The 137,330-nt window shown below is 32.2% G+C and overlaps 7 protein-coding genes, 3 non-coding genes and 2 pseudogenes across 13 annotated transcripts; 7 read left to right on the forward strand and 5 right to left on the reverse strand.

Annotated features, from left to right (window-relative positions):
• Positions 1–10,748: 10,748 nt before the first annotated feature.
• LOC124921939 (ent-kaurenoic acid oxidase 1-like) lies at positions 10,749–13,064 on the reverse strand. The gene is made up of 7 exons (XM_047462645.1): positions 12,790–13,064; positions 11,636–12,386; positions 11,470–11,559; positions 11,306–11,384; positions 11,123–11,229; positions 10,924–11,045; positions 10,749–10,845 (listed from the first exon to the last, which is right to left on the reverse strand). Exons 1-7 carry the CDS (start codon positions 13,014–13,016, stop codon positions 10,749–10,751), a joined length of 1,473 nt encoding a protein of 490 aa, XP_047318601.1. The 5' UTR covers positions 13,017–13,064.
• Positions 13,065–25,438: 12,374 nt separating this feature from the next.
• LOC124933869 (E3 ubiquitin-protein ligase RSL1-like) lies at positions 25,439–26,407 on the forward strand. The gene is made up of 2 exons (XM_047474314.1): positions 25,439–26,204; positions 26,319–26,407. Exons 1-2 carry the CDS (start codon positions 25,439–25,441, stop codon positions 26,405–26,407), a joined length of 855 nt encoding a protein of 284 aa, XP_047330270.1.
• Positions 26,408–34,514: 8,107 nt separating this feature from the next.
• LOC124919080 (serine/threonine-protein kinase TOR) lies at positions 34,515–69,705 on the forward strand. 3 transcript variants are annotated; one of them, XM_047459219.1, is made up of 58 exons: positions 34,515–34,743; positions 34,869–34,993; positions 36,196–36,534; positions 36,611–36,685; positions 37,242–37,414; positions 37,789–37,887; positions 38,259–38,418; positions 38,508–38,651; positions 38,790–38,959; positions 39,045–39,249; positions 39,350–39,544; positions 41,901–42,053; positions 43,269–43,390; positions 43,507–43,606; positions 43,682–43,777; positions 45,119–45,249; positions 46,101–46,203; positions 46,281–46,463; positions 46,527–46,619; positions 46,706–46,741; positions 47,115–47,213; positions 47,305–47,406; positions 47,701–47,863; positions 47,944–48,068; positions 48,168–48,220; positions 48,882–49,005; positions 49,088–49,273; positions 50,669–50,821; positions 50,894–51,046; positions 51,539–51,610; positions 51,681–51,815; positions 52,203–52,264; positions 52,414–52,511; positions 53,935–54,044; positions 54,373–54,546; positions 54,642–54,707; positions 55,208–55,276; positions 55,398–55,508; positions 57,168–57,308; positions 57,405–57,533; positions 57,626–57,785; positions 57,867–58,081; positions 58,215–58,421; positions 58,604–58,717; positions 58,794–58,997; positions 60,450–60,530; positions 60,962–61,036; positions 61,114–61,180; positions 61,275–61,435; positions 61,647–61,820; positions 61,898–62,026; positions 62,135–62,218; positions 64,571–64,632; positions 64,712–64,784; positions 67,743–67,877; positions 68,227–68,403; positions 68,503–68,768; positions 69,369–69,705. In XM_047459219.1, exons 2-58 carry the CDS (start codon positions 34,880–34,882, stop codon positions 69,385–69,387), a joined length of 7,419 nt encoding a protein of 2,472 aa, XP_047315175.1. In that variant the 5' UTR covers positions 34,515–34,743; positions 34,869–34,879; the 3' UTR covers positions 69,388–69,705. The 3 variants fall into 3 exon arrangements, with proteins under 3 accessions (XP_047315175.1, XP_047315173.1, XP_047315174.1); XM_047459217.1 differs by having other exon boundaries at positions 46,281–46,619; XM_047459218.1 differs by having other exon boundaries at positions 46,281–46,619; positions 64,571–64,626; positions 64,706–64,784.
• On the reverse strand, positions 48,553–48,680 carry LOC124923164. Its single transcript, XR_007098174.1, has one exon. It is a non-coding gene; the product is annotated as a U6atac minor spliceosomal RNA (small nuclear RNA).
• Positions 69,706–76,884: 7,179 nt separating the features above from the next.
• On the forward strand, positions 76,885–78,684 carry LOC124933879 (annotated as a pseudogene).
• An 816-nt stretch (positions 78,685–79,500) lies between these two features.
• LOC124933889 lies at positions 79,501–94,205 on the reverse strand (annotated as a pseudogene).
• Positions 94,206–107,767: 13,562 nt separating this feature from the next.
• Positions 107,768–112,558, forward strand: LOC124919082 (internal alternative NAD(P)H-ubiquinone oxidoreductase A1, mitochondrial-like). Its single transcript, XM_047459220.1, has 8 exons — positions 107,768–108,410; positions 109,031–109,244; positions 109,327–109,487; positions 109,569–109,634; positions 110,528–110,691; positions 111,270–111,384; positions 111,827–112,009; positions 112,214–112,558. Exons 1-8 carry the CDS (start codon positions 107,961–107,963, stop codon positions 112,364–112,366), a joined length of 1,506 nt encoding a protein of 501 aa, XP_047315176.1. The 5' UTR covers positions 107,768–107,960; the 3' UTR covers positions 112,367–112,558.
• A 6,496-nt stretch (positions 112,559–119,054) lies between these two features.
• On the reverse strand, positions 119,055–121,461 carry LOC124933899 (transcription initiation factor TFIID subunit 11-like). Its single transcript, XM_047474343.1, has 4 exons — positions 121,235–121,461; positions 120,898–121,109; positions 119,617–119,762; positions 119,055–119,252 (listed from the first exon to the last, which is right to left on the reverse strand). The coding sequence occupies exons 1-4, from the start codon at positions 121,459–121,461 to the stop codon at positions 119,055–119,057; spliced, it is 783 nt and encodes a 260-aa protein (XP_047330299.1).
• Positions 121,462–124,033: 2,572 nt separating this feature from the next.
• On the forward strand, positions 124,034–124,121 carry LOC124923182. The gene has a single exon (XR_007098190.1). It is a non-coding gene; the product is annotated as a small nucleolar RNA snoR8a (small nucleolar RNA).
• A 45-nt stretch (positions 124,122–124,166) lies between these two features.
• LOC124923250 lies at positions 124,167–124,255 on the forward strand. The gene has a single exon (XR_007098250.1). It is a non-coding gene; the product is annotated as a small nucleolar RNA SNOR75 (small nucleolar RNA).
• A 1,933-nt stretch (positions 124,256–126,188) lies between these two features.
• On the forward strand, positions 126,189–129,686 carry LOC124919083. The gene is made up of 5 exons (XM_047459221.1): positions 126,189–126,461; positions 127,482–127,633; positions 128,626–128,712; positions 129,036–129,194; positions 129,384–129,686. The coding sequence occupies exons 1-5, from the start codon at positions 126,326–126,328 to the stop codon at positions 129,480–129,482; spliced, it is 633 nt and encodes a 210-aa protein (XP_047315177.1). The 5' UTR covers positions 126,189–126,325; the 3' UTR covers positions 129,483–129,686.
• A 663-nt stretch (positions 129,687–130,349) lies between these two features.
• On the reverse strand, positions 130,350–132,686 carry LOC124919084. 2 transcript variants are annotated; one of them, XM_047459224.1, is made up of 5 exons: positions 132,555–132,686; positions 132,311–132,509; positions 131,228–131,410; positions 131,080–131,139; positions 130,350–130,750 (listed from the first exon to the last, which is right to left on the reverse strand). In XM_047459224.1, the coding sequence occupies exons 1-5, from the start codon at positions 132,566–132,568 to the stop codon at positions 130,460–130,462; spliced, it is 747 nt and encodes a 248-aa protein (XP_047315180.1). In that variant the 5' UTR covers positions 132,569–132,686; the 3' UTR covers positions 130,350–130,459. The 2 variants fall into 2 exon arrangements, with proteins under 2 accessions (XP_047315180.1, XP_047315179.1); XM_047459223.1 differs by having other exon boundaries at positions 132,311–132,654.
• Between the last annotated feature and the right edge of the window lie 4,644 nt (positions 132,687–137,330).

Below are 137,330 nucleotides of genomic sequence, written 5' to 3' on the forward strand. Positions count from 1 at the left end.
GCAAGTTAAACGGGTCGATCCGAACCCAAGATTACATGACCAAAACATAATTTATTTTGTGTTCGATTCATATCGTATTTTCGTGTCGAGTCAAATTTTACAAACCCTATAAGAGAAGGTTGACGAATCAAATATATTATTGTCGATAAATTAATATTAGTCAATAATATATATATATATATGAGATAAATAGTTCGGTTTAACAAATTTTAATTAATCCGAAAATCAAACAAATGAATTAAAACATTAAATAAAAGAAGAGAGACCCTAACTAAACAAATAATTAAATAAAAGGTGACCAATTTTTTTTTTCTTTTTTCACTCGATAAAGACAAAGACGAGGATGAAGACGGTCACGAGACTCTCCAACCACTAGAATTCCTCATTTTTAGACAATAGATGTTGACAACGAAGAAGATGACAACAATAAAAACATTAGAGACGTTGACGATGACAATGACGACGACGAAGATGTGAACATTTCCTTTTCCAACTTTGTATATGTTGTATCTTGTATTTAATTTGGTATATTCCTATATTTTTTTTAAGAAAAAAAACACATTAGAGTAATAAATAACAATCATTACTAGGATCCCGAAGGCCAACGTAATAAGATCGAAATTTTATAATATTATCACATTCTAATATATACAGAGTGGAAGTTTACTTTGAACACTCTAATTTATTCGTCAATATTTAACCTTGAACGGAATTTATCGCCTAATTGTGCATTCTCAAACAACCCGACTCTATGACAGCGCCTCGTGGTACGATAGGGTCCGGACATCTCTAGCGCCCCCTTCCAGGGGACTTGGGTCTAGTCCGCTTTATCATTTACATCCTTATTTAATATTTTTCTTATTAATATATATATAAATTTAAATATTCTTATATATACATCAATGAGTCTATTTATTATTGTTTCAGTATTTATTAATTTTGTATTAATATCTTTTTCATTAATTTTATATTTTTTCTCATAGAAAACTTTAATTTTTTGTTATTAATAATTGTTAAATAATTTATTTAAAAAATATTATTAACTATTTTATAATATTTTAAATAATTTTAGATATTTATGTTATAAATTTAGGCAATGTTTGATACGCGGTACTAGTTATATAGTTATATAGGTATAAGTTATTAATTTATAAAGAAGTATAAAATGTAAGAAGGTATTAGAAGGTATATATTATATAAATTGTTTTATTTGGTTAGAAGTATAAATATATAAGTTTATTATTTTGTGTTTGGTTGATGGTATAAAAATATAGAAAGAAGTCTAAAAGATTATTTTATCCTTATATTTATATATATATATATATATATTAATATTAATATTTATCTTATATGTAGTTTGTATTATTATTTATATTGAAATTAATAAAATATAAATATATATATATATATATATATAACCCATAGGAATTGCTCCCCTGTAGCTTAGCACGCGTCTGGATGACACATGACAATACGGGGAATATCACGGGGTGGCTCGAAGTTCGATGTGTTTCAACATTAGTTTGTGTGTCATGTCATCTTTATTTTTAAAATATTTTTGAAATACCTGAGAGCTTTATGAATTAATTATAAAAATAATTAATTTTCTTCAAATTTTAATAATATGGGGACCAAATGACAATTTGGTTAAAACCTGGTTTAAATTAATCAAACATAACTAAATTAAAAGATCATTTATTTGAAAATAAAGTCGCCAAATAATTTTAGAAAAATCAGTAAAAGGTAAGTGTATAAACGTATTTTATACTAGTGATTCTGTAAGGAGTTCGGATTTTAGTTACACTCGGGAAAGGACTTTCGTGCTATGTCCTCTGCGCCCGTCAAATGACGGTTTTATTTTAAAATAAAAAGTCAGGCTGTTATAAAATTTATTTATAACATTTATTTTTTTAATTAGTAGTCTAGGGGTCCTAAACAAGGATAGGTTTAGATTAAGTAAATAATTGTACAAAAATATTTAAAAGGACGTAAATGCGATTGCGTTGATATAAAACTAAGTAAAAACCCTGAAAAATATCAGAAGTGTTAAAATTTAAAAATAAATTTCAAACGGGGTTAGTCAAAATATTTGTTTAGAAAATATCTCGAAAATATTTAAATATCATTTTCTAACCTTTCAGGATTATTTGAAAATGGATTGTTTCCAAAATTACAAAAATAATTTTGAATTTTGAAAAGTGGAACCAAACAGGCCTTAGGACCGGAGTCCAAGAGTCTGGGTTCGATTTTGGTGATCTGGGCTTAGACGGACTCGGTCTAAACCAGGGTGGTCTAGATCAAGGCTCGGAAGCATGGGTCCATGGATCCGGAAGGCTCGGTCCGGGGTTCGAGAGGCTCAAACTCGAACTGCTCGGTCGAGGGACTGAAGGGCTTGGTCATGTACTTCAGGAGGCTCGGTCATAAACTCATGTTGTTTGGTCCTAAGTCTAGGAGGCTCGGTATCAGGTCTAGGTTTTCTCAGTTGTGGACCTAAGAGGCTCGGTCCCAAGTCAGACCTCTCGGTCCGAGGCTAGAAACCTCGGTCGAATTCCTCAGTCCTTGCTCAAAATCGGTCTTGAGTCTTAGTCCTAACTCAAGAATATCGGTCATTGGTCTCGGTCATGACTCAAGAATATTGGTCATTAGTCTCGATCTGGACCAAAGATTCTCGGTCATGTTCCTCGGTCCCAGTCGAATAGGACTCGGTCGTCGGGGATTGAGTGTTCTTGAATTGGTCAAAAATTGTAAGTCTTGTATCTTTTGATACAGATCATGGAATCATGATCTGTAAGCTATGTAAGTTGCAATCAACTCATATGAATGTAGGGAATAAAACCCTAACCTAATCATGATCAATCATCTCTACAATGATCCATTTCTAAAAACCGTTTTAAGGTCAAAATTTTGGATATTTTCTCATGGCTTAATTCTTGTTCTATTAGCTTTGAAATGATGAACATAGTTGAACATAACCAAAACAAGAACATCATAACATCACTGTAACAACTTTTGAAATCAAAATTCAAACTTATTTTTTTCAAAATTTTAGTTTGATCAAACATGATCGGGATGATGTTACAATGATCTGAAAATCATCCTAACATGTTTTTTTTTGGAAAACGGTTAGCATCCTAACATGTTTACAAACATGTTTAACAGCTTATTAAATAAAAAAAATTCAGGAATAAAGCTCAAGAACATGAATTTCAATCCTTTTTTCGAATTTTTCGTTTAAATTTTATTTGATCAAAACTCTTTCAACAGTAAGTTCATATAACATTTAGGGATTGATTATAAACAAAGAAATCATACAATTGAACCCTATAACAGATCAAACCGATCAAACTTAGAAAAATCTATTTTTCAATCACAAATTGAAATTCAATGGATCTTTAAGCATGCCAACAACTGAAGAACACTCCAATGAGTTGTTGGAAACATTATTGTAGCCTAGATCAAAGTTGTAATCACCGAAGGATATTTTACAAAAAATTGTTCTTGGTCGGAATGTGATTTCTTCAATTTGAGCTGTAATATGTGATTTGTGTTTTATGATTTGGAAGAGGATCACCTAAGGACTATTTATACTAGATTTAGGTCGATTGAGGTGGAGGAAATCAACTCCAATTTTGTCATTTGAAATTATATACCTAATTATATCCTTATCTTCGGTAATCTAGTTTTAGGGTAAGGTGGCGATTCTTGGTATATGGCTATTGATGGCGATGATAAGGCCAACACATGGGAGCAAAAATGGAAGGATAATGTTGACTAACGAAAAAGATAATCCTTTTGGAAGATCGCCGGAGTTCGTCACGACCTACAGGAATTCGCGAAGAAGACGATCAAAACGATGTTGTTTTGATCAGTCCAAAACGCACTATTGGCGGTCCGTTGGAGATTCGTCCGTGTTTGGATGTTTCGGCCAACGGGCCTGACGTCCCGTTAGTTGCTCAGGTGTGGCTCCTGGTGGGTGCGTGCTCCGTTACATCCGGTTGCGTGGTGTCCTCCTGGGCGCTGGATGAAAATCCAGCATTTATCCGGTGACTGAAATTCTTGCTACAACAATTTAACATAATTTCAGCTACACCAGATTATCAGTTTTTATTTTTAATAAAAGGGTTATTTGAAATCGAATTTTAATCCCTTTCTTGCGTTTTTCTTCACCAAAAATTCCACAAAAAATATATTTGGAAACATAAAAAAAATTATATTTATTATTTTTATTTTTGGGAATTTTAGGGTATTTATTTAATTACTTTAAGACATAAATTAAACATAATTTATGTTTAAAATCAATTAAATAATTTCAACATTTCTTGGGTTTAATTTTGGTAAAATAAATACAATATTTTAACTTCAAATTATTTTTGGATTTTTATTTAATTTTCATAATTAGTGTTTAATTATCACAATAATTGACCATAACTTGACCTTTAATCTCTTTTTGGGTTATTTTGAATTTAAAATTTCAAAATATGATTTTAATATTATTATAATTAATAATATTATTTGTAAATTATGGTAGGTCAAATTTTCATGCTTACAGAATGCCCCTCTCGAACCGAGTTTGAGTAAAACAAATCTTGTTTTTTTAGAAAAAGTGAGTTCGAGAGTTTAAACATTTTGAAATTTGTACCATAACTTATAATAAGGTAGAAGAATAGAACTTGGACGGTATGCGGGGATGAATCATAATAATGACTCATAGATGGGGACAACTACATGATCATTTGTATGTTGAATCTTATATGGGGATAGACTATCACAATAGTCTTATACATACCGGAGAGGAAAGTAGGACTCCGACTAGGAATGGATTATTATAATAATCCTATCATAACAATGATTGATAATGACTATCAACAAATAGGGAGTAAACATAACTCTCTGTGGGGAAGAGTGTTATGCTAATAAGACTTTCCATTAAGAAGTAGAACTCTCTTGAGGAATGGTGATAGGACTCTACGGGGATAGAGATAAAGCTCTCCGAGGATAGTGATAATAATCATGCCACGTCCATCAAAAGATGGAATTTTTTGTTGGAGATTGGTCATAATAATAACTCTCATGGATGCCTATAATGAGATATGACTTATTGTGGGGAAGGGTACTACAATTGTAGGTAAAATTTATCTTTGGGTGTTTATCCACAACTAGGATTCTTCTTGGGAATGAATATAATTCTCTAAGGAATGTGATAACAATAGGGGTGTAAACGAGCCGAGCCAAGCTCGAACTAGCCCTAGCTCGAGTTCGGTTTGACTCATTTTTTATTGGCTCGGCTCGAGCTCGATCGAGCTTTTAATATTAAGCTCGAGCTCACTTGATCATATAATCATAGGCTCGAGTTCGTCTTGAAGGCTCGAAAGCCTCGAATTTAAATATATTTATATATTAATTTCTTATATTAAAAAAATAACTAAACAAGATTTAGGGTTTTATCGGAGCGAGATTTAGGGGTTCGAAATGAGATATAAGTTTGTTGAAGAAGTATCAATGGGAAATCTTTTGAGTCTTCTTGCAAAATAGTTGTGGAAGTCGTGTATTGTAAATTGTAATTGAGATAAACTTGAAAATATATTAGACTCTATTAGGTTTATTTTGAAAAATAAAATATTGTATAGTGAAATAAAAATAATTTTATATCTTATAAAATATAATATATTGAGATTGCCTATATTAAATAATATTACAATATAATTATATTTTTTTATTTAATTTTCAAAAATTATGTTTCTATGATTAAATTAATATCAAATCTATTTATTTCCTTATAAGTATTATATAGTATATATTTTAATTTATATATATTATTCTAGTATATCTTGATATACCAAAATATTGAAAATCTCATATCTTTTATGTACCAATAATTTTGGTATCGGTATCATAAATAATAAGTCCATAAATAGTCTTATTGGTGTTTCAAATTTTGATTAAAAAGTAAAATATAATTAAAAAAAATATATGATTAGGCTCGAAAAAGTTCGACGAGCCATCAAGCGAGTCTTACCTAAGCTCGAATTTGGCTCGATTCTTAAACGAGTTGGCTCGAGCTCGGCTCGAATTCGATTTTGACCGAACTCGAATCGAGCTTTGACCGAGCGGCTCACGAGCGGCTCGGCTCATTTACACTCCTAGATAACAATCACATTGAGGATGATGATAATAATCATGGCGTGTCTATCAAAATAAGGGATTTACTGATGAAGGTTAGTCATAATAATGACTTCCATGAATGTTTATCACTCAATAAGACCTTCTTGGGGAAGGTGATAATAATCAATTTGTAAGAATGATAACAATCATTATGAGGGGACATGTTATGATAATGATCTATCGAGAAGACAAGTGATAATAATCACTTTGAAGGGACAAATGATAACAATCACTCTAGAGGGTATTGGGCATAATAATGATATGCGTGGAGGCCTATTAGAATAGGTCTTTAAAAATAATAGCAATGATATATCGTTCCTATCAACAAATAGGGCTTCAGAAAGGTCTTGTATAAAATGACTTTCACATATGGTTAAAAAATCATAGTTCAGCTGGGGATGGCTTATGAGAGGAGTTGTCCTGGTTGGCAGCTTATCTCTTTTGATTTTGACAAAATGTCCATCACAGTTAGGAAAACATTGACAGTGTTATTTTGAAGGGAGCTTTGGTTTTAATGTGACGAAATGTGAGCTTTGGTTTTGATGTGTCGAAATGTCCTTCGCAACTAAGGGTGTTCAATATTTGGTTTAAACCGAATATCAGACCGAATTCGAATTTCATTTTCGGTTTTTGAATTGAATTTTAAACCAATTCGAATTCAAATACGGTTTTCGAATTGGTTTTCGAGTTTGGGTTTCGACTCGAAAATCAAATTGAAAACCGAATTCATTTTTTATTATTTATTATTCCAACTTAGCTTAAGAAAAAGTTCAAAACAATCAAATTAGAATATTTTGAATTCAAGATTTAATAATAAAGGAAGAAAAAAAAGTACAAATGGTCTAGTGGTAAAATAATATTCTGCCAAAGTATAAGAATAATCCCAAATAGACAAAAAAAAACCTAGTGAGAGAAAAGTTCTGGAGATTTTTGGTGAGAATTTTCTAGCGACGGAATCTTGAATATCTTCCTCAAATTCGTGCACATTCTCATATTCAATCAAGAATCGTGTTAAAATCAAGATCGTCGGCACGTTCGGCACGGTCGACACATTCGACACATTTGCACGGTCGTGCGATTCAGTTGATTTGGTATTCGGTTACGGGAAACATGGATGGAGTAAAGATAGTCGGCACGTCTAGCTTGTTTGACACAATCGACACGACAAACATGTCTAGCACGTTCGGCACATCGGGGAAAAATCGTCTAGGGTTTGAATAAGATTGTTTCAAAATCACGATCAGTATGGGCGGCACGATAAGCACATGAGGCACGGCACGATCGGCACGTGCGACACTCTATTGTCTTGTGTCGTTCAATAAGTTTCTCTAGTCTAGGGTTTCTTGTGCATTTGTAAGCGCCACTGGAATTTTCCCTCGATTGTGGTTTATCTGTGATCATCTCTTAGGGTTTCTGCAATTACTTTGTTTCTCTCATTATGGGGAAAAGGAAGAATAAAAGTAATAAACCTAAAGAAGTTAGGGATTTTGTGCTGCAAGAAATTAAGGAAGCAGCAGTCAAAGAAATTGAAAGAATTGATAAAAAAAAAAGTTATCAAAGAACAGCATGATACCAACACAAGTAAGAAATTTGCTCCAACACAGGTAAAAAAGTTATCATTTGGGAAAATTAATGTTGAAAATAATGCAGGAAAATAGGGGGATAATGAAAGAGTTTGGAAGATACGCTATAATGAAAGAGTTAATATGTTTGGGCTCAAAAATCAAATTACAAAGCTCCTTATGCATGCCAAAAAAGGAGAAATTGTCATCAATAAGGAGAAAGCACAGCAGATTACAATTCAACTCAACATCCACTATCTTTAAGACTGGAATCTACTGAAAAAAGAAGAATATGAAGACATTGTTCAATGGTCAGTTGCTACAATGAAGGAGCTGATGAAGGCTTCTAAATCTAAGTCATATACTATCAGGAGTAACTCGACATGGAAAACTAATGAAGTCTGGAAGAACAACAGTGCAAAAAAATCAGAAGATCATGTCTATAAAGGGAAAATCTACTTGGACAATACACAGACAAAAGTGGAGGTACTGAATTCTCCATTTGAATTTAAATTGCCTACTGAAGTAGAGTAAAACTGTATAAAGGAATTGAAAAATGTAGTTGTGGGAAACTACATAGGGAAAAATAGAGTATCCTTCCCAATTACTAAAGATGCATTATTGAAACAATGGGAAGGAAAAGGGTCGGAGAAGATTTCAGCAAATGTCCATTATTTATATTTCTTTAAATTCAAGAAGGGATTTAATCTAGAGGAAATTATAGAAAATGGGCATACATATATAGGATCCAACTGTATGAAGTTGGAAAAATGGTTTGAAGACTTGAACCTATTGAGTAAGCCCAAAGAAACTGCACAGATATGGTTCAAGCTATGGAATATACCTGCACATATGTACAATTTTAAAGCCCTTAGTCATTTTGCAGGTTTATTGGGTAGATCATTATACATTGACCCAATTACTAAAGGAGGAGAGTACCCATCATTTGCTAGAATTAGCATTGAGGTGCATCCTAAAAGCACACCACCGAAAAGTATGACAGTAGTAGACAGAAAAGGAAAATCTATTGTCATAGAAATCACTTATGAGTGGAGGCCAGACAGATGCTCTTTCTACAATACCTTCAAACATGCAAGCCCAAAATGTGATTTGGCTAAGGAAGAAAATCAGAATATTCATAAAGGTCAGAAAGTAAAGATGCAAGAAAATGAAACAAAGGTGCCCATTTTCAAAAAGCAAAATGTGGTTAAAGAACAAGAAATAGAAGATAAAGAAAATTTTGTACAATAATAAAGCAGTACGAAGAAGGTGGAACCTCAACCTAATTATGTTGAAGAGATAATTGAGGATTCTCAATCAAATTAAGTTGAAGTATTTGTTGATGAAAATAGAGAGGAAAAAGAGAATTCTAAGGTTGATACAAAGAAATCTAAAGTTGTTGAGGATTCCAAAGATGAAACTGAAGGAAATAAAGACAATGATCTCGAAATCCAAGTTGAGAACAACAAGGTGAAGATCCGAGAAATCCCGAAGAATAATTCTTTTTGTCAAATTAGAACGGGCTCATATAAAGAAACAGATTAAAATGAGAATAGACAGTATTCATCAACATCTTCAGTCCATCCCTCTTTCATTGCAAGAGGAAGGGGAGGGAGAGAGGAAGGACAATGGGAAGAAAAAGACAACCTGTTGAAATATCAGGTTGGTATAGAAATAAAAATCATGATTGGGATAATTAGGATTTGATATAGTTTGTAATCTATGTTTCTTGTATGTTTGATTGTTATTAATCATGTTCTTTAGGTTCGTTTGATTGTCATCTTTTAATCTTAGCTAAGATTTATCTAACTTTGATTATTGACCCTCCTACTTTTGGGATTTTAATGAAGTGGTTTTAACCGTTTTTCCAAAAAAAAGAATAGTATCATGTCACGGTATAGACCCGGGTTCTATTCCCGGCTGGTGCAATTTATTTTGAGTTATACTAGTTCTCATTTATTTCAAAAAAAAATTGATTTCGAATTCGGTTCGGTATAATTAGAATTTATTCGAATTCGGTTCGGTTTTCGAATTGATTAAAAAAAATAAAAATTTGAATAAACCGAACCGAGGAACTTGAATAACCCAAAAACCGAACCTATGAACACCCCTAGAAAGAATGGAGGAGGGAATGACGTGTCATCACATCACTTAGGGCTTGTTTGATGAATGGGTTATTGAGATAAAACCCAGTTTTTATCTTAAAACTCAATCATCGTCACACCATTTATCTAATCAATCTATTTATCTCTTAAAATACTAAAATTATCACTTACTTTTTTTTAATATAAATTAATTATTAAATAAAAATCTAGAGATAAAGGGTAATTTGGTCAAAAATAAATTAAAACCAATTTTTTCTTACGTTTAATCAAACAAGAATTTTTTGGAAAAAACTCAAACAAAACCCCAAAACCACTTCCTCAAACAAACTCTGGGTGGAAAAATGATAAAAGGTGAGGAGAGAAAGAAGAGAGAGAAAATTTGTTATTTTATAAACGAATTAGATTGCTCACGTCATTCACTCCCCAATTCCCTCTTAAAAATTATCTCTTCCAATCATTTATCTTTAAAAATATTAACCTTCGCAAATGAGACGATTCAATATTCAAGTTCTATATGAATCATTTTTTTCGCGAGTAATTTGCTTAGCGGAAAACTCATTTAACTAAAATTGCTAAAATTTCCATCTCAAATAACACGATTTAAAGTCTAAGTCCTTTATAATAAAATTTGTAGAAATTCAAGCTTTAAATAGTGATTGTGCCTTAACTTAATGGTTAGTCACTATATATGTTTATATCATCACATACAAAAATAGTTTATATAGATAACAAAACTTTGAATCATTTGTACTTGAGCAAACTTGTATATTTGATCAAGAGGATAAATAAAACCAAACAATGTTAATTAATATTATTCTTCCACTACCATGCATTAATACCTCATTATTCATCTTGATACAAGAAATATCCCTCACAGAAAACACATGATAGATTATTCACTTGTCTAAACATTCAAAGATTATGTGGGAACTTTCTTCATTCTTCCCAAGCAGTTATCCATTGGCCTCGGATGAGGCAAGTACATCAACCTCGAGTTTGGATTTGCTCGTTCAAACCTGAGAGAAACAAAACAAATTTGAAACTTGCAAGACATGTGAAACATAAAGATAATGTCAAGATTTTCTAAGACTTACTCGTAACCAAGAAGATAATGGTGTAAAAAGACGGAGATTTCTAGTTTGGCAAGATCATTTCCAGGGCACAATCTAGTTCCAGCTCCAAAAGGAAGAAAGCTTCCCGCCTTTGGGGTAAATCCCTAAAATTAACTCAGATAAAAATTACTTTAGTAGAATTAGACTCATTAAAAATAACTTCAATCATGAAACTACTTACATCCCATCTTGAAGGATCAAATTCTTTGGGATTTGGGTAAATCTCGGAGTCAAAATGAACCGATCTGAACCAAGCCAAAACTTTCCATCCCTTCGGTATCAAATAACCTATTATCAAGAAAATAGTAAGTTTCAATTTTTAAAATGAAACAATAGAAAAATAACACAAATGAATGTTACCAACCATTTATTTTGACATCGCTTAATGCCTCTCGAAATACCATAAGAGAAAATGAGACAATACGAAGAGTTTCATCAATCACCTAAAATTATTATGACAAACTAATTAAGATTTGTGTTTCGAAGTGTTTTATTAATCAAACAAAATGAGGGTATAAGATATCGAACTTGAGAGGTGTATTCCATCTGGCGATATTCCTTAAGCGACATGCGTTTTTGCCCGGGTGGCCTGTTCCTTACAATAGCTTCTTGCTCGGCCTAAAGTTAATTGAAACCGAGAGATTATTTGAAATTCAAACAAAATTAATTGGACATAAGATGGTTATATACATACCTTTGCCTTTTGGAAAACTTCGGGGTGTTTATGTAGGTAGAAAACAGCCCACATTGCTGTGTGACCCGAAGATTCATGACCCGCGTTTAGGTACATGACTAGAATGTCGATTATATCATCATCGCCCAATCTCTTTCCTTTATCGTCAACAACTTCCAACAATGCGTCCATCATATCGCCTTTCTTTCCTACCGGTGAATTTTTCATCGACCCCATCCTCTTCCTTCTTTCGTTCACCACCGATTGAAAAATAGCGACCATCCTCTTCCTAGCCTTGAGGGCTTTATGATAAGCGAAACCGGGGATATTGATGGCCATGGCTCTAACTCCATAATTCAAAAAGGTGTATTCTTTTTCCAAATCTTCCATCACTTGCTCACCTTCGGTACTCAAGAAAATGTGCATGATTATCCTAAATGTAAGTTTCCTTAGTTGAGTTAACAACTCAATTTGTCCCATTTTGGACCATTTGTCTAATGCCAACACCACTTTTTCATCAATAAATTCCAAGTAAAGCGACAAAGCTTCTTGACCATTTATTGGAGCCGCGGTTAGCTTTCTCAACCGTTTGTGTTCCTCTTGGCTAATCCCGATGAACGACTTCTCACCTATTAAAGTCACCGTGGACTCGGGCCAACCGGGCATGAAACAATCATCGTCCGTTAATACTCGCTTGCATGTATCCGGCATCGTGACTAAAATGCTAGGACTACCAAACATAAAGGTCTTGTATATTCCTGTCCGTCCATATCTACACCATTAAATTTAAAAATAAAAAGTAAGACATTTTTTTCATTTTAATGTTACAACATGTTCCCTATACTTTATATAGTCAAGTAATCCCATTTGTTTTAAACTTTTTATAAAGAATATTAAATGGGTAAACTATTAAAATTAAACACCTTCATTTACATTTTTTTTTCAAAAACATATTTTTAAAATGTTAAAATTTGAGTTTCTTTTTGAAAAACATGCCGGATCTGTTTACATTGTTTAAGTCAACTCAAGACCAAAAATCATTTACATCCCTCTTACAAACACACACACTCACATTTTAATACTATGGGATATGGGTTATTTCACCTAAGAACTCACAACTATAGATTCGAGTTTTCACACTCGGATCATTTAAAAAAAAAAGAGTAAAATAATACCTGGTTATAAGGGAGTTGGCGAAGGAATCAGGATCGGTGGACTTGAAGGCTCTAAGGAAGGTGAGCATATTGCCGATAAAGGGCAACCCTAGATCTCCTGGAGGCAGAAGGAACCTCTTGTCCCCCAATTTAAGGTTCTCATAAACCCAACCATTTACTCTTCTAAGAAGGTTCCAAACCAGACCACCCAATAACATTCCCAACAAAACCATGTTTATCACTTCCATTTTTCGAGATTAAAAGAAGAAACAGTACTTAGTACTAAGAAGAGATATCAAGGAGATATATATACCAATTGATCAATTCTAATTGAGGATAAAATCTATTTATAAACTACCAAAGGCAGTTGTTGACTTAGAAAGAGATTATTCAATTAAATTGTTACAATAAATTAGATATATATACCAATCTAATTACTCTTTGATTTGGAGTTATATTTTATAGGAATCCATTTTTAATTCCATCTTATACTGACACTTTTGGAAAATAATGGAGATTATTCGTATAATTTTAAATTGAATTAATTAATTAATTATATTAATGGGATGATTTTATTCTAGTTACACATGTATAGTTAAGAACAAATATCTAATAATTAAAATGGAAAAAATATAAGGATAATTAGTTAAATATATTTTGAAAATAATAATTTACTAATTTTGTTAGCAATTGAGATTTTGTAAACTTGAAAAAGATTCAACAATTATCAAACAAAAGAAAAAGGAAAAATTGAAGATAAGGATATTTATCCTTTTAATTAATCCATTTATTTCTTTTTATTACTTTTTTTTTTTCTTTTGTCTATTTTTTTTAATTAATTAATATATTTATCTCTTTTTACTATTCTTTTTGTTATTTGATTTTTTTCTATTATTTTATTTATTTCTTAAAAATAATGTCACTTCACATTATATACGTTGAGCCTAAATAAAACCCTAATCAAGTTGGGTCACTCCAATTAGGAGGACAAAACCTAACAAACTCTCCCGACCAACTAGTTGGAGGGCAATGTCAACTCGACAACTGAGTGACATAACTCAAACTTGTTTCGTGACAACACTTTTGTCATCATATTTGATCAACTGTCATATTTTCTTTGCAAAAAACCTTTTACAACCAACCAGACCTTATATCTAGGTTGTGAAATATGTTCATCTTGCTTCAACCGATAAAACCATCGATTTTTCAAAGTCTTATTGTTCTTAGGCAACGTTATTAGCTCAAAAGTGTTATTCACACGAAGAGATTGCATCTCATCCTCCATGACATCCATTCATTCCTTTTTATTTTCACTTTCCAATGCTTCTTGAAAACTCTCAGATCAGCGTCGGTAAAAAATACATACTTATTTGTTGGGTATCTAACTTAAGGACGTCTCTCTTGAATAAATTGTCTTGGTTCATTAGAAGAAATTAATTCATCAACATTTTCATTCCCTTTTTTATTATCATTTCCAGCATTAACTTCACTATAAGAGTCAACATCAACAAAATTATTAATATTTAAATGATTAATAGAATGTAAGCACATACCTTGATTTTCAGTTTGATCGTGTTGGTGCTTATCAAGTTAGGAGCAACTGGAATTGAATTAACTTCAACCATCTCCTATTTTACTTGAGTGGGAATAACCTCGTCTATCTTGTCGATATCTTCAATTGTATAATCCTCCATAAATACAGAATCACCACTACGAATAAGATTCTTATTAACCGGATAAAAAAATCGATATCCAAACTCATTTAGTCCATAGCCGACAAACACACACTTCTTTGTCTTGTCTTCCAACTTTGACCTCTCATCTTTGGGAATATGCACATAAGCCATACACCCAAATACTCTAAGATGATCATAAGAGACATTTTTACAACTCTAAACATGGTTCGACACATCAAAGTTCAAAGAAACACATGGTGTGAGATTTAACACATGTATCACTGTACAATGTTCACCCCAAAAGTATTTTGACAATTTTGCTTGTGAAAGAATGCATCTCACCCTTTCCACCAATGTCCTATTCATTCTTTCAGTCAACTCATTTGACAGTGGTGTTTTCGGAGGCGATTTTTGGTGAAGAATACCTTGTTGTCGAAAATACTCATTAAAAGGTCTAGTGTACTCTCCCCTATTATCTATTCAAATACATTTCACCTTTTTCCAGTTTTCCTCTCAAATAAGGCTTGAAACACTTTGAATGTGTCTATCACTTGATCCTTTGTCTTCAATGTATATGCCAAACCTTGCGGAAATAGTCATCAATGAAGATTACAAATTAGTATGCACCACCAAGTGATCTTGACTTTATTGACCCACATACATCAGAATACATCAAGTCTAGTAATTATGACTTGTTTTTCTATTTAGATGATCTAAATGACATTCGTCTTTGTTTTCCATCCAAATAGTCTGGACATCTCTTCAAGTGCACATTTAAAACCCCACATAGCACATTTTTCTTAGCTAACATAACTAAGACTTTCTCGTTAATATGAGGCAACCGCTCGTGCCACAACTCAGAAGAAAAATCAGTTTCACAAGTGTTGATGTAATATTTAGATATTCCAGAATGAACAATATATAAATTCAAAAGTCTCTTACATTTAGCAACGACCATTGATCCTTTTTTAAGCTTTCATTCACCACTAGAAAAAGAATTACAGAAGCCTTCATCATCCAATCTTCCAACCGATAAAAGAAACAAATATCAAGAATATGTTGAACCCATTTTAGAACAAGAGTAGTTTCATTGGTCATCTCAACACAAACATTATCAATTCTAACCACTTGAGCTTGACCAGAATTGCTCATATGAGCAATACCAAAACCGCCAGCCTCATATGTTGAGAAAAAATCTCGCCGTGATGTAGCATGAGTAGAAGCACCATTTTCTACAATCCAATCTATCACATCCAAAAAATCCACTTTTCTCGATTGTGAATCTTCGGTTTTGGCTGAGACATAGGACCGAGAATATTAGAACACAAGACCGAGTGGTCTGACCGATGATCCTATTGATTTGGAATTAAGGAAAACAACTTTTCTACACTTCTTTAGAAACCCCACAATGCTATATATTCATATATTTTATATAAGTGATGCATATTGTTTTCAAAGCATGATTTCATTGCATGTCCATGATTTCTAAATAATTATGTTTTTATAGAACGTTAAGTTAAGGGTTATGGAATCAAAGTGATAAAATACTGATATGAAGGAAATTGACGGATGAATATGGGAGGGGGTTGGCCAAGATGAGCTCTAGTCAGCTGAATCCAAAATATTGGCTGACGAATTGACGGATATGGATTTCTTCCCTTCAGGATCAGCTTTGAAGGGTTTGGGGTCAAAATATGTGCTCAAGATGTAACTGTACATTCACTATTAATGATATGCTCTTAAAAACCCTTATATGGATGCAATGTAGTTTAAATGCCTTTTATATAATCTTTCAAATGTTTGTTGGGTTTATCGACTCATTATGCTTGTGTGGTGTAGGTACTTAGCCATAGTTTTTAGGTGACAAGTGAAGGGAGACTTGGAGTGGAGCAAGGTACAGGAGATGTGTGTGGAAGGAGGGACCGAGACCGTACGACCGTAGTTTTGTAAGAACATATAGTGAACGACCGACTTTTACAGCACCATTTTGCTATAAATGTTAAAAGGCACCACTTATCTTCCGCATATATTATTTTGATTTTATTTATTCAAAATAGTTATTTTTTGAGTTTATAAATTGTGTATGAAAATTTTAGTGCTTACACATGTGTAAAATGTGAGGTCATGATATAAGAGGTCGATTGAGATTGATGGTTGATTTGACGAGAGATGATTAATAGGTGTGTGAAAGTGTGTGTGGTCACAATATGATATGTGAATTGTGTGATTAGTGATTGATTTGTCGAAGTGGTGGTAAAAAAGATCGCGGTAATAGATAAGAGGTTGATAATAGTGTAAAACATGTTTAACATTACTTTATATAAGAGCAAAATGTATGACACAACTTTAAATTGATCTATGGTAACTATGGTGTAATTGACTTCATTCTTGCTAAGAAGAAATATATATTTTTTTTAAGTGTTTTTAAAATTCATAAAATTAATTTTTTTAACTTTAAATATTTAATTAATTTATATATATTAATACTAAATTTTGATTTTTATAAATTAAAATTAATTTTTATAAATTAAAATTAATTTAATAATATTAATTTTATCTAAAATATTTATAAATAAATAATATTTTATTTATATTTTTAAAATAGTGAATCATTTCCGGATTTCATTATAGCTGTAGGTTCATTAATGCTATATGTTCATTAATGTAAACAAGTAAAAAATAAAAAGTTAGACCATTTCTATTAGTCTTTAATATTGTGGGGGTGGATAATAAGTGGAGAAACAAATATAAACAAGTCAAAGTTAAAGACTTAGTCATAATTTACAATTCTCATAGAAAAAATAAATTCAGACCACACAAAATAATGAAATGTATAACAAATCGAAATGAAAATATAATAGATTTTATCGACACGTTACGGCACGACGTAATTGAAAGTTTGACACGAATTGTCTGAGTCGAATACGACTGTTTAAGCACGATGCACAACTCTACTCCGTTGTCATCTTTAATTTTAAGATTTTATTTTTATTAGTATTAATACAAAAATCTTTTACAAATATTAAAATAAACAATAAGTAGTTGCTAAAAAATGTTTAAAAGGTGAAAGATGAATAAGTGTAATTTGAAGTTTGGTTGAAAGTGATTAAAATGATATTTGTATTGAATTTTGTTTTAATTTTAATGCGTCTAAACGAAGGCTTTCAAAATTGAGAGTTTACGTAAAATCGTTATACAGTTGTAAACTCGTAAAATCTAGAATTTACATGAAATCGTAAGGTAAGAGTTTAATTTTAAAAAAATAATAGTTATATATTTTTATTATTTATATATATAATTAAGTATTTTATACTTAGGTAATTTTAAAAAATTATATATTTTAATATAAAATTAATTAAAAAATAATAAAAAATAAATAACACTATAAAAAGTTATAGTTATAAAATTAATTATATTAATTAATTAATTTAAATAAATAGAAATTTTATATTTTAATTTTTAAATATAAATTTTTTTTTTTAAGTAAAATAGATAGAATCGTAAAATCGAAATTATTTATAAACTTATAAAATCTTATTATCGTAAATTTAAAATAGTGAGAGTTTACATATTTAAGAGTTTACTTAAAATCAGACTCGTTAACCTAATATGAAATCCTAAAATCATAGAATTTTAATAATCAGCTCGAGATTTTATGTCCAAACAATAATTTCTTCAACAAAGGGTAATAACTTTTTTTAATTTGAATTTTTCTTCCAAAATTAATTACATTATTTTTTTTATAGAGCATATTCAAATTTCAATAATTTGACATCTTATCCTCTTTAAAATTCTTTTAATATATATATATATATATATATATATATATATATATATATATATATATATATATATTAAAGAGTTATCTCTTCAGAATTTTATTAAGAGAAAAAACCTTATAAATAATTTTAAAAAAAATCAGTTACAGAGAAAGAAAATTCTTTAAAAAAAAGAACTTGCAGATAAAACAAAGACAGATATAAATTGTAACAAATTATCTTTAAACTTGATTTAATTTTTTTTTTTTTTTTGTTGTTGATGATTTTCACTAATTCATACTCCCTTTGCGAAAATATATATTATAAATTGTTTTTTCTTAAAGAAAAGTTATATACAATTTTAAAATAATGTTTTTGGTATATTATTATACTCATTCTTTGAGTGAAAATAAAACTGTGATGAAAAATATGTACAAATTTGAATTTTATAATTTTTGAATTCCATTTATATAATAATGAAGAATAAATTTAGAATTTGATCTCCAATTCTACATCAAATCAAAGTATTCTATACATTTGTTAAGGAACTCAGTTGGTTGAGTTACATGGAAAATCACTAAAGATGAAATAATTGATTGTATTTTAGATGAGGATTCCCTTCAATAAAATAAATGGTTTATTAATTTTGCCAATATGTATTATATTCATATTTAACCTTGATTTCTCTGTTTTTTCTCAATATGGTTCACTAATTTTGCCAATATAATATATATATATATATATATATATATATATGGTATTTATCATTATATATTTGACCTTGATTTATTTTTTTCTTTTATCTTTTTCACTACTTCTCTAATTATTTATTTGATAAAGAAAATAAAACTCTCACTAGTTACTCATTAGACAAAATATCTGAAACTATATATATACATCTTTTTAACTGAAATTGATCACAAAATAGACATTTATATATAAAAAAAAAAGTAACCAAGATTTTTCACAAAATGTGATATTTACATAATATTACACTCAGATGATACATACCTATTATATAAAAAAAAAAAAAAAAAAAAAAAAAAAAAAAATCCAATACAAACTCTATATGAATATCATGTCAATCCAAATGTAGGAAATTAAATAGAAATTTAACAAATAATAAATAAATATGACAAATCCAAGAATGAAAAGCACTTAATTTGAACAAATATTCAGTAAAATATGGAATCGATAAATATATTAAAAAAAATTGTTCTAATAATTAGATCCGGAAAACATATGAATTATTCATGTGAAAATCTCATTGTCTTCTTAAAGATCTTCTAGTAAATTAATTATTATGTAATCAATTTGTACATAATTTTCTTTTTATATAATGCTTTTATCGTTATATTTAAATAAAAAATAACAAATGAAAATAATGAAAATTTGAAAAAAAAAAAAAAGAAATCCAAATTATTAGAAAATCATGTGAGTCCATAACAAATTATTGCAAAATACTTAATTAATTATTTATTTATTTAAATAAAGAAATCTAGCCTAACACTACACCACACCGGAGTTCATTCATAGCAACTGGATTAAAACCGTCTATTTTCATAGGACTCGTATCACTTAGGGAATCTTATCACTTAGGGAATGTTTCAACAAAAAAAACCTTTTCTCTTTTATCACTTAATAAATAAGAACTTAATAAATAAGAGTATATTTATTGATTTTTTTAATAAATATTATATATACTTTAAATTATACTTTAACTAATAAATGAACGTATAAAGATATAAACAAAATATTTTTTATATATAAATATTTTTAATAAAAATAATATTACTCAAATTTTTGAATTAGTTTTAATTTGTAAAATTAAATTTAATCAAAATTTAATTTTTTCTTATATTTTAAATTCATCGAATATATAAAGTTTAAAAAACATCTAAAAAAAATATATAATTCATTCCAACCAATCATATAAATTAACATTCATTAGGATTAGGAAGAAAAGTAGTTTAGAAAAAAAAAATATTAAATATTGGTCTAATATTCTTTATTATTATATATTTATTTAAAAAATAAAAATATTAAAAAATTAAAAAATTATCAAACTAATTCATTTAAGTTTTTTTATATTTTTATATTTATAATAATTTTAATTATTTAATAATCAAATTTAATAAGAATTGACATTTATCAAAAATAAATAAATTAATTAATTAAATATAATAAATTGTTTAAAAATAAAATAAATTAATATAATAAATAATTATACAAATATAATATAAAATATTTAAAATTAATATAGATATATATATATATATAATTATTTTAAAAAATATGGTAATGAAATTGTTTTATATAGTGGGTTTTTTTTTTATAATAATAAATTATTATAATAGATAATTGAATAAATATTAAAAAAATAAATAATTAATATAATAATTAAATAAATAAATATGTGCTAATAAAAAATTATTCATACAATATTTTAATTTTATTTTTTTTATAATAATAAATTATTTAAAATTAATATATATATATATATATATAAATAAATATGTGATAATAAAAAAATAATTATTTCAAGTATCTTATTTACTTTTTTATAATAATAAATAAGTCTCAAACACATTTCTTAATAAATTTAAAACTTAACCTATTTAATTAAATATATTTTTAATCTTTTTAATTTAAATATTTTTATTAATTTATTTTACAGATTTAATTTTTTTATTTTTAACAAATATTTTGTATTTCTTTTATTTCTAACTTTGTAATTAATAATATATTAAATATATATGTTGATATTTTTCTTTTGAAATTTTTCATCTTTTTTTATAATAATAAATAAATAAATGAATTATTTTAAAAACTTAACATGTTTAGTTAAATATATTTTTTTAATTTATATATATTTTTAAATATATATATATATAAGAACATTATAAATTAAAATAACAAATATTTATTATATTTTATAGATATTATATATATATAATTAATAATTTTAGTACTAAAAAGAAATAAAATGAATTTTGGCTTTGGTTCAAGCTATGAATTTATGTGCTATGAACTTATGTTCGAGCACCCGCATATAATATTTTTATTTAATATTTTTATTTTGAAGGGATTTGAATTATGATCTTAAGTATGATAAGTTAACTTTTTAACTAAATAATTTTAGAATTTTATGTATATATATATTAGGTAAGTTACATTGTTAATAATATACATATAACATTATATATAATAAAAATAATTAAATTTATTATTCTAATTTTATTTATTAAGTATACAAGACACATTAAATACTTATTTTAAAACTATTGAAATTTTTTTGTTACTAAATTTATTTTGTTTTTTATCTTTTTTATGTGAATTCCAAGTGAATTTACTAGTATTTATTTTAATACTTAACTCAAACAGTTATAATCTTAAGTATGAAATGTTAACACTTTTTTTGAAATTAAAGGAGGAGTAGCATGTTGCATGACACCCACAAGGGCCACAACGATAGTCCCTTTATTGAAATAATTTTATAATTTTTTTGCATGTATATATATTTTTGTAAGTTATATTATGAATAACTATATATTATATAAAAAATTTATACTAGTACAAAACAATAAATATATTTATTATCTTAATATTAAATAAAAATAATAATATATATATATATAAAACATTATTATTATATCCAATTTTTTCTCAATATATTATATAAATTTATTAATCAAAATAATTTTTTTTATTTGTTTCTCTTTATTTATATATATATATATATATATATATTATAATTAAAAATATTTATCTCCTAATTTATTTTTTAATATATAATAATTATATAATGTTTTGATTTTATATATAAATATTTTTCATATTTTAAATAAATATATTTTTTTTAAATAAATAATTTTTTGAGTTTTATATAATTTTTTTATTTTTAATTTTTATGTATATAATATTTTGATTTAATATATATATTAAGCTTTTATTTATATATAAATATAATAAAAAAATTAAATATTTATATAAAATTAATAATGATAGAGATTATTATTATTATTATTATTATTATTATTATATTATATTATATTGATATGTTTATTAAATTTTATATAAAATTTAAAATATAAAATTTTATTAGTTTAGTTGATTAAAATATTTTACTTGGTTTTGTAAATTCCAAATATACCTATAATATTTTTTATTTTTAACTATTTAATCAAAATATTCATTATTTTTATTTATATATATATATATATATATATTCAAATTAAACACAACTTTAAATCCTCTATTTATTAATAAACAAATTCAAATTAATCATTTTATATATATATATATATATATATTTCTTCCTCTTATACAATTTCTAATATTCTTATTTATTTGTATATATTTCTATTATAACATTAATAGATAATAATAATGTTGGGATTGGGATCAACGATAGAGACTATGGTGGTCTGCTTACGTTAAACGTTTACACACACGTCGTTTGATAATAACCATGTTAGAGGTTAATATTCACAAACTTTTGAACCGAGTTCAAGTGCGGAAGTGTTTGTTTGAACTTGAAGCAATGCAACAGGATTAGGATGATGCGATAAAAGAGAACACAAGACACAAAAAAAGTTTATGGATGTTCGGAGTCAAAGCTCCTACGTCACCTCTTCTTCTCAACCTTGAGAAGAATATTCACTAGAAGGTTTGGTTCAATACATCACTTGTACAAACCTAGTCGAACAACTAGGACTTAGTTTCTGACTGTTTTCGAACTCCTATCTCTGTTGAACAAAAACAAATTCTATCAACTTACAATGTGCTAATAAACTCACACATAATAGACAGTATTGTAATACACTTTTAACACTCTAGTATGCTTGAATGCTTTTAGAACTCGTTAGCTTGTAAATTTTGTAAAGTCGGTTGTTCAAAGATCAAAAGTTTGTGTGTAAAGGTGATGAAGCAGGTTGACCTCTATTTTCTTAAGTAGGCAGATGTCAACGAATATATTTGCTTCTCAGCGACTATATCTGCTTCATAAGACATCTGTCTTGATCTTGATTGGTTGAGTTCCAGAATATTACATCAGATGAGATATTATTTGATCTTGTATGTACTTGGATGATAATAATCCAAGATATTCATTAATGTGATTGCAGAGTAAGAGGAGCGTATATCTTAGAATGTTTGACTTGGCTTTGGTTCTCTTAGCATAGCTTTGTTGTTCCCAAAAAGGTCTTCATCAATGTTTGCACAAAAATAGAAACAATTATCTGGGAAGTATAAAGATGACGTTTGTAAGCTTATATAGTACCGAGGTTGGTAAAATATAGTAAGCAGGAAAAAACCGGCAACGCTCTAATAAAATACTGATTTTATTGAAAAACTGATTTCAATAAAATACCGGAAGCGCTTCAATTTGATATACAACAAAAGTCATAAAATACCGGAGGAGATCTTATTTATATAATACCGGAAGCGTGTTTAGATAAAACCGATTATATAAACTACCGGACGCTTGTTTTTGCAAAATACCGATTTGCAAAATACCGGGTGCGTCTTGCAAAATACCAAACTTATATAAAATTGGTTAAGTGTTTGTAAAATGTCGATTTCATAAACTACCGGAAGCGCTTTATATAATACCGAAGTTGCTTCTTATATAACCGAAGTTAAATAATGCCGGAAGATAAAACTGGACGCGTGTTTTGCAAAAAGTCTATTTGCAAAATACCGGACGCGTCCCTTAATATAAAGCCGATGTGAATAATGTCGACTCCTCTTTAATATAATGTCGAATTCCAAATTGCTGACTTTATATAAAACCGGAAGCGTGTTTGTAGAATGTCGATTTCACAAACTACCGGTACACTTTTAATAAAATGCCAACTTTTTATAATACTGGCTATGCTTCACAAAATGTCGATCTTATAATACCGGATGTGTTTAATACAAAATGTCGATCTTACAAAAATGTCGAAGGCGCTTAAATAAGATACCGAAGTTCAAACTTCTGGTTACACTTCAGCATAAAACTGATTAAAGAATACCGAAAGTCTTTTTGCATAATAATGGGCATCTTTTTCTTTCGGTTTTCTTTAATCTACACAGGAATAAATTTACACAATTAAGTTCTTATTTAATAGTTTAATTAGCACTAATAATTAATTAGTTATTTTTACTTAACAAATAATATTAATAATAAGTCAATTTAGACTTAATTAATAAAAAAACTTCCACTTTTTTTCATTTTTTAGTTAAAGTATAATTATATTTATTTTTTAAATTATATTTCTATAATTAAATTAATTATATTATAATCTAGTATATTAACATTATACTAAAATTGAATTAAAAGTATTTCTCTATATATATAATTTATAAATATTATTTCATATATTAACATATATTAAAATTTTGAAAATTTCATATTTTGATTGTAACAATAATTTCGGTATACTACGTCTTCATATTTTTTTCATGTATATTTTCAATGTGTTTATAATATAAATAATTTTAAAAAAATAAATTATTTGCTTAGATATTTTTTTCAGGTATATTTTCAATGTGTTTATAATATAAATAATTTTAAAAAAATAAATTATTTGCATAGAACAAGTCACCAAAAAAAAATATCGATTAACATATCAGTTTTACTTTCTTTAATATTTTATTATTTATTTAATATTTTAATTTAAAAAAATATCATACTTTTATTCTCTCATTTTAATTTTTTATTATTAAAAGTTTTTAATAATTTAATTATACATATAATTAAATTAAAAAATATACATAACTATTAAAAATTATAAAAATATTATATATATAGAGAGTGAGGAGAGAGAATTTGAAGAAGGAAATGGAAGAAAAAATAACTTGTCATCACCTCATTGTCAGAAAAATGGAAAAGTGGGAGGAAAGAGAGAAGAGAGAAATTATATTGCGCTGTCATTCCCCCTCTTATTCCCTCACCCAAAATCTCTCTCCCAATTATAATAAAACTGAAAAGAGAAAATAACTGTTTAAATTTTGTATTCTTAATTAAAATATTGAATAAAAAAAATGAAAAAGGGAAATTAATACCGATTTTATACCGATCATATTTTTAGGATGAACCATACAATATCAACTCATTTGTGCAAATATTTCGGTCCCACAATCATCGGTATTTTAGTTAATATTATTATTGTCATTCGTTTATTTTAACAAACACAGTAATATATACTGTAATGTACTTGTGAGAATATAATCCATTTCTGTCATTTCACAATGATTCCCAATTTGATGAAGTTGACGAAAGCAATCACTTATCCAATGATAATTTGGGCTGAAAAGCTGCAATGGGTAATGATGTTCTCCATCACCAAATCTAATATTACGATGATGAAGTCCGAGGTCGACGACGAGTCAGACGACGAGTCAGACGACGAGTCAGACGACGAGTCAGACGACGAGTCAGCGAATTCAGACGATGAGTCAGCGAATTCGAACTCGAGCTCGGTCTTCTCTTGCGAAATATGCACAGAGGAAAAACTTCAAACCAAGATGATCGGAATAGAAAAATGCTCTCATTCCTTCTGCTCCGATTGCATTAGCAAACATATCAAATTCAAAATCCAAGAGAATGTCACAATCATACCCTGCCCAGCCGGCTACGACTGTGAGGGGAAACTCGAGCTGGAATCGTGTCTAACATGGATTTCGCCAGAAATAATCGCAATATGGGAGGAAGCCTTATGCGAATCAATGATACCAGAATCTCAAAAGTACTATTGTCCATTCAGCGATTGTTCGGCTTTGTTGATTTATGATAAGGATGGAGAAGATGAGACGTTTAGTCAAGCCGAATGCCCAATTTGTCATAGACTGTTCTGCGTAGATTGCAGAGTTCCATTTCATATGGGTATTGAGTGTGAGCAATTTAAGAGACTGAATAACGAAAGAGGCTGGGATGATCTTATGTTGAAACTTGCGACTGAAAGTGCGTGGAAACGTTGCCCAAATTGTCGATTCTTTGTGGAAAAAAATGAAGGGTGTATACACATTACTTGCAGGTTTCTTCTATGGGATTTCATTTTTATTCATGATTCAATGTTTTTATTTTCATAATCTTGTTTGGATGATTATGATGATGTTGATCATATTTTAGGTGTGGGTTTCAATTCTGCTATAGATGTGGAGCAGCTTGGACTACTAATCATGGGGTATGTAGGTGAACTTAAATTCATATATGTTTAAATTCTTCTTCTTCTTTTCTTTCTCTTTTTTTTTTTTTTGGTTAACTTAGAGATCTATCTAATATTATATTGTTTTGAGTTTTATTAGGGTTTTTTGATACAAAATTTGGTCGAAATTCATATTGGTTTGGTGAGAAATTAGTTTGATTAATAAATCAATTTGCATAATATATTATGTTTTATATAAATATATTGGTAATTTGATGATTGAACTTTTAAGTAGGTGGTTTTGTATGTTGGAAGGAAAAATGAATTAAATATGGATGTTTGGTACATGATTTTAATTGATGAATAGTAAAATGAATCTATTGTATTCAAGAATCATTTAATTCCTTCAAAGTTGGGGAATTTTAATTGATGAATAGTAAAATGAATCTCTTGTAATTGAGAATCATTCAATCCCCCAAAGTTGGGGAATAAACTCATTCCGAAATTTATTTCTAGCTTTCTTCCATATAATTCTATCTCAACTCTCAATTTTACTCATCATTCACCCCTCTATCCTCTCTCCATTATTTTCTTTTTTAGTTTCTTCTCTATTTTTTCTCTATATATTTTTTTAGCAGGTTCTATTTTTCATTTTGTATATTAGTATATATAATTTTGTATAAAATTCAATAAAAATAAAATTATAGATCAAATTATTATAATTGGATTTTCTTTACTTGAGTGAATATATATAAATTATGTTTGTGTGTGATTTAATATATATTTATTAATTCTCATTGTTATATTTAACATCATATTTTATAAATTTAGTAATTCTCTTTTAATTAATTTTAGTATAAGATAATGATTTTTTTCATATCAAAATCAAATACGAAAATATATTGATATAAATTAATAATTATCAAAAATATGTTAACAATTATAATATAAACAAACTAAATTACATCGATAACAATTAATAAATATATATAAAGAGAATAAAAAATTAAATATAAAATAATTTTTTATTTTGACTATTTATTTCTCTTTTTTCTTATTTATTTATTTATATATATATATATATATAATTAATTGATTTATTTATATATTTATTAATTAAGTAATAATAAGAAAATAATAAATAAAATTAATAACGTTTATAAATATATTAAATTATAAATATATAAAAATTATTAATTACTGTACAAATAAATGGTAATAATTATTATTACATGTCTTAACCAAACACTACACTTTTATTAATCATATTCATTCTCATTCTATACCTCTATCAATTTTATTCATACTCCTTTATTTAAATCAAGTCTTTTATCATGTATGTTGTAACTATTATTGTATTCAACTATTTATCAGTTTTTCATAATAAAATAAATTTTAAATTATTTATATTATAAAAAAATTAAAGTTAAAATATTTTTTTAGGGTATACAAATATTATTGGAAAAAAATAGAGACGTCTAGATATCCACCTCCACTAGGTTGGAAGGATAAATGAGTATTATGAGATTAATTGGAATTTTTATTTAATAAATAAATTATTGGATAAAAAAATTGATTTTTAATTGAATAAATTGTAATATTTATTTTTATATTTAAAATTTATAAGAATATTAAAATACATATCAATCCATAATAAAATACTATCATGATTCCGTCCATAGTAATGATAGAAGTAAACAAAATATTATTTATATTTAAATATTTTAAATAAAAATAATATTTATTCAAAATTTTGAATTAGTTTTAATTTGTGAAAATTAAGTTAAATCCAAATTTAATATTTATATATATTTTTAAATTTATGAAATATATAAAGTTTGAAAAACATTTAAAAGAAATATATATAATGTATATAAACTAATCATATAAATATGATTGACAATATCCATGAGTTGAAAAGAAAAATAGTTTAAAAAAAAAAATAACATTGAATTTTAGATTAAATTATTAATCAAATTTTATAAAATTATACTTAATCTAATATTCCTTATAGATACTTATTTCAAAATAAAAATATTAAAAAACCATCTATTATATATATATATATATATAATAATTTTAATTATTTAGTAACTAAATTTAATAAGAATTGACATTTATTAATAAAGAAATAAATAAATTAAATATAATTAATTATTTCAAAATAAATAAATTAATATATTAGATAATTGGACAAATATAAAATATTTAAAATTAATATATATATACATATAATTTAGAAAAATATATGTGATAATAGAATTATTGAATATAACTTTTTATAATATTAAATTATTATAATAGATAATAGGACAAATATTAAAAAATAATTAAATAAAAAATATGTACAAATAAAAAAATTATTCATTCAATGTCTTAATTTATTTTTTTATAATAATAAATTATTAAAAATTATTTAAATTAATATATATATATATATAAATAATTAAATAAAAAAAATATGTGGTAATTAAAAAGTATTTTTGAAATTTTCAAGTGTCTTAATTTATTTTTTACAATAATAAATAAGTCTTAAATATATTTTCCATTGAATTTAAAACTAACCTATTTAGTTAAATTTATTTTAAAATTTTTTAATTTAAATATTTTTATTAATTTGTTTTACAATTTTAATTTTATTTTTAACAAATATTTTTTTATTAGTCTTTGTAAACAATAATATATTAAATATATATATATATATATTTATTTTTCGTCAATTTTTAAATATTATTTCATGTCTTATTTTGGTTTTTTATAATAATAAATAAACTAAAAAGAATTTTTAAATGTATTTTTTAATTTATATATATTTTTAAAATATACATGTACAGAATCATTATAAATTAAAATACAAATATTTGTTATATTTTATAAATATTTTAATATATATTTATATATAAATAATTAATAATTTTAATCGTAAAAAAAAAAGAAAAAAAAATATATTAGAATCTTTGACATTAATGTTCGCACCCAAATATAATAATTAATTTTAGAGATATCAAAATATGGTCTTTAAATATGAAATATTAACATTTGAACGACTATATCACTTATAATTTAATTGTTGAAATAATTTTATAATTATATATATATATAGTAATTTATTTTTTTTAAAAAAATATATTATATAAAATTTTCATATTCCTAAAAAAAATAATATATAATAAAAATAATTATTTCTCTTATCCTACTATTAAATAAAAAAATTAGTTGTTAATAATGTTATATATATATATATATATATATAACATTATATATAATAAAAATAATTAAATTTATTATTCTATTTTTTTTAAAAAAAAATGATTAAGTGAGGGAATTTAAAAGAGAATTTGAAAAGAAATTATGTGATGCTGGTGATTGGCTGAAAAAATAACCATTTTAATTGTTGAAATAATTTTATAATATATATATATATATTGTAGTTGTATTTTGAAGTATATAATAAAAAAATATTGTAAGTTGTATTTTATACTTTAACTTATGATATGATCGGTTTTATCGTTAGAAACGGGGTCTGACTAAGGATGAAGGTTTATGAAAAACGGTTTGATAGAAATCCTGTTAGGGATTAATATCTCTTTCTATTCTACGCAAACTTGTGTAAACACTTGAAACAGATTCAAGGCGGAATAGTTTACTTGGGTTTGAAACACAAGATGAAATATGAAAAGATGATAGAATTGAAGAACACAACAGTTTGTTTATGGATGTTCGGAGAAACTCTCTTACGTCACGTCACCCCTTCTTCCAACCACCGGAAGGATTCACTATAATATGATGAGAATCAAATACAGTTTACACACACACTTAGCTCACTATTGAACAGAACACTTTCTGTTCAATTACAGGATGAAGAATATCACTCAGCTAAAAGTGTTTTGATTCTAGCTCTCTCTCTCTCGATTCACACACAGTACAATCAGAAAAAAGCTTCACAGAATAAGTTCAGTAAGCAAGATGATTGAGTAGTCTCTCTCTCTCTGCAAAATCAGATTGCTTGTTCGTTTGTATTCGCTTGTTCGTGAGACAGATTGTCCGTTGTCCTTAGGATTTGTTAAATACTGAGCAAGAGCTAACGGTCGAATCTTCAAGAATGATACGTGGCACTTTCCATTGGAAAGCCTCCATTGTACACAGCAGGTTCTGAGCACAAGGATCGTGGCTGTACCGAACTGGTAGTGCGCTGAATATTCCATCAGGGATGTACCTGCAAAACGGGTAATGTGATGAAAATTCTCTTACGTGGCATTCCTTGATTGGATGCATATAGCCGTTGTACTAATCTTCATTGGAAAGTGGAGCAGAAGTAGGGTACAGCTATAGCATGTGGGTAGGAGAAATGCTAGATTCAAGCGTACTACTTAAACTGAGCATTAGACGTATTTCAATTAGACAGATTTGTGAAAATCAGTCTAATGAAATAAGTCAACTCCTTCTAATGAAAAATGTTTATTAGACCGCCTGGTCTAATAGAATTAGACTCACGTCTAATTATACAATAATCATTAGACCGGCACGTCTAACTCCACTGAGTTAAACTGACACGTCTAATTCCGGTTCTACCTCAGACTTTCTGAAGGAGTTAGACTTACGTCTAACTTTCACTAATTAGACTACCCGTCTAATTATCCAATAACCATTAGACCGGCACGTCTAACTCCACTGAGTTAGACTGACACGTCTAATTCCAGTTCTACCTCAGACTTGTCTGAAGGAGTTAGACTTACGTCTAACTTTCACTAATTAGACTACCCGTCTAATTATTCAATAACCATTAGACCGGCACGTCTAACTCCACTGAGTTAGACTGCACGTCTAATTTCGGTTCTACCTCAGACTTGTCTGAAGGAGTTAGACTTACGTCTAACTTTCACTAATTAGACTACCCGTCTAATTACAAATATATTAGACTACACGTCTAACTCCGATGAGTTAGACTGTACGTCTAATTCTATTAGACTTGCGTCTAATTCCGTGTATTCATTAGACTATCCGTCTAATTCTTTACACATCTATTAGACTACACGTCTAACTCCGATGAGTTAGACTGTACGTCTAATTCTATTAGACTCACGTCTAATTCCGTGTATTCATTAGACTATCCGTCTAATTCTTTACACATCTATTAGACTACACGTCTAACTCCGATGAGTTAGACTGTACGTCTAATTCTATTAGACTCACGTCTAATTTACACGTCTATTAGACTGCACGTCTAACTCCGATGAGTTAGATTGTACGTCTAATTCTATTAGACTCATGTCTAATTTTATGCGAATGAGAATCAAAATCGGTCTAATGACCCTCATTAGATCCAAGTTATGATATGTTGTCTCAATACACCTGTATCAAAACTCATAAGTTATTTCATCATCAAAATATCATAGGTTAAATTATTTCAACACTTAGTCAAAATAATTTGACCCAACAACTTATATATTCTATATTTTGTAAGTTGTATTTTATACTTTAACTCTAATCATATATGATATAAAATTTTCATATTCATACAAAAAAGAAAAGAAAATATATAATAAAAATACTTATATATCTGATCTTAAGAAGTATGAAAGGTGATATTTTAATCATTAGACTATTTATGAACGGTGACATATGAGTTTTATTTATAATTATAATTATATATATATATATATATATATATATTTTGTAACCTAATAAATATCACAATTTTGATTTTTTTTTATAAAATTCACAAATAACATTTTACTCTTTATTAATAAAAAAATTATAACTATAAAAACACTTTCACATGTCTTTTATCTCTCGATAAACCAATAATCAATCTCAATCACACTTTCACACACCTCTCTTATCATTCGGGAAATCAACCACCGACCTGAATCGACTTATTATCCCTTGACAAACTAACCATAAATTCCAGTGTTACCGGTCTCTAACCTCTCATCTCTTAACCTCACACTTTCACACTTACATTCCTCTGACCTCTCGACAAATCAACCATCAATCTCAATTGATCTCTAATCTTGTGACTTTACGATTCTTTGTTACTGACATTTTTATCCTTGGCAAACCAACCACCAATTCAAATGATATCGGTTTTATATTCCTTGGCAAACCAACTACGAATCCAAATCACACTTAGACACGCCTCATATTCATCGGCAACACAACCACCAATCTCAATCACACTTTCACACACTTTTATCCCTCGACAAATCAACCACCAATCTTAATTGATCACTAATCTCATCACCTCATTTATTATCGGTCTCTTATCCCTTGGCAAACCACATCTCAATCACACTTTCACAAGTCTTTTATCCCCCGGCAAATCAACCATCAATTTCAATCACATTTTCACAAGTCTCTTATCCCTCGACAAACCAATCATCAATCTCAATCACACTTTTACACGCCTCTTATCCCTCGACAAAAATCAACCACCAATATATATTTTAGGAATGACAAATTTATAATTTTATTTTGAATATAATAAATCACCATATTAAACGTTAGTATATATATATATATATATATTATAAATTTATATTGTTAAAATATAAAGTTTTATTAGCTTAATTAGCTAAATGATTTTATTTGTTTTTGTGAAGGTGTAAGTTCAAAATATACATATAACATTTTTTATTTTATTTTTAAACCTTTCAAATTTATGAGTATGTCAACCCACGATCCGACCCAAATATTCATTTTCTATATATATCTAAATTAACCACAACTTTTGACCCAACAAACTAAATAAATTCAAATTAAATATTATATATATAAATATAGATTAGTTAGTTAAAAAAGTTAAACAAAAATATCACACGTTCATCAAATTTAATGTTAATTTTTAAATATAAAGTTTTATTAACTTAATTAATTAAAATATTGTACTTGTTTTTGTTAGGTTGCAAGTTCAAAACATACATATAACATTTTTAATTTTATTTTAACTGTTTCAAATTTATGGGTGGGTTAACCCACGATTCGAACTAAATATTTATTTATTCTCACATATATTTTCAAATTAACCGCAACTCTTAGCAACAAATTCAAAATAAACATTATTATATATATAATTTTTGATAAGATGAATAAACCATCTTTCATTAAAACTAAATAAATCATCTTTTCATTTAAAAACTGAATCTCAACATAATATTTTATAGCGAACTCATCACATTCAGATTATTAAAAAATAAAATTAACATGAGCTCCGAACGTGCAAAAGCCCACTTATTTATGTTTTAATTTATTTTCTTTCTTCTTACATACATAAATACTCACTTCTTTAATTATTCTCCAAACTGAATCGTTATCTTTTGAATTTTATTTTAAGTTATAATATTTTCAGTTAGAAAGAATACTTTAATGTGTGTAATTTTGAATTAGGTTAAGTGTCCATATTAGATTTATATGAGCAATTCATTGTTTTCCGTATTAATTTTAGCAACAAAAAAAAAAATTGTGATTACATTACTCTCATTAATTTTTATTATACATTAATCATTTTTAAAAAATATAATAGGAAATTGCTTTGTTCGAGTTTCTTAACGATGAATAAGATGGTAAAACAAACCGAATAAACCAATTTAACGGTGTCAGAAGAATCTCTATCAAATATTTTGAACGACAATACAATTTGACCTCACACGTGAACTTGTAAACAACGCTGAAATATGTTATACTAAATAGCATCTAAATAAAAAATCGAAATAATAAAAAACAAATTCAAATCAATAGAGGATAAATTAAAAATGTTTCAAATAAAATATTAATTTCATTAACATTTTATTAAACACAAGATAAACAACTTCAGATTTAAAATTTCATCTCCTTTGTTTTAAAAAAAAAGACTGACACATGAAAAAAAAAATTATTAAGAGAATGAACAGATATGAGTAGCAAATTATCTAAAAAAAAATGAGAGAATTATTCGAATTATAAAAATTCGGAACGATAAATCCAATTTTAGAAAGAAAAAAACAAGATTTTTCTATTTTTCTATGCTTAAAAAAATAATAATATTAAAATTGGTTAGATTATAAGAATATATAAAAAAGGGATCCATTGCTGATGTGTTTGTTAGGTTATTTGATCTTTTGAAAAAGTTAGACGGACATTTGATTTTATATATTTTTATTCTTTACAAAATAAAATTACTAATGATAAACAAAACACAAAGGTTTACCCTACGGTGGTGGCGTTCGGTCGCTTCCCACAGCGACGATAACAACAACACCAACTGAAGGTAGAGGGGAAACTGCGACACGACCAGACCAGACTACGTGGGTTGCAACGGGAGCTGGTCAAAGAATCATCTTCTTCTTTGGCCTCCTAGAGTGGAGTGGTGGGACTCCCAGCGAGCTTGCTGCGTCCTTCTGTTGCTACTGCCGGAGTGAGTTAGAGTTTCGTGTGAGTGGTCTCAATCCTCAGCTCTTCCAAATCTGTAAAATACATACATCGTCTATATGCACTTCTAATTTTTCTTTCAAAAGCTCAAGACTTTGATCCCTAGTAGACTGCGATTGTGTTTCTAGGTGGGGGTGACATGGCGAGCACATCCCAATTAGTTCGCTATATTGGTCCGGGTACGGCAGCTGGAGGAGGGAGCTTGGACACGCTCAATAGGATTCTCGCTGACCTGTGTGTCAGAAATCCTAAGGTGTGTATTGTTATGATTTTTAATCAAATCTCAGGAGTTTCTCAAAGAAGAGTTCTATTTCGAAGCTATCTGCAACTTATTTGTCTGTATGTTGGGTTAAATACAGCTCAAGATTATTAGGTGAAAGCCAAGATTGTATGTTTTTATAACACGGGTTGTCATTGGTTGTTTACATGTTTGGGTTGCAGTCTGAATTGTGCAATGAATTGAGTAGAAAATCTATAACTATCTCGATTGTGCGACTTTTCATAATTGAGTAAAAGTGACTTTCAATTAATTTCTCATTCAGCAGCTTAGAGGAAAGACTCCTATGTCTACCTGGCAAAAAGGGAAGAACCTTTCGGTTAAAATTGGTTCCTTAATCCTAAGTGGAATTCCTAATACGACAGGTTGATTTGCTTTACTACTAGTTACATTGTGATGCTAACCCTGACACGTGTTTGCATATTCTTCAGAGATGAGGAAAAATTTAGATAAATTAAGAAGGAGCGACTTCCAAAAGAGCCACTCTTATTAAAACCTAAAACTGAACTTGATTACAAAGGTTATGCCTTATTTATAGGCTAATACATGTTCTAATACTCTCTTCTTGCATCTGCATCTCACACGACTTCTAAACAATCAACCCTTCTATCTAGGGTTTCACAACCTTTCCTAATTCGTAATGTTACTGTTATTGTGGTTTTACATGGAAATCATGTTCTGTTGCTAGCATGTTATTTCTCACGAAAGTTCCATATCGAGAATTATATCTAGAATTCTAAAATATAATTCACAGTGATGTATATATTTTCATTTTCCTTAGTCATCAAGCGTGTTAGCCTAAGTTCTGTCCTTTGTAAATGCATATTGATACTTTATTGGGATCTTAGGTAAGTAGTTTTTGAAAACTTTGATTCAATATCTCAATTGAACCTTTTAAGGAAAGAGTTTCGGGACCTGGAAGGATTAAAGGATTTATTCTCCAAACTTTCGTGTCAATCAAGAAAAGGGGGCTTTGCACCGGATGAGACCACTACAATCTCATCGAACTTTAACCTTTTTGTCTATTTCAAAGTTTATTTTTCTTGTGATTGCTTTTGTAAACTGTTGGAACGCTCCTTGCGTCACTCATTTTCTTCATTTTAATGAAAATGTTGACCTTTTATAAAAAAAATCTTTGTATTGATATTTTTGTTTTTGTTGATTCTTTTCAATGCTAGGATGGGACTGCATTAGCATTAAAGAAACATCTAGAGGAACAAGCTTGTGAACTTAGCGGGGAAGCCTTTTCCCGTCTCATGGATCAATTGTATGACCGTATTACCAGACTATTAGAGAGTAACGACGTTGCTGATAATTTGGGAGCACTAAGAGCAATTGATGAATTGATAGATGTACCACTTGGCGAAAATACCTTAAAAATTTCAAGGTTCTTTGGTTATATGAGAACTGTGTTTGAGATGAAACGCGATCGAGAGATTTTGATGCTTGCTGGCGCTGTCCTCGGTCATCTAGCTAGGGCTGGAAGGGCTACAGCTTCCGATGAAGTGAAAACACAGGTTTAAGGATTGTTTTGTGTTGTAACTTAGTGCTATTTCTGTAGATTTGTGGGTGTAACATTTTTGTGTTTGACAGGTGAAAAATGCACTTGCATGGCTTCATGGTGAAAGAGTGGAGTATCGTCGCTTTACTGCGGTTTTGATTTTGAAAGTAAGAGCAACAGTTTTATTATTACAGAAAGTGCACATAGTTTCTCCAAAGTCATAACTTTCGAGTTAATTAGAGGGACTATATTTGTCTATTTTAGCTCTATTTGAAAATACTTGATTTATTCTTACCTCATTTGAATACGGATCAAATTGAGATTATTTTTGACAGAGCGTGAATGAGCTAGGTTTGTGCCATTAATTCAAGGTTTATGACTATTGCTTTTAAAAATCAATAGTTAAGAAGAAAATGTGAGGAAATTAGTTGTCTTCCTATGTATTGACAAAATTTTCAATTTATTTACGTCAATCAATAAGTAGGCTTCTTTACTAAAGCCAACAAGTTAATATTGTGTAAATTTGCAATATACTCGTTGATCAGTTGCAGTTACGTTGTCATTATTTTTGATTCATTGTACCCCAAATTCTTATTTTTTTAACATAGGTTGATCGTTTTCCCCATATTTATAGGGTCTGTTTTAATATCTGCTATCTTATATAAATCAATATGAGGTGAATTCTATCATTTTTAATTTATTCATCATTTCTATTTGACATAGGAAATGGCTGAGAATGCTCCAACATTATTCAATGTTCACGTACCTGACTTTGTAGATGCGATATGGGTGGCATTGAGAGATCCAGTGCTAGAAGTTAGAGAGCAAGCTGTAGAGGCACTACGTGCTTGTCTTCAAGTTATTGAAAAGCGTGAGACACGTTGGCGTGTGCAGTGGTATGTTCCTTCATCTTTCCTACGATGCTAGAAATTTGGATTGAGTTACATGGATTTGGATTACTGTGTTTCACAATTTCTTCTACGTCACCTGAATCCCTGCACTTTGGTTAAGTAACAATATGAATCATATCATATTTGGTGCATTTGGTTGGGGTTTCATTGTCATTAGGATGGTTAATTTCTTCAACTTCTTTTTGAAATCGACTAGGTGCTCCTTGGATGTTGTCTCAAAACTTATGTCCCTCTTCTCTTCTTGCTTGGCCAATTCTGAACTCGTTGCATGGAATGTCATGGATATATAGTTACCTTATTATGCTGCTTATTTTTCTCTCCATAATGTTCTATTATAGACGTCATGGATACTTTTGCAGGTATTACCGTATGTTTGAAGCTACACAAGATGGACTGGGGAAAAATGCTCCTATTCACAGCATACATGGTTCTCTACTTGCAGTGGGTGAGCTTTTGAGGTCAGTCTATATTCTGCAAGTTGGAGGGTTTGGACTGATTTATCCATGCAATTATTCATTGCTCGATTCAAAATTCTTATTTGTATAAGACAACTTGGATGCTTTCCATTTAAATTGGTTTTATAGTAAGCTACTCGTAATCATTTTGGAGCATCCCTGCCTTAAACTTAGATAATGTGGTTTTATTTTTAAAATGACATTCTTTCGTTATGAGCCTTGTTCTATATGTAGAGTAGGGTTGCATCCATATTTGGTATCGAGTAGCTTGCATCGGTTTATAATCTGCAAAATCAACAATACATGAACATCCATATTCCAACTTTCTACCGTGTTCTTAATTGTAATATGGGAGTCTTGTTCCATGCATGTAGGAATACAGGAGAGTTCATGATGTCAAGGTACAGAGAAGTTGCAGAAATTGTTCTAAGATATCTTGAGCATCGGGATCGGCTTGTTCGTCTCAGCATAACTTCTCTTCTGCCTCGCATAGCCCATTTCTTACGTGATCGCTTTGTCACAAACTATCTAAAAGTGTGTGCTATTTTTTTAGCTTGATAATATTGTACAAAGATGACTTTTATTGTCTCCAATGATGTGTATGGATGACTTTTCTTTCCCAGATATGTATGGATCATATACTTGCAGTTCTAAAGATTCCCGCTGAGCGTGCTAGTGGCTTCATTGCACTTGGAGAGATGGCTGGTGCTTTAGATGGTGAACTTGTTCACTTTTTGCCGACAATAATGTCTCACATACGTGATGCTGTATGTTGCTTGTGCTCTTCTCCTTTTTGACATCTCATCCACTGTATCATGTCATTTTTCTTTCCTATGTATATCTCAACATTTACAAGCATTTATGTTTTAAAAACTAAATCTTATATATTGTGCCTGGATTTCTAGATTGCTCCTCGAAGGGGTAGACCCTCACTCGAGGCTTTGGCATGTGTTGGGAATATTGCAAAAGCAATGGGGCCAGCAATGGAACCTCATGTTTGCAGTCTTCTCGATGCCATGTTTGCAACTGGGCTTTCATCTACACTCGTGGAGGCTCTGGACAAGATAAGTGTGAGGTATATTGATATACCTGAAATTCAAGTTTGATCTTTTACGATGGATTTATTTCAATCATTTTGACGTTGGACAATGGTGGTCCAGTATCCCGTCTTTGCTGCCAACAATACAAGAGAGGCTTCTTTCTTGCATTTCGGTTGTTCTATCAAAATCACCACACAGCAACTCGAGGTCTTTAGTTACAATGAATCGAGCGAATATAACGAACACTGCTCAACACATAATGGAACTTACTGTTCCTGCCATGGTGCAACTAGCTTTGCAAACACTTGCACGTTTTAATTTCAAGGTTAGTAAGTTTGTCCTTGCGTGCTCATTGGGGAATTTTTCTTTTCAAGTCTACTCCTTAGGTTTCATACGTATTAATTTGTTAACACATGCATGTTTAGGGACATGATCTTCTTGAACATGCAAGGGATACAATTGTTCTATATTTGGAGGATGAGGATGGAACCACAAGGAAAGATGCTGCTCTTTGCTGCTGCAGTTTGGTAGCAAATTCCTTTTCTGGCACTCAAGGTGTCCAATATAGTCAAAGCAGGTCTAGTCGAAATTGGGCAAGACGAAGGCGTCTTGTGGAAGAGGTTTGATTTCCTCTTCCCCAAATTTCCAGTAACAATAATATTTGTTAGAGAGGTTCTTTTTGTCTTTGAAGAAGTTTTTTTTTTTATTTAGCTGTTCTCCACTTCTATAAATAAACTGTTGGTCTAGCTTGTTTCTTTACCTTATGCTGTTGGCCAATGTTAGGGATTGTCTAAGTTTTGCACTAGCATGCATACATTAGAGGTCAATAGCTTCAACTTTTATATGCTATCAATTCTATGTTTCAGAAGCTTAAGTTAGAAAGGGGTTAGACTTACTAGTTCATTCGTAAATGTAGATGGAAATTGGGCTGGTTTATGTTTGTTAACTATTAACAGTACCATGTCTTCTATTTAGAACCCTATTATAGAGAAGTCGTAGCAAAGACTGCCGTTATGGAAGAGCAAGCTTCTATCGAAATGGGGGAGAAAGGTTCTCATTAAAATTAACTTAGTCTTCCATTCCCACCTTCGCAATGTCCCTTTTCCCCACCTTCACAATGTCCCTTTTCCCCACCTTCACAATGTCCCTTTTCCCCATATCATCGGCAGATGGTAGATAAATGAAGACCATTATGAGAAATTTTGTTTGGGGTAGTTCAAACACTTCTAGGGTGACACACCTCAATAGTTGGACCTCCGTCAAGAATGGGAAAGTTTGATGGATGCCTTGGAATTAAGGGGTTTTCACACTTTCATACATTTTTACTTTGCAAATGGTGGTGGAGATTTCTCAACGAGGCTAGTTTTTTGGCGAAAGCCATTACATCAAAGTATGGGTGAGACTTCAAAATTCAAATGATCACCACTGCCTGGTAGAGCACACATGGGAACAAGCATTTAGGGCCATAACCAAAACACGCCTATTGAATCTACTCCATACCCTCTTCTCTCCTACACATGAGAACAAGCATTTAGGGCCGTACACCAAAACACGGTCTACTCCGTACCCTCTTCTCTTCTCTCCTACACAGTGGGGAATGACAGAATATGATTATAGGAAGGATGACAAAGTGATTGACTTCAAGAGGTATGTTAAGGAGGCACCAAAGTGGGAAGTGACCTTTTCACTCCGCTTGTATGTTGACGAGGAGTCATATCAAGGTACAATCACCTACGAGACACAAGACAGATGTATTTACCCTCAAGGCTCCCCAAATTTTGAAACACGATACATTTATCAACCCTTCAGCATTCTAACTGAAACACTGTTCTCTTGGAAGGTAGTCTGGGAAATAAGATCCCGTATAAAATATTGTATTTTTCTTGGGAGGCTATATATGGATTTTTTTTTATGAAGGGTAAACTTTTTATTGAAAAGGCCATCAGACTGCGTTGTGATAATTTGACAATCATCAGTGTTGCCAAGAATCCTGTAATTGATAAAAAGGCCATCAGACTTCGTTGTGACAATTTGGCAATCATCAGTATTGCCAAGAATCCTGCACATCATGACTGAACTAAGCACAATGAGATAGAATGAGACTTTGTTTCTGAGAAAGTTTTTTTTTTTCTGAGAAAGTTGATAGTGGAGTTGTCGGTCGGGCTTTCCCATATTCCGTCCAAACTCCAAGTTACCGACATTCTCACCAAGGCTCCCCCAAAATAGCTCTCCCAAAGATACTATTTGAAGACATGTGTAACAAGTTAGGAATGTTCACCGTTCTTGCTCTTGCGGTCTCTCGTGGATGGTAATGAGTTTATATTCATAGTATACTTTTAAAACCTGTACCACCTAAAACCTATCTTGAGAGGTAGTGTAAAATAAAGATAATTATTAATAATAAGAGTAGGTATGTTTTGGTGGGGGTTAGTTGACTGTTAGTGGTAACTGCCCACTACTATATTTATTATTTTCTTGTACAAATGTAATTATCTATAACAATTTATAATTCATTCTAATATGCTGAAAATTCAGTTCAGTCTTAATTCTCTTACTCTCTGTTTACTCGCATAATGCAATACAGATTTTAAGGGTTGACCACCATAATATGTAAAAACATTCAAATTATTTTTTCTCAGATAATTGATAGTGGTATTTTTAATTACTATTTCTTTTTTATGGTGATAATTAGGTAACTTATAATCTACAAGTACTGAGTAAAAATGGCAGGAGCTTATAATCCATGATTTTTTAAGTAACACCATCATATTGTTATTGCAAGTTCTTATAGACATTAAAATGGCATGTGAAACTCTTACATTTGTTTCCTCTATTGGAGTTCACTTTTTGTTTTCTTGTTTGGAGTACCCTGATAATGATAGTTTTCTCTATACAAATGGATATAGATGTGGTAGTTTCCTTGATGGGTTATTTTGCCTGTGCAATTAATTCATTAGTATTCACTATGTTCTGCAGATTGTTGAGAAGCTCCTTATTGCAGCTGTCACTGATGCTGATGTTTCTGTCCGTCTCTCAGTTTTCTCCTCCCTGCACGGTGATTGTGGCTTTGATGATTTTCTCGCACAAGCTGATAGTTTGAGTGCTATATTTGCTGCACTAAATGATGAGGTATGATGTCATCCTAATATGAATTCTGAGATATCATGTGATAATAATTGAGATGAACTATTTTTTGAATAAATATTTGAGATGATTAATCATGTTATCATTCGGCCTCCATAGTCCATGTGTCCTTGTGTATTACAAAAAGCAAAGATTCTTCCCCAATTATCCTCCTCTGGGAAGGAAAATGTGAATTTCTGGGATGTTTATTCATTTGAACAAGTATATCCTAGTGTCTGTTTATTAACTGCATAATGATGGAGTGTTCATATAATGAGTTGTGAGAATTGTCGGCTAATTCTTTGACTTGAATCTAAGGTTGAACTGGGATTCCATCTAATCAATAGGAAAGTACTTGTAGAGCATTAATAATGCAACATAGAATTTAATATGCCCATATGGTTATTTCTATCTTTAGAGGTGTTGATGAATTACTTGAATTAAGGAAGGGAATTACCATTGTATTTCAATATTTAAAGATAATTATCTAATTAGTAATTGTCTATAAATGAATAGATAATTGTCCTTAAATATACTTTACCTTTGGCACCTTAATTCTAGGATATAATCACTACCTAAATACCTTGATTCTAGAATAGAACTAAAAAGATCACATGATTTTCGGGATAGTGTATATTGTAATTACTGTGCATAAAGGGCATTCCTCCCAATAAAGTTAACACATTTTTACTCATAATTTCCGCATGACGCAATGGTTAAATTGCATTCAACATACTCAATTGTTTGTGTTTGCTTTGTGCATCTTTTCAATGTTCAACAAGCTTGTGCTAATTCTCCAATTTAGTGGTGGCACCTGTAAAATGAATGATGATTGTGTTCAACAAGCCTGCAGGTTTCTTTTAAACTTTTATTGATTGATTATCTACTATCTATATTATTTTGTTCTCTCATCCATGTTTAAGTTTAAAAATTTCCTTTCACGTTCCTTTCTCTTATTGTCCCGGAATGGAGCATAATAACTTTAGATAACCCCGGTCACAAAAAAAACTTAGATAAACCATCTTTTGGTCACTCCATGCTGTACACCTTTTATTCCCAAAGATGTCTGCTTAAGGCTCCAACTTATGTGTTTTCGTCCTTCAAATTTTTTGCATGGTTTTCCTTGGTATTTTGTGTACGTGGAACATACTAAATAATTTACTTTAGAAAAAACCTGTTTCCAGTTTTCTCATCCTTACCTGCATATGTTTTATCCTTTAGAATTTTGAAGTCCGAGAATATGCTATTTCTACTGCTGGAAGGTTATCAGAAAAGAATCCTGCTTATGTTCTTCCAGCACTCCGTCGCCATCTCATTCAGTTGCTGACGTACCTAGAACAAAGGTAGACTCTTATAATCTTAAATCACTGGCATACGATGTTCTTGATATTGTTTTATGTGGATATCTTGGTATCTTTTATACATATCCTGCTCTGATATATCCTGTTTGGGTATTCAGTGCAGATAATAAATGCAGAGAAGAAAGTGCAAAACTATTGGGTTGCTTAATCCGCAATTGTGAACGATTAATACTTCCATATATTGCTCCAGTCCATAAGGTCTGTCATACACTATGAAGTAATATTTGCTTTTTGTTTGCTACTTTACTGATTTTGTCTCATCAATTGTATCAGGCACTTGTTGCCAAACTCTCTGAGGGAACTGGGGTGACTGCTAATAATGGCATCATAAGTGGAGTTCTTGTCACTGTAGGAGATCTTGCTAGAGTGGTAAATGATTTTCTATTTTCTGTTTCTAGTCTGTTATGAGAATTTTGTTCATGCTGAAACTTTTTACTGTACTATATTTTTTGAAAAGTTAATGCTTGTATGTAAATGAATTGTCACAATATGACTTCAATATACAAGCAACAATCTGATATACCTTGAACTAGAATTAGATATATATCTTGAAATTACATTAATAAGAGAACTGGAATTTGAGAACGAAGAGAAGATAGAGCTATTAGCAAGCTAAAGAGAAATTGAATTAATGGAGGAGAGATAGAACCCTAACTGCTAGGGTGAATACAATGGGGATGAGAGAGAAAAACTTCAACAACAGAATTCAACTAATTTTCATTTCATAACTACTCTTCACAACTAATGTTCTATTTATACTACTATATTAAGAACTGCCACTTCCACCATAGTGTATTAGCCCTAATATTCTTTTCCCTTGTATCACGATCCAAAAAGAAGAAAAAGTATAAAAAGAAATAAAGTATGAAAAAGAGTAACAATAGCAAAGAAGCTTCTAGGGAAGAAAACTTCTAACATTAAAGTACACAATGAGTAAGAAATGAATATCCAATAAATCCCATCCCTTCCTTTTGAACACAGGCCATTTATAAAAAAGTGGACAACGACAAAATGAAATACATGGTATCCAGAGACCTTAGTCGGTGCCATTGCCACCATCTTTTTCTTTTTCCAGACCCTGCCACGACCTTATTTCCTAGACAAAGTACTGGATCAAGTGTTAAGCTTTCATCCTAACATTTGCAAACAGAGAAATGGTCCCATTAACACTGCAATCTTGATGCCGAATCCAAGCCTGAGTTATGAAAATTCCCTATAGATCCGAACCCCGAAGCCCAAACATCCATTCCGTTTTGACGCACACCATCAATTTTCTTTCTGCAAGCCAATATATACATATTTATATTTCTATTACATCAACAAATTCTGAGCTTTACAATGATCATTTTAATCCTCTCATATCCAGGAGAAGTAAAAGTAACAATGCAGCACTTAAAGAGCACACAAAACAAAATACATAGCAGTTTACAAGGACTAGGATGTGTCATTACATTAGAAGTGTCTTTCTTTTAACTCTTGCTTTCATTGGACTAGATGTGCATTAACATTAGAAGTGTCTTTCTTTCAATGAACTAGATGTGCATTGCCTTTAGAAGTGTCTTTCTTTCAACTCTTGTTTTTTCTACTGATATGATACTGGAGAAGTATATGATTGCAGGCAGCAGAATTCTTACATATTTTAAGTGAGTTAATGATTACATGACATCTAACTATAAACGCTTCTTTCTTTGATTAATTATCACGACACAGGGTGGTTTTGCTATGAGGCAATATATTCCTGAACTTATGCCATTAATTGTTGATGCTTTATTGGATGGAGCTGCTGTTGCAAAACGTGAAGTTGCTGTTGCAACCCTTGGTCAAGTTGTACAAAGCACTGGGTATGTTATAACTTTATAAGTTGCTTGTTTATACTTTCAACTATGTCATTGACTATACTAATTATTTAGTTGCGCTTTGACACTGTAACAATCCATAAATATATCATGATCAAGATTAGGTGGCACATGGGCTGACTAAAATAATCTATTTATCATTCTCATCACAACCCTTGATCTACCAGTGACACCTTCAAAATCCTACTTTACAGAACAGGGAACAGGCTTTCAATTCTTTATGATAGCTGATTACTCATCAATGGAGTTTATTTCCTTACTGTTAGCCCAATACCTGAAGTCCATTCTCTCAAACGGATTAAGTTTGCAAGTATTTTGTAACTTATCATGGTACCAAAGTTTTCAATAAATCTCAATTTCAGCAATCCGTTCATTTTCCACTTTCCGCATTATAGAGTTGTGCACTCATGCCCTGTTCTAAATTTCAGCTTTATATGACGACGGGGATGTATTATAGTATATATCGGTTGGTCCTTTACTAAACTACTAATCTATTTTAATGAGTTTGTAATACTGTATACTGAGTCTTCTGAGTTCTGAAGTGTATACATACGAGGAAAAAAGAAGAATATGAAATAGCTGATTTGCTTGTTCTCTGTTTTAACAATGTGAAAAAAGTATAATTCCAGAGGTGCAGTGCAATGCATGGTTTACTTGAATTTCGCACACTCTGCATGCTAGCTTTGAAGTTTTGCTTTCTATGAATAGGACAACTGGAGAACTTCAGGACCATATAATATTGTATTGATTAGCTTTTGGGTGTTCTAAAATCTGCATTTTCTGTTTCCACAGTTCAATTTCCAAAAAACAAGTTACATTATCTTTATTGCTGACAGCTATGTGATAACTCCTTATATTGAATACCCAATTTTGCTGGGTTTACTGTTAAAGCTGCTACATGGTGATCTAGAATGGTCTACTAGAAGAGAAGCTTTAAAGGTAACTTACTTCTCTAGTCCTTCCATTTTTTTTTATCATGCTTTGTTCTTATTGAAACATTTTCCAACTTTCCCTAGGTTCTTGGTATTATGGGCGCGTTGGATCCTCATGCACACAAGAACAATCAGCAAAGGTTGAATGTATCACATGGTGATGTTGCCCGTGCAGTGAGTGACATAGGGCAACATATCAGATCTATGGATGAATTGCCCATGGACCTTTGGCCGTCCTTTGGGACATCAGAAGATTATTATTCAACGGTAATGTATTACTATTCAAATGGCCTTTTTATATCATATTTTCTAATGCGCATACTGCTCCAGGTAGCTATCAATTCCCTTATGCGAATTCTTAGGGATCCTTCGTCTTCCAGCTACCATCAGAAAGTGGTTGGATCACTGATGTTCATTTTTAAGGTCTGTTTTATGATAATTAAATTGAATTTCTTCACTATTCTTAAAAGTGTAGTGATAAATTTCATTTATTATATATGCAAGATCAGTCCATGGGTCTTGGCTGTGTTCCATACTTGCCTAAGGTTAGTCCTCTAACCATGCAGTTGAGCTTAATCTTTTATTCTGCATATCATCTCTTTGAATGTTGCCGTAAGTTAGATTGATTTTCCATCATAAATAAACTCGAACACTTCGGAAATCCGTTTTGGGGGAAGTAATATGTGAACCTGTCATATCAAATTCATTTCCTTCGCATTGGCTGTGTGTGTGTGTGATGTTGCTGCTGCTGCTGCGATGTATAATGTCATTCCAGAATGATACTAATTATGTACTTCATTTATAATGATATTCCAATTTAGTTTAGAGTACTGATCTTGCTTACATAGGTGGCTAATATGGGGTTTCATACAATGTTTAGGCATCTTTACTTTTACTCATGCAATTTTCCATCTGTAGGTCTTGCCTGTTCTCTTTCACATGGTTCGCACATGTGAAGATGGTCTCAAGGAATCTATAACATGGAAGCTTGGAACTCTGGTGTCTATTGTTCGTCAGGTTAGTGTATAAGTTGATATTCCAATTATTTTCACTTTAATGAATGAATGGTGTAAGCTAGTTGAGAAGAGTTTTCTATGGTCCATTGCAGCATATCAGGAAATATCTGCCTGAGTTGCTTTCATTGATTTCTGAGTTATGGTCTTCATCCTTCAGCTTACCAGCTCCTAACCGCCCTACACATGGTTCCCCAGTAAGTTTGGGTTCTTTCTGTAGATCTCATGTAGCAAATGAGTTAACCTTACTATTTTATTCAGTTTAGAGATACTTTTCATCACTAATTTTTTTAAAAACATATCAACTTTTCAAAAGGGGGTTTGGGGGAGGCAAAAACAATAATAAAAAACAAATGATAGAAGTTTAAATGCCAATAAGATATAAATTTTTTCATCCCGTGCCTATCCCCTTTTCCGGATTGAAGCGAATGCGTGCATCCTTTGAGTCTTTCATATACTTTGCATCACTAATGTAATCCTTAAATTTCCAGATTCTGCATTTAGTGCAACAGTTATGCTTGTCCCTCAGTGACGAATTCCGAACATATCTTCCTGAGATTCTTCCATGCTGTATTCAAGTTCTCTCTGATGCTGAGCGCTTTAACGATTATACATATGTTACTGATATTCTCCATACACTCAAAGTGTTTAGTGGTTAGTACTTTTCTTCCTTTGCATCTGTATGCTTAAGGGATTATCCGATCACAATCCTCTTACATGGCATAACATTGCAGGAACACTGGATGAGCACATGCATCTACTGCTACCTGCACTTATAAGATTGTTCAAAGTGGATGCCTCTGTAGATATTAGGCGTGCTGCTATCAAGACTCTCACAAGATTGATCCCTCGAGTGCAGGTTTGCAACTGATATAGCTCTTTCATGCAGATTCTTGTTCTTTTGTTCTATTAAAATGTTGAACTAATTCCTTCTGCCACTGCATCAACTTATCATCAGGTTACTGGCCACATATCTGCAATTGTGCATCACTTGAAGCTAGTTTTGGATGGGTGTGTTTCTGCTAGTTTGCCTTCATAAACTGTTTAATTGCCAACATTTTTTTATTAACTTCTCTTTTTCAATAACTTCTCTCTTGTTTTAACACTCTGAACGCAATGGTCTTCTATCTTTATTCCATATTAATGAAAATTTGTTATTTCTTTGTTTTGTTTTGTTTTGAAAAGGTCAACTTTTATTGAAAAGAAAACGTAAGAAGCGTTTTGAACATTACTAAGAAGGGGTGGAGGGATGGGAAAAAAAATAAAAAACAGAGAACGAAAGAAATGTTTGATGTCAATAAGATCAAAGAATTTCCATCCCGTACAAATCCTCTTTTTCTTTTAAAAAAAATGGGTTATAGATCCACATAATTGGGTAGCCTTAACCGGATTTGTGGTAACAGGTAAGGCCCAAAGGCTGTTTCCGTGTCTGTCGGGGGAGATGCCAACCATTTCTCCTTTCTACGAACACATAAATCCTCTTTTTCTAATAGATGCAAAAGCATGAAGCTCTTGATTTATTCTCTCTTTTCTAATGTCCATTTAGATAGCTAATTATTTCTCTCTTTTCTTTTTATTTGTCAATGGAAAATGAGGTATATTTAATTATAATTGTTATTGCTTACCTTTTAGCATAATTTCTGTTTATCCCTTGCATCATTTTTATTTTCAGGAAAGATGATGAGCTGAGGAAGGATGCTGTTGGTGCACTTTGCTGTCTTGCTCATGCTATAGGGGAGGACTTTGCCATTTTTATTCCTTCAATTTACAAGCTTCTTTTGAAGCATCATTTACGGGTCTCTTTCTCTTTTCTATATTCCTATTTGTTCTTTTAACTTCTCCTGAATCACTACTTCAGTATATATTTTAAAATTACAGCACCAGGAGTTTGAAGAAATTGAAGGGCGTTTAAAGAAACATGAACCTATTACCCTTGGAAGCACATCTGCTGAGAGATTAAGCCGACGTCTATCGGTTGAAGGTATTAGTGACCCGCAAAATGATACGGAGAATGATCCTCATGATGATGGGAATGATGGACACAGACAACATAGAAGCCACCAGGTACCATGTGTTATTTTATGAAGTAATTTGTTGTTTCCTTTAAAACAGCATATTTTTTATTGCAACTTGGAAGTAGGAGCCATAAAATGAACTTGTATGTGGACTAAGCTTATTTTAATCATTACTTGAGGAGAATGTGATGTGACGTATCTGTAGTAAAAATGTTTATATTCTTATTATATAGGTGATCTTTTACTAGTAAATATATTGATAATTATAGGAATTAGGTAGTAAGTACACTACTTTGTTTAGCCTGCGTCAAATATATATATTTTCGTAGTTTCAGTTTCTCTATGATTACTATGCCTCCAGTTGGTTTAAGTCATGAGTTTTCTTAATTGAGGGTTGAGGTTGGTATACTTGTTACATATTAGTAGGTTAGGTTAGTAGTTAGGGCATAAAATAGTAAGAGGCTCCTAAAGTGATCATGTTATCTATTTTTTGCCCGAGTTGTTAGATAATTGTTAGACAGCTCTAATTTGTTAGTAAATAGACAGGTGACACTCTCAAGTGTTATATAGAGAGCTGCTGTACACCTTTTGAAGAGATATCTATCAATTGAATAAAATCAAGAATGTTTCATCCTGGCCTATCACTTCCTTCCTCTATTGGCATCTCATCTAATTCCTATCATCTTTTATCACCTATTTGTCTGTAAACCCTAAATATATTAATGATAGCATCTCTTCTCATCTAACCCTCCATTCTGTAAATGAAGTGTACATTCCTGCCCACGTTTGTGTTCTTCCCAATCTCAATGTTGCAGCTTATTTACAGTGATTCCCTGGAAAGAATTAGTCTTATTTTTTTGATAATTGATGATTTAAAGTTGGTGAAATGATACAAGGAGAGCATGAAATCCCTCAAAAAGATTTGGAAAATAAAGGATGATAATAGTGATGAAAAGGGATGTTTCTCTCATGAATTTGGTTTTTAATAATATGGTATTGTTTGGTAAGAGTCCTTGTTCTTGCTGGATAAAATTGTGTATTTCATCGGTACCTACCTGTTTCTTCTTTTTTATTCACAGTTATATATTGAGATCCTGGATGGCAGGAGCCATTTTTTTCTTGTCTCTTTTCATGCCTTGTTAATGTAATTTTTCTGTACTATAAAATTCCTTAGTGGAGTAGGCAGATAGAGTTCACTTACAAGTCACTTGCATTGTCCTTTATGGTGGAAGGGACTTTTGTGTTCCTGTCCCCTTTGTATGCAATTTATGTAAATTTAGAACCAAGGACTGTAAACTATCTTGAAGTCATTCTGTATTGACTTGTATGTTGAAAAAATTGTTGTAAATTTTGGAGTGATGTATATAAGAATCTCAAATGTTAATGAAGATCACACCTTGCTTTCACATCTTTCAACATATTAAAAGGGGTAAGATTCATTCAGGTGAATGATGGTAAATTACGTTCTGCTGGTGAGGCCTCCCAGCGTAGTACAAAGGAAGATTGGGCTGAATGGATGAGGCATTTTAGCATTGAACTTCTGAAGGAATCACCTTCGCCAGCTTTACGTACCTGTGCAAGGCTTGCTCAGTTGCAGGTAGGCTCATAGGATTTCATTTCTATGTGCATCTTTGGTGGTGTATCCTGATATCTTTCTCTATTTTTCCAGCCTTTTATTGGGCGTGAGTTGTTTGCAGCTGGTTTTGTGAGCTGCTGGTCTCAACTGCCTGAAGCTAGTCAAAGACAGCTAGTTCGCAGCCTAGAGATGGCATTTTCTTCTCCTAACATTCCTCCTGAGATTCTTGCTACACTCCTGAACCTGGTATTGAATTTCATAACCATTTCTTATTCATTTTGTTTTTGTTTTCATTTATTTTCCAAGAGAAAGATTATTATTATTTTGATTGAGGGAGAATAATGAAGTAGGTTCAGTGTCTTTTGATTTGGTTTGATATTTGGATGAGCACGGGAGAGTACCTTCTTTTCCTGCTTAATTCCTTGGTGAATGTGGTTTAGATTGACGGGTGGGAGAGTATCTTAGGGTACCATCCCCCAATTATTTAATTTTCATCACCAATTTGCTTTAATTAGTATTATCCTCTCTTTTGATTTATTTTGCTGGACCTCTTTTATTGTCGGGTGCATAGCTTATTTGGTTGCTTCTAGGCCTCATTCTTTTATTTTAAACAAGGGCACATTGTGCCTTCCCAAAAAAGTATGGTGAAAGTAGAAGGTGAACTATACTTTAGATTACAATTATCATGTTCTGTAGATGTAACCATGTTCTCTCTTTTGATCATATTGGACTATCTAGGCTGAGTTTATGGAGCATGACGAAAAACCTCTTCCTATAGATATTCGCCTTCTTGGAGCTCTTGCTGAAAAGGTATTATTTTAATTAATTTATTTTCTGATTTACTGAGCCTGTGATGATCTGTCCAATTCTTTTATTTCAGTGTCAAGCATTTGCAAAAGCTTTACATTACAAAGAGATGGAATTTGAAGGTGCTAGATCAAAAAAGATGGATGCCAATCCTGTTTCTGTTGTGGAGGCACTTATCCACATAAATAATCAATTACATCAACATGAGGTACTCCCATCTCTTGGCAGAAGTCTTATGCTCATTTGGGTATGACAGCTGGCATCTTATGGCCATAAGTTGACAATACAACCAAAACTACGATGATAAGTGACCAAATAATTGGTTTCCATGTGGAGCCTGTAACTAAGCTTCTCGATGATATAGTAATGATTTATTTCATACATGCATCTTATAGCTCATTGAGGTTGCTAATGTCTTGTTTTCTTTTTAATATAAAAAGTTGACCTTTTTCAATAAATTGGTTGCTAATGTCTTGTTTTCACTTCATACATGCATCTTATAGAACACCTAGATTGCTAAAGTATTGTTTTTGCTTTCATACATGCATCTTATAGAACAATGAGGTTGCTAATGCTAATATTTTATTCTGCATAGGCTGCTGTTGGAATATTGGTCTATGCACAGCAGAATCTGGACGTGCAACTGAAGGAATCTTGGTATGTCTTGACCTTTGCTAACTTTATTTAGTTTTGAACACATCATCTATAGGTTCCTTATATACTACCACCTCCTGAAATGCTTGAATATTCTCTTGTTATATAACAGTTTTCTTATAAAATACAAACTAAAGGTTGAATTGATCCAGGTATGAGAAGTTGCAACGGTGGGATGATGCACTCAAGGCATACACTATCAAGTCCGCCCAGGCATCCAGTCCACAACTTATTCTGGATGCAACATTAGGTATGACTTACACTGTCAAGTAACAGCACTGTATTTTAAAATCATAAGAGTTCCCTTTTTAATTTATATAGGGGTGAACATATTTTGGGTTGACCCTAACCCTAACCCAAAATATGAATTTGGATAAGATAATTCGGGTTGGGTTAAGTTTGGGTTGGATTGAATTTGGCACCGTAGTATCCATGCCTTATAAATGTATGTTCATTCTTGTTTGGGATGTAGATAGGGGTTAGGGTTACCCATTTTACCCGAATAAAATAACTTTAATTAAAAAATTTCAACTTTCTCCTTATTCTCTCCCCCTCATTCCTTCAGAGCATCAGCCATCCTCCCGCTCCCCCTGCCTCATCAGCATCAGCCCTTCTCTCTCATCCTCCTCCAGCCTCCCCAGCCCCCTGCTTTAGCATAACCTTCCCTCACCCCTGTTTCTAATCATCCACTTCTTATCCTCCTCTCTGATTCACAAATGGAATATTAATTTTCTAACTTATATACTTAATTAATTTTGAAATACAAAAAAATATTATGTAAGTCAAATGTCATTAAGTCAAGACATGTTGAATGAATAAAAAAGGTGTTAAACAAATCAAAAACGTATTAAACGGGGCTAATATGTCAAATACTTATTAAACGGGATAAAAATATGTTAAAGGAGTTAAAAATGTGTTAAACGGCTCACATGCATGTTAAACAGGACAAAACAAGTCAAATATTTGTTAAACGGGCTAAAAATGTTTTAAATGAGTTAAAATGTGTTAAACGAGTCAAAAACATGTTAAATTGATCAAAAACGTGTTATACGGGTTATAACGGGTCAAACATTTGTTAAACATGTTAAAAACGTGTTAAACGACACAAAAATGTGTTCAACGGGTCAAAAACGTGTTAAATTGGTCAAAGACGTGTTAAACAGGGTATAACAGGTCAAATATTTGTTAAACAGGTTAAAAACGTGTTAATTGAGACAAAAATGTATTAAACTGGTCAAAAAATAAAAAATTAGTTTGGGTTATCCAATCCATACCATCCTTAACCCATTGTGAATAATTACGGGCTGGGTAAATTTAATTTGGGTTGAATATGGGTTGGGTTTACCATTTGCTCACCCCTAAATATATATATATTTTAATGCTTTCAGGCACCTGTTTAGACTCCATTATTCTTATCCTTCGACCAAATTATCATGTTATCCTTGTGAAATTTTGTGAATTTTATTTGTCCAAAATGTCAACAGTAATGAATCTATTGTTTCTGATACATATCTCCCTCTTAGAAAAGCTACTTGATTATGCATGTATTTGATTCCTTTTGCTTTCAAATCTTTTCATACCGTTCCTGGTGTTGATCCTTTGTATATCATTTCTTCATTTGTTCTCCTGGTTCCATTTTCTTTTCATATAATATTTTTTATTTCATGTATTAGGACGGATGAGATGCCTTGCTGCCTTGGCTCGTTGGGAAGAGCTTAACAACTTGTGCAAGGAATATTGGACTCCAGCGGAGCCATCTGCTCGGCTTGAGATGGCACCACTGGTATGCATATTTTCTATACATGCTAAAAACTCAGTTGTTAATGCTTGCGGAAGTCTTGATAAAAAATGTGATAACTTTGAGGGTAATATCCTTTATATACATTAATTACAATACATTCAATCCCGGAAGTCATGGGATCTGTTTAGGTAGGGATTCTATTCCAGAATCAAGGTATTTTAGGTAGAGATTATATCCTAGAATCAGGGGAATAGAGTCCAGGGATATTTAAGGATAATTATCTATTAATTTATAGACAATATCCTTTTACATTATTGGGATAATACGTCAACAATGCTCATTCTGAATTCTAGAAAATATGTTTGTTCAGGCTGCCAATGCTGCCTGGAACATGGGAGAATGGGATCAGATGGCAGAATATGTTTCTAGACTGGATGATGGTGATGAAACAAAATTCCGTGTACTGGGAAGTACTACTGTTACTGGTGATGGTAGTAGTAATGGCACCTTTTTCAGGGCTGTTCTGTCAATTCGTAAGGGGAAGGTATGTATTTTCAACTTATTTTGCAGATTAGTTCAAAGTTATTTATTCTCATCTTGTGATTTTCTGGTTGACTGTTCTAAAAAAATTCACTGCAGTATGATGAAGCACGTGAATATGTTGAAAGAGCAAGGAAATGCTTAGCTACAGAACTTGCTGCTCTGGTTCGTTACTTATTCTTAACATTTGACTATATTTTACCTTTTCTTTTTTCGTTTATGTGCCCTTTTCAAGAATTTCAGATTTTAATCCTTTAAACATTTTGAATGAACTCAGGTTTATTCCCACTAAGAACGTTCTGATTCTTCCAGGGAAATAAACCCCGGTCACCAAAAGAAATAAAAACATTTTGAATGGACTGCATGAAGTTTCTGTACTCAGAATTCTCAATTCTTATGTATAGTTTTAATTATGCATACAATTATATGGTTGGTTTATTTTGATTTCTCTAGCTTCTCATATTTTTCCTGGTCTAGAAAACCCCTAGCAGTTTGTTGCATATTCCTCGTGATATTTTGTATGTATCTTAGGCTGACATGTATAGGCATGATTGATATGTTTGTTAATTTATATGAATCAAGTCTCAGATTTTGCTATATATCTAGAACTCAGAAACTCTTTTGTTGTGTTGACTTTATCTTCTTTTCCATGGTCACGTTTTCAGGTTCTGGAAAGCTATGAGCGTGCATATACCAACATGGTTCGTGTACAACAGCTATCGGAGTTGGAAGAGGTTGTTGTTCTATATTATTTTCATAATTGATTTAGCTGTTTCAACCAAAGTACAAGATAATGATGTTTCACCTTGCTCATGTTAAGATATTTTTCATTTTTTTGGGAGGGGGTTTCAACAGGTTATTGATTACTGTACTCTTCCTGCTGTGAACCCTGTTGCTGAAGGGAGACGTGCACTTATTCGCAATATGTGGAATGACCGCATCAAAGGCGCAAAACAGAATGTTGAGGTGCTATTTCTATTAAGTGTATAGCATTATGATTGAATGATATCTCTCTCCATAGGATCCACAAACTTTAGAAACTAGACACGACCTTTATACATCCTGTGCAAATACTGAATAAAGACATAATATGGTTTTGTTTCATGAAGGATCTGGTGGTCTTATTTTCTTTCACATGATTAGATACCTAAGCTAAAATTTTGTTGTTTGCATGCACGTCCCCAAATTTTGTATTGATTCATTCTAGATAAAAACAAATGTACGGATACAGGACTTTATATCTGAATTATGCATTCTTAAATTTATCATGATCTCAAAACAAAGGACTGGAAATTTCTTCATTTAATTGGAGGTTGGTGAAGTGGAGACATATACACCATAAAATACTTAATGATGTGTTGTGTAACTGAGTACAGGAGATTAGTCATACACATGTTAGTGCGTGTTAACTTATGCATTTCCCATAAGTAGGAAGAGAAAATTGGAGGAGAAAGAAAGAAAAGGAGAGTGAGGGGTATTCAAGAGAAGAACATAGGACCTAGCATCTTTTACCTTATTATGAAGGGGAAATGATGACAGTGTACATCTCTAAATTTTAATTTAATGAATGGATAATGAAAACACTTTTACTAATTCTCATTCATTATTATTTTTTTGGGAAAAAGACAGTCATTTCATTTTATACAAATGTTTTGCAAAGAAAGTGAAATACAAGCCATTTTCACACAATCAAGAACAACAAATAAAATGAAACGATTGAACAAGTGAAAAATCTATCTGAAAAGCAAAAATGTTCATCTTCTCACATGGAGATCGCTTTGCATGACCTCACTTTTCATCCCCCATTCAAGACATATGAGCCAATTGTGGAACGTCTTTAGAACTCCCCACCTGCTTTTGGTGAGTGCCAACCCATTTTGAACACTATCTTTCCACACATTTTCAGCAGTCCTATTAGAAAAGGAGGGTTTTGTATGGGAAAAGTTACGGCATTGGAATAATCAAGGGTTTCATGCTTTTGCTTCTGTTAGGAAAAGATGGTTTTGTACGGGATGTAAATTATTTGATCTTATTGGCATCTAACCCTTTTTTTTTCTGGTTTTTTTTCACCCCCTTCTCTATAATGTTCAAACGTTTCTTGTGTTTTCTTCAATAAATAGTTGACCTTTTCAAAAAAACAAAAGAAAAAGCATCTTCAGTAGTTCTAACGACTTTCTTGAACACCCTTTCATTCCGCTCCCTTCAAACCTCATAAACCATTGAACCAAATATACATTTATAGGGGTTTGAAGGAAAGCTTTGACTTCTTGTCTTGAGAATGATCCACTCTTATCATTCATTCTGTATCTTTAGCAAAAAGTTGTTGATGGGAAGAAAAGAGGGGAATGGTGAAAGAAAGGAAGGGAGAGTGAGAGGGTTTCAAGAGAAGATTATAGGACCTAGCATATTTACCATATGCTGTCCTTGCACTCCAATAAAGATAAAGACGATGTTAGCATTATATGAAAACTATTATTGTTTATTGAAAGGTCCTTTCCGAAATTACTGTCATTCTTGTCTGTTTAATGCAAAAATAAGAAAAGGGAAGTCATAATCAACCATTGAAATTGTTCTTTAGGTTGGTTTCAGTTCCCACCTTAATTATCTATGATGATGGGTTGTCAGGTTTGGCAAGTAATTTTGGCTGTTAGGGCACTTGTACTTCCTCCAACTGAAGACACTGAAACATGGCTTAAGTTTGCTCATCTTTGCCAAAAAAATGGCAGAATCAGTCAGGCTAAGTCCACTCTAGTTAAACTTTTACAGGTTAGTGGTGTCCATGTGATAAATGATACCAATTTTCTTGGCAGTTGAACTTGTTTTCCCTTAGCTATCATGTGCAAATTTACATGTTTTGTGCAGTTTGATCCAGAAACTTACCCAGAAAATATGCGATATCATGGACCTCCTCAAGTAATCCTGGCGTATCTAAAATACCAATGGTCTCTTGGAGAGGACCATAAACGCAAGGAAGTCTTCTCAAGACTGCAGGTATAAAGTAAATCTGAATGCATCAACTAAGCTCTAATATGTGCTGCTTAAGTCTTAACTTGGGATTTATTTTTGAAATCTTCACCCTGTAGGAATTAGCAACTGATCTTTCAGCCTCGCCTAATCTTCAATCATTAACTCCAACTGGCCTGATGAATGCTGCAAATGTTCCACTGATTGCCCGTGTATATCTTAAACTTGGAACTTGGCAATGGGCTCTTTCTCCTGGATTGGACGATGATTCCGTTGAAGGTAAATAGTTTGATACACTTTCTTCTGGGTTCTTTTCCATGCCCATAGCTCTTTTTGATAACCAACTTCTGTTTTGGATAGATATTCTAAATGCATTCAGGAATGCTACACATTGCGCACCAAAGTGGGTCAAAGGATGGCATATGTGGGCCCTTTTCAACACAGCTGTGATGTCCCATTATATTTTGCGTGGTTTCCCCAGTGTGAAGGCACAATTTGTTGTTGCAGCTGTTAATGGATACTTCCATTCTATCTCATGTGCAGCCAATTCAAAGGGAGTTGATGACAGTTTACAAGTAAATCATCTTTCTTTTTAACATTTGATACATCTATCTTGTTAGAGAAATGTGGTATGCTTTTCCTCAGAATTTGATGTTGATATGCCACTCTTTATTGAATAATGCTTTTCACATTCTGGTTGTCATGCAGGACATATTACGTTTCCTCACTTTGTGGTTCAATCATGGCGAAACAGCTGATGTCCAGATGGCACTGCAGAAGGGTTTTGCTTTAGTCAATATTGACACATGGTTGGTGGTTTTGCCTCAGATTATTGCTAGGATCCATTCTAATAACCCCGCTGTTAGAGAACCGATACAATCCCTTTTAGTTCGAATTGGAGAGAGTCACCCCCAGGTTATACCCTATTTTCCATTTTTTCAAAATTTCAAAATGATGTGCATGTTTTTATCTGTTTTATATTGGATGCGATGAACTCTTGCCTTTTGTCCGTGAATCATGTTATTGTTGCTTCATTAGGTTGTCTTCAAATATTAGTTTACTTGCATTTTGAATAACAGCCACCTATGCTATTGCAGGCTCTTATGTATCCCCTTCTTGTTGCTTGTAAATCAGTAAGCAATTTACGTAAAGCTGCAGCTCAAGAGGTGGTTGATAAAGTTCGTCAACATAGTGGCGTTCTTGTGGAACAGGTGCAGAAAATTCTCTAAGCTTGTTTGATGATTTTTGTAGTTTTTCTTCTGCTGCTGTCTGATGGTATGCATTTAGGCTCAACTTGTATCTGAGGAATTGATCAGAGTGGCAATACTTTGGCATGAGTTGTGGCATGAAGCACTGGAAGAAGCCAGTCGTCAGTATTTTGGTGAACGTAACATTGAAGGAATGCTAATGGTGTTGGAGCCATTGCATGCAATGCTGGAGGATGGGGCAATGAGAAACAACACAACTTTAAAAGAGAGAGCTTTTATCCAGGTACTGATTTCAGCTACAGAATACACAATAAAGATATAAGCCATCATAGTATGCTAATCAAATGCAACGATGATGCTCAATCATATTGTAACTATATTATATATGATATAATATTGTAATCCCATGGATATATAATGTCTGATATTCCAAACACTTCTCCTCATATCCAAGTCAGTATATTTTACGATCAATTTGGATTTGCAACATAATTTAGGCTTTAACAATATTAGTGACTTCCTCTGTAGGTTTTGCCTCTTGCTCTTAGAGCTTGTTCGGTTTGGGTTTATTATAATAAACCTCGTTTATTTAAAAAATGTTTAGTGGTTTGATTTTTTGGTAAAAAGACTTAAAAGATATTAATATATAGTGGTAAAATAAATTTTATCTTTTTAAATAGAGGATATTTTAGTATTTTGGTTAATGATTTGAGTGATGTGATTGATGAGAGAGGGGATGAAATGATGTTTGATTACGGTTGAATTTTTCAAAAAAACCCAACCGAACAAACTTAGTATACTTTACGATGAATTGGATTTGCAACATAACTTAGGCTGTGACAATATTAGTGAACCCATCAGGTGGCTCAAATGGCAATGGTCTTGCCTAAGAGAGACCAATGTCTCATGTTCGATTCCCACTAAGAACCCTTTGAATTAAAGGGGTCATGACCGTGGGAGGTCATGCTAGCCATCCCCGAGAATAAAACCGGGTCACAAAAAAAACAATATTAGTGACTTCCTCTATAGATTTTGCCTCTTGCTCGTTCTTGATCCTAGCTTTATTGCTCTCTCAAATGACTTCCTCTCCAGTATGCTTGTCTTTAATGAGTTCGCTATTCCTCGCTTCATTTCTAGTTGTTTTGCCACCAACTCACACCACCTATTTCTTTTGTATGGGATAGGATTTCCAGTTTTTTCATAAAAAATATGCTAAGAGCTCTAGATTATATGATAATAGGAATTCATAAAAGTAGATTTTTACCAAATAAGTAACTCAATGAAAAAGTAGTAAGAGGAACAATGGAAGACACACTAGGGTAACAAAGCCCTCTACTAGTGGCTATGAGTACCGTGACTACTAATGATTATTGATAATTTATAGCATATCATAGTATGGTGATAAAATGCAACATATGTTATCCTAATCATCTAGCAATTATATTATGTTACCATATATTATTCTAATTTTCATCAATATACGGATACATCATATCTAACAATTCAATAATAGTTAGTATCTTAAGTTAAAAAAAAGTCAAGAAGGAAATTTCATTAAATCCTCTATGAACGCCAAAAAAATTGGATATGAAGACATTGTAATTAGAGTTCATTCTAGATTTTTGGTCATTGAGATTGAATGCCGATGTTGCTAATATTCTGTATTTGTGTCCATAAGACTGCATGGCATCTTGTATATCTTCTTCACTCTAGTGCATGTTGTTGTTAATAACAGGCATTTCATCATGAATTACTGGAGGCTTATGAGTGCTGCATGAAGTACAAGAGAACTGGGAAAGATGCAGAGCTTACCCAGGTATAAGCTACTTTTAATGATAAAAGTTCATAAAACACTCATGCTGAGTGTTTGGACTTGGTGTATCATCCCTTCACTGATATTATGGATTAGGGTCCTTGTTACATTTATTTACTAGTTAGACTCGTAAATATCAATACCATGGGTTCTGTTAGCTGGTTTATGTTCCAATCAATTGACTCAAGATGGCACTATATGTTCCTTAAGACATCTACCCATATTTTCTCCTTGGAGCCCATAGTAATGAAAAGTTGACCTTTAAAAACATAACATCTGATGTCTTCTTCTTGGAAGCCCTCAATCTCTTCTTCTTCCTATTTTAAAATATGAAATCTATCTGAATTTAGTTTGGTGACGATATTTTTCTAAAGTTTCATGAAAATCTTCTGTTTCATAATACAAGTGTCAGTTCAAGTTATTTTCTTTTCCAGGCTTGGGATCTTTATTATCACGTCTTTAGACGCATTGATAAACAGCTTCAAACTCTTACTACGCTGGACTTACAGGTACTATTATAGTCTCATCGTTTATTTATACAATTATATCTCACAAGCTAACCTATGCATTTTGATTGTATATCCAGTCTGTTTCTCCTCAATTATTAGAATGTCACAATCTGGAGCTTGCCATCCCTGGGACTTACAAGACAGGTAATGTCTCTGGTAATCCTGGATGGCTTATAATAATGTAATAGATCTGATTTATCATATGCATCTGTCTAATCTATTTTTCTTTTGACATCAGACTCTCCAGTGGTGACTATTGCATCTTTTGCACCTCAACTTGTTGTCATAACATCTAAACAACGACCCCGGAAATTGACAATTCATGGCAGTGATGGAAAAGACTACGCTTTCCTTTTAAAGGGTCACGAAGATCTGCGCCAAGATGAACGTGTAATGCAGGTAATTGGTCTTTCAAAGTAACTTTCACTTCTGTGTTCTGCAAACAAAGCAAAACTGGAATTCATTTTTTAATTATTTTGTGAAAAGGAATCCAGTCCTCAACTATTTGGATCTTGGCATATATTAATACTCTGTTGTTTGTATCGCAATAAGTCGCCATAGAGACTTGTCAGAATTCACAAAAACTTTATTAATACATACTTTATTGCAGCTATTTGGTTTGGTAAATACTCTACTCAGAAATTCAAGAAAAACTTCAGAGAAAGATCTCTCCATTGAAAGATATTCTGTCATTCCATTATCTCCTAACATTGGGTTAATAGGATGGGTCCCAAATTGTGACACCTTACACCATCTCATTCGGGAGTATAGGGATGCTCGGAAGGTGTGCTTCAATTTCTTCTCGATCTCCCCCTCATATGTTCTATCGCTCATTGTTATGACACTTGCTTATGGATGTAGATCACATTAAATCAAGAGCACAAACTTATGCTTAGCTTTTCAACGGATTATGACCATTTACCCCTTATAGCTAAAGTAGAGGTGTTTGAGTATGCATTGGAAAATACAGAAGGAAATGATCTTTCAAGGGTATATTTATTCTAACCCATGTCTTCATCTCTCCCACCTCCAATCCCTCTGAAAGCTCATTTTACACATTTTATGTTTATGTCATATCTCATTTTATAATCATTTTAGGTCCTTTGGTTAAAAAGTCGAACTTCTGAAGTCTGGTTGGACAGGAGATCAAATTATACGAGAAGTTTGGCTGTCATGAGCATGGTAAGCTTTTGTGTGTTTCTCTTCATATCATAATGTGGTTAAAAGTAGGGTTCTAACGATATATCATCTCATATATTTTATTTAAATTATTTTGATATTCCAAATATGTTTTCTTTCAGTTGCTATATTGTTTCTTATATCTTAATAGAAGGATATAAGTTAAACATTTCATTTAGTTAATGTGATATGGCTTAACTTCTTCCTGAAGTCACTTAAGCCTAAAGGCTTGTTTGTTTCAAATTATCTTATAGCTGGTCCTCTTTACCAGAAAAAGCTCTTGGTATTAAATGACAGCATTGGCAAAAAAATCATTTCTTTTAGTTAATTTCTCTGTTGACCTAAGCCCATGAAATGTCTGAATTTTCAGTGTTTAGAGCTATCAAACTTAAAACTATGCTGCACATTTTGTTGCAAAGCAAGCTTGTTTAGGTTTGTTTTTATGACTTTCCAATAGCTTAATTCTGGAAAGTCGATCGAAACTCGTTCATTAAAGAACTCATCCATCAAGACGTTGAATTAGTTATTCAAGAAAGTCTCCTTTCTCTACTATACTATGTCAGAACCATGATATTTCATAATGAAATTCTGCTTTGGTTTTAAAGAAATAATATTAAACTTAATATATACAAGTGTAGAGACCATATTGACCCCTTTGAATTAATCACTTACATTTTATAGTCTTTTTTCTCTTTTTAAAAAAAACTTTATAGAAGCATTGGAGGGTGCTTCGTTTCTATTTCCACCGCTCAGATTTGAGTTGGTCTTGTGTTTTGTTCGGTGTGGCATACTGTTTAGCTGGATCAAATTTTTCGTCTCGGATTCTGTAATCCGAATAATACTCCCAACAATTGGTGAGTTGTTTTCTGCTCATATTCTCCGAATGTGTTGGTGATCATTTCTCGAGTCCGTATCCGTCCCCTTCTCAGCAACAAAGGAGACAAAATTATTAGATTTGAAGTTGTTTTTCATATTTTCAATAAAGACTTATTGGAACTGAACTTTCATATGAAGACCTTCTTATAGGTATCCTCCCATGAGTTGAATTGATTTATCCGTCCCCTTACATTCATTTACCACAAATCGAGTGCCTTCTTTAGAAAGACTGTAGGCCAATTGAAACGGATGCCTACTTCCTCAAAACGTATGTTGACTTAAACTGCTGTTGGCCCCGACTAGCATCCATCTTCTAAACCGACTGTCGACAAGTTGCAGATTGCAATCTAGGAGAATAGACCACACCTCTACTGCTTCAAACCAATCAAGCTCTGTTCGCTTTTGCTAAAATGAAACAGACCGCAAATCTTTCAAACCTAGAACCAAACGAGATTTTAGATCCTTGCTATTCCAGAAACCAAGCAAGACCTTTCATGCCTTATGTTTCAGTTCTTCATTTGAAGATGCTGGTTGAAGGACTCACGTGTTCTTAATCTTTCCGCTTTGTTGAAATCCAAATAAATTTCTTCTTATGTTCTCTAAATAGGAGCCTTGTTGACTTGCTCCAAGAAGTGCCCTTCTGCTAGCCTCTGTTTTTGCTACTTAAACAGAACCAGCTGCTAGTTGCTGCCACTTCTTTTTGTCTGCTCTTCTTTTCGACCGCAGCCTATGCCGCAACTTCAAGGACGTTCTTTGTTCTGCAATTCCGGGGAAGCCTTTCTTTCGCAACTTGCTATTAATTGATGCCTTCCTCTGTATATTGGATAATTACGGTCGCCTTGTGCCACAACCAATGTAGGGTTGTAGTCAACCTTCTCTCAAAAACAGATTGGTTTAATTTACTTAACGAGCTTGGATACCAATTGCTTTGAGAAATCACAAAAGCTAATCTAAAACATAAAGAAGGGTAACAATCAAATACAATAATGCACTATGTCCTCTAGGAGTGTCATCTCTTATTGATTTCAGGGTTCAAGAGACCTCCAAGTAACACTAGGTTACAATCAAATACAATACACTAAAATACCCTTACCCCCCAACCCACAAAAAACATACCCAAATCTGTATTTGTGCCATACACAAGTCACAACACAATCTTACAAGAGATATATATTTTTTTCTTGAAAAATGTCAGCTTTTATATATTAAAAAGACGAGATGGATTATAAATCGCTCATGTTGGTTGAGAAAGGTTTATTAGCGGAGAAAAAATGGTCGAGAGATAATCTCTCCGCTTTGTTTAGGACAGAAAAGTGGCTGTGGAGCATATTCGGGATCCCAAGTCAGAACCCTTATTGGTCGTTTCTGACAGATTTTCATGTATTTAAATATAAAAATGTGGTTAGGCATATATAGTATATTTTCCAGTTCATGTTGTTTTCTATATGATATCCTGGCTAACTTTTGTGTTATTGTCAGGTGGGTTATCTTCTTGGCTTAGGTGATCGACATCCTAGCAACTTAATGTTGCATCGTCACAGGTAACTGAGTGATGTTTAGTTAAAACCTTTTCCTCTTGTTGGCTATGGTACTTATATCTTGGATATTTTTGGCTACCAGTGGTAAGATATTGCACATTGATTTTGGAGATTGTTTTGAAGCTTCAATGAACCGGGAGAAGTTCCCAGAGAAGGTGCGTTCTTTTATATTTAGTTGTTAACTTGAGATTAATGAATCAATGAATTGGAACTATCTAGAATTGGGAAGTTTATAAATTATGCATCACTGAAGCACCCAGTTACAGACTCTTGAGAAATGAAGATAAGGTTAGGATTTTCATTTATATTCTCAAGGAATATGAGGAGCCTAAAGATAAACACGTTGATCTAAAATTGTAATGATTGAGTTCTTACAATAAAAGTTAAATGTAAAACCTGTCACCCTTAGAAATACATGTCCAAATATTATCATCCTCCCTAAACTGAAGTGTTGGTATTCAAGAAAGTAAACTTAATCAGGTTTGTTCATTTTTTAATTTGTGTGGGCATGACTGCTTCGTAATCATAAAATTTTGCAATATTCAAAAGGCAGGTGCAACCCCATCCCTTTGTTTTCTTTGGCTCCATGTCACCACAACATATACGGAGAATTAAGACCCAAAACATTTTAATACAAGCATGGAACATTGACCAGTTTTCACTTTGAATGGAAAGCTCAGACATATTCTTTTTATCACCATTCTCAGTTTAAAATAAAAAACAATCAAACGCTAAACTGGTTATGGTTTTGATTTAATTTGATATAAACCTCTTAATATAAACTAATGTTCACACTTGCTTACAAATAGACTCAATGATACAACACTTGAAAATGATGCACGTATTTTGAGCATAGAAGATTTTTATATTATTATTATTATTATTATTTTGTTAGGATTTTTCTATTATTTGAGAAAATTTAAAGATGAAATATTAGCATTCACTCATCAACATGATACAAGGGGAAAGAGGTTTAGGGTTAATGCTCTACTGGGGAAGTGAACGGTTGAGAAGCTTACCGGTTATAATAAGTGGCGAGAATAAAATTGTGGTTATAAATAAATAGTATAAATAGATTAATAGCAGTTATATTGTTCTTATGAAAAATGAGTTTCTCTCTAGCAGTTTCTTTTCCCATTTCAATATAATTCCAATATAATTCTCTTTGATTCGTTCCATCGTATTATCAATTTTACTTATTGATTTATGATTTATACCTAATTCTAGTTCAATGTATATCATTATGATAAATAAAAAAATAATGGGTGAATACATGGGGATTAAGATTAGAGAGAGGAACTCTAAAAAGAGTATTCAACTAAATCATTTCTATAACAATATAACCGTTATCGAACTATTTATTTATAACCATCATTTTATTCCCGCCACTTATCATAACTGGTAGGCTTCCCAACCATTCACTTCCCCCATAGGGCATTAACCTTAAAACCTTTTCCCCTTATATCATTACCCTCTACTTCAAATTTCCTTGGACTTTTCGGTGGTTCCTCGCACCCTAGGAAATATTTGTAACCCCTCAACGACTTATAACAAAAATTTATTAAAATAAAACTTTCATCATCGGTTAGGTACCCAAAAGTGGCCTTAAATCAGATATGATTGTTACATAGTGCCGTTGGCGATTTGGTATTCGAGACTCTCAAATGCATCAATTGTCAAAGTGAAATGAGTTATGCCTCGGTCAACTTGATCACGATCGTATGTATCAACGTGTGTCGATTTAGCACTTTCTGTCCGTTAATCACAGTTACTGGCATCTCGTTTCCTAAGACCAATTTTGGTATTTGCATGGAATTGACCGACAAATTTGCATTACCGCATATCTCTTCTCCAAACCCAAGATCGTCACATTTTGTCTTGTATTCGGTATTCCTATTGAGTCCATTTTTCTTCATCAACACTTGTTTGTGGGGCCACTTGAGGAACCAGACTTGAGTTCTTCAATTCGTCAAAATAGTTCCAATGTTTTTTCTCTAAGACATTCATTGATTGTTTAAGAGAATAATCACTTTCTGCATCGCGTTCATGATTTCTTCCATTTGATTGAGTCGTTTATCATTTCTTTCAAATATCACTTACTAAAGTTTCAAAAGCTTCTCTTATAGCTCGTTTTTCGTTTCGAGTTCCACCATTTCAACTGTCAAGAAAAACTTGATTATCACTCTTTAACCTCAGCTAGTCATGATAGCCACACCAATAATCCCCAAAACAATATAATCCAGTAATCCCCCAAAACAATATAATCCAGCAGCTTCAACAATTTAGTACCAGTCAAAGAGGACCTCTGACCTAACTGCCTAGTTAATATAATCAAACAGTACGTAAAACTATGCACTACAACTTATCTCTCTTCTTTCAATAACAACTTGATTTTAACAGTCCTACCCCCAAATGGTATCTGACTTCGACTTCTGAATGTCTATTACACTGAAATTAAATCTTGAACTAGAATTAGGTAAAAATCGAATCCAGAAGTATAATTGATAAAACGATAGATCGAATCAAAGAAAAGTAATGAGAAATAAAAAACTAATGGGGAAAGATAGAATCCTAACTGCTAGGGTGAATATAATCGGAATGAGAGAGAAAATCCATCGAGAGTATTCAACTAAATCATTTTCATAACAGCAATATAACTGCTACTAATCTATTTATACTATTTATTTATTACCACCATTTTATTCCCGTCACTTATCATAACCAGTAGGCTTCTCAACCGTTCCCAACTCTAAAACCCTTTCCCCTGTAATATTATGTGTATTAAAGTGGTAGTTTAGCAAGGAACTCACTCTAGTCAATAGTTTCAATTTCACTTGTTGAGACTTACATATCGAATCTGATAGGACTTTCTTGATCAAGTTTAGTGTCTCAGATTGTGAGAGGCTTCAGAGTTATTACAAAACCATATTGTTTACTTTGTCTGTAATATAATTATTGCAAACTCCACATGTAGTTACGTCTAGGAACTAATCAAGATCTCAGCCTGGTAGACTTAAATTGCAAGACTTGAGGTCTTAACTAAATATTAGTTGCTGAGAATACAGGACTTTTTAAGATTGTTCTATCCTCTTAAATGAAAGCTAATATTGTAGGTTCCGTTCCGGTTGACTAGAATGCTTGTCAAAGCAATGGAGGTTAGTGGCATAGAGGGGAACTTCCGTTCAACGTGTGAAAATGTGATGCAAGTTCTCCGTACACACAGCGATAGTTTGATGGCTATGATGGAGGTATAGATGATACTGAATTTACAATTGTTTTGTTTCCTTGCTATGTTTTTTCTTTTGTAGATAATTCTTCAATTATTGATGATGTGCCTCATAAAATAGAAAAGATGTGCATATATGCCTCAAGTTCTCCTAGATGTGCATATGAATCGATTGATATCCAAACAATAATTCATATTTTCACTTTCTGCAATTTTGTTTACATTTTACACGGTATTAGAGACCGTGTTTGAAATCTGATTTGTCGAGAAGAAATGTGTCATGTAGAGGTAGATACATCATAATTCCTACAAGGTTTCATCAGAATGTTTTAAAGAAGATTGATAAATGTGTGTGTTGCTTGTGTGTTCAGGCATTTGTTCACGACCCTCTCATAAACTGGCGTCTTTTCAACTTCAATGGAGTTCCTCAAGTGTCAACACTTGCAGGCAACCATGTTCCTCCTGTTGTCAACGGTGATGAATTAGCTACTCCAAACAAGGAAATGCTTCAACCTCAACGGGGTGTTCGGGAAAGGGAGCTTCTTCAGGTACTACTTACTTTGATGGTATATACATATATAGAATATGTATGTATTGTACTTGTTCAAGAATGCTTTTATTTATACCTTTGATTTGATCATGCACAGGCTGTCAATCAACTAGGTGATGTGAGCGAAGTCTTGAATGAGCGTGCAATAGCAGTCATGGCCCGTATGAAAAACAAGCTTACTGGACGTGATTTTTCATCTTTTTCTTCCGTGTCAAATTCTCCTACCCAACATGGAGTAGATCATGATATGCTGATATCTGGTGACACACGCGAAGTAGAACATGGTTTATCTGTTAAACTACAAGTTCAGAAACTTATTCTGCAAGCTAGATCTCCTGAAAATCTTTGTCAGAACTATGTTGGGTATGATTTCTCTTCAAGATAATAAGTATATACTGTTAGAACATTAACAGAGACAAGAAATGCAATATTAACAGTAGATGACCCTAGAAAATTAAAAAAAAAAGATAATGTGTGGGCTATAGAAGGCTAGCAATTAGGAAAAAGATAATACTAAAATTATTGTTCTGGGTAGAGACAAACTGTTCTCGGTTGAACTTGTATTTAACGCACGGCATTCCACTCATGATTCTTCTTCTATGTCCGTGGAGACAAAGAGAGAGTTTAGTGTGGTGGTGTTTAGCTTACTTGCTCGTAACCTTTAATTTAGTATCTTGTTCCAATTATCTTCTTGTACCACATTGAAAGTACCTTAATTGAAGTTGGAGGTCATGGCCATAGATGTTATGCTAAAGGAAGAAAATATTGGTCTAAAAAATAGTAAAATATTGTTTCACAATCTTAGATTAGTATAAACTTATTTTATTTTTATTTTTCTGTCGGGTGAGATCTTAGCATCATCCTGTCCATTTGTTGTGCATTTTCTTAGTTTGGTGTTCCCAGTATTGAGTTCTAGATATGCAAAATTTATAATTCTCTGGCTATGTTTCTTCTTACTTGCAGATGGTGCCCCTTCTGGTAGATCCTCAGAATGAGACCAGGATGTTTATTCTAATGTAAATACTCTTATGAGCAGCAGCCTTGCAACATTATAATTAGCTCATTGGTGCTTGCTATATAGATTGTTGATAACACCTGAAATTGCAAAGCACCACCTTAAGAAGTCCATACCATCTCTGTAATTGGATGTATATACAGTATTATAAGAAGCATGGTATATATGAAGTATTATAACTATTTAAAGCTCTTATCTTAGTTCAGTTATTGTTTTTATTGTGTATCAAGTCTGAAATGCAATTGTGTTGGATTTGGTTTATGTATATGGTAGTATTTGTTGTTACAATTCCTATATTTTTTATTCAGATTCAGATGAAAAAATATAAATCAATTTTAAAAATGAATGTGGGTATAATGTTTGGTATAAGTTATTGGTGAAAATACTTGAAGGATAATAATATTTAATAAAAATATATTTGTTTAAAAAAGTAAAATATATTTTAATATTTTAGTTAATAAATTGATTGATTTAATTGATTAAGATATATATATGTGAAGAATGATAAATTATTGAAATATTATGTTATTCAAATAATCTTTAAGTAACAAGTTTGGACAGTTTTTTTTTTTAAATATTTTTTGGATTGTTTAAAAAGGAAAATACGAAATGACCATAAAGATTGCCTTATTTGTATTCGTGGTCACCGCCTAATTTTAATTGTGTGCTGGTGATCATTTTAATTTTTTTTCCGAAAATATCCCTTAACGTGATGCAGTGTTGGACTTGAGATTTCAAGGCCTGAGGCGAGGATAAAACTTGTTGCCCTCAAAACTTAATATTCATAACATATATTTTTTTATCGATTTAAATGTAATAGTATTTGTAACATTAATTCTAGAAATAAAATATCATTAAATCAATGTCATAAGTAATACTTAAAAAACAAAAAAGATTCAAACAAAATATAAAATTCATGTTCCGAACTATTATATAGTCATTTGAATATTACTCGTCTCACATTTTTTGAAGCGAAAGTATTGATCAAATTTGCAAAATCAACTTTCTCAATAATTTTTTTCTCGATAGATAACATAGTTAACCCATTTAGTCTTTCTTGTGACATAGTTGATCGAAAATAAGTTTTAATCAACTTCAATTTGGAAAAACTTCTTTCCGCAGATGCAACAGTAACTGGTATAGTCAGTAAAACTCGATATGCGATATAAAAATTTGGATAACAACCATCTATTGTTTTCAAATAATTCAGCACATCAATCGCTCTTCAATACTTATTTCCAATGTTCTCTTTGTTAATTACTACTTGCTACGTTGTGATGGGCCTTCGCTTTTCTCGAAGGAATTTTTTTTATATATAAATACTCAATTTTTTCATTTCGTTATTTTCTTTCTCCCCTTTCTTGCAACGACACGGCGACGGAACCCTAAACGAACACATTATACAGATCGACGACGAAAATCCGTTCTAATATCAGGTGATTGGATTGATTTATGTTCTTATTTTTATTATGTCCATCTTCAAACTCTAAACATGAGGTTTTCTTATTTTTCATCTTGGTTGTTCATCTTGTAGATGATGATGTTTACAATTGATGATGCTCTGATTCGGTTCTGTTATAGGGAAGATTCATTTGATTCTCGCGACTAAGCTTCTCGCCAAAAGGGAAGGCCCTTCGAAAAGCTTAGTCGCGAGAATCAAATGAATCTTCCCTGAAATGGAACCGAATCAAAGCATCATTAACTGTAAACATCATCATCAACAAGATGAACAACCAAGATGAAAAATAAGAAACCTCATGGTTTAGGGTTTAAAGATTAGCATAATGAAAATAAGAACATAAATCGATCAAATAACTTGATATTAGAACGAGTTTTCGTCGTCGATTTGTAAAATGTATTTGTCTAGGGTTTTGACGTCGGGTTCCGCTGCCGTGCCGTCGTGAGAAGAAAGAGAAAGAAAATAATGAAATGAAAATTTTTGAGTATTTATATATAAAAAAATCATTTCGCGAAATGCGGAGACTTATCACGTTTCGCGAAAAAGATATTTTCGTTAAAAAAAATTAAAGTAATCACCAGCGCAATTAAAATTAGGCAGTGACCACAGATACAAATAAGGCCATCTTTAGTGTCATTTTGTCAAATTTCTTGTTTAAAAAATGTTATATGGAAAATTTAAATGTATTAATTTATAATATATATATATATATTTAAAGAAATAAGATATTTTAATAAATTAAATGAGTTGAGAGATTTGATTGATGAGAGTAAATGAAATAATGTTGATTTATAGTTTAAAAAATCAGTTAAGTTGGAAAATAAATAAAAATCTCTATTACTAATATTCATACAAAAAAACATATTATAATGTTTTAAAAAATCACTACTAAAATAATATGAATCATGATTTAAAACTTTTATTTTTTAAAAATTTGTTTTTGAGTTATATTAATTTTAATATTAAATTAAACAAAAATCACATGTAAAAAATAATAATTTCTAAAATAAATGACTTAAAAGTTAGTACCATAAAAAATATCTAGAAAACAATCTTTAAAAAATCACACAAAATAAATCTTAAGGCAAAAATAATAATTTTGATACTAAATGAATAAAAATCATACTATTCAATAATAAAAAAAATTATATATACTAGAAACAATCCTTAAACAAATACATTAAATTTAAATTTGATTGTGTATCCAAATAGGAGAGAATTCTAAGAAAAAGAGAGCATATTGCAATTGGTACGGCAGAAAGACATTATCTTATATATAAAAGCTAACCTGACTTAATCAAATTCAGATCTTCTGCTACCGATTTTATTTGTTCCCCTGTTGCGGACCAATCAAAATGCAGGATTATTATTATATTAATAAATCAAAGTTGGGTTGAAAAGAAGAGAGAACCCAAAACCCGGATTCAATTCTGGGTTCAGCACAAACGCCGTTAAACGGAATGTAAAGATAAAGTATTGAGTGAAGCATACTTCTCTCCAGGTGCCACGTAAAACAGAATGTAGAGATACCGTATTGAGTGAAGCATACTTCTCTCCAGGCACCATGTAAAAAGTGAAGCATACTTCACTTCAATTAGTTTATATGCCTAAGATTCATGTAAAACCTCCAACACATCAATGTAAATACATTTTACCGTTCATGTAAAAACATTTATTCATTCATGTATGTAAACCCATTGGAGAATGTGGAGAGGCTGTTTTCAGTGAAGCATACTTCACTCCAAGCGTCATGTAAAACGTAAGTGAAACATACTTCACTTTAAGCGCCATGTAAAACGGAAATGAAACATACTTCACTTTAAGAGACATATAAAACATAAGTGAATCATACTTCGTTCCAAGCACCATGTAAAGCGGAAGTGAAGCATACTTCACTTCAAGCGCCATGTAAAATAGAAGTGAAGCATACTTCTCTCCAGGTGCTATGTAAAACAGAATATAGAGATACAATATTGAGAGAATCATACTTCTCTCCAGGCGCCATGTAAAAAGTGAAGCATACTTCACTTCAATTAGTTTATATGCCTAGATGTTCATGTAAAACCTCAAACACATCAATGTAAAGACATTTTAGCGTTCATGTAAAAACAGTTATTCATTCATGTATGTAAACCCATTGGAGAATGTGGAGAGACTGTTTTCAGTGAAGCATACTTCACTCCAAGCGCCATGTAAAACGGAAGTGAAGCATACATCACTGTAAGCGCCATGTAAAACGGAAGTGAATCATACTTCACTTTAAGCGAAATATAAAACAGAAGTGAAGCATACTTCGCTCCAAGCGCCATGTAAAATGGAAGTGAAGCATACTTCACTTTAAGCGACATATAAAATAGAAGTGAAGCATACTTTGCTCCAAGCGCCATGTAAAATGGAAGTGAAGCATACTTCATTTCAAGCGCTATGTAAAACAGAAGTGAAGCATACTTCACTTCAAGCACCATGTAAAACAGAAGTGAAGCATACTTCACTTCAATTAGTTTATATGCCTAGAGGTTCATGTAAAACCTCCAACACATCAATGTAAAGATATTTTAGCGTTCATGTAAAAACATTTGTTCATTCATGTATGTAAACCCATTGGAGAATGTGGAGAGACTGTTTTCAGTGAAGCATATTTCACTCCAAGCGCCATGTAAAACGGAAGTGAAGCATACTTCACTTTAAGCGCCATGTAAAACGGAAGTGAAACATACTTCACTTTAAGCGACATATAAAACATAAGTGAAGCATACTTTGCTCCAAGCGCCATGTAAAATGGAAGTGAAGCATACTTCACTTCAAGCGCACATATTAAGGTATAAAACAAATTTTCCCGCTGCAAATTCTTTTATAATAATATATATATATAAACCCCACTATCATTTTATATTATAAAATCTTCCTTTCGATTCATCTCTCCCTCTCTTCAAGTTTCTTCCTCCTTTCATGGCGATTCAAATCCGACTCCCTGTCTACCAGAAATTTTTTTGTCAAGAAGATCGAAAATCAGTCTAAAGAATGGTACGTATACCAAAATCGTTAAGTTTTCTTTGTATTTATTAAACCCTAAGATTACATACGCACAATGAGGTTATTATTTCGTTCATATTTAGGAAACCCTACTCCGAAAATGTCATGTTCAATGAAAATCCTTCGTATTTAAGAAAACCTACTTAGAGTAATTACAGTTTTGTATATTATTTCTACGAAACCCTAGTTACTGATGTAGGAAAAACTTATTTTTGTTATTAACGAAACATATTTTTTGAATGTGCAGGCAACAAACAACGAAATCGTTCCAAACATTATAGGCAAAGAATAAATTTTTTGCCCCAATCATTTATCTATTGAAGATAAAGTATTCTCCTCTACAATCTTCTCGCAAAATGACATTTGATGGGGGTGGCGTCGAAGGTTCTTTGTGGTCTTTGGGATGATGTTAATGCAACATTTGATCTCCTGAAGTGTGTATCGATTCGTTGTTGTACATATGCGATTTCTCTGTTAGAACTCGCTCGTCGAGTTTTTGTCTTATTTTTGTAAATTTAGGTAAACCATATATATAAGAGAGTGTTCATCTTCTTTTATGTTTTTAATCGTCTTCTCAAAGTGTCTAGATTAAGCCGTATGTGCTGTTAAGCAGGTAAAACTCGAAACGATCTTCTCGTATTTTTACCAAGTACAATGTCGGCTCATACTCGTTACAAAATATATTGTAAAAACAGACAAAGTTATACTTCTCATCCCTATGTAAATTTAGGATCAAATTTTGTCTTTAAAGTATTTATCTTTGTTCTTATGTCTGTTTAATCAAGAAGATTGATATTTGCATACTAACCATTCCATAATTGTCAAAAGACAACAGAATTCTGGACTGAAGTTGATATTCTCTCGAAGCTACACCACCCGAATATTGTGGCCTTTTATGGGATTTTGATATAACCCATAGCATCATGAAACACATTAATATGGATGTTATCCATGTTCTTGTGCATCCTACACTGGAACAAATGATAGGGCAACAAACACGAAATTTTGCTGAAGTTGTTGAACATTATGCCTGGCTTGGCGTGAACTAGAAGAAGATGAATACATCGAATGGTCTTTGATTTTTAAAGAAGCAAATAGTTCATTGGTAGATAGGGAAGTAAGTATACTCACTACAACTTTCATTTATTTTTCTTCCTTCTTCTATTTCATATTTTTTTATCAAATGTAAACATATATCTTCATATGTCTAAATGAATTGTATGTTTCTTGCTGATAATTTATTTTGCTTCTTCGTGCAGTGGAAAGTGGCTGAAGTCTGCCAAAGATTAGAGAAGAACTTTGAAATCCTTGGGGTTGCTGCAATAGAAGATCTTCTACAGGTATCTGAAATTGCACATTTGACATTTAACATCATTTATCTTATCATCTATGTATTCCTTATTTTCCTAATGTGATCTAGACATAACTGGATATATCTTCATTCATATTTATCTGCCTTTCCAGGATGGCGTACCAGAGACAATTGAGACACTCAGGAAAGCTGGGATAAATTTTTGGATGCTAACTGGAGATAAGCAGAATACTACTATACAGATTTCTCTTTCATGCAATTTTGTTTCCCCAGGTTAGATAATTAAGTGAACTAGAGACATGAAGAATACTCCCTATATAATTCCATGTTCCAAGTTGAAGTTTATTTTTATTCAAAAAGATTCATCTGCATGAGAACTTGAGCCTTGACCCCGTGAGGTTTCTTATTGCATGCTGACTTCTTTGTGCTACTAAGAGTCTTTATCTTTTTATATCAAATAGAAGAACAAAAGTAGTCCAAAATGTAATAATATTGTGTATAGTCTGGAGGTATATTATCTTGATAGACAATGTTTGAGGAGTCGATGCAATATATAACTTGGATACAAGCTTTAAGGTTACTCAATTTTGAGCTGAAAAGGAGTATATGACATGAAATTTTATAATTATCTATTAAATAAGGTCCACTAAAAATGAAAACTATTTCGTAATATTTCCCTCAACTCTCAAGATATGCTTAAGTCGTTATGCTTAAACGACCTCTTTGTCATTCTATGAATGGACTTTTCTCAAACAAACAAACAAAAACTAAATTTGGGAAACCATGAAATATCAAGAAATCAACACTTTATATACTATGTTCTATTGCTGATTAGGAAGGTATTCAAAATAAGTTAAGGAACATGTTGGCGGATGACTTTGTTTCAATTAGTAATACCTTCATTACAGCTGGATTCTTTTTTTCATACGTTTCAGACCTTTTCTTTTAAATGTTATAAAGAAAAACAGGTAAGAAATATGTCTACATTGCTATTTGTTTTAATGTATGTTTGAATTCAGGAATTGCTCATGTCATGTGCTTAATATGTTGTATAAGCTAAATATTGCAAAAAATCATGTATATATAATTTTGTAGGAATATATGCAACTAAATTTCAGGGAACTCTTTGCGTTCTACATCTTGTTATCAGCTGTAATAACATGACACTTCTTGTCTTCCTTTCTGGTTTGTAGAACCCAAAGGCCAACTTTTTTTTAATTAATGGCAAGACTGAAGATGAAGTTTGTAGAAGCTTAGAGAGAATGTTGCTTACAATGAGAATAATAAATTCGGAACCTAGGGTATGGTCTTGACAACATATAATTGTTTTCCATATCAGTTTTGCAGCTAATCTCTACTACGCTCTTACCATCTTCTTGTCATTTATGCTTGGGGAAATTCTTATTTGGGACGTGAATTTATAATCCTTTTTTGTTAACTGAAAGGAAACTGATTGAGGATGAATTTGTTTCATCTTTGTGGAAGTAAATCTGATGCATCTGCACATATAATGCCTTCAGAATTGGGATACTTAACATTTTAGTGCAATTATTGTGGTGTGAGGCTATCAAGGTAGGCTCACATGTCAAGCATTGTTAGTAAGGAGTTAGAGGTGCTGTTTTGTATTGCATAATAATATTGCTGATGCAAGAAAACATTCATGGTATTTCTGAATGATGTAAGCAATCTGGGGGTGCAGTAAATCTATGTTATGTAGCTCAGTTACACATTCCCCATCATATCATATCAATTAACTAGGGAGCTTCTATTGTTAAAGTCATGGATATATATGTGTCCATTTTCTAGCTAAGATGGACCTAATACAATTTACTTATTCTATTTCTTTTGGAAGCTTTTAGATATTTTTTGATGTATTAATATAGGAAACCAGGAATCATTGCCCGATAAAAAATTTGAAACAAGTTATAGTGATAAAAGAGTATGTCCTTAAATAATTAGAAGAAGATCAACTTTGGTGCTAATAACTAATTTGTGATCCATAACTGTAATATGGATTACATCCTTAATTAATTGATTTTTAGTTACTGTTGTGAAGAACATTGTAATTCTTAATCAAATAGGGTCGTATATTTTTTCCCATTTGAAAACACTTTTGCCTTTCTGGAGCTTGATCTGGAATTGGTTGGGTATGAGGTTGGACGAAAAAGCGTCGATAAATTTCCTTGGAAACGTTGATTTTGTTAAGGTCTTGTCCGGATTTTGATTTAGATGAGTTAATGTTATTGAACATTACTTAATTAGACATATATTCACAAACTTGTTAATGTTTTCCATCCAAATCCAAACTAAGACACAGTTCTAGCTCCACGAAGTGTTTCTAAATGGTCTAAACTCATTCACGGAAAATATGATCAGTTTGTATGATGTATTGTTGTATTTTGCGGATAAATGTAATTTGTACACACTAAGACTAAAAGTTCATTTGGTTAACATCTGTTGCTCCTTAGGTTTCTTAAACAAAGCAAAATATTATGGATAGTGTCATAAATGCCATTTTTGAAGTAGAACATTTTGTCTATCCGTTCCTTTTTTATACTTCTATGATAATTTTTTACCAGCCTTATTAAACAAGCTCTTGTTTTGCTAAACAGGATGTGGCTTTTGTGATTACGTTGCATGCTTATGCTTCTGAAAGAAGCAAAATGGAGGAAGTGTCAATGGTGGCACTATCTGGGTGTATTTGGCTACAGGCTTTTGTAGTTGTAATAGAGACCAAGTAAGTTATTATAGGGACCCGTGTTACTTTTTTATTTCATTTTGAACAGAAGATAATTAGTTATTTAATCTTGTAATGATGATTGAATAATTTTGCTTTGGTAGCTCTTTCACAACGTTGCAACATTTGGCGGTATGGGGAAATCTTGTTGGGTTCTATGTGATAAACATGATTGTTAGTGCTATTCCTTCGTCGGGGATGTATACCATAATGTTCCGCCTGTGTAGACAGCCATCTTATTGGATAAGCATTGGGTAAGTCTTGGAAATGATTAAAGGGTAATTTTGTTAAAATATATAATATTATTATTATTGAAGTTATAAGATGATTGGGGGCGTATTTTAGCTGATAGTTGGAGCAGGAATGAGTCCAGTGCTTGCGTTGAAGTATTTAAGATACACATACAGACCGAGTAAGATTAATGTTCTTCAGCAGGCAGAGAGGTTAGAAAGGTCGATATTGTCCCTTGGAAGTATAATAGAGGCTCCTCGGGGAAGAGCAACAAATGAGAAAGATATGACACCTTTGAGTATAATAACGTCACATGCGAAGAATAATAGAAACCCAATTTATGAACTGCTGTTGTCAGATTCCCCAAATTCCACAAGAAGATCTCTAGGGTTGGGGACACAATCGTCACAGTCTCGATTGTCCTCTAGCTACTCTAGAAACTGCAAAGACAACTAACTATCTAGAAATGAAGAAAAATACCCTCCCCTGTAGTTTAGCAACTGCTTGCTACTGTTGAGGAGGATGAGAAGTCCAAAATTTGTGTTGTTTTGGGGGTAAAATATTTATATTGCATCCATAAGTCTGTAAGAAATATGACCTGTTATTGGGTCGATAGGAGCCTGCATGTCTATTAGTTAATAATAGAAAAGGTGAAAAATGCTATAGCTAATTTTGTATGGATGTACGAGTAAAACCATTGATTATTATTATTATAAGATTGATTGATGACTGGCTGGTTATTATTATTGTGGATACATTTATTTTGGGGGTGAGAAAAGTACCCAAGTATGAGACTACATTTCTATCAAGGAATTTATTATTCACATGCCATTTTACTCCTCGTACAAATCTTTCATCCAAGGATCACATTACATTATCATTTGCTAACAATAAAGGAAAAATCCTTCTCTTCAAGACAATCTCACATAAGCATATGCAATCAAACTGCGCATGAAATGCTTGTTCATCTAATCTTGCATCTTGTGTAATAAAATTTGTGAGTTTTCTACTCTAAAAAAACAATAAAGAATGTTGTGAGATTGGGAGCATCCATCCAAACAGAGAGCCTAAAATGGTCCTTATACTACTACAAGTAAAGCCCTATTATTGGATCAAGAATAAGTCTGAGCTTATCTCAATCTATATGTATGGGTGAAAAATGGTCATTATTATTATCATGACAACAAAATACAATTCAATGGGCAATGATACAGTTTATCCAACCCCTCCAATGATACAACAAATCCCCCAAATCAAACCAAACCAAAGAATTTGAGATCAAACTGTTTCTACATGCTACTACTTCTTAATTGGCCTCATATAAATTAAACTGTAAGTTTTTTCTTTCTTGTTTAACATATTATCATCACTTGTGTTCTTGAAAATTTGCATGTCTTGTTGCCTGTGCATGGTCCACAGCCTCCTGCATTTTAATTTATCTCCACATCCACCACCACAAGAGAATCCACATTATGACTTTTCTTATTATGGAGATTACCTTTTAAAATAATAATGTAAGAAATTTTTGGCATATAAGGGGAGGGGGGAGGAGGAGAATTACCTTTTAGCCAATGACTCCAATCTGGCAAACCCCACATCGCAAAGTGAAGTTGGCTGTGTTTGTGAAACTTCTTTTCCTACACAAGTAACTCATTTAGTGGATTACTTACCATGCATGCTAGTTAAAACCAAATATTGAACCAGACCAGACCAGACCAAACCAAACCTGTTAGAAAAATTAAGTAAATTAATTTTAACTGGCCAAAAGACTTAATCAATCTAAATTCTCTTGTGCAGGTATAGATCAAGCCGCATAATACCGGCTGAAATACTTGACTGAATGATCCGGTCATAAGTTATAAATCCGGCTGAACTCCTCAACCGGATCGGCTAGCAAAAGCTGATTCATCCGACTGACTCAATCGTTATTTGAAGATCATAAAAGTTCAACGGAAAATATGAAAAGTGACAAATATGAGAAAATGACGTAATATGATGACATAGAGATTTCTCGAAAATACAAAAGAAAATAAGATCCGGATCAGAAACATGCAACGAAAACAATGATGAAACTGATTATCCAACTCTACAAGCAACATCTGATTCAGGCGACTGACTTGGTGCATGCATGTCATGTGTCAAAAATGCAAGCCGACCTAAGTGCATGACTGCCAAGTGTCCGAAATAACAAAGCGTGCACACAACCTCTGAACCGGATCTGCGTGGCTTCAAATGACCAATCAAGAAAAGAGAGAAAATTATGACCGTTGTCATATTTTCTCTATAAATAGAGGCCAAGGGTGCCGAAGAAAGATACGCGTGAGATCAATTTACAAAAAGCATATACAAGAGAGAAGTAACAACAACTTGAGATCTCACGTACAACCTCGAATAGTGATTTGAAATTCCTGAAAGTGTTTGTGCATTGTGTGTATTTTACTATTGAGTAAAAGTGTTGTATTACATCATTGTGAGTGGTGTAACCGACGAGCAGTAAATAAGATTCGTTCGGATTGTGTGTTGTGGTTGTGTAATATTTCTTAGTGAATATCCTTCTCACTGTTTGAGAAGAAGGGGTGACGTAGGAGATTAAACTCCAAACATCCATAAAATCTTGTCTCGTGTTCTTTATTTTCATATTCTGGCTCACTCACTCAAACTTAACCGAAACATCTAAACCGAACCGAAATAACTTACAACTTCCTAAATCAAACCGACTTTCTCCTTAAACCGATATATCTACTAAATAACCTCCAAACCAAACTATGTGTTGTTTTAAGCTGAAACAAACCATTTCCGCACTTGAACCCGGTTCAAGAGGTTTGTGACAGCTTGTGTAGTGTTAAGAAGCGGTTTTAGTCTCTAACCGGACTATTGCTAGTGTGTTGTGTTGTTAAGCATTCACCCTTAGGAAACCGGAACCCCGGTCCTCCAAGGGCGATCCCGATCCTAACAAAACCTAGTTATAATTTTATCATTCCAATCATTAACCAAGATCGACAGATCAATCAAATCAATTAGATCAAGTAGGTCAAAAAATACCACACCAAATAGGCCTCCCTAGAGGATAAGTATTTGAAACGTTAAGTTCTTACCAGCTCGAGGTCAGCAAATATATATTGCACTTTTATAGGAACAACATTCAATAATGATCAATAACACAATGCTTCTTTCTGTCAAACCTAATCCATTACCTTAGCTGTTCTTTGACAAAATTCAAAGCCAACCTTTCAACTGCTCCAATTGTTCTATCCTTATCAACTAGAAATATTGTCTAATCAAACTCCTCTGGTGCTCCTTCAGCGGGTGACATCTGTTGATCCAGTCCAATAATTACAAGCGCACATATTTTCCCATTGTGGGAGGGGAAGAGAGTACTAGTCATATAAATATATACATATATATATATATAGAGAGCATACAGCCGAAGCATCATAATGCAGTCCATCATAAATCGACATCACTCTCTCTCGATAGTTCTTTTCCTACCAAAAAAGAACCATGAGGATTATATCAATAATACACCCCTGAGCCTTCTTGCCTGTCAAATACATAACCAAACATTCACTTGTCCATACAAATCACATCTTGTGGTTTGGATGTCGTATACTTTATCTTCAATAGATATTTAACTGAGACAAAAATTTCATTCTTTGCCTATATTGTTTGGGACGATTTCGTTGTTTGTTACCTACACATTCAAAAAATATGTTTCGTTAATAACAAAAATAAGTTTTTCCTACATCAGTAACTAGGGTTTCGTGGAAATAATATACAAAACCGTAATTAAACCTAACCCTAAGTAGGTTTTCTTAAATACGAAGGATTTTCATTGAACGTGACATTTTCGGAGTAGGGTTTCCTAAATATGAACGAAATAACGACCTCATTGTGCGTACGTAATCCTAGAGTTTCATAAATACAAAGAAAACTTAACGATTTTGGTGTACATATCATTTTTTAGACTGATTTTCGATTTTCTTGACAAAAAAATTTCTGGTAGACGGGGAGCCGGATTCAAATCGCCATGAAAGGAGGCAGAAGCTTGAAGAGAGAGAGATGAATCGGAAGGTAGTTTTTATAATATAAAATGATATTAGGGTTTATATATATATATTATTATAAAAGAATTTGCAGCGGGAAAAATTGTTTTATACCTTAATATGTGCGCTAGAAATAAAGTGTGCTTCACTTCCATTTTATATGGCGCTTGGAGCGAAGTATGCTTCACTTCTGTTTTATATGACGCTTAAAGTGAAGTGTTAGGATCTAGGTCGCCGCTGGTGGACCGGGGGTTGGACCGGTTAGCGGTTCTCACTCGTAGGGTGGTGGTTAATCCGGTTAGAGATTAACACCGGGGTTTCAATACTACACAACCTGTCACAAACCCTTGAACTAGGTTCAAGCGCGGAAGAGGTTTGCTTTCAGGTTGAAGCGGTACACTTGTATGATAGGCGCGGTCGGTTTCGGATGATGAAGATTTGAAGATGGTGGGTCGGTTTCGGTAATCTGGATATTCGGTATGGTTAAGTTAGTCGGTTTGGAGCGGTGTAGTTAAGTTAGTTGGTCAGATGATGAAGCCGGCAGAAAGTAAATAACACAACAGATTTTATGGATGTTCGGAGATAAAACTCCTACGTCACCCCTTCCTCTCGAAACCGCGAGAAGGATATTCACTAAGGAATACAAATACAGGCCGATCGAGACTTATTCTTTGCTCGATAACACTCTTACAATTTACACCGAAATTGTAGAACACACTTTAACTTTCAACACTTAGGCTTTCTAGAATAGCACACTGTTATCACTTGTAGTAAATGCTCTTAGCTTTCGTTATCCCAATGTATGTCCCGCATTTACTCTTCTGCAACTGCCTCCTTTTATAGGTGAAATATGCCAACGGTCATATTTCAATGCCTTGAATCTGATTGGCTGATCAGAAGTGCAGTGATTCAGTGATTCAGTGTTTCAGACCTGCGGTCGTCTCAGACCTGCCGGTCTGTTCTTCCGGTTTGTAAGACAGACCTGCTGGGTTTGTCTTTTACTCAATGTAGGCACTGTCTGTTTGGACAGTTGTCTGTACTTTGAAGATTTCCTTTCTGGCTTATCCCGAAGTAGAAGGATCCGGTAGTACTGTTTTCTGCAGCCTACAGTCTTTCCTCAGACTTGCATGGATATGGAAGTATTCAGTCTGTTCCTTTGGTATCATTCTCAACAGATACCCAAATTGTCTTCTTGTACTGATCGGCCGCTTGACTTGGCCGAATGTCTTTTGGTAGTGAAGTAACCGGACTTCTTCCGGTTATTCTTGTCTTGTGGATGATCGGCTGTTTGATGGTTCCGGTTTTCAGCTTTGGCCGATCTTTCCTTTGTGCGGTCACGTTCCGAATACTCTTGATCGGTTTGGTAGCTTGACCGGTTCGGTTTCTTCAGTTTGTTCTTTTGTTCATCCGGTCCGGTTCCTTGTTCCTGCATGGAAGGTTTGTTTAAGTTAGGTTTGTTTGAACCGGTCTGAATTTATCTAACAATTTCTCCCTTTTTGATTATTTTATTTAAAATTATCAAAATCATGTAAGTTTTCAACCGTAGGCCGGTTGTTTTGTGTGGCCGGTTTTTAAAAAAGACTTAGAAAATTTTCGAAAAATTTTGAGAGAGAAGTTTTGGAAGAGTCTTTATCTTTTATCTAACATGAAGTATGCTTCACTTCCGATTTACATGACGCTTGGAGTGAAGTATGCTTCACTGAAAATAGTCTCTCCACATTCTCCAATAGGTTTACATACATTAATGAATAAATGTTTTTACATGAATGCTAAAATGTCTTTACATTGATGTGTTGGAGGTTTTACATGAACCTTTAGGCATATAAACTAATTGAAGTGAAGTATGCTCCATTTTTTACATGGCGCCTAGAGAGAATTATGCTTCACTTAATACTGTTTCTCTACATTCTATTTTACATGGCGTTTGGAACGAATTATACTTCACTTCTGTTTTACACGGCGCTTGAAGTGAAGTATGCTTCACTTCCGTTTTACATGGCGTTTGGAGAGAAGTATGCTTCACTTCTATTTTATATGTCCCTTAAAGTGAAGTATGCTTCACTTCCGTTTTACATGGCGCTTAAAGTGAAGTATGCTTCACTTCTGTTTTATATGTCGCTTAAAGTGAAGTAGGTTTCACTTCCATTTTACATGGCGCTTAAAGTGAAGTATGCTTCACTTCCGTTTTACATGGCGCTTGGAGTGAAGTATGATTCACTAAAAACAGTCTCTCCACATTCTCCAATGAGTTTACATACATGAATGAATAACTGTTTTTACATGAACGCTAAAATGTCTTTATATTGATGTGTTGGAAGTTTTACATGAACCTCTAGGCATATAAACTAATTGAAGTGAAGTATGCTTCACTTTTTACATGGCGCCTGGAGAGAAGTATGCTTCATTCAATATTGTATCTCTACATTCTGTTTTACATGGCACCTGGAGAGAAGTATGCTTCACTTCTGTTTTTTACATTGCGCTTGAAGTGAAGTATGCTTCACTTCCATTTTACATGGCGCTTGGAGCGAAGTATGTTTCACTTCTGTTTTATATGTCGCTTAAAGTGAAGTATGCTTTACTTGTGTTTTACATGGTGCTTAAAGTGAAGTATGTTTTACTTTCGTTTTACATGGCGCTTGGAGTGAAGTATGTTTCACTGAAATCAGTCTCTCCACATTCTCTAATGGGTTTACATACATGAATGAATAAATATTTTTACATGAACTCTAAAATGTATTTACATTGATGTGTTGGAGGTTTTACATGAACCTCTAGGCATATAAACGATTTGAAGTGAAGTATGATTCACTCAATATTGTATCTCTACATTCTATTTTACATGGCACCTGGAGAGAGGTATGCTTCACTTCTGTTTTACATGGCGCTTGAATTGAAGTATGCTTCATTTCCATTTTACATGGCGCTTAGAGCGAAGTATTCTTCACTTCTGTTTTATATGTCGCTTAAAGTGAAGTATGTTTCACTTCCGTTTTACATGGCGCTTAAAGTGAAGTATGTTTCACTTCCGTTTTACATGGCGCTTGGAGTGAAATATGCTTCACTGTAAACAGTCTCTCCACATTATCCAATGGGTTTACATACATGAATGAATAAATGTTTTACATGAACGCTAAAATGTTTTTACATTGATGTGTTGGAGGTTTTACATGAACCTCTAGGCATATAGACTAATTGAAGTGAAGTATGCTTCACTTTTTACATGGCGCTTGGAGAGAAGTATGTTTCACTCAATATTGTATCTCTATATTCTGTTTTACATGGCACCTGTAGAGAAGTATGATTCACTTCTGTTTTACATGGCGCTTGAAGTGAAGTATGTTTCACTTCCATTTTATATGGTGCTTGGAGCGAAGGATGCTTCACTTCTGTTTTATATGTCGCATAAAGTGAAGTATGCTTCACTTCCGTTTTACATGGCGCTTAAAGTGAAGTATGTTTCACTTCCGTTTTACATGACGCTTGGAGTGAAGTATGCTTCACTGAAAACAAACTCTCCACATTCTCCAATGGGTTTACATACATGAATTAATAAATGTTTTTACACGAACGCTAAAATGTCTTTACATTGATGTGTTGGAGGTTTTACATGAACCTTAGGCATATAAGCTAATTGAAGTGAAGTATGCTTCACTTTTTACATTGGCGTCTGGAGAGAAGTATGCTTCACTCAATATTGTATCTCTACATTCTATTTTACATGGCACCTGGAGAGAAGTATGCTTCACTCAATATTGTATCTCTACATTCTGTTTAACGGCGTTTGTGCTGAACCTAGAATTGTATCCGGGTTCCGGGTTCTCTCTCTTCCTTTCAACCCAACTTTGATGTATTGATATAATAATAATCCTGCATTTTAATTGGTCTGACTTAATCTTACTTCACTCTAATATTCATTTTTATACTAAATTAATTATTAGAAATTAATCAAGTATTACCCACCATTATGTACAAAATATTCATCTTGAACCTATTTTCAATTTACTATTCAAATTTTAACCCGTTGGGTTATCTCTATTTGTATATTGTCCTTATTCGTCGAGTACTCGATCCTGACGGTATCTATTACCCGATTAAATATATATAAAATTGTAAATATTAAGAAAGAAAAAAATATATAACTTTATTAAATCACAAATAACTTTGAAATTAATAATATAAAAAAAATTAAAAACAATATTTACCTACAAAAGAAATTAGAGAGAATAAATGATGAAGAAACAAGTTAAGGAAAAATGTTGAAGATTAAGAGTGAGTAAAAAAAACATTTTGTTATTAAAACAAATATGAAGATTAATAGTTAGGAAAAAAAATATTTTTATTATTAAAAAGATGATATTGACATAGTAAAAATATATATTTAAAAGTCACTTCATTAAAAAAACAATATATATATATATTAATATATATTAATATAGTCGGATTTTGGGTTTGGATTTCACGCACTTTACATCCTTACTCCGAACTAGATCTAGTAACCTTCTCCCCTTCATATCTTCAATTGCGACACAAACTCAGAATTTAAAATACCCGACCTCAATCATTAAGTACTCACAAGTATGAGAATACGAATACTCATCATCATTTTTAAGAACTGATATATAAATACTTTAAAATTTTTTTAAAAAAAATGAGTGATAGAGGAAAGAAATAACATGACACAGAATAAAGAGTGAAGAGGAAGAATAAAGAGAAATTTTTAGTCAATCAAATTGTGACACATCATTCTCTCTTCTAAATTCCCTCTCCCTGTCCTTTATCATTTTAAAAATAAATTTGATGATTTATTATTTAAAATTTATAAATCAAAATTATAATGGATGTTTACTAGTCATTATTATAAAACTATAAATCAAGTTTAAAATGAATATTTACATGTTATTATTATTATTATTATTATTATTAATATGAAGAAGAAGAAAATAAGAATGTTATTTTTTTTTGTTAAATATTGATAAATGATATTAATAAGCATTAAATCCTTAATCGGATAGGGTTATTTGAAAAATAACTGTGGGTGATTATTTTGAGGAGGTATATAATTTTTTTTTTGATAAAATGACTTAAAATATATTAATATATAAAGATAAAATAAATAATAATAATTTAAGATAAAGAATATTTTAATACTTTGGATAATAAATTGAGTGATGCGATGAAAGTGATGAGGAGTGAAATGATGTATTTTTAGGAAATAACTCAAACTGAACCAGGCCTAAGTCTTCTCTTTTTTTTTATTAGAAAATAGTTAAGTATTTGTTGACTTTATAGTTGAAGATTGGATTAAATAGAGAAAATTAGAAATAAGTTTGTTAACAAGGTAATCAAGTGACAATAATCATTTTTAAGAAGCAAAGTCATGGTTTCATTCTCATTTAAAATACGTTAAATAGAAGTGAAAGACATGGATTTAGGTGTCATCCTAACTTTCTACATAAAAAAAGAAGAAGTTGTGATCTCATTTCTAACCGGTTAAACTTTTTTTTGTGATCTGAATAATAATTTTAGTTGTTGGCTACTCTTACCTTTTGAAATTACCGGATTTATAATTGTTTTTTTTTTATATTTTTATAATAAATTATTATATTTGATTTATCCTTATAGACACTTATTTTCACTCCCCAATTATAATTTAGAAATAAAAAATAATAATAATAAGGGGATAATAGTTCATATTGAAATGATGCGGGCTAGATCTTTTAAACAAAATACTTAATTAGTTTTAAGAAAAATGTTTTACAATTAAACTTTAAAATAAATTTAAGATTTAAAAATAGATCTTAGTTTATAAATTGATTTTAACAAACTGATTTTATAACTAATATTGATGTGTCTCTTTCTTATACATTAAATAATTAATTATTGAAAGTCAAATGGGAGATCAATTAGGATATTTAAAAAATATTATAAAATTGTCTTGGTATGATTAATTATAATTGATTATGAAATAATTGATTTATAATTAATATATTTATTTAGTTTTGCAGGGTTTTCTTATAAGAAAAAAAAGTTAAAAAGGGCCAAACCGAATAACCTCAAACTTAGCGATCTACGAGTATAAAAGGAGGCCAAGGATGTGAAAAAGAGAAAAAAAAAATTCGGAGAAGAAAAACAACCCCACCTTAGATTTTCTCCAAGAACCTCCTAGGCTGCCACACTTTCTTCACAAGCTTAGCTTTTCATAAGATAACTCCCCTAGGCTGCCAAAAAACTTTTGATTTTTCTCCTCACTCTCCTGCTCATTTTCAAAACCTCCCTAAGCAAACATCAACTTAGTTTGAGTTGTGTTTAAAAAGATTTGCTTATGATTAAGGTTTTAATCTCCCTAGATCAAGAACACGACTGCATGTTGTAAGTTCTTGATCCCCATCTTATTGTCTTTGTCTATTAACATCAATATAATGCTTCGTATCTGTCTTTTCCGTTTTATAAGGTAAATTGCAAGCTTGTTTTTTAGTCTAGAATTCAATTCTATATTTCATTATGTAAATATGTAATATATAAAATAACATGTAAATAAACTAAACAAAAACACACAAAAAGGTAATTAATTCTTCTGATTTGAATTTGGTTTCTTCTGGGCTAAAAGCGTTTAATAAACGCTTTGAACAATTGGACTCAAAAGAATTAAAATTCAATGTTGGATTGGATACATTTGACCGAAAATCTTTTTAAAAAACCTAAAAATTAATCAAAACAAAAAATAATATAAATATGTCTTTTGTGTAAGTACTAAAAATCTACATCCAAATTTATAATATTAAAATATTATTTTAACTTATTTTTAAATGAATAAAATCAAAATAATTAACCTTATATCCAAAAACAAATTAAAATAATTAAATAGGCTATTTATGGTGATAAAAATTGTCAAACATTAATTAGCCATTTGAAGGACCCTCGATCAACAACTTTCAATTCTGATTTGAATTTGGATTCTTCTAGACTAAATGCGTTTAATAAACGCTTTGAACATTTTGACTCAGAAGAATTAGAATTCAATGTTGGATTGGATACATTTGACCGAAAATCATTTCAAGAAACTTAAAAATTAACCAAAATAAAAAGTAATATAAATATGTCTTTGTGTAAACACTAAAAATCTACATCCAAATTTATAATATTAAAATATTATTTTAACTTATTTTTAAAAAAAATAAAATTAAAATAATTAACCTCATGTCCAAAAATAAATTAAAATAATTAAATAGGCTAATTATTATGATAAAAATTATCAAACACTTAGCCATTTGAAGGACCCTCGATCAACAACTTCCAATTCTGATTTGAATTTGGATTCTTCTTGGCTAAAAACGTTTATTAAACGCTTTGAACATTTTGACTCAGAAGAATTAGAATTCAATGTTGGATTGGATACATTTGACTGAAAATCTTTTCAAGAAACCTAAAAATTAACCAAAACAAAAAATAATATAAATATATCTTTGTGTAAACACTAATAATTTACCTCCAAATTTATAATATTAAAATATTATTTTAACTTATTTTTAAATAAATAAAATTAAATTAATTAACCTAATGTCCAAAAACAAATTAAAATAATTAAATAGGTTAATTACGGTGATAAAAATTGTCAAATATTAATTTCAACTTTCAATTCTGATTTGAATTTGAATTCTTCTGGGCTAAAAGCGTTTAATAAACTCTTTGAATATTTTGACTCAGGAGAATTAGAATTCAATGTTGGATTGAATACATTTGACCGAAAATCATTTCAAGAAACCTAAAAATTAACCAAAATAAAAAATAATATAAATATGTCTTTGTGTAAACACTAAAAATCTACATCCAAATTTATAATATTAAAATATTATTTTAACTTATTTTAAAAAAATAAAAATCAAAATAATTTACCTCATGTCCAAAAATAAATTAAAATAATTAAATAGGCTAATTATTGTGATAAAAATTATCAAACACTTAGCCATTTGAAGGATCCTCGATCAACAACTTCCAATTCTGATTTGAATTTGGATTCTTCTGGGCTAAAAGCGTTTAATAAATGCTTTGAACATTTTGACTCATAAGAATTAGAATTCAATGTTGGATTGGATACATTTGACTGAAAATCTTTTCAAGAAACCTAAAAATTAACCAAAACAAAAAATAATATAAATATATCTTTGTGTAAACACTAAAAATCTATATCCAAATTTATAATATTAAAATATTATTTTAACTTATTTTTAAATAAATAAAATCAAAATAATTAACCTCATGTCCAAAAACAAATTAAAACAATTAAATAGGCTAATTATTGTGATAAAAATTGTCAAAATAATAAAAATAAAATTATTTAACATAAATATTGTATTCATTTATCTAAAAATAATTTTAACAAAAATAAGGGACAAACATAAATAATTTAGAATCAATTGTTATATCCATTTCATTTTAAAAAAAATATTTATTTAGCTCTAAAAATATAAAAAAAATAATAATAATAATAAAATAAAATAAAATAAAATGGTAAAATATTTGGCATATTTATTTTAATATTTTGTGTATTTAAAAAAAATTAAAATTAAATCCAAAAGGGTGAAAGAAAAATCAATTGAAAACAAACCCTTAATGTTTTAAATTAAAAATAAAATCGCAATCTAATGTGGAAAAAAAATAGAGAGTTGGCTGCAGTAGGAACCGCGTCCATCGGATGGACGTTAGAATTGCATCCAACGCTTCAGAGCGCTCCACGTAGCCGATTGTAGCCAGAGCAACACGCGCCTGGGTCACCGCGAATCAGCAAACGGTCGTTAGTCGAATCGCTAACGAACCGCCCACACACCAACAACGCTTGATGGAATGCCAACGGAACGCCTAAACGCGCCTTAAACGACGTCGTTTTCGCCTCCGGTCTTCTTCTTCATCGCGACGCCGTCTAGATAAGGATGAAGATCCGTTGATGATTTTTCCAACTTGGAACTCCCTCGTTAGTCCACCATTTCAGCTCATTTAAAGCTTGAAATGATCACCCTACGTCGGTGGTCATTTCTCCCTATCAAAATAGGGATGAATCATCCCTATTTGGCGACTTAAGCCAAGAAAAACCAACGATTCAGGCCACTTGGAGCCTCCACTGACTCAGGGACAATATAAATACATCACTGAGTCATTCTTAATCCAAGGAACCAACTCATAACCTTCAAATCAAAGAAAATCAAAAATCTGTCATTGAAGCTTGAAGCTTTCAAATTTTTTGAATCTTGTTTGAGGCCTTAAAATTTGGATCTGAGCATCCAAAAAGCTTCCATAAAGATCTAGGAGTGTTCTCCAGTCACTAGTAAGGTTCCAATCACTTTCTAATTTATATTTATAGTTTGAATTTGAAATTTTTATATTTCAAATTGCATAAGCTTGTATGCTTGTTGTTTATGATGTTTTATGGTTGAAAATTCATCTCTGGATGATTTATAACCTATCTAGATATAATAGAACCGATTAATCGATCTAAATAACAAAAAAACTCCAAATTAGAATTTTAAAAATCAAAAAAACGGGTTTGCTATTCTTGGGTTAATTATGTTGAATCACAACCAGAAAACTTCAAACATGATTGAAATGATGTTGTCAACTATTTGGATCATATTTGATCAATTCCGATCATGTTTGATCAAAATCAAAATTTTAAAAAATAAATAAAAAATTTGAGTTCTTGATTTGGTTCAAACAAGAAGCTAGTGTTCTTGTTTTGGTGTCAATCAAGTATATGTAGTATAAAAAAGTTATTGGATAACTCCTTACATTTCAAAACAACTTTAAAATCAAAAACCCAATTTTTTTTATGAAAAATTGTTTTGAAGAAATTGATCATCATTTAGGTCGATTATACCTTGAGATGATGATCAACATGTTCCTGAGAGCTTTGTGAAGCTACCCAAGCTCTCAGATCAAAGAATCATAGATAAAAAAACAAATTTAAAAACCTGCACTTTGGTATTCTTGAGGATCGAGGCTTGTTAGCCTAGGACCAAGAAATCCGACCAAGGATTTTTACCTAGGACCGAGAGGTCCGACCTTGGGACTGAGATTCCCTAACCTTAGGACTGAGAGCTCTAACCTTTGGACCGAGAGCTCCCAAGCCCAAAACCGAGGGACTTATCCTAGAGCTAGCCTAAGACCGAGAGGTTTATACACATCGACCGAGAAACTTAGCCTCGAGCTAAACCAAGACCAATAGGTTTATACACTTAGACCGATAAGATTAGCTAAGGATCGAGAGTCCTTAGCACCTAGTCCGAGAGACTTTGGCACCTAGACCAAAGATCACGAGCCTCGATCAAGAGACTCCTCGACCTGGACCGATAAAAAAGAACCCTAGTCTTAGGACTTCGGTCATAAGGCCTGTTTGGTTCCCTATAAAAAAATTCAAAATTATTTTTGTAATTTTAAGACTCTAAATCATTTTCTAAAAATCCCGAAAAATAAGAAAATGTATTTAAAATATTTTGGGATATTTCCACAAAATATTTCGACAAAGGCTTGTTTGGTGTTTATTTATAAACTCAAAGCCTTTAAAAATGACTGATATTCTTCAGGTATTTCCTTCATAGTTATCATCAACATCATTTACCAGCATTTTAAATATTGTTGTTTCAATATTTTAAATAACGCTAAAACTTAGAAGGACTAAGACTAGAAGAATAATCGATTAAAACTCAAACGTTATACAACCGATTTTCAAAAGCCAACTTTATAAGTAGAGACCGTTTTAAAGGGAATACGGAGGATTAAGCGCAAAATCCCTTTCTCGAGTATCACCAAACTACGAACTAAAAGAAAATTCTACTCAATACGTTTGTATACATATGCCACCTTTTATTGATTTTCAAAAATCAATTGGCGACTCTATTTCAAAATAAATAATCTTTTGAATTAATTATGTTTAATTAATTTAAACTAAAGGATTTATACAAATTTGATTATCATAAATTCCCAAATTATAAATATTTAACCCCAAAATTAATTATTTTAATTAAATTAAAAAAGGTGTCATGAATTAATGAAATCTTTTAAGAATAATGTTTTATTATATAAAGAAAATTCCTGACACGCGAATCGAGGTTTCTCAAACCTCGAGTTTTTACAGAAGCTAATGCAAAGGGTTTTTTCGGGGGTTACAGCTTTCTGGCGACTCTGTTGGGAATTAAATGTTTAACTCGAAAACATAAACTTGGCTTTTGAAACGTTTGTATCACATTTTCAAACATAATAGGCTTGTCTTAAATTGTACAACACCTTAAAAGAAGCATAGGTTTTATCCCTATTTAGAGTTTTTATATATAAATGATACATCACCCTCTTCTTACAAAGAAGTACTCGACCAGGATCGATACTTCTACACCTATGTGCAAAGATTGTCAATATGGAATGACAACTTGTTACAAACTAAGTGATGTTGCCAGAGGAAGTACTATCAACAACACTCATTAGAGATGAGTTGTCCAATAAGACGCAAGCATTGTTGAGGTGGGGGGAATTCCCAATTGAGTAGATATTCATTGGTTTATGGCGTGGTTTACCCCATCCACTATCGGTGAATGAAACTCTCTTATAATTCCCCTTAGAACAAAATAACCTGATTACTATCACCAAGTCGGTTGTTTGTCGTGCCTAGACAACCAAAATACATCATCACTACAACCCTTTATGTAACTATTATATATGTATTATGTGTATGCATGTATAGTCTAAGCGAGCATTTTGAACATATTCCTTCCTTTTGAAAACAAACGCATGTTTGTAAATGTTTTGAATTTCCTATCACAAACAATTTACATGTTGACGGATGTCGAGCTAATCCCATGGGTTGAAAAATTCCACGAAAACGAGTGGAATCATGGGATTTACGGACTAACCCCCATCATGAGGTTTACAAACTTCAAAATAAACCTCATCTTCATGATGCAAATGAAAAGGAGATGGGTCCATACTAGACGAGTTTACTATACGAGAGAAAGACCCATGTGCCCAACCATAGAAGAATTCTGAGTTATTCTAATGGTGGACAATAAAATATTATGCACTTGAATCCATGTGTATAATCAATGTCTCTAAGGATGTTCTTGCAAGAGGAATATAGATACACCAAAAAAACATCCGAAACAATCCTAAGAAATAGTGTCATTGATTTCCAGAAATGGACGAAAATGGAAATCAGGACGGACAAGTTCATCTTACCATGGGATCCTCCTTAATAACAATGACATTACTGTTGGCCCATTTCTTCATGTATCCAACATATGATAAGCCATCTTCCAAAGTCCTGGAGGTAGCATACCACATGCGTAGGGGAAACAAATACCCCTCTTGTATTAACTTGGCTGAAACGTTTATGGGTTTAAATGACTCACTCTTAACCTCTTCCATGATCAAAAGAGGCCCGTCTCTAGTCCTTTACATATGGCTTCTTGATAAGATTGAACACTTGTCGCTAGTATGCCCCATAGACATCTTATATCCTTCTCTTTAATACTGAAGAATGAGAAAGGCTTCGCCTGGACCCCTCGTGGAAAGTGACGATGAAGTTAGGAATTTACTCCCATGGTACCCCATCAAGAGAATGGCATACATGATGGATAATATACCCATGATCATGCTTATGGGCTTGGAATGATTTACATTCTACTACACTTACAACCTCTACAAACAGTTTGATCGTAATTTTATGCCCCCTTATATGGGAAACGTCATCGCTATAGACAGGCCCATCGATCACAAGGCATATACGAGGTACCTTGAGAAATGGCACAATGCCTCTCAAATGGGTATTTTGAAAGAGAGAAAGAATTACCTGACCATCATTTTTGAAGAATACGAGAGGGTCCAAAAGCACGAAGAGGAGGAAGTTTCTAGTGTAGGGACATGCTACAATAGAACTACTAGTATGTAATTTCGAACTTTTTCCCTTTTAGATTCCCTTTGTAAAATATCAACAAGAGAGTCATGTTTGTAATAAACTAAGCGAGTGTGTGAATACAACAACTCTATGTTTGTTTATCGAATTACAAAAAGAGATGATCATTCTATAGGATTCATTTTATATGCATATGCATTGCATTTGTACTTTGTTACATATGCACTACATTTGTACTTTGTTACATATGCAAATCTTCACCTCTTTCTCTTCTCAATAGTACACGATTACGATAAGCCGACCCAGCTCCCAAAAAGAGAGATCCAAAACTGGACATTTTTTATGCGACCATATGGCTGAAGAATCCTCCATACCTGAAATTGTCTCTACGACCGAATTTAGGTAAATGAAGGAAACTTTGCAACATGTTATGGAGCAACTCGCGTTGATCACAACTTCTTTAACTAATCAGCAAATTCCATCTACATCCCAAAACATACATTCTTCTCCACGATTTCCTAACCAGGTAATCCCGGTTATGTTTACTCTATTAACCTCGTCTTAGTGGTCAAAAAGCTCAAGAAGAAGTCTATCTCTATGAAGACTCCGAAGAGGATATCAACATAACTAGACGGGTATAAAATTAAGAAGTAATCAAACCCTTGAGTTCACATGAAAAACAAATTACAGCGGTTGATCAACCACCGCTAATGGAATATGAACGCTAGATGGCTCAAGTTCAAGCCATGCATGCAGAAATGCAAGTCAAGATAAACAATTTAGATAAGGGCAAAAGTACTAAAGAACATCATGACTGGAAAGACGCTATGAAGGTGCCGAACGAGTAGTTATTCTAATAGGTGTCAAACTTCTAGCATTGTCTAAGTACATAAGAAAAAATGATTTGTTTGACTTTTTCAAAATGTACGCTTCTGTAATGCCCCCATTGCAACTTGGAGAACCAACTATTCTCTAGTTATTCCCCCAGTATCTTGATGAAGCTGCTCTATGCTGGTATCACCAATAAAAGATAGTCTATTTACATAGCACAGAGGAACTGGTTGTAGTATTCATAGAACGTTTCTCAATGTATCTCAACCTCGAATGATTAGAAAAGAGGTTGAAGAAAATCAAACATGGAGAAAATGAGAAATTCTCCATGTTTATCAAAAGATGGAAAGTTGTCGCCGAGGAAATCGATTCCCTCCCGAGCAAACAACGACAAATCGATATGATTTTGAAAAATATTAACAGACGATATTTTGTTAGACTCACCGTCAAAACTTTCCAAACATTGAAGAAATTGCTAAAGGTTGGCATTAACTTTGATGATGCCGTCGAGAAAGAAGGGAAAGAGGGAAAAGTAGTCAAAGCTACCCCACCCTCAAGTCGTATCCCGAGAAAGGAAAAGACAAAAGTACACTAGGTAATCATTACCTAATAGGAGCAATCACCTCAAAAGACGAGTCCAAGTAAGTCTCCACAACCCAAAGTAGGTACAACCACTCCTACCAAGGGAACATCTCCAAAGGCACCTAAACCTTTTAGAGTCTTTAATGACCTAGGAATGCCTTTAAGTCAAGTAATGAAGATTCTTCATGAAAAATCTAATCAAATCTCTTTCCCCAAGAACTGATAGACCATTCTTGGGAAAATATGAGAACTCTTGGTGCGACTATCACCAAGAAAATGGCCACACTAGTGACAGTTGTAGTTCCCTCAAACACCTCTTATAGGACTTGATCGATCAAAACGGGATTGTCAAGCCGAAAATAGAAAAGAATCCGCTACTGGATCATAAAGTCAATATGCTCATCACTAACGAAGTATCCTTTGACTCTAATGTGTTATAAGACATACCACCAAATCAAAAATCAACATGATTGATCCTTGGCCCAAAGAGAAGTCCAAAGCCCGCTCTAGTGAGACTTCTGAATGGTGGACATAAAAAATAATTGCCCACATCTACACCCCAATAGACATCGTGGTCACGCGTTGTGGAACAGATTTCTAACCCAATTTCATGAAAACCACATCGGCTAATGTGACATCCACCTCCCAGCTTCCTATAGGACCTAGAATGGAAGATGGGCTCAAAGCTCTTAACCCAGGAGACAGTCTCCTTAATCAACTGAAAAGGGACGAATGCTAACATTTCCATCCGGGAAATCCTAATGTACTCTATCGAGCACATGAAAGCAGTCCTCAATGAGTTAAGCAAGACAGACGTCCCTGCCAACACCATCTCTGAAGAACTAGTAGGGATCATATCGACTAGTTCGCAACACAACATGATTAACATCGAAGATAAGGATCTTCCATCAACCGAGCTAAATCATGACAAAGTCCTCTACATTTCTGTGCAAATGGAGGGGAAAATTGTACCAATTGTCTTAATAAACAATGGATCTGCTCTCAACATATGCCATTATAGGACTCTTGAGAAGATATGTGTAGCCCGAGACAATATCATACCATCTGACCTGTGTGTTGGAGGTTTCGACATCTCTCGTCGTAAAATAATGGGTTGTATCAAGTGCACTGTCCAAGTTGCCAACATCCCCTTCCAAATTGACTTTTGCGTCATCAATATGCAGCCTTCTTATAACTTGATCTTAGGATGACCATGACTTCATCAAGCCAAGGCTTTAGCCTCCACCTTACACCAAAATTCTAGGTTCATCGCCAACGACCAAGTTATCACAGTCAAGGACACAACTAACACTACAACAGTCATAGGTTCGACCCACATTGATGCCCTTAAGGTTGAACTAAACGGGTTTGAGATATGTTAAATCCTATCAAAAGGTATAGACTCATTCAAACACCCTAATTTTAGTACATTTAGCCTCCCTTCAATCAGAATGATGCGTCAAATGAGATATTTCCCATGAATGAGCTTAGGCATGATGTCATTCCTACAACCATGTTGTAACATGGATCGACACGGTCTAAGATACATCCTTATAGGATTCAAAGAAATTTGAATGGAAAGAATATCCAAAAGACACATAGTTGTTCCGCCAACCTTGAATGGACAGTTCATCCATGAGGAACAAAGCACCCTATACTTTGACTTCTCCAGACCCTTTACCAATATAGATTTACAAAGACGTTTTCAAGGTCTCGAAATCTTTTTAGATTGTCCTCATAATCCCAACCATTTTGTTTGTGTGATTAAGAAAAAAACGGACTATTGGCGCGACACCTTCTAAAACTTGGCTCGAATTCCCAAGACAGCTGATCCAACTCAATAATTTAACCCTTTTGGTTCTCAAGAAACTGACTCTCTTTCATTCATTGATACTATGGTCGATGAAAGTAGAACTATTTCTCCTCTCATGTGTAGAGAGGTGTTAAATATTGTACATTGTAATAAACCTAAGAATAATGATCTTGTTGGATCATCTTCTCTTACATGTAATAAATCCATCGATGTAACACAAGAAGTAAACTTCGAATCTATGAGTAAAAATGATCTTTCCTTTTACTCTAACTTAAAATATGAAACCAAACAATTTTTAGAAACTGAGTATGAGATTCTCTCCGCCGCAAAAAAGACAATCGAAATCAATTTAAACACGGATGACGATCTCGGATCGTACTGATCGGCCAAAGTTTAAACCCCCAAGAACGTCTAGAAATTATTGAGCTACTGAAAGACAACAAAGACATTTTCGCCTGATCATAAAAAGATATTCCATACATTGATCCAAAGATCACACGACATCACATTCCTCTATATCCTGACACTAAGCTAGTAAAGCAAAAGCTCGGACGGATGAAAGAGGAAGTCGTGAACGAAATCCGAGAAGAAGTCCGAAAGTAACTCGAAGCTGGATTTTTTGAGGTAGTGGAGTATCCTATTTGGATTGCCAATGTAGTCCCCGTTCTAAAGAAAGACGGAAAACTATGTGTGTAGATTATCAGGATCTAAATAAGGTTAGTCATAAAGATCATTTCTCACTACCACACATCGACATATTAGTCGATCATGCCACCGATCATGATTTGTTATCAATGATGGACGGATTTTCAGGATACAACCAAATCTTGATGGCCCCACAAGACAAGGAAAAGATCATGTTTATAACAGATGTTGGAACCTTCTATTATAGGGTCATGCCTTTCAATCTTACGAACGCGAGAGCCACCTATCAAAGGGCTGCCACCATGATCCTTCATGACATGAACCATAAATAGGCGGAAGTATATGTCAATGAAATGAATGTCAAATCGAAGGATCGAGAAGGGCACATCCTAAATCTTGAAAAAATCCTACAACGAATTAGGAAATATCAGTTACGGCTCAACACAAAGAAGTGTACACTTGGAGTCACAACTGGTAAAATGCTCGGCTTCTTAATCACACAGAGGGGCGTTGAAGTCAATCCCTCTAATATTGAAGCAATCACGACTATGTCAGTCCCTCAAAACGAAAGAGAGGTCTGCGAACTTTTGGGTGAAATCCAATACATCAACCGATTAACAGTAAATTTACTATGACATGCGATCAGTTGTTTAAGTTGTTGAAGAAAAATAAAAAATCTGTATGAGATGAAGACTGTCAACAAGCATTTGACAGAATTAAGGATTACTTAAAATCCCCTCTCATACTCATGCCGCCCAAAACCAACATTCCTTTTATCATATATCTTACTAAAACAGACATAGCCATGGAAAGCCTGTTGGCTCAAGAAAATGAGGATAAACTCAAAACGGTTGTGTACTACATCAATAAGAGGATGAATGAGTGTGAACTTAATTACACTCCAGTTGAGAAATATGTTGGGCCTTAACATGGGTTACCAAAAGGTTGAGACACTACATGCAAGCCCACCCTATCAAGTTGGTATCAATATTGGACCCGATCCACTTTTTATTCCAACGAACTTTTCTGTCACCAAGACTAGCCAAATAGATGATAATGTTATCCAAATACGACATAGCCTACACGGTACAAAAGTATGTCAAAAAAAGCGTTGTTGCGGATTTCCTCGCTGACCAACCCATTATTGTTGAGTTAGAAGACAAACTCGAATTCCCCGACGAGAGATTATGAGTATAGTAGGATTACGGAAATGAGATTTTGTTAGTTGACCCAAAGGGACGTACAACCAATATCCATCAAGCTTGAATATCATGTCACCAATAACGAGGCCGAATACGAGGAATGCCTCTCGGGTCTCAAGTTGGCATATGAAAAAGGGGCAACCAAGCTAGAAGTCGTTGGTGACTCTAACCTAGTTATATCCCAAGTCAATGGTACGTGGTAAGTGAAAGGGGAAAACTTGAAACCCGACCACGCCCACTTGACCAAACTCATGAACAAATTCGATTAAATATCATTTTTTCATGCTCCAATAAGCCAAAACTGCTTTGTAGATGCTCTGGCTACTTTGACAGTCATGACTCAATTCCTGACGAAAACAAAGTCAAATATCTAAAAATCCGACAAAAGCAATGACATGCTTTTGAATCAAGAGTAGTCACTTCTTGTGAGAATGCTGTTAAACCCTAGTGTGATACTCTCCGGAAGTGTATTGAGTATGGAAAATACCCTTCCCACTTTCGAGCTAAGGAACATCGGGCTTTACGCCAATATTCCACCAATTACGCTTGGATCGCCAACAGGCTTTACCTTCGATCTTTCGATAATCAAAATATCCTTTGCATGGATAATCCTGAATCCAAAAGGATCGTGGAAGTACACGTAGGGACATGCAGTTCACACATGAATGGAATGGATTTAGCCAAGAAAATATTTTGCCTAGGGTATTATTGGCAAAACCTCAAACAAGAATGTGTGAACTATGTGGGGAATTGTCATCAGTGTCAAATTTATGCTAACCTGAAGCATACACCGGCCTTGCTCCTCTACAACATGACATCCCCTTGGCCATTTTTCTACATGAGACATTGACGTAATCAGAAAATATATCCCCACGCGTCAAATGGACACGAGTTCAGACTCGTCGCTATAGACTACTTCACCAAATGGGTTGAAGTAGCCTCTTACAAAGTCCTGAAATCATCTCAAGTGGAAAAATTCATCTGAACTAGCATCATCGTTAGATATAGAGTTCCTCATGCTCTACTTTCAGAAAATGGTCGACACTTTCAAGGAAAAGTGTTGCAATTTCTCGACAAAATCAGGATCGAGCATCACAAATCATCGCCCTATAGACCTTAAACAAATGGTTTTGTCGAAGCGGAAAACAAAAACGTGATTAGGATCATCAAGAAGATGACCAACACGTATAAGGACTGGCACGAGAAGCTTTCATACGCCTGATGAGGATATCATACAACCGCTCGAACTCCGACAGACGAAACTCCCTACTATTTGGTTTACGGCATAGAGGCCATAAAACCTATTAAAATCAAGATTTCAACGGTAAGAGTACTCTTAAAGAGTCACTTAATAGAAGAAGACTAGCTCAAATATCGATATGACCAACTAACGTTAATGGAGGATAGGAGGTTGAACACTTTGTGTAAAACCCAAGTCTACCAAAAACGCGTATCAGACACCTTCAATGGAAATGTAAAACCTAGAAACCTTAAAGAAGGTGATTAGTTCTCTAATGGGAAGGACCATTTCTACTTAAGAAAATTCTCTTTAGAGGAGTTGTTTGACTATCTAACGTAAAAGGCGAAGAGTTCATTGCGCCAAACAATCTCGATGCGCTTAAAATATATTTTGTATAATATTAAGCATGCGCAGAATGGTTTAAAGTTCGACCTTGAAAGAAATTTATCTCAACAGAATCCAATCCTAAGTTTTGTATAATTTGCAACGTGGACAAAGAACTCGTGTCCGAACTACGGAGACCTGATTTTTCCGAATACAAAAAATAAAGGAGAAAAGATACGTAGGAAACCTTCATGTTTGCGGGCCTAGTCTCAAGTACATAAATAAAATCCTCTAGGCCCTTACTCAAGAGAAAGAAATTTTTTTGAGAAAAGGAAAAAAATCTTGATCTCATCCTAGAGTCGATGTTTCAGATTTTAGGAAACAAGTAGGGATAAAGCCAAGAGAATTGCTTCCTTTCGAGTGATATTCTCATAAACAAAACTAAGAATTTTACAATAAACCCAATTCAAGAGATATTGGTCATAAGTTCTTTTTCGTTTGTAGACGATTATCTTGAGAGAAACCCCCCATCGAAGGTTTTTGAAGAAAAAGAACCTAAATAAACCCCATAAAAGCAAATCCTAGAGGATCAAATTGAGAATGGGCACCTCATCGTTACTTTTGTTAAAGAAGGAAAGTTTGAAACTCATGATTTGGGAAGAAAAAAATCAAAAATGAAAATGCTTATAAGAGAACCGGGATAAACTCCGAAAATCTCTAAAAAATTGAAAAAATGTTCATGTGTTGATTGAGGTATTAAATCACCATTCATGTTCACTCAGACTTTAGTCTTGATTGTTACGGCAAGAGCAGAATGTGTCAATTCTACCATATACACCCCGAGAACAAAAAAAAAGAAAATGTCTTAAATGGTTTAGGTATAAAAATCATCGTCTGTTGTCTACCAAAGATCAGAATCTTGATTGCATATGAAAAAGACAGGGATGTATCGATTTTACCAGATATACCCACGAGCCAACAAAAGAAAAAAAGAGAAAATGGCATATAAAAACCCAAAGAAGAAAGTCGAAAGTCTCTCCCAAATGTTTTTGCAATGAGTCGAACTTTCAAGAAATGTGGTTTAGGCCGAACAACCCAAAATAAGTTGCACTCTTTTATTAAAAGTTCAAGGTGTTGACCGCCTTCCTCAAGGGTTATGATCATGGATAATTTTTTGTACACGAGACCAAATTTATAGCTGATATCTTGAAAGTTATGGAAACAGAAATTGTATTCCTTGATGAAAGAGAAATCAGAACAAAGAACGAAAAAGATATTCAAAGCCTAGCCCCGAATACGTTTCGAATCTAAAAACTTCGTGATACATTCCAAAGAATCAAGGTTCATTCCAGTCTCAAAAAAAGAAAAGAGATAAACAATGGTAGGAATTGGGGAAATAAAAAAAATATTTTTTATCCAAAAATATGAGTCATTTGTCCATAAATAAAGCAAGAAACCGTCGACTGATGTATTTCAACTAGTTGCGAAGGACATTTTGAAAAGAAAAGGGAAACAAGGATTCTGTTGAAATATTCCCATAAAAGACATAGAGCCGCGACTGATACTACAAAAGCAAAATAAGTAAAATTGAGCCTCCTAAACCCTATATGTTGATAGGTACGTGAGATTGTTCGTACACAATCTTGTTTAAGCCATAATTGTAGTTAGGCCTCCAAAACCCTATATGGTTAATAGGTGCAATAGATCATTTGTATATGGTTCCGCTAAAAACCCTTGTTGTTATTAGGTATCTAAACCCTATATGTTGATAGGTACGTGGGATTGTTCGTACACAATCCCGTTTAAGCCTTAATTGTAGTTGGACCTCCAAAACCCAATATGTTAATAGGTGTGATAGATCATTTGTATATAATTCCGCTAAAAAACCCTAGTTTGTATTAGGTATCTAAACTCTATTTGTTGATAGGTACGTGAGATTGTTTGTACACAATTCCATTTAAGCTCTAATTGTAGTTAGGTCTCCAAAACCTTATATGTTAATAGGTGTGATAGATCATTTGTATACGATTTTGCTAAAAAATCCATTATTATTAGGTATCTAAACATATATAAATTAAGAAAAGATTTTATTTTTTATTATATTCTTTATGAGTATTAATAGATTACGGGTAGTGGTTATTAATAAATAATGAATAACTAGATTATAGTACATCTTTTATTTAAAGATTACAGTTGATATAAGAGGGAATTAAGTCAACAAGTTTGGGCTATAAGATTATTTGAAATTTAGTTAAATAAATCTTAAAAATTTATTATTTTATTTAATTAATATGGAACATTACAAATTTTAAATTCAAGAATTAAGATTTGGACACAGTATAATATTATTTTTATAATAAAATAAAATAAACTATATATCATTAATTTAAAATAAAATTAAATTTTTTCGATAAATTAATGATATTATTGTTCATTATTTGGATTGTATTGATTAATACAAAATAATCATCAAAATGATAATGTTTGTTGAAGTTGAATTAAGAAAAAAATTGAATGGTAGTATTATGTAGTTCTTGTGATTATATTATTTGGCTCAAATGTTGATAATTAATTGATTAAATTGAATAAATATCTTGCGATGGTAAACCTACAATGACTAATAAATTTATCTAAAATATAGATTGATTATTTACATATCATTTTATTAATGTTTATACATTACAACAAAATAATATTAATAATTAATATTACTGTACAAATACTTGATATTATTATTTCATTAGATATTTTGAGATGGGATAAATCATTATTTGAATTTAGTTGTTACTCAAGTTTATAAATGTGAGCAATCACTTTATTTGATATTCTTAATAATTAAGGGCTATAAATTTTATGACGCCAAATTATAAAAAAAAAATAGACGAGATTGCAATATTTTTTTAGGATATTGAGTTTGAATGGATAAATGATTTTGTCTTTAAAGATGATTTAGATCAATAATAATTTTATTGATGAAGATTTGATTAATATCTCAAATACTTTTGACATTGATAGTGATTTTATTCCTATTGATGATCAATTTCAAAAATAAAGAGCAACAAGACATTGTTGATCAAATTCATAAAGTATAAACTCAACAACCTCAAAATCAAGTGTTTTACGACAATTTAGTTTAATCAACTGACTCTTTAAGGACAATTTATGATACTCGTTGCATATTTTGATATGGAATTTCACCAAAATGGATGTCAAGGAGTTTCAATGGAGACATTGAAGTAATAATCTGGTGCAACTAGAAAACTTTGTGTTAAGAGATCAAATGGATATTTTGCAAATTAAAGAAATTCATCTATGGACTTAAAAAAGCGTCTCGTCAGTGGTACCATAAATTTCACAAAATAATTCTCTTTTAAATTTGAGGTGAATTTAATTGATGATTATGTGTATCACAAGTTCAGTGGAGTAAACACGTATTTGTGGTTTTATATGTGGACGGTATTTTGTTTGACATTATGTAGTCAAAACAGTTATGAGATATTTAAAAATAAATAAGAATTAAATGCTCAGAAATAGGAGATTAGACAATTTTGAGATTATTGGGTATTCTGACTCCGATCTTATGGGATGTCAAGACAATATGATATAAGATTATATTTTCTTGCTAGTTGGTTGAGTTATTTTTTGGAAAGTTCCAAACAAACACTCACAACTTTATCCACTATGGCACCAAAATTTGTGGCATGCTTGAGGCATCAAATAATTGATATGGCTGAAAAAACCTATCATTGGGTTGTGCAGGGATGGATCTATGTGCATCCCACCCCGATTTTTTTCTTTTTTTACGGTAGAAATGTGACATCACCCCCTAATTTCTTAAAAAATCAATATAATTCAATGTTTGTTTATCTAATTATTAAAAAATAATAAAACTTACATTTATCCATTCGTTTTATCCAAAAAATAGTTATTTTTTTAAATCCATCCAAAAAGAATTGCAAGTCCACCCAACTCTAAATCTTGGATCCGTCCCTAAGATTGTGTATACTAAAAGGAATGAAAGACCCTTTTAATTATTTTGTGATAATTAATCAGTTGTATTATATTTCAACAAAAATAGGAGCTCAATGAAGTCAAATTATATTGACATCAAGTTTCTTGTTATGAAAGAAATGATACAAAGTGGATAAATATCTATAAAATATTTAGATACAAACTCTATAGTTATGGACCCCTAACAAAAAGTTTGACGCCTAGTGTCTTTAGTATGGGTGTCGTAGATGTCTAACTTTAGTGAGAGTTTGTATTTTGATTATTTTTTAGTTTAGTTGTTTTATAGATATTTATGAAAATTTATTCTAATAAAAATTTAAGTATTATTCAATTCATACAATTTGTATATTTATGTTTAAAGTATGATGCCACTAAACTTAAATAGGATCAGTTAAAAATTGACATGAAAAGATCACCTTTTATGGAATTTTCATTCCTCACATTAATGATATGTTTGTCAATTAATTGTATTGATTTATGTGATCATTGTTGGGTCTAATTGTACTTAAATACAACGGCGAGCTCTTTGATCTTATATTGATAAAATTATTTATACAACATACGATTGAGATGACACAAAACTTCTGGTGCATTATGGTTAACACATTTAGTTGTGTACATACGTAACCTAGCAGGAAATTGTTGGAATTTATGTGTTACTAGTATAATAAATAATTGTACACATGTCATTCTTTAATATAGGCCAAAATAATGTGATATAATGTGAAATCAAGTTTATGAATTTATCAGTGTATTTATCATTAATATGAATATAAAGTTATGATACATTAGATATATATTTTATGAAAGGGCTAAATTAGAATTATTTAAACCAAAATAATTGACATATTAATTATTTTGTATCGGTAACGATGAGGTGTCGGTAATTTGTTTTATGCGTCCCATCATCGTAGAGAGAAAACTAATTGATATATGTATCAATTGGAAAGATTCATTCCATTATAAGGAAATAGAAGATTAAAAATCATTTTTATTATAAGAAAATATTTAAAAGATTATAAATTAAGATACATTTCCGCATTGATATTTAGATAATCAATTGTTTGTATTGATTTTATAAATATTATTTTATATTATTTAATCCTTGATTTTAATATGTATTCTATTAAATTAAATGAGAATTAATTATAAAAAATACAAAAATTGAAAGAACAAATAATTTGTTAATTCAAGAAGCTAAATACATCATTGTGACAGTTTATCTTCTTCTTTTTTTTCAGTCACATATTTTTAGATATAATGTCATTGTCCACAAATCTATTTTATTAGTGAGAATAATTTTCATGTTAAATATTTTTCTTAATTAGAAGTTTTATTATCATGAAATTAAGTAGGGACTAATGATCATTAAAATATGAGGTGAGAAAGAGTGACAAAAAAAATCACGATCTCATGACGTGGAGTGAACAATGTGACAAAATCAAAATAGTTATTATTGTCATTATTTTGTATGTGAATTTTTTATTTTATTCATATTAAGTTTAAAATAATTAATTAAATCAAATCATATCTTGAGCCGTGTATACATCTGGTTTTAGTAATCAATTTTAATAATTTATACTTCTAAATTTTTAAATAAAATTATTAGCTCATCTGAAAACCTTATGAATCTTGGAAAAAATAAATATTTTTAGATAAAATAATATTTTTAAATATATTTTAGTTAGATATATATTAACAAATTTAATCTCTTTTTTAGTTAGTGTGGAGATGAATATCCCGGCCTCCCTAAAGTCTTATAGAGACCCTGTAGTCTATTAAGTGTGTTGTCGTCTATTAAGTGTGTTATTAAGTGTGTTTACGATATATATTTATTTAATCGACGGGATTTAAGAAGCAGAACCAACCTTTTATATAAAAATAAAAAAAGTAATAAAAATATTCCCATAAAAAAAAGTACATAGAAAAAAAAGTAAAAGTCATAACCGGCTGTCACTTAGCTCACCGCACGGCCCCATAAAGCTTCTTCTCCTCCTGCTAGTGTTAAATGTTGACTGGTACGCCACTTGTCAAGCCAATCAACTGCCATTATCGCCACCTTCAGCCATCTTCACCGATGTTTAACCGCTAATTCTTCCGTTGTTCTTCAATACCCACCTTTTCAATTTCTCATATACAATAACCCTTTTCAAATCAACATCAACAATTCCTCATCTCATCCATGGCTTGGTTTCGGAATCTCATCCAACTTTCGTCCTCCACTGCAAGACAATCATCACCATCTTCATCATTCCTTAAGCTGGGACTCTCTGCTGCCTCTCCGTTTACTCCGTTTTCTCCCTTTACCACGCATACGACTGAGCCTCCCACGAAATACGCCGGATTGCCGCCCACGAAGCCTGACGAGAAGCCCCGTATAGTCGTTCTTGGATCCGGATGGGCTGGATGCAGGCTCTTGAAAGATATTGATACTAATATTTATGATGTTGTTTGTGTATCGCCGAGAAATCACATGGTCTTCACTCCTCTATTGGCTTCGACTTGTGTTGGTACTCTGGAGTTCCGGTCCGTCGCCGAGCCAATTGGCCGGATCCAGCCGGCTATTTCTCGGGAGCCGAATTCATACTTCTTTCTCTCCAATTGCACCGCCGTTGATGCTGATAAGCATGTGGTATGAAATATACCTTCTTTTCCTAAAAGAAAGTTATGTAATAAGATTCCAAATTGTATTCTGATCCTGATTCGGCTACAGTTAATTGAGTGTAGTTAATGAGAATGCAAGCAGCTTTGTGTCTGAACTATATTCCTTACAAAAGAATCTGAATAATCCAGAACTTTATTGCTAATCCTGATCTATGAATCTTGTGGGTTTACTTTTTCAAGACTTTTAAACTGAAATGTTGTTTCTTCTTGCAATTATTTTGTCACTTCCTTGTTATTGGATTCTTTAGAAAATGTTTCTGTATGTTTAACTTGGGAAGAGAGTTGATGACAAAGAGGTTCTTGTGAAGTATTATTCCTTTTTTAAACTATGGAGATTCCATTAAGACTTAGAATTGAGTTGAGTAATAGAAACTAAATCATCACCAAGTGGACTATTTGGCTTGAAAGAAAACCAAGGTTGATCCTCACCACTCAGCTGAGGTACTCTCAGGTTACCCTGTTTTCTCTGTCGGGGCTATTATCCTCCTTATTGAGGATTAGCTCATCGGCTACCATTGTTTCCTTGTTCCTCATTATTAATATTTTGAAGATTTTGTTTTGTGTAACATGTTTTGTTCCTTGTTTTAGGTTCACTGTCAAACCGTCACTGACGGGGTACAAACATTGGATCCATGGAATTTCGAAATAGCATACGACAAATTAGTTATTGCAGCTGGGTCGCAGGCATTGACATTTGGCATTAAGGGTGTGGAGGAGCATGCAATTTTCCTACGCGAAGTTCACAATGCTCAGGACATCAGAAGAAAACTACTCCTCAATTTAATGCTGTCAGATGTGCCTGGTATTCTTTCATGAATTGGTTTAGCTGATGGAATTTTAAATCTCACTAGAGAGGTTTCTCATTCCACTTTGTTGTAGCACAGGAGTTACTGAAGAAGAAAAGATGAGGCTGCTACATTGTGTTGTTGTTGGTGGTGGACCAACAGGAGTTGAATTCAGTGGTGAACTTAGTGACTTCATCATGAGGGATGTTCATCAAAGATATGCTCATGTCAAAGATTATATTCACGTCACACTAATTGAGGTTAGTTTTTCTTTTTATTTCATAATGAAGCAAGTCTTTTCAACAAGGTACAGTTTGAGAAATTTCTGTAATGTTTTCCAGGCTAATGAGATCTTATCTTCATTTGATGACCGTCTCCGTCGGTATGCAACAAAGCAACTTGTAAAGGTGATTTATAATTGATTTCATTTGTGATTTAGTCGGAATAATTGACTAAAGAATATCTGTTTTTTTTTAAATGGTCTGTGTCAACGGAAGGGATGACACGTCTTTTTTCGAGACAGTTTGTTCTTTGGAGAAGACTTTTTTCTCTTGGATTCCGTCCATTTTGGGCATAGAAACGATGTCTTGAGCCTTCTTTTTTTCCATTGTCACAAGATTGAGAAGAGACTGAACTGGAAAAGTTATCTTGAGCTTGCTTGAACTAAATCCTTATTGAATCAGCATGGATGGGATAAAATATGAAGGAATAACAAAAACCACAAAATCTGCTTTGATCCCCAAGTGCAAAATAACTTGATATAGTCTTTCTCAAGAATTTAGTAATATGAAAATATTTTGGCAATAGTGGAAAGGAGGCTAATCATTTTGGTTACTAAATGACAAATAGGAAACTTGACTAGAAGCTTTCACAATTTTAGTTATTAAATGACATATATCAGCAGATTTCACTAAAAGCTTTCACAATTTAGTTTATATATATCAGAATGTTTCGAATTTGTTTAAAAATCAGCAGGTTTCATATTTGTTAGCTAATTTAACTTTCACAAATTTAGTTTAAATTAGTGTAGATAGAAAGTTTGATGACTAAGCTGGGGCCATATATCATATGGAGCACCTTGCTTGAATCTTCTGTCATTATAGCCATGTTTCTCGGAGCTCCTTATTTGGTTGGAGTAATTTTGTTTAGTGATCCCTATCTTGGCTATTATTAAAAGAGGGTAGTGGATATTGAATGACGGTAGCTGAAAGATCGAATTTCTTGAACATGAAGTTCATTCTTTATATATACGATACCATCTACTGACAACCCTTTCTTGCAACATTATTGCTTCTCTTAGTCAGGAGTACGTCTTGTTCGAGGGATTGTGAAGGATGTTGAACCTAAGAAAATAATTCTTAGTGATGGAACCGATGTTCCTTATGGCCTCCTGGTATGGTCCACTGGCGTTGGTCCCTCATCATTTGTACAGAAAATGGATTTCCCCAAATCACCAGGTGGAAGGTAAATTTTGTCACGTTTTTTTCCTTTGTCAAGACCATTCAGTAGCTTCTCTACATGTGAACCGAAGAATCATGGGATTGATTATCTGCAAGATGAGGAGAGAAGGGTGTTTTGGTAACAAGTTTTTTCATGTTGACCATGTTCTGAAACATTTATATTTATTCTGTTTTCACACATTATGATTTACGATGATAATCGAGAAAAAGACCTCTATACCACACTATAATTTGGATCATGAACATAATTTGTATACCAAATGGAGCAACAAAAATACACTATATTTTGGGTTATGATCTAAAAAACAATTTAATCGTGATAAAAAAATCGTTTTTAGTCTAGCCAATTTTTCATTGAGATTTTGACAAAATACTAATTTTCAAATAGGCTTGTATTAACACGAATTTTTATTATTTAATTAGAAAGAACAATTCTTTTGGCTTATTCACTTTGGGAATTGAGGCTATTAAGACATCACCATTACCATCATCTTCTTATAGTGCAAAAGCTTTATATGTATGTATATGAAGTTGAATCTATTTCCTGGTATTAAAGTATACAAGAGATTATGATCCAAACAGGATTGGTGTGGACCAGTGGCTTCGCATCCCCACAGCTCAGGATGTCTTTGCAATCGGTGACTGCTGTGGCTTCCTTGAGAGTACAAAAAACCCCGTTCTTCCTGCATTAGCTCAGGTGATTTATATCGAGTTTCTTTTTTGAAAATTTTCCACTCATTTCACTTGATCGAAGACATCCCACTACTTTACTGTATGTTTATGAAATCCCTATGAATTGATGCTAAATTGAACCTTATGATCGCCCGTGCATAAACAGACACATGATGCCTCAACTGATTGATTACTTTCTTCTTCTTTTTAGTACTCATCTTGATCTGCAAATATTGAGCTTGATTGATATTCTGTCACCATTTTCTGATACGATTCATGAAAAAATAGTTTCTTGGTTGGAAGTTATTTGCCTACGAATCCCACTGTTTGACATTTATAGATTGTTTGTTAGTTGTGGAGACTCATACCTAAGTGGTAGAGTGTTTCAACTCACATCCTCGTGGTCATGAGTTCGAGTCCAAAGAAATATTCATGATAAGGGCCCCAAAATTTGGTGGTTGATGTAGGTTGCAGAGCGACAGGGTAAATACTTGGCAAAGAGATTGAACAAGATTGGTGAAAGCGGCAGAGGCCATGCTAATGCTGGAAAGGAAATAGAAGACTTGGGAGATCCATTTGTTTATAAGCATTTAGGAAGCATGGCCACTGTTGGTCGATACAAGGCTCTTGTGGACCTCAGGCAGAGCAAAGTAAGTTTTGTGTTCATTTCATTGTTGGCTGTAAATGCAGCCAGCAAATTTCTAATTGTAGTCCATAAACTTTTCCTAAAAAATTGGTTGCCAAAGAAGGCTATTTATATTGTGATATTTTATACTTTTTTATATTAGGATACTGTGGCAACTGAATTGTATTGAGATATTTATACTTTTTTTTTTTGTAATCACGTGTTGTAGGCTGCAAAGGGAGTTTCTATGGCAGGATTTGTAAGCTGGTTCATTTGGCGATCTGCATATCTTACTCGGGTCATTAGTTGGAGGAATCGGTTCTATGTAGCGATTAACTGGTTCACGACCTTCATTTTTGGCCGTGATATAAGCAGGATATGAAGATGGGATGTAAGCAAAAGGAAAATAATGGTATTGCAAGTAGTTATTAACTTATTATGCCCCCTCACTTATTATTATTGTTTAAAAGTTTGTATCAATATTATTTTGAAATGTTCCTTACTACTATTCTTCTTCATATCTTCTTTAAATTCCTAATGTAAATTACAACTTCATAATGTTTTAAAGATTTCTTTAGACTATTTTGTCTACTATATATTAAAAAAAACTCATTATAACATTTATCAAGTAGGTCGTAGGTAGTAGTTGTTACGAAGGGTCTGTCTAATGCGGAAAAACATACCAAAATTCACAACTTTGGCTAACCCTTGTCCGGCTCAGGTCCTCCTCGCAAGAACCTGATCAGCCAACTCCCTACTTAAGATTTTCTCCTAAGTAAATAAACTTCCCAGCAAAGATATATTTCTCTAAGAACGAACAGAATATAAAGAAGATAGAAAACAGCAATAAAGAGGCAACACAATATTACGGTCGAAGCCAATCTTGGATCTTATTATTGATTCACACACCACCAATGAAAATACAATGAACCCACGGGTAGGCACAATCCCTAGGCTCAAGAGTCTCTCTCTAGTTCTTGAATAACTTGATAGATCTCTTGATTGAATGCCTTAGGGTCGCCTCCTCTAGAGATATAAATAGGAGTAGAAAACGTGTACAACAAACTTTGCCTAAGTCTATGCTGAATAATTCATCTAAGACTTAGTCTTCCGAAAATATAGGGACTTTGACCGGGCCTTCCCGAAATACTCGGTCTTGGCCAAGACTTCTTCCATCTTTGACTTAGCGCTGCGCCTCTCTTCGGTCACCCAGTGGATCGGGACAGGTATCGGTCCAAAACCGGCCCAAGGCCCAATCCCTGGTCGAGGCCTGACCCATGCACAATGATCCGACCCATGCTGAAACGCTTTGGTCCTCGGTCTGTTCTTTCCCCTCGGTCGGATGCGTCTGTCAGGCTACCTTCTCTCGGTCCCTGCTTCAGCCAGGCTACCTTCTCTCGGTCGCATGCTTCTTCCTGCACACTTTTCCGCACCTATGCCAAGGCCTCCACACGCGTGCCTTGGTATCTCTGGTCTGGTGCCCGAGCCCCACACTTGGCTCTTTTCTGGGCATATCCTCTCGGTTCTGGCCTGCACTCAAGTTAGCCAGGTCGAGAGTCAGCAACTAGAGTTGTGACAGTAGTGGAAACAAATGAAAAGTATTAATATTTATTTTTTATTTTTTATTTTTTTATAATTATGGCTAAAGATATCATTTTTGTTATATATGTAACTTAGGTATATTTTTATATATCAATAAATATATTATTAAAATATGGGTATATTTTTATATATAAATAAAAAAGAAGATTTATATATTTTATATGGTTAAGTAGGGTGAGTAATAAAGAAATTTATAAATAAAAGTTTATTATATATAATAAACATTTTTATTTATAATAAAAATAAGTAAAAATAAAATAAAAAGTGAATATGTATATATAATTTATATGTTATATTATCTATATATTTAGGTATAAAAAAAATTAATTAGGAGAAATATTATTATATAAATATAAAAGTTTATTATAAGATTGAGTTAATTAGGTATTAGCAAATATAATTAATTTATTCTTTAAATTTGCAATCACATGTACCATTTCTAAATTAGACTCATTAAATTCACACTCATATATAAGGAAATTTGAGAAATGACCTTAAAAATAGTCTTAAATACATGGGTGGTACTTCAAAATATTCTGACGAAATTAATTATATCGCGTAACGCGAAGGGCATTATCGTCTCGCAAAGGAAAAGTCAGTGAAAAGTTCAGAATACATTTACTATTTAATGTAACTTTGCCCTTTTTTTCATTTCTCTCTCCTCCTCATTCTCTCTCTTCTCGTTCTTCTCTTCCTTCTCTCTAAACGAAAACCTAAAAGGCGGCGATCTTCAACAAACACAACCATGAGCACGAGCACGATGGTGGCAACTAGTACTCTTTTTCCTCGATCATTGTTTGTTGAGTTCGTTAAAAATGGTATGATCGCGTCTCGTGAAGAACACGATCGTCACGCGAATGACACGATCGTCACGCGAATGACACGATCGTCACGCGAATGACACGATCGTCACGCTAATGGCACGATCGTCTCGCGACAGCACCATTTTTAATGAATAATTGCATGACTTCAATTGTATGGGATCGTCTCGCGACGACTCCTCATTCTAATAGTATTATTATTTATCCATTCATGTTTTCAATTGCAGTTGAAATATTCGTTTTATATAGTGGAGAGTGGAAATTTTCTAATGGTACAATGTATTTTTATGCAAGTTTAATCAAAACTTTGGATTTACCCCCAAAATATTACATTTGTTGAATTAGTTGATTTCACATATGATGCACTTAACCTGCAAAAATCTACACATGATTTAGTGTTTCAAGTCAAGTATAATTTTTTGGGTATGCTAAATCCTACCTCTCTTGTTATTGATCAAGATAAGGATGTTGGCACATATTTATCACGGTTGATTGCGGATCGTATTATGTCACCACTGTGTGTCTCTGTAGTAGAGAAGTCACCACTTACTCAAGAAAAGATACCACTACTTACATACCCAACTCAAGAAAGTATACTACCACTTACTCAAAAAAGTATACCAGGAGTTGTCTTTGAAATTCAAAATGAAGCAAGAGAAGAAAATTGTTCGCTTCATTATGAGGACTTGCTTACTACTACTAGTGTCGCACCAGCAATTGGACCCACGCATAAGCGATCATCAATACCTACACCATATACTCCAAGAGATTCATTTTCATCTACAGACCGATCATCAATACCTACACCATCTACTGTAAGAGCATTAGTTCCATCGACAGACCGATCAATACCTACGATAGAAGACCCATCATCAATACCGACAAACCGCTCATTTGGGATGGCATTAAGTAGTGAAACTGTATTGGAAGTCGGTGCGTTGTTTAAAAATAAAAAAGAACTTCAACTGAGGTTATATAAATATGCGATGACTAATTATTTTGAATTAAAGTGGAGAAGTCAAGAAAATATCTTTGGTATGTGAAATGTGTGGATGAGAAATGCAAGTGGAGATTGTGTATTGTGAAAGGTAAATTATCTGAGATGTTTGAGATTAGGAAATTCAACCAGCAACACTCATGCTCCGTTTTGTCGAGGCTAGAGAAAATAATGCAAACACCAACCTGGGTTATTGGGCAATGCATGAAGAGTAAGTACATTGACCATCACCATGACCACTTGCCTAAGAAAATAATTAAAGACATACAGACAAGTTATGGGATAAATTTGAGTTATAATAAGGCTTGATGGTCAAGGAAAAATGCTTTAATGGAGGACGATAGAGGATTCCTATGGAAAATTTCCATCATACCTTTACATGTTAGAGAAGAAGAATTCGGATATCATAACAGACATCCAGACAGATGAGCTCGGCCACTTCAGGTATATGTTCATGTCCCTAGGCCTCTCAATTAGGGGTTTCAAAGCCTATTGTCGTCATGTATTGTGCGTTGATGCTAGTTTTCTTAAGCACAAGGTAGGAGGTCAATTATTGGTGGCTATAGCATTGAATGCGAATGAGTAACTATATCATGTTGCATTCGACGTTTTTTATTCAGAGAATAATAACTATTGGACTTATTTCATGCAAAAACTGAGAGATGCAATGTGCATGCACATATCACATAAAGATGAAAATTATGACCAAATTCAAAACTGATAAGTCACGCGGATTTTGATTTGGCTTCTCATGCGTACACAGTCTCTAACTTTAATCAGTATTTTGACAAGATCAGAGTTAAGGATCAAATGATTGCTGTCTATTTGGAAGAATTTGGGTTCCAAAGATGGAGTAGAACATTTTTTTCCCGGTAAATGATACAATCAACTCACAAATAATTATGCTAAGAGCTTTAATAGTCAGAGCATGGAAGCCATATCCCATTTTAACAATGACTGACTATTTAAGATTTACAATATAACATTGATTTCATAAAAGAAGAGAAAAAATGTCCAATCACCAAGAACGTTTATCTCCAACTTATGAAAAGTTATTACGTGAGGATTTGAGAAGGCCAGATTCTATAACGTCTCTCTGCTTAATCGATTCGAGTTTTATGTAAATGACAATGAGTCCCATTTTAGAGTCAATTTAAAAAAACATGAATTGCACTTGTGGGGTATTTGAAGTATCTGGTCTTCCTTGTATGCATGCTCTAGCTGTTACCCGTCACCGAAATTTGGTTTCTTATGACTTATGTTCAAGGTATTATTCAACTCACATGTTCAACCTATCTAACCAATTGTTTAATTGTTCTATTTTCCTTGCTCACAGGTATTACTCAACTGAATCTTGGTTGAATGCATATGCGGAGACATGTTATAATGTTTGTGATGAAGACGATTGAGATATTCCTGAAATTATCAAACAACGTGTGTGCTTAAAACCATATGTTAAAGTTAAGAAAGAGCGGCCACAAACAAAGCGTAGGTCATCCCAAAGTGAGGTCCAAAAGGTCCCGAGATGATGCAGCTCATGTGCTGGTCTAGGACATAATAGGGCAACATAAAAAGTAGTGATGCATACACCATCTACTACAAGAGTATCATCATCTCAGTAGAATGAGTCATCATCTCAGTAGAATGAGCCTTTAGCTTGAACTTGTTTTAGATGTTATTTTGACAGTGTCTTATTTGGTGGTTTGAGATTGGGATAAAATGAACTAGAGTATGTTATGGTTGATTGGGATAAAATGAACTAATATTAATACTTTTTAAAATTGAAAGTATTAAGATTTTATATAAGGTCCCCGTGATTTACTTAGAATACCTACTTTCTTTACATTTAACAAAAAATAGTATGTTCCTCATTTGCATTCCATAAGTTGTAGTGTTCTTATGTTGTAGTGTTCTTAAGTATGTTGGTATTCTTATGTTGTAGTGTTCTTAAGTATGTTGGTGTTCTTATGTTATAGTATTCTTATGTGGAAATATGATTAAGAATAATGTTAAGTTGTTAAATGATTGAAAAATATGATATGATGAGAAGGGATTGCCCGTCGCGAGATGGTCATTCCTGTTGCGAGAAAGCCCATCGCGAGAAAGCTAAGAATGGACTTCCCGTCGCAAGACGATCGTGCTAAACAATTATCCTATGTAATTGAATACAAAATAAGCCAGAATACAAATTATATAAAACCCACTTTAACTTCAAATTCTCTCCAAACATTCAGATAGTACAAAATATTAACATTACATCAACTTTACAAAATACAACTATGGTTCTAAAATTTGATGGAATAACCTGACCGCCTTCTTCTTTTTCTAAAAATCCATTTCATTTGAGGTCACATTCTTTATACCTATGTTAGCAGTCAAATATTTTATATACATAAGCATGATGACACCACAGTCCCCACTTTTGATTGCTTTGGGGACTTCCCCGCTCTTAGCTGCTTTAGGGACTTTCCAACTCTTGGTTGCTTTGGGGTGTGGAAGTCTTGTGTATGTCATGGGGTCGTAGATTAGCTTAGGAAACCTTCTTTTCTCAAGAGAAGAGGTTGCCTTATTAAGTATATACGGAATCATTTCACACATTGGTTTCAAGAATGAATCAATATTCTTATATATATAGGAATCGTAGTCATACACGTCGATCTTCCACTCTTGTAGACGAGTAACGCATAGTATCCAATGCTTGTTACTTAGGTTTAACGGGACATATATATCATCGACTAATTTCTATTCAGGTAAATATATATCTCCAGCACCCCAATAGTACGTGATAAATTCTTCAATGTTATACTAGTCAGGATTTTTAAGAAAAGTTTTGTGTTGTTGCATGAACCTATCACCGAGCATACAGTCCCCTATTGCTACTTTCTTCCTATATTTCTTTGGATATTTTGCAATCCGTTTTCTCAAAAGGTAGCAGCATGCATCGATTTCCTGTACAATGGAAAAACATTCAGTATTTATATCAAAGAACCTTGTTAGAATAACATTAAAGATGAATTGCACGACTTACCGCATCTTCAAGCCAGGTGAACCTTGTTAGAATTCTATGATATATTTCCTTCCCTGCAAAGTAAGTAATGAGATTCTTTTTTTCTTTGTCAGTATCTAGATCTTTCATCCATGTTTGTACTTGATCTAGCAGATGATTTTCAAAATTTGAAGGGGATTGACTGTTATTGGATCATTTGTCTTTGCCTGTTTTTCCGAAGGGTTGGTGAACGAGTCATCTATCTTCGGCTTCTTCATCCTGTTATTTCTCCCAAATATTTCTTTATGAGTAGTATTGAATTCCTTAAAATCATCAACATCTTCCTCCTTCTTCTTCTCCTTCTCATTCACATTCTCTTGCTTTTTCTTATTTTGTCGCACAAATTCGATGAGCACCATTTCATCCTTCTCCTCATTCTCATTCACCTTCTACTCATCTTCCTTCTCATTAACCTTCATCTCTTTCTTTTCATCTTCATTCTTCTTCTCCTCATTCTCCTTCTCCTCTTTCTCCTTCTCCTCATATTCATTCTTCTTCTTCTCATCTTCATTCATCATCTCTTTCATCTTCTCATTCTCCTCATTCTCTTTCTCCTTCTCTTCATCTTCATTATTTTTCTTCTCATCTTCATTCATCATCTCATTCATCTTCTCCTTATCCTCATCTTCATTCTCCTTCTTCTCATCTTCATTCTACTTTTTCTTCTCATCATCTCCTTCATCTTCTCATTCTCTTCATCTTCATTCTCCTTCTCTTCAATCTCCATATCCTCATTCATCTTCTTCTTCTTCTCATCTTCATTCTCATTCTCCTTCTCATCATCAAACTTCGGCTTCATCTCCTGTAAAATAGAAAAACATTCTGGTCAGTCTATAATTGCATTACTTCAATTGTGCCATCGCGAGACAATCTTGCCTTCGCGAGACGATCTTGCCCTTTACGAGATATTCTTACCCTTCGCGACAGGCAAAATTGTCTCGCAAAGGGTCGCCCTTATCAAATTTCAATCTCTACATCATCCTTCTTCTCCTCCTCCTCCTTCATCTCCTCTTTTTCTTCTTCTCCTCCTCCTTATGTAGTTTGATTAATAATATGGCCATCTTTTTAGTCACATGTATGGCCAACTAGTTGGACATACTAAGAACCATCTTTCTCATATAATTTCTTATATAATTATGTTGATTGTGTTGAGTTTCTTTGATGACCATTATGTCTCTTTTCAGATCTTTGACGTCCTCCTTCAGCTCATCACATTTACATCCAACAGCAGGTGCAAGTGATGCATTATTTGACGTCGCAGTGGGGGGACTAAGACTTTTGGCAGGTTTGGGAGCATGTTTAGGAGTAGATTCTACACCATAATCAAGCTTTCACTGGTAAAAAATTGATTTTTAAGGAGAGCAAAAATACTCGGAGAAAGAGAAAATGTCTTCGGTGATATTGTTCACCGAGGGCGATAAATGCTCTCGTAGTGTCTTGATGATACAGTTGTCGGTGAAAAAAATAGTAACTGCGAGAGCAGCTCTCAGAGATAAATTATCAACAAGAGCAATGAAAGGCTCTCGGTTAAAAAATATATAATAATTACCAAGAGCTTTAACTCTACTCTCGAAGAAAGTGTTAATTAAATAGCATGAGAGAGAGAAGTTATAGAAGAGATGTATGCTCTGAGGAAGTTCTTTCTCTCTATATTTGTATGAATTGTTGATCATTATAACAAACACAATTATAATCAAAGTATGCATATTATACAAAGAGAAAGTATCCAACTAATTTTAACCTGCCAATTATGTTTACAATTAACTCTTTCTTGTTTTTGTCTTCTCTTGTATCAAAATCATAAACGTCATTACCAATAACTACACCTCTTTACAATGAAAAAAAATCAAGGTAAAGATCCTACTTGACCAAAGCAGTTACCGATCCAGTTTCTTTAGGTACGCTGGATATCAGGTTAAATAAAACATCTAATAATTTTAGTATGCGAAGCCTGTGAAACAAGGATACAAATCATCAATTAAACAATGTCATTTCCATTTCCATTTCCAAAGCACAAAATGATTAAGCAAAAAGAGGGACAATTAAGATAAAAGACCTAAAAAAAGAACAAATACAAATTAAATAAATCTAAACAAACCAGTTACTAGAAAGAAATGAACAATACATACTCACATATGGCAGCCGACAGGAGGCATAACTTGTTGTGGTTAACATTCATTACAGACAATAAATGCAAGTTTCTGAGATCTTCCCTCAACGATTCAATGCTATTATGCGCTAAAATAAGCTTTTGTAGCTCCACAGTCTATAAATATTAATTTTCTTTAGTAACATCTTATGTTAATTCATCTTTGTTGATTCAGAATGTTAAAAATGAAGGATTGTGAATATTACTTCCCACCATTGTTTTTGTATACTTAATTTAGCACTTCATTGATACAATATAACCTAATGCGGAAGAAAGCTCTTGGCGAAAATAATTTTACCAAGAGCGCTAGAATGCTCTCGGAGATAAGTCTCGGCAATTGGGCATTTTTTACTAGTGTTTCTCTTCTTGTTGGCAGGTTTGAGAGTAGTATCTACATCTTGATCTCCATCTTCAGCCTTTCTCTTCTTGTTGGCAGGTTTGGGAATAGGTTCTTTAGGTTCTTCATCTTCATCTTCACCTTCAGGGATGATTCTATTCCCCTCCCCCCATCTATAAATCCCTCAAACAAATAATCAGCTGAATTGTCTATTTGTTCAAAGTTCACCCCACTGTATAAGCTCTTCTCCATGGAGGACTCTTCCATCTAAGTCATATTTGTGGTCTAAAGGGCAAACTTTATCTCCTGCAAGGTGTTCTTCTTGTTGGAATAATAGACTAATATCCTTGGGTGTAGAGGCTCATTAAGCTCCTTCCTACTGAAGAATTTAGGGACAAAGTTTTTTGATGACTTCATATTTCCACACTTGAAATGCAAGTGCGAATCCATAAACGTTATAAGAAAAACATCATTAATCTTTCTCGCCTCCTTCTTGGCGAAATGTATAGAATTGACATGTTTCATGTTCTTGTTAACACCCTTCAAGGTGGTTCTAAAGGAGACATTTACCCATGAAAATCGGAGGAAGTTTCCACGTCATCCACCATGTGGAAGATTTTGACAAGTACAATCCTCCTTAGGTCAAATACAAATAGGTATTAGCAAATCAGGCATATCAGCCCCATCTTCCATTCATCTTCATTATCAGTGCATGACATAAAACAAGACTCAAATTCGTTCATTCGTTCAATCATTTTCCTGTTAAAATATTTAATCAAGAGAGGTGGACAACCTCGACATTCATCTTCTTCTTCATTCACCACAAGAAATATGTCGAAGTTAAGGCCTGTAACTAATGCATACTCCTTAATACGAAATACTAGTTCATCCCCATTCACCATGAAAATAATCTCCTTCGAGTTTAAGCTTACCTTCCTAAGCAGCATCTGATGGACTATTGTTCCGGAGAACAACAAACTCGGAGTTTTGAATAAATATTTGAATTGGGTATTCAAAGCCCTCTTCATAAGATCCATTGTATCCAACTTGTTAGTTATCTTCTTGAAACTGTGGGCGCATTTCCAAGAAATCCCACCAGGAAACTCACGAATGGTGGTTTATGCCATCTACAAAAGGAACAACAACAAAAATGTAAGAACAAATAACAAATACACCGTCGCGAGACGATCATGCCATCGCGAAACCCTATACATAAACCCTAAACCAAAAACTAAGACTAACATGATTAATGAAAATGATGAAGGAACGAGAAGACGAGTCGAAAGAATCGTCGAGGCAATAGTGAAGTTAAGTAGAGGCTAGAGAGACGAGTCAGAAGAATCATCGAGGCAATAGTGAAGTTAAGTAGAGGCTAGAGAGAGACGAGTCGTCGCGACGGAGTGAAGAAATGAAATGTTTATCGCGTCATACTTATAAATAGAGTATGGCGCGTGCAGAAATGTGCACCTCTTCGACTTCCATCGCGAGACAATATTTCCCTTCACGAGATGATCTTGCCATTCACAAGACGATCGTGTCCGTCACGAGAGTTGACCGTCCATCGCGAGAAGGCCTGTCCGTCGCGAGAAGATTCCTTCGCGAGACGACCGTTCCCTTCGCGAGAACGAACCGAATCACATGAATCTTCCCTAAAACGGAATCGAATCAGAGCATCATCTACAAATATCATCATCGACAAGATGAACGACCAACCTCATCTGCATTCATCTATTCATCTGTAAATATCATCATTGACACAAAAACATCATCTGCATCCAACCTCCTCTGCATTCAAGATGAACACAAAAACATTTAATAAAGCTATAATGGAAATAAGAACATAAATCACATGATATTAAAACAGGTTTTGTCCGTTGATGTGTTTGTCGGTCGCCGATGAGCAAAATCGTTCGTTTAGGATTCCGTCACAAGAGAGAGAACGCAGAATAGAGAGAAAAAAGAGAAAAATAAAAATAAATAAATGAAAAAAATTGAGAATTTATATAAAAAATTAAGATTCCTTCACGAGACGATCATGCCCTTCGCGTTACGCGACAGAAGCAATTTCGTCAGAATATTTTGAAGTGTTCATTTGCACAATTTTATTTATACGCTAGTCACCCGCGCATATAAGGCTATTTTTAGAATTATTTCATCATATATATACCACATATTGGGTTAAGTTTCTACATTCCCTCACATTCACACCTAACATCTATATTTTATTGGGGTAGGTCTCTTTGTCGTTTTCAAATTGTAGTCATCCTCTTTAACTTAAATCTTTAAGTTAAATTTGTAATTTGATGTATTTATATAAAAATATATTTGTTTATCTAAATTTTGACCAATTGAAAAAAAAAATATATATATATATATATATATATATATATATATATATATATATATATATATATATAATGTGAAAAGAAAAAAAATATTTATCATATTTTTAGTTTTTTAGTGAGGAAAAATATGATATTAATAATTTATAAAAGTACCATAATTATATATATATATATATAATATTTATATTATATAAAAATTATATATTAAGTAATAAGTAAAGAGAGAATTTTTATTTCATAATTGTATAATATTTTTATTATATATGAGATGATATATTTATATTATATTAAGAAATAAATAAGAAGATAAAATATATAAATATTATATTAAAAAATATATGAGAATGAGAAATATTTATTTAAATTGATCTCATAGTAAGAGATGCATCAATAATTTATAGAAATTTTGTTTTTATATATAAAAAGTACTATTTTGAATAATCGAATACAAGATTTGGAAGCGGCTACAATGACATACGGGTAAGATGAGCCCACACACAAATATATAGTGCGGGCCAAAGCCCAATTTTAAAAAGATGGTATTTATTCTTCACCTTCCTTCTTCTATATAATAAAACCCATATTTATTACATGAGAAAACAAAAACCCTAATCAAGTCCGCCTCTCAATTCTTTTCTTACTTGAATTCTTCATCTGGGTTTTCTTTCTTGACTTCTCCGAACATGATTCTACTATCTTATCTTTTTAGTTTTGTTATTATTTGTCTCTGTTGATAGATAGATCTGATGAATTGGGTCACGATGATTATAAAATAATTCCTCGTACTGAATGCTCAATTGCATGACAGACTCTTTATACACCCATAGAATATGAGTGACCTGTTTGTTCTATCAATTTCTCAATTTTCTTTTTATTATTTTGGTTTCTCAGTGATGATCAAAACGATGACGAGTCTGATTTATAATCCATTCCATTCATCCTTGATGACAAAACGAGGCATTTGTCTGAGAGAAACATTTCTTTTTTAACCTCCTGTTATCTTATCAAGCTTTATTACATTACTGTATGAATTTCAGTTTAATCTAATATTTGAATAATGGGACAACTACATTCATATATATATATGAACAATGGAATATCATGATTCTCAGTATTTTGAAACATTATCCATTTTCTTGGGGGTTTTTAATGTACCAAGAACTTGAGAAATGATTGATTCTTCATGAATTCACTAATTAAACCAATGGAAAAACCAATGTTCATATTGATCAACAAATTAGATTGAAAGAATCCTTTTAAACCATTGGCATTGTGTTTCACTTTGAAAATCCATTATATCTAATTGCCTTACAGTATAATTAATGTATTAAGAAATGTTGTATTGTCAATGTAGTCATTTTAAGAGAATACACATAAAATTTACAGCACAAATGATTGTTGTCAATGTATATATTACATGAGAGAATTCAAACTTCCTGAATTTGTGATTTTAAAAGTTTTCCTTTTCAAATCAAATTGATTTCATCTTCTTAGGGGTTACAAATTCTGTGAAATACATTGTTACCTTTGACGAATCAAGTTGTTTGTCTGATGATATATATATATATATATTTGTTAAACATAAAGTTAATATTTTGAGTACATTTTGGGTTAATAAACAACTTTTAAGCATTTTTTTTTCTTTTTCTTCTTTAATTGATGTCCTTCTTCCGAATAATTGGGCCAAATAGAAATAAGGAGAACCATTCAAAATAAAGAATTGAAGAATATAAAATGTATTTAACAATGAAAGTAATAAAAGAAACACTGAAGAATAATCTCTTTGAAAATGACAAAATAAAGAGAATTATCAAGTAAATATTATCATAAATAATTTATAAGGTTTTTTTTTTTTTTTTTTGTTATGTTATGTTAGAGTTTGTATTTTTTTTTTTTTTTTATTATTTTTAGAAAAAACCATTAGTTATCGCATATATTTTTTTTTAACTAACTACAAATTTAGATATTAAATAATATGAGAAATTTATAATAATTAAAATTCTAATGAAGAAGATTCAACAATTATAACTCTAAAAATTCATAACATGAATAATGAAATAGAGTAAGTCGAACAAACTAATTAAATAGTATTCGTATAATTTTTTTTATCAAATATTATGAGCAACAATAAAATTTGTTCCGAAAAAGATTCGATCACCAAAGGATAACTAACCATATACATAGATTGTAAAAACAAAAAAACTCAAGATCCGATAACTAATCTAATTTGCTGCTAAGAAGGAACAAACACGGGCTAAAAAAATATTACCAATACAAATATACAATTAGAATGTATGAGTAGCAAATAACCACCAACAACTTAGAATATTATTTGCATTATAAAAATTTAGGATAAAAAATCAGATCTGACTAAACAATATGTCACATCAAACAAAATATAACATGAACTCAAATATGCGTGATAAGAAGAAAAAAATAATAATAAAAACAATTTAAATATATATTATTAATATATTCGTTGACACAATATATTAGAATAGCTAGCGTGTCAAGAGTTTTATTTTAGAGGTTAATTCTAATTAAAAAAAATATTAATTCGACATGGTAATGTTAAGTTACAAAATTAAAAAAATATTTGTTCAAAAGAATATTATTTTGTCAGGTTAACTTTCTAATATATATATATATATATATTTTGAAAGTTTAAGTTACTAAATTTAAAAAACTCGATATATTCATAATTTGGAATATTCATATTCACTTAGACCCTTTAAAATAAAAAATATATATTACATGGATCAACTCAGTTACCTATTACATTCATAACTTCGAATATTCATATTCACTTAGACCCTTTAAAAAAAAAAACACATATATATGGGTCAACTCAGTCAAACCAGCTAGAGGTAGCTAAACCACACATTTCTTTTTTCTTTTCTAGTTATCCTTATCCCGCCCAAGTCAGAGAGATGCAGCAGGTGGACGTCCCCAACCTTCTCCTTCCACTCTAGCCTCGCTCAAGACAGGCAGCCGCTCGAACCAAGGTTGAAGGAGACAACCCAGTTCTCTGAAACAAAAGAGATATGTCTTATATGAGGCAGCCAACTGCAAATTGCAACCTAGTGAGCAAAAGAGGAGCAATTCCTTTGATGGGGGGCGTCTCGTTTTTTTCTTTCCCCCTACCCATGTCTTCTACAACAACTAAAACCTTTTTCAAAGGTCAGTTCAATGTTTTTTCTCATTTTTCTTGCTGTGCTATCAAGAAATGAAGTTCATGACTCATGTATGTTGCTTTTGTTGATTCTTTCTTGTGTGTGTTATATTATTCACTTTATCCTTATGCAGTGTCACTATATTGTAGATTGTTTTTTTCTTGTTTGAGATTACAGGGCTTATTTAGCTTATGAAGCTGATTATATATAATCAACAAAAATCCTCTCAAAGTATGGCTCATATGATTGAATACCAAATGCTTATTTAACACCTATTAATGTTGCTTATTTAGGATTTACCAAATGTTTTTTCAAGGCATAATTCCATCGTGTTGAAGTTGCTGTGTACAACTTCTATGTCATCCTTTAGTTTGCATCTATTTCTATTTTGCAATCCAAAACCGGCCTATTACCCAGGACTAGGACCCTCCAATTTAACCCAAATCCAAGATTGAAATGATTCATTGGGTATTATTGGATGTTTATGAATCATTTACATATTGTGATGTTTAGATGCAAACCTGATTTGCCTTTTCTTCAGTATACCAGCGTATTGATTCACTTTATTTGTATGCCTTTGTGTAAGGAATTGTTTGTTTACAATTTTGATTTATAAAGGTAAGAGATTATTTTACTAAAAAAGTATTTATAAAATGTACTTGGTGCTTTTTAGACAGCTAAATTTTATAATGAATAATTGTAACAACTGCTCTTTTTCATTGAAATTTAGTCCATCAATCTTATTAGAGCTTGTTTGTTGTAGATTTTGTTAAATAATCTGATTTTTTGGGAAAAAATATTGTTTGATGAAATTGAAATATTTGGGTTAAATGACTAGAATATCCTTTGTATATAATATTTAAAACATTATAAAAATAAAGTAACAGTATTTAATATTTTAGTTAATGATTGGAATGATAATGGAATAAAGAGTTATTTGGATTAAGTCTTCATCAAACAACGACATTGGCGTTTTAGTTATTTGATTCCACAGTTTTCTAATAGAACTATCTTCTTCTCCCTTCAGGACATATTCTCTCAAGGGGAGTAGATATAAAGAGAACCTCCTTTGCAAGGGAAAGGGTTTATCAAATGATATCAAGAAAAGTAAACCGCACTCTTACCAGGTGCAGCAATACAGGTAGTGACAGCAAAGAGGATTCACCTAGCACGGGAAAGGCATGTGTGTTGCATTTCAACTTTTTATTAATTGAAGCACTTGCGTTTCTTTCATCTTTTAACATGTTCTTTCATTTTTTTTAACTCACAAGCTTCTTAAGGCATTGGTGTGGAAAGAAAGAAAATGTAGAATCAATAATTTATTAATACAATTATCAAATAAGCATAGGCATAACAATAAATTGATCACGGGATGGAGATTAGTATTCATGTATATTTATATAATAACTAAGAGATTGGAGAGAAAATCTAATATAATCTAATCACACCGGCTTAAATGAATATGTAGAATTATTATGTATTTGTAGTATATTAGCTAGCTTCAACTTTTGTATATTTTCTAATTTTATGGAAGAAGATAGTGTGTTACTTTAGTGAAAATGCTGTTGAATTTAAATACTTGTATTTCTAACTAACTTAGAATATAACAAACTTTCTAGAAACTAGGATTCTTATCTAGTAGTTACATATAAGTATAATATTCAAATTTACAAGATAACTCCATAAATAGTTAATGTCATTATCTACACTTTGCCTCAAGGTGGTTGTACTTATACTTTTTGTACATGCCCAACAAACAGTTTCCCATGCATAGGAACAATAGATAGAATTTGACCTAACCATAAATTTGGAAAACCTTCATTGAGTGTAATGTACACGGAGAATAACATTTGTACTACTTTTTGTTAGGTGAGTACCCAAGGATACACTTAATGGACTTAGGATTTAGCTTTGATTGTCTAGGAAGGTGTTTATGAACAAAAATATAACAACCAAAGACTCCATTGGAAAGTGAAGAGGGGAAAAGTGTGGTATTCATAATTCAAATAGGCTCCCGCTTTTAAAAACATGTATTTGGTTGACGTTTTCTAATAAATAGAAACAAAGAGAGTAAAACAAATTCCTCTAATTTAACAAACTGATGATAAATTAAAATATTGAAATTTTAGTTTGTAGAATTATATATTGAATTGTACCTTATATTATGTTAGACACCATTTGGATACTCAAGGAAGGATGTTCTTTTAATTGGAGTTGGTGTTACACTATTGGGCATAGGCCTCAAAAGTGGATTAGAGGTATGTTATTGTAATCTTCTTCTTTTCTTTAGCTACCATTTATTCCCAAATTTTGTCATGTACGACATTAAACCATGTTTTGGATTGGTACCATGATAGACATTATTGAATGACAAGATTTTGAAAATTGCAGCCAAATGTTTGGGTGGTAATTGATTGAATGTATTTCTTTTAGCTATTTTTCTCTTCATGCCTGGACTTGCGGAAAGACCTAAATCTCCATATTTCTATTAACTAAGTCGAGGCAATCATTTATCACCAAAGGATAGGATTCCTTAGTTTTATAAATTATATTTGTTGCATAAGTTGTCTTTTTTTGGCAGTATTTTGGGGTTGATCCATTACAAGCTGGGAACGTTGTACAGTTAATATTGGTTCTGGGCTTAACTATCGGATGGATTTCCACATACATATTTAGAGTCTCAAACAAGGAAATGACATATGCTCAACAATTACGTGATTATGAAAGGAAAGTCATGGAGGTTCGTAAACTGCCCCCTTCCCTCTTTTGATATCCTTTCTATACTATCATGCCTTCTATTAGTTCAATTGATTGAAAGTTTTCTATCTGATGTTATTGAACTTGTAGTTTGACGAGATTGGCTCTGCTGATTAATAATTATGCAATCATTTAAGATTTACAATCATGAACTTTTCTATGAGTTTTTCAGAAACGGCTTGAAGGGTTATCAGAGGCAGAGTTGGAAGTTCTACTTGAGCAAGTTGAAGAAGAGAAGAGAAGTGTGGCTGGTGGTGAGAAAACAAGCTGAAAACCCCTCTTAATCTTTATTTGCTGTTTAGGCATTGTTCAGTATCAATGTATAAATGAAATGAATTTTCTTCCTATTTAGAAAATTAATCATACAAACTTCAATGCAAGTATACATGTTTATTTATTTGTTTGAGTGAATTATGAGATTCTTAATATGTAGAGAAAAAAAATTTGCAGTGATATAATATAAGTTTTGTTATAACAATATTCATGTTTGGAAAATTGATAATAGAAAAATGGAGTTTATTGGCATTTTAAGTTGGCAATGCCACTTCTTCAATGAAGCCATTCTTCTTCTTCTTATTGCTTAAAAACGACAAAAAGTAGTGGTTGTCTTCAAAATGTAAACTATCTCAGAAACCTGAAGTAATATAAAACGTCTACCTGGTATAATGTAAGTTGTTAATCCGATGTGATGTAAGACGTTTACGTGGTGCGATGTCTGATGCAACATAAGACGCATGCATGGTTCAATATAAGTCATCAACCCGGTGGGATGAAAGTTGTATATTCTCGGTAGCGCAAATTGAAAGTCGTATACATCTTGTAACGCAAACTGAAAGTAGTATACCTGAATGAAAAGTCTTGAGCATGTAATCAAAATATTGTTAGCTAATTGATGAAGCTACATTAAATTGGTGCATTGACAACATTGTCAACCCCTATAGTTCAAAAATATACATATTAATTTGGACACGAGCAAAGTTGATTTTGTGTCACTTTGACTCTTTAAACCCAAAATGGTTTGTCAAATTGATGGCGAGTGGAAGAAGAGGGTAAACGAGCGTTGACGTCACCTGCTAAAAAAATCTATTTTTTTAATGTAAGAAATTAGATCAACCCATAGTCATGCTAAAATAAGTCCAATAGAATACATAAATCCTGAATTGAGATAAATAAAGTTTGCTATATTTTGAGTACATACATTTTCACACATCTGATTAATGGGAAGTAATATTTACATGGAAAATAAAATCATAAACTGGTTACACGACTGCACCTACACCAAAATGCAGTCCCCCCACTTTTGCCTCGGCCAACAGCTATTTCTTCATCAATATAAAACCATATGAAAAAAGGATCTTCCTTGGTTGGCTCCCTTTTATCTTTCCCTCCCAAATTTATCTCCAGTGGATTCAAGGATCCTACTTTTATTCGTATTTGTTCGAAAACAAAGGCGAGTATTCTCTTGTTCCATGAAAACCTTCCCTCAAATGTTAAACTACCAATTGGTCCTAGATACACTCCATTTTCAATTCTCTTCCCCTGAAATTTTTAGAATCAAAATGAAAACAGCATCTAGTAATATTCTCTTAGAATGCAAACAAAAAAATGTTATTTAAAACCAAGCAATCGATTTGAAAAGAAAATGCATAGAGATAGATTGATATGAACAAACTTTTTGGATTTAATACCATCGGGTTTGACCCTTTACGATTCCTACCTTTAAGTACCACAAAAATACAAGTAGCCATCAAGATCAAAATACAAACACTAACAGTAAGTAAAAGAAATTTCTTGATCCCTAAAAAGAAGAATCATACTGCATAGAAAACAAGCAAAGAAAAGAAGAAGTTGATGAAAGAAGTACTTACAGCAGCATCAAATCTCTGAACCGCTGTTATGGGGAAGTATTTACCACTCTTTAACTTTTTCTGAGAAATGATGAACAACAAACACGTATGTTAGTCTTTGCCTAAAATCTTTTATTCATAGGGGAAGGGAATTAGAATAAGTTTCTACCCCAGCAGTGAATATAAGCATCCAGGTTCTACCAGGAGACTCTGTTCCACCCAGAGTTTCAAGAAAGTTAGAGGGATCAAGTTTTTTCTTCTCAATTACAGAGAGGGCAGATAAAATTTCTTCTGCTGGAACTCTTCTTGTCTTGGCAGCATTTTTAAGCACTTCTACACTCCATTCTACGTCCTGGACAACGAAAGAGACAAAAGAAAAAAGACTTGAATGGCTCAGAAATTCTGAGTAATAAAAATTAATACTGGACTAGTAGATGTTATAGGGTCAGAAAGTCTTAAGCAAACTGAAAGAAAGGATCATAATAATACTGAACTATCGAGCTTTGAAGTAAAAATATTCTGATAAAGACATTCCTCGAAGTCATGTATGAATACCAAATCAATTACGACGAGTAGTGGGATCCTGAACTAAGCCTTGACTAAATCTTAGAAATCTTAATGGCCTGTTGCCATTTCAGACTTTCTTCTCTTTTCAGGACTTATTTGTTGTGGATTTTTATACTCTCATTATCCAATTTTGGTCTCACCTTCTTCATTTTCTAGACATTTCCACTTCTTTTGTTTCTCTAAATTCTTTGAACCATGAACAATTTACTTATCTCTAAATCACCATCCTTCACCTTTAAAAAGATGGCATGTATCTTCATTGGTGATTTTGTACATCATGATTATTGGTCATTCCCCGAATCAAACACTTGGCTCATCACCTACAGTTCCTTATCTAGATTATTGCAATGGGCATAAGTTCCTTATTTGACACAATAGGACACTCCATCTACACAGATTCATGAATGAATCAGTCTTCTTAATTCAAGAACTAGTGGAAACTGCATAACTTCACTGTGTTCATCTCCAATGAAATTGTAATTAAACTTACAAGTAAATATTCATTAATATTAATTCTATAAGTGAGGGGCAACCCATAAGTGAGACCCTGACTTGGGATAAAGATGCAAATTATTCTGGATATGAAAAAGTATTTAGTTTGATGGACAGATGGGTTCAATTTTCTGGCCTTAATCAGTAAGTAGATATTCTTTCAGTTTGATCAAGTAAGCTAAATAAAGAATACCTCGATGGATTTTCCTCCTTCATTCTGAACAGAAAAGGCGGAGTTTGTGGAGTATTCTCCCTTTTGATCCACGGTAGCTCTGATCTTGGACGTAGAGAAATATAATCTGTTTGATGCTTTGAAGAGTGAAGGACGATTCGATTTGATTGGAAATTGAAATTGAAATGTGAAACCAGGAATGACGGAGGAAGTGAGTTTGCTCGATAACGTGGGAATGTTTATGGTGGCTGCCGACGCCGGCGATCCCATTGTTGTCATCTCCAATTCTCAAGAGATTCTCTTCATTTTCTGTTCGTCCACCATTTCATCATCTTACTCGTGGTTCTCGCAGTCTGCCTTATTATCCAAAACTATCGCGCTTTTAAACTGTTGTGATTGGTTTTGGAACTAATTTTCCAAAAATCCATTTTTTTTATAATAAACTTTTATCATTTCACTTCAAACTTTAATTATAAACCTTTACAATATAAACAAACTTTAAACATGTTAATAAAATAAAAAATTAAAATTTTGTTAGTGTTAATATAAATAAAATATATATTATATAGTAAAAAATAAAAAATAAAAAATAAAAAAAAAATAAAAAAATTATATTTAGTTAGTAATTGAGTGTATTTATAATAATAAGTTATATATAATAATAATAATAAAGAAATGAATGAGGAGAAAATTTGAAAGAAGGATTTACGCGCCGCAATCTGATTCGCTGAAAAAATAACAATTTTTTTCTCTCTTCTCTCTGTTATCACCATTTATCATTTTTTCCGGATGATTCGATGCTACCCATACATGCATTGTTTGTATCCACTAAAGCAAAAATCAACAAATTAAGAAGATGATGTTTTACTTTTGTATATAAGTGTCATTTTATGAGTGGAATATAGACACTACAGGTATGAATAGCATGGAAATGATCAATTTTTCCAACCAGTGATGACACGTCATTCTCTCTTAAATTCTCTCTCTATTAATTCTCAATAATAATATTAATATAAGACAAAATAAGAAATTAAAAATTAATAGGTATAAGAAGACTTTTTTACTTGAGGTGATTACTAAATATAAGATATAATACTAAATATTAGATATAAAATATAGAAAGAATGTTACAGATAGGGATGTAAATGAACCGAGCTGCTCGCAAGCTATTCGAATCTCGGCTCGACAAAAAGCTCGTTCGAGCTCGTTCGTTAGTCTTAACGAGCCGAGCTCAAGCTCGTTTAAAAGCTCGAAAATTTAAACGAGCCGAGCTTGAACTTCTCGATATTCGGCTCATAAACTCACGAACATGTTCGTTGATAGGCTCGCTTATAAACTCGCGAACAAGTTCGTTTATAGGCTCACGAACACGTTCGATTATAATATTATTTAAATATAATTTGTAAATTATTAAAAAAAATAGTAATATATAAATATATATAATAATTAATATTATTACATGATTATATTTATATTAATATAATAATAACCTATAAAGCTATAATTAAACTTAGGGTTAATAAATAGATATTTTTAAAATTCTTTTTTTTTTCTGCAAGAGAACTCTTTAGAACTCTGTAGAAGGGTCTCGATAGTCAGTCTCTACTCTAGTCTCTCATATCTCTCTCTTCCGTCTAGCCAAGTCTCTCATCTCTCTCTCTCTACCGTCTAACCAAGGTCGTCGGTCTATAAGGTTGCAGCACACCAAGGTTTCAACGCTCTTTTCTTTCTCTCTTTCGCCAAGTTCTCTCGTCTAAGCATTAGTGGAAAGTGGAAATCAGTGGTTACGAATCATCTTAGAGGTGAGATTTCATATTTTATAAAACGAGTTAGGTTTTGTGAAAAACAAAAACTTTAAATATTATTTTAGGTTTTATTTCTTAATTAGTATATTTGTTAGGGTTAGCTAATGAAGTTTTAAAGTGTTTCAGATGTAGGGAGTTTCAGCCTAAGGCTAGACAACAAAGAGGTAGTGACTAGTGACTGGTGAGAGGCTCATCCAGGGAGATTGGTTACGAGCACGTTACCAAATCAAAAACAAACAAAAAGTAAGTAAATCAATATCTTATTCTTTATTTATTTAAGTCTTAGTTACTAAATCTAAAAGATAATTTTATATGTGAAGGATAATTAAAGGATAAAAGAGATTAATTTGACATAAAGTCTTGCAGTCAATGGTTGTGACTTCTCTAGTGTTAAATATTTTTTTATTTGGTAATTATATTATGAAATGAAAATAATGAATGTTAATGATGTGTTATATATGATGTAGGTATGTTGATTTTGTGATAGCAATCTATAATGGTAAGATGTTGCTGGAGGAGAGAAAAATGATTTTGATAATATGCAGTGTTTTTGCCTTTTTTGAAGTATACTGCAACTAAAACAAAATGCTCTATCATATTGGATGATAGCAAAATACTTTTGATAATATTTTTGTGTTATGGCCTTTTTAGAAGTATTCTAAAACTAAAGCAAAATGCTTTATGTAATTATGGCCTTTTGATAATTATGATTTGGATGAGGAATCCCGAATTAGAAACGTGTTTTGGGCAGATGGAAGGTGCATGACTACTTATGAGTATTTCTCTGATGTTATCACTTTTGATACAATTTATTTGACTAATCGTTATGACATGCCCTTTGTTCCATTTGTGGAGGTCAATCATCATGGTCAATCCATTTTACTTGGATGTGGCTTAATGTCAAGTGAAGATTCATAGTCTTTTACTTGGTTGTTCAAAGCTTGGTTGACATGTATGTTTGATCGAGCTTCAAATGCCATAATCACATATCAATGTCGATTCATGACAATTACAATTAAGAAGGTATTTCCTAAAACTCATCATAGTTTTTGTTTGTGGCATATCATTAAGAAACTTCCTACAAAATTTTGAAGTCATGCTGAATACAAACTAATAAAGAAATGGCTGAATATATTGTATACAACTCTATTATTGAACAATACGAAGACGATTGGATGAGACTATTAGATGATTATCAACTAGAAGATAATGTATGGTTGAATTCTTTATTTTTGGAAAAATCTAAATGAATACATGTTCATGTGAAATGCCATTTTTGAGCTGTGATGTCCACATTTCAACGAAGTGAAAGTATGAATGCCTGATGACTTTGTGCACTCCAAAACATCTCTCAAACAATTCGTGGATCAATATGATAAGGCTTTGTTAAAGAATATTGAGAAAGAAAAGAAATTAGATTTTCAATCGTTTAATTTTCTCATACCAATTGTCAGTGGTTATGCTATTAAACGACAATTTCAAAACTTCTACACTCAAGACATATTTAAGTTGTTCCAACAAGAAGTTAGAGAGTTGATATTTTGCAATATCTCCGTAATTAAAGAGAAATAACAACTTTTATATTCAAAGTTGTGAAGAGCATTATGGGAGGTAAATGGAGAACATTTAAGATATAATTCTTACAAGGTGCATTGTAACAAATTAGACTGCAATGTTAAATGTCAATGTCGAATGTTTGAGTTCAAAGATATTTTGTGTAGGCATATCATTGTTGTGTTAAATAATATAAGGGTGAATGAGGTCTCAATGTGTTATATCATAGACTAGTGGCGTAAAGATATTAAGCGTGTGTATCAAACTATTACCAACATTTACGATTTAGATATGTCTATGGAAGAAAAAAACGTTACAACAGTCTAACCTCATTAATGCAAGAAGTTCAACACATTGGAGCAAAATCTAAAGAAAATTGTTATGTATTTCTCAGCAGCTTAAAGCCTTCAAGGAACAATTTATGTCTATGGAAGATAATCATAGAATGGAAGATAAAGGCACAAAAGTATCTCTAGACAAAGGAACAAAAGTATCTCCATCAACAAAAATTTTGATACACTCTCCTGTGAAAGTAAAAGCTCGAGGTCGACCACCAACCAAGAGAAAACAATCTTTCATTGAGAAATTGTGAGAAAGTCGACTACCAACTCGAGATCTCAAAAGAAGGTTTGACTCCATTAGTCTTTATCTTAATTATTTACCATGTTATGTTTATTAAAAGTTTTGTTAATGTTTTTTTGTTTCAGCCTACAACTTCAATTCCAAAATTAGCTCCATAACTAGACGTGAATGCCTACTACCCCATTGACATGTCTGACCCTTCATTGACGTTTCTCTTGTCGTCGTAAATTTTGCAAGTAGGGTCAACAACGGATGCACAAATAGACGTGAATGCCTACTACCCCATTGACATCATAGAAGATTTTGGATGTTAATTTTGTAAACATGTTGTAATTTTGTAAACATGTTAATGTTAATAAGATAGTGGATTATTATAAAAACATTATGTTCATGTCGATTATTAAAAAAAACTTACAAATAGGATTCAATTAAAAAAAACTTAATTTTCCTAAAAAAGTTTCAAACATGACCATGTTCGGTACCAATATGTAAACAAACAATGAAATTTCTAATATAAACAAGAAGATCTCTATAAACAAATGGTATTAATTTCCAATTCATAAACAAATAAACAAACAATGCACTTTCCAATATAAACAAGAGATCTATAAACAAATGATATTAATTTCCAATTCATAAACATATAAACAAACAATGCAATTTACAATATAAACAAATGATATTAATTTACAATTTATACTAATCATTTTACATTTTCTCTAAATTTTTAGTCAATGTAATGTAGTTTTTGAGGCAATTCAGTCCTAACACTATTCATTTTTGACATTAGGATCTCCGAAACATATTTTATCCTCAACACCCCATTTATTCCCTTGACCTTAAAAAACAAGTTTCTAACAGGTTAGGACAGAGAATTCTCAAACAAATTTTTTTTTTTAAACAGCCAACATGTTAAAACTGTATAACTTACATATTCTTTGTTCAAATGAAAATTCAATCTTGTTTCATCTCTTGTATATGTCTCCAGTTGCCACATACAATAGATTCTACAATCTGTTTTATTATCTGGGTCTTGCCAAGGAAATTTCAAAATGCTGAACAAGAATTTAGCTATTGATGCTGCGATTTTTGAGTCAACA

This window comes from Impatiens glandulifera, chromosome 1, assembly GCF_907164915.1.
Source record: "Impatiens glandulifera chromosome 1, dImpGla2.1, whole genome shotgun sequence".
Classification (NCBI taxonomy): domain Eukaryota; kingdom Viridiplantae; phylum Streptophyta; class Magnoliopsida; order Ericales; family Balsaminaceae; genus Impatiens; species Impatiens glandulifera.

Bases quoted from the DNA above. Each gene is read 5' to 3' on its own strand.
- LOC124921939 (XM_047462645.1), bottom strand. From the start codon at position 13,016: ATGGAAGTGATAAACATGGTTTTGTTGGGAATGTTATTGGGTGGTCTG. The intron at 11,560-11,635 runs GTATGTATATAA...AATTAACTTTAG, and splicing joins AAGTTTTCCAAAAGGCAAAG to GCCGAGCAAGAAGCTATTGT. The intron at 10,846-10,923 runs GTAAGTCTTAGA...TGTTTCTCTCAG, and splicing joins CATTATCTTCTTGGTTACGA to GTTTGAACGAGCAAATCCAA.
- LOC124933869 (XM_047474314.1), top strand. From the start codon at position 25,439: ATGATTCCCAATTTGATGAAGTTGACGAAAGCAATCACTTATCCAATG. The intron at 26,205-26,318 runs GTATACACATTA...ATCATATTTTAG, and splicing joins TGTGGAAAAAAATGAAGGGT to GTGTGGGTTTCAATTCTGCT.
- LOC124919084 (XM_047459223.1), bottom strand. From the start codon at position 132,568: ATGACAACAATGGGATCGCCGGCGTCGGCAGCCACCATAAACATTCCC. The intron at 131,411-132,310 runs GTATTCTTTATT...TTCGTTGTCCAG, and splicing joins AAGGAGGAAAATCCATCGAG to GACGTAGAATGGAGTGTAGA. The intron at 130,751-131,079 runs GTAAGTACTTCT...TAAAAATTTCAG, and splicing joins TTCAGAGATTTGATGCTGCT to GGGAAGAGAATTGAAAATGG.
- LOC124919082 (XM_047459220.1), top strand. From the start codon at position 107,961: ATGGCTTGGTTTCGGAATCTCATCCAACTTTCGTCCTCCACTGCAAGA. The intron at 108,411-109,030 runs GTATGAAATATA...TCCTTGTTTTAG, and splicing joins TTGATGCTGATAAGCATGTG to GTTCACTGTCAAACCGTCAC. The intron at 110,692-111,269 runs GTAAATTTTGTC...TGATCCAAACAG, and splicing joins CCCAAATCACCAGGTGGAAG to GATTGGTGTGGACCAGTGGC.
- LOC124933899 (XM_047474343.1), bottom strand. From the start codon at position 121,461: ATGAAACATGTCAATTCTATACATTTCGCCAAGAAGGAGGCGAGAAAG. The intron at 119,763-120,897 runs GTAAAATTATTT...ATTATGGTGTAG, and splicing joins AGAGCATTCTAGCGCTCTTG to AATCTACTCCTAAACATGCT. The intron at 119,253-119,616 runs GTCATCAAAGAA...TCTATTTTACAG, and splicing joins ATCTGAAAAGAGACATAATG to GAGATGAAGCCGAAGTTTGA.
- LOC124919083 (XM_047459221.1), top strand. From the start codon at position 126,326: ATGTCTTATATGAGGCAGCCAACTGCAAATTGCAACCTAGTGAGCAAA. The intron at 127,634-128,625 runs GCATGTGTGTTG...ATATTATGTTAG, and splicing joins ATTCACCTAGCACGGGAAAG to ACACCATTTGGATACTCAAG. The intron at 128,713-129,035 runs GTATGTTATTGT...TTTTTTTGGCAG, and splicing joins GCCTCAAAAGTGGATTAGAG to TATTTTGGGGTTGATCCATT.
- LOC124919080 (XM_047459217.1), top strand. From the start codon at position 34,880: ATGGCGAGCACATCCCAATTAGTTCGCTATATTGGTCCGGGTACGGCA. The intron at 36,535-36,610 runs GTTTAAGGATTG...TGTGTTTGACAG, and splicing joins CCGATGAAGTGAAAACACAG to GTGAAAAATGCACTTGCATG. The intron at 43,778-45,118 runs GTAAATGATTTT...ATCACGACACAG, and splicing joins TAGGAGATCTTGCTAGAGTG to GGTGGTTTTGCTATGAGGCA.